General features: G+C 37.6%; 1 protein-coding gene and 1 pseudogene across 1 annotated transcript; both read right to left on the reverse strand.

Moving 5' to 3' along the window:
• Positions 1-9,591: 9,591 nt before the first annotated feature.
• LOC137391538 (uncharacterized) lies at positions 9,592-105,558 on the reverse strand. Its single transcript, XM_068078047.1, has 8 exons — positions 105,400-105,558; positions 104,486-104,605; positions 101,737-101,908; positions 29,734-29,912; positions 17,637-17,832; positions 16,374-16,489; positions 10,784-10,955; positions 9,592-10,202 (listed from the first exon to the last, which is right to left on the reverse strand). The coding sequence occupies exons 1-8, from the start codon at positions 105,556-105,558 to the stop codon at positions 9,592-9,594; spliced, it is 1,725 nt and encodes a 574-aa protein (XP_067934148.1).
• Positions 56,476-57,409, reverse strand: LOC137385465 (DDB1- and CUL4-associated factor 11-like; annotated as a pseudogene).
• Positions 105,559-123,569: the final 18,011 nt, after the last annotated feature.

Consider the following 123,569-nt stretch of genomic DNA (forward strand, 5'->3'; position numbering starts at 1 on the left):
GATAGCATAATTCTGAATATACACAATTGTGTTTGGTTTGTATGTTCTTTAGTTTTACCAAAAATGAACATATTTTTTCTACCTGTAACTGCTACTCACTATATTTTGTTCTTTGAGGAACTCGGACAAGTTTTTGGCAACTTTTGGAACCGTTTTTTTTATGAATAGTCATTGTGTTCATCAATAGTCACTCACTTGAGCAGGTACACTGGCTTCCATAAAACATTCTCTGTTTTAAATAGTCACTCACCTGAGCAGATACGCTGGCTTCCATAAGGCATCCTCTATTTTAAATATTTTAAATAGTCACTCACCTGAGCTGGTTGAACTATTCCAGTAGTGCCAACTATCCAATTGATCTTTTCATAGTTGAATATGGTAATTACCAACTTTCCATCTGACACAATCACAGCCTGGAATGTGTTGGGCTGAAAGTAAAAAACTTGGTCTTACCACACAATATTTTATCTGACAGAACCTCATCTGAAAATGGCTGTTGATACAGACAATAGAAGAGTTCAAAGATACATAAAACCTAACATCATCATGTGCTAGATACGTCGGAATCATGAAGATGCCGATGTCATATTCGACAAACCCTTTTCACAATGACTGACAGAGATACGGTGTTTGCTCTTTCTCTCAGTTCAGCATTGTTTGTGTTTTGTAAATGCTTTATAATGCGTGTGAACTGAAAATTATAGTAACTAAGTTGTGTATTTTATCTCGGTAATAGAAATAAAATATAGTGTATTTTTTGCGCTTAATATAATACGACAGTGTGTTTGCATTAAATAATTGCTATGGGTTTCTATACCCCTCCATACAACATTCATGTTGTATGGCAGGAGTCAACTGTATATGTGAACACATTCAGCTGGTTTTTGATTGGATAATAAGTTAATCTAGTAATAAACCAGTTAAGACTGGGTGATATGTTCACCCATGCCGAAGGTCATGTATTCAGGCACGAATACATGACTTTCAGTAGTGCTCCTGTCATACTGGCTTCTTGTACCAGACAATAGTGGGTGTTAGTCATTACTTAACAGTCAGCAGGGTGGCAGCAGAATAAATAAATACAATGCGCTCCCGAGTTACGATGGTTATGTTATATGATTTTTTCGCCTTCAGATGTCACGCACGATGTTTTTTTGTCCACACCAAATGACATTTTTTTGCCAAACAATGTCAAAAAAATTTTCTACTCTGAAGGTAAAATTTGGTAGTCGGTATGCTGAATACGTCGAAATAACGAAGATGCCAATAAGCTAGGAGGCAAAATCTTTCTCACGTTATACTTCTGTCTCGAAAGTAAGAACTCCCCGTGGTACGTATTGCTGCTACTGTACGTAATACATAGTAATATTGCAAGTTATAGCAGCTGCTATAGTTTATTTAGTGTATTTAGCTGCTTAGTGTATTTAGCATATTTAGCGGTTATGATCTACAATAGATCATAGCCGCTAAATATACTAAATACACTAAAGTTTGTTGTGATGCACTGAATCAAGGTTGATGATCATATGACTATTATCATTTTCGGAAGTATGCTCTTCTTATTATTTCCCTTTCAAAGTGAAAGTACATGTAGTTTTTTCGACACAACGCCATCTGGTATTACTTCTCATTCTTTTGTTTGCAAAATATGTCTATAAAAAAATTCATTGAAGCAAATACAGCTAACTAAAGTCTGAAATTAAACTGGTGAGATCCTTCTTATTCTTTATTAAAACACTATGAGTAATCGTGTGGCTCTTCCACTAAACTCTGCAAAAGGTTATTGGCCCAGGGACAGGCAGTCCCACTACAATAGATTATGTTTCTTTGGTTATTCAGACGTATATAAGATCTGGGAAACTAGATTCATACGCAACAAACACAAAATACCCTAAAGTTACTGTAGGTTTACTAATTACTATCGTTAATATACTATTTTGTTATTAATTTTTAATATGCGCAATACGTATATAAACTTTTGATGATTTTACCAGGTGGTGTTGGCATTAGATAATTACTATGAGTTTCTATACCCTTCTATACGACACTTTCGCTATACGATGCCAACACTAGAACAAATTAAAACCGTATGACGAGGGTTCACTCTACCAGCTTTTTATCAGGTCAGTGACATCTTTCATTCATTCCATATCTAATATGCTTTTGCGTGTGTGCTTGTGCACAAGTGCATGTGTGTTATTGGGGTGGGAGAATCGTGGGGTTGCAAATAATATAAAATAATATTGTTCAAACTGCATCTTTCGTGTTAAAATGTGACGTAAACATTGAATCAATCATCGATATTACTTTATTTACAAAATGAGTACTTGTAAACAATGAAAATATGACTCAATACGGATTTCAATGTTTAGTTAGCAATGGCAAGAGAACCCACAATGTGTGTTACGCATGAAAGTATTGAACAATGACTCATTAGGACTTAACGAATTGAAGCAGCATCTCTCACCGTACATTCTCGACATTCAGAAAAGGATCAGAATTTCTTTGAGCAACATGGAAAATAGTTCAAGCAGATGAGGCTAGACAAAATGGTAACTTTTCACGAATAAAACTTTAACATAATGCAGGCCTCGTACAAGATAGCACGTGAAATTGCTATTCAGAGCAAACCACATACTTTATAGACTGACATAATTTTATAAAGCCATGTACACTTATGATGGCAGAGCTGATATTGGCAAAGGAGGCTGAAAAATGCTGGCTGCCGTTGTCCAATAAAACAGTGCAGAGAAGAATTAGCACTATGACCAGTGACATTCAAGACCAGGTTATCCAGTTAATAAAGACATCCGCACTTCGGGTCTTTGCTATTCAACAGGATGAGTCTACTGATGCGGCTACTTGCGCACTGCTAATAGAGTATGCACGCTGAACTGATGAACTGGTATTGTTTACTGAGCTGCAAGGAATGGAGAATTTCCATAGTAAACTCAGAAACAACACCTGGATTATCAGGTCGCATATCTAGCATATATTTTTGAGCAATTTGATCAGCTATATCTGAAGGTGCAGGAATTTAATACTGACATGGTACAGTTTCTCAACTAGCTATACGCTTTTCAAGCAAAGCTGATAAACTGGAAGAAGAAAGCCAGCAGCAAAAACTGCAATGTATGAAAGCTTAGACAACTTGCTGGACAGTGACAATCTGGCTCTTTCTGCTGAAATGCAGAACGAGATTACAGAACACTTGGAACACCTTCACACAGAGTATGAAACATGTATCTGTGAAATATTCAGTGAAGATTTACATCTGCTCATCAATCTATTTCAATGTGAAGTCAACATGGTACCAGATGACTTCCACAATGAATTTCTGAATTTAAATTTGATTCAGCTGCCAAACTTTATTTGGAACAAGTTCTGTGATCGAGTTTTGGCCAACAATGACAAAATGTTATCCTACACTAGCTAGGATTGCTCTCCATAAACTGCTGCCTTTTGTGACGACATATCTGTGTAAGTCAGAGTTCTCGGCGTTGTTTGCTATTAAATCTGAAGCTCACAATAGACTAATTGTACAAAATGATCTGTGCTGCTCTCTATCCAAAACAGAGCCAGAAATTGAATTGTAAAGTTACATCTAATATTAATAATAATAATAAAGGTTGTATCTCTGTATCAATGTAATGAGGTTGTATCTCTATATCTGTTGGAGGTTGTATGATCTTAGAAAATAGAGTCAACAACTCCCCCATCACAAAGCTCAATGATGTGGTATTCTCAACTGTACACATCCAGTTGGCTGATATACATTTAGTTGCAGACTTGTACTTAAATTAATGAATATCCAAGCATTTACGTCGATGTACAAAATATCATTTATAATATTTTAAGTTTTTTCATCCTTCCATTACATTCTTAGAGGAACTATACATAAAATAAATACACCTAAGGTTACTATTCAAACACTCACATTTGGATTATAATGGCTGCTTGGATGAATAAATGGTAAGACATTCTCCCAGGTGGCCACCAGCATCCATGTTGCACTGTATGCAATATCATCAGCAGACTTGTATGCATCTCTCACTGTATAAGTTGTTTATAATATTATCATATATTCTGTCACATCGACAGAAAATGTAAGATAGCCTTTTTACAATATTGTATAGAGTATAATATGAGGGACGAGTTTATAGGACCCTCAGCTTTGAACATTCTACTTTCTGATAATCTAATGAGTTTTAATAGAGGCACTTTAGCCCATCAACAAGTATAAATCTAAGGCTATGAATGTACCACTGAAATGGTTAGCATCGGCTGCTAATAACAGATCTTTACTTCTGAATTTGATTGTGATTGGATGAAGTGTTTAGGATCTCAGTCTAGAACTTTGTAAACAATAATGAACGATTCCTTTTATAAGCCATCAACTGACTGGTCAAGACTAGTTATCGTTATTCAAGCAAGTATGTACAAAGTATGTATGTACATTTAGTCAGTTACAAGATAACTGATGCTTCATATGACATGATATTTGGTGATTTTACATAAAATATTGTACGTAATGCCGTAGTGTTAATATATTGTTATACATGAACACTGTATAACAATACCTTGAACACATAGGTTCAACAAGAAAGAAAAATGTAAGACCACAACTACAGTACAACTACAATTTACATGTATCATCTCCTTGTAGTAGTATTGTAACATTCTTATACTCCTCAAACCATACAGTCAGAATCTAGAGCTTCACAAACATTTTAATAGCAGAACCGTGCATTACTAGTTTAGAGCTCATTGCAAACCTTCTCGTGATGCTCTCTGCAGCAGACCAGGATCTGTAGTCTCTCTGATCCATAATGCACCTGTGTGTGTAAGGTCAACATCAGTCCAGAATGGACAGATTAGTGGAGCAGATCTTCTTGACTTGGGTAATGGGAATGGTTTAGTTGAATAACTTATGTATTTTTTATCTAATGAGATGAGCCCATTACTGCAGACCTGAAAATAGAGTTCATTGTTACAGTTTGCAAATAGTCCTCATTGTTAGTAGCTGTTTGTAAATTGATGTTTGTACATAGAATTTAAAAATGCAAGTTTCTCAATAATGTCATCGCTGCAAATGTGTAAACATATTTATAAATAATGGTCATAGCCGCAAACCTGTAAGCAAAGACTATTGATGCAGAACAGAGCTTATTGTTGTATGTAAACCTTTAAATACAGATCATTGTTATAAACCTAAAATAGAGCTCAATGCTGTAGATCTGTAAGTAGAGCTCAGCGTTGTGGACGTTTTAGTGGAGGTTATTACTGGAAAACAGTAACTAGTATACCATAGTATTTATAACTGCGTAATATTATAAACGAAACTCAAAGACTGTTGACAGCGTTGCTAGCATTTGATATACAATGTTGAGGATCACATGATGGTACATTGCAATATCTCTAATACAATCTTTGTCTTATGTTTGTACATTATATAACACTTCCTTCCCTTACTGCAACCAGAAGTTACCATCACCATTCATTGACAAAGTATACTCTGGCAAATGTAAGGACATAGTATTAACATTGTGGTTAATTTCAAGTGGTCACCATCTACCACAGCAGTGTTTGTTGTTAACTCTCTCTTGTGAATATACTGCTTGTATCTTAGTTAGATTAAAAAACTTGATCTGTAGGTTAGGTATAGTATTTCATAACCTGTACACTTACATAAATATTTGTGAATAGCATCCCAAACATAGTAATATCGTGATTGTATGGACCATAGCACATATCGTCATCTGGTGGAGACGCCTTGGAATTGCCTGCTCCTACCTTATATGGGTAGAGAACTCCTGTATAGAAAAAGTGCAACACAGTCCTAAAGACACAGAGAGTTGTATTAATATTTAATGCATTTCTCGTCATTGGTGTATTGAGCTGTTACTTGATTCCTGAGTCTCAGCTACAGTATAATTGCAGTAGTTTGTCAAAAAGGAGAAGTTTAGGTTATATGCTAGTTTAGCTCTTGTCACTCCAACTAAAAAAAATATACTGAGAAGTTACATCAATAAGCTAAATCTCCACTTGCATCACTTCCTTTTCAGCATTACGGTAGATGAGCTCTGATCATTTTGCTTTGGATTGGAACCGACCAATCGAATTACAAGTACTGACAGTGTAACTGTGGGTACATTATTTCTAACATAGATTTTCAAGTATTTAATTTCAAATCACAATTACTGGTCCCTTTAAGTATTTTACTTATTGATCTGGAAACATTTACAATTCATTTTTATGACAGACAGTTTTTCTAGCTGATAAGAGAATGCTAGTCTGATAACTGATAACTTGTGTCATCCAGAGAGACATACAACTTGCTATAAATAAATAACGAATGATAATATAGTAAACAGGGAACACAGTGAAAATAGAAACATGTCTGTAGTCAGCAAAAACAGCAAAATTAATCTTAGATTAAAAAAAGAGCAAAACCTGTACTCACCTGCATCCATATATAACTAGGTAGATGTATTGATATATCCTCATATCTACATAAATACCTGTAAATCAATATATTTAAACTCATATAATCTAATGCCAATATCTGGTAAATTTATTTACAAGTGTTTACTTATACACCTGTATACTGAGACACATGTATATTTGTACACCTGAATACTTGTATATCTGTACACCTAAACACCTATATATCTGTACACCTAGATAATTGTACAACTTTACACCAGTACAATACTGAACTGTATATTATATATATATATATATATATCAGTGGTTACTGTAGTTTTGCTAAGAAGTTCAGTGTTGCTTATATAATTATAATTATAATTGCTATAAATAACTAACGAATGATAATATAGTAAACAGGGAACACAGTGAAAGTAGAAACATGTCTGTAGTCAGCAAAAACAGCAAAATGAATCTTAGATTAAAAAAGAGCAAAACCTGTACCGGTAAATGCCCAGATACGGTAAATATATTCACAAGTGTTTACTTATACACCTGTATACCAAAAAACTTTTGTACCTGTACACTTAAATACCTCTATATCTGTACACCTAAATACCTGTATAGCTGTACACCTAAACACTTATATATCTGTACACCTAGATATTTGTACAACTCTACACCAGTGCAATAGTATACTATATATATCAGTACTTTTGCTAAGAAGCCAAGAGTTGCTTATATAAAAACAAGATGAATAATATTGTTGAAATATAAACAATAATAATAATGATAACTAGAAATTCCACTGTCATACAGCCTACGACCAAAGTGATATTGGAAAAAAGAAAGGGTACTGATGGTTGCGAAATGCAATATTAGCAGTCAAATGGCACTGCAGGGCAATAGGATAACTGCAATGGTAGCTGCTATGTACTGGGTGTTATTATGTACAACAAACAGCAATAATGAAAGGAAAAGATTATATGTTTATATCTCTCCCCCCGCAATAGGAGAAATGCAATATTAGAAGTAAAATACACTGTCATTATTAGAATAACCAATATTATTGATATATTAATACAGCAATAATAGAAAACCAATGCACAATTTTGTTTACATTTCAAAACGTCATAGCTAATAATATCAAGAAGCTGTGATATTTATATAAGTTTTTAGAAAATATATTTAACAAAGCTATTTAGAAAAATAATAACAGTAACATATTGCCCATCATCAATGTTGTTAGTGTGACTATAACACTTCAATAGTCATCTAAACCTTTAATTAAATATTGTAATAATCTCATAAGAGTCGTTAGAAAAAAACATCATCGTCATTTCCTTTACTTTCACTGCTTCGGACATCAGTTAGAATACCAAAGTACTCAACAGTGTCCAAAATGTCAGTTACTTTGAAATCGGGGAAAAAAGAGATTATATTTCAGTACTTCTACGTTAATTACAAAAACCTGCGGCAATTCGACAATGCTATAGACTGGTAAAATGTGCATGTTATTTTTTCGTAAAATGCGCACGACTCAATGGTTCTATTCTCTGTCGCTCGGCGTTTCGTTTGCCGGTCTTAATTTTGATAAAAGTAAGGCTTGGCAAGTTTTAATAACGAGTTTCGGCCAAATTAATCTGTCTATTTGTGTACAATCCGATCAGATGGGTAAGTTTTAAGATATTTTTGACAATTCAAAAAAACTTGGTAATATATTGAAATAGGTTTTTATGTGTTTTGTATCGTTAGTATACTTAAACGACCCCATTGCAAAATGGTTAAATTTGTTGATGAGATTTCGGTACAAGGGTTTGCGACGTTGTTGATGAATAATTTTCGTGAGTTGTATGCACATGCATTTATCATAAAACTCTCAACATAATATAAACTAAAATAGACAGATACTAGGTACTCACCAGCTTCTACATGAGTTATGTAGAGTTGGAGTAACAGTATCAACACGATGCCAAGGACAGCCATACTAGTCCTATAGACACACAAAGTCTGTCGGCAGCATAATAAACTCTCTTTTGCAGCTCCTAAGGGTTTATTTTATAGGTTTATTTTATATATTTATTCCTAAGGGGTTATGTTTACTCTAGCGAGGCTGGGATAGCAACTAGAACTTATCAGAATAGAGTTGATTAGTGCAAGTGAGTCACACGCAGGTATTAATATTATTATTAACTGATATGCTGGGTAATACTTGCTGTATTAGTTACTAGCTGATTGATATTCTGTAATGTGGTCAGCAGCTGCTGCTTCTGCTGCCTGACAGGCAAGAACTCTCAGCTTGAGGCCTTGTAAATCAAAACTTCTATCTATAGAGCATGGAACAATTATGGTCATGCGATCATCCTAACAAACTTTGAAGGATGCTTTGACTGCTGCTCTGAGGCTGCATTCGGACTGCTTTAGGGTTTCATAGACTTTAGCTACCGATATATTAGCAATAAATCGTGTATCCTGTTTCCATGGCAACCCGTAACCCATACAGGGCTAATTTAATAAAATCAATACCTCAAAATTGCACGATTTTGATATGACCTTCTCATAAACAGCAGACTAATTTAGTACATAAATGCTGACCATAAGAAACTCTCTTTAGTTCCATATTATAGTTGATAGTCAGCACCTCTGTTTGTGTTTTATATTCAGAAAGTTGTGAATATACTGTTTGGTTACTATTATATTATTAAGTATGTCTTAAATCGCTCTCAGCTATAGAAATAACTACGTACATTGATATAGTAATAGATGCATCAAATTTATTGCTGAAAGTAAATCCTCAACTAATTGTGTTTGTGTTGGTAAATGAATACATAATAAGTATCACTTGGCTTCACTCACCTACTATAGAGCTCATATCTAGCTAAAATTAATGCCAAAACTGAGTGAATTTTTGCAGATTTCATCAAACATTTGTTCAAAGTGCTTAATCCTCAGCAAACAGTGTGTGTGTATCCTAGAAAAGTGTAGAGTATCAACTCATGAAATTATAATTTATTAACCAATCAGAAGAAAGATAGCATTAGTAACAATCTAAGCGAGTAAAATGTGAGCTAGCGTTTAATATGTTAATAACACACAAAGAAAAAGTTCAAACAAGGAGTAATGTTTGTGTCAAGAAGTCCTCAGTAAGTGAATGGTGAAGGGCATTTATTTATGAGAGAAGTTTCTAGAACTTGAAGCTTTCTGTAAGATAACAAGTAGACTAAGTGCGCCTGATGACTCCTCATCAGAAAGAGATCCGTAGATGATGAGAGCTGCATTGCTTTTATCAAGATGCTTTTCGACTGACATTCCTGATGGACTCGGAGAAGTTTCTGTTGGTTGTTTAGGTTTTACTGTTGTCATTGGAGCGATGCCCTGAGTGAATACAGTGTTGTCTTGTGTAGTAGCGGCTGCAGTATTCAGATGGGATCTAGAGAAAGTGTGCTCTGCTCTCAGGAACTTGGATGGCGTGAACCTTGAAGATACGTTGAGACTACTCTGCGAGGTCCCAGCTTTGGATTCATCAGCATGATTCATGGTTTCGCTTGTTGTTTTTCTAGTAATTGATGATTGCTCGTTTGTGGAAGACAGTGCTTGCGAGACTACTTTTGAGGTCACAGGCGTCCCAGGAGTTGTCATTCTGCTCGGAAGGTCAGACCTCATTGCAGCTTCACCTCTGAAATTTATTTTTTTGTCGTTTATTGGTTTTACTGTTGTACTTTTTCTCAGGAGCAACGGAGATGGTAACTTCACTTGACCAGTTGTAGTGACCTCATCTGTTCAGGAAATAAAGAAACTTTCTGAACATATTTTTTTACACACAGTCAGTCATTATGAAAACAATCCATAGAAAGTGAGGCTAATATTTTAAACAGACACTTTAAATTTATTGACTAACTATTCCTGGTAATCTCTTATTTATTTCAGAGTTGTCTTCCTTCACTAGGTTAGCCAACATTTGAGCTCATGCAATAGCCAGTTCTTTGATAATCTTCACTTACAAAACCCTCACTATCTTGCCAACTTTACATGGGTGTTACATACCTACCAATCAGGCAGACACACCTACCTGTTACTACACACAATACATACATCACAAATAAACCCATCCTTAAGGTAGACAAACACCTAAGTATAATTGCTTCAGTCTCAATAGCTCAGAAACACTCGCTATCACCTTAATAACAACATGGTTTTACTGTGCCACATTGTCTGTTAAAAAGGACTACAAACAGTGGAGGTTAGGCTAATAATATTACTTTCGCTAAAGGTCATAGAGATCACAGAAGTATCAATAGAGTGAGTCTTAGTCAGACATGACTGTAAAGTTTCTCTCGATTGTCTTGAAGCTACTCACCAGGAAGGACAATTCCCTGATTGTTGTCTGATGCATTTCCTGCAGTTCCAAGATAAAATATCATCCTACCAGGAATGCCGACATTACTATTAGAAGTGAGGTTTTTAACTCTTGAGGTCTGGGAACTTGGAGTAGCATAAAAATTCCTACCATCTCCTGCGTCGAACCCAACCTGCAAAATAATTAAAATTGTTTCTCCAAGTCAGTTACGACCCGTGGAATCAATTTCTTGACTCACTGAATAATTAGCTTTCAGCAATTGAATATAAAGTATGTCTTATGAGTAGACATCACACCCTTCCCTATTAGCATGGTATAAACAGTTTCTTGAGGAGTAATTAGTTAATACAATTGTTCGTTATTTGTGACCATTTGTACTAGCGATCTGTTTCTGATTATTTGTTTGTAGGCAGCCTCCCTGGGATGTTACTTCTGTGGTTGCTGTCCCATGGGTGCATGTTTGCATGGGACTGGCTTGAGCTGAAGGAACCCATTTTGTTGACCAATGGGGCATGGCATTCTGGTGTGCTCACACATTTCAAGTTCTTGCTGCCTTGAGCCATCCGCTTAGCTTGCTCAGTCAGTTGTTGCTGCTCAGTTCAATTAGACAACAAGCAATCAGTTGTTTATTGACATGTATTTAATTCATAAAATTTCAGTTTTAAAGTTTACTAGAAAAATAATCGGCTGCGCTGTGTAATACAAAACATTTTTGCACAAAATTTAATTTTTATTTAACTTTTACAAAATTTACCATTCTAACTTTTAAACTTCTTACTATGAGAAAAGTGTTTTGCGCAGTTCAAATAAATTAAGAGAAGAAATAAAACAACAGAAATAATTGGCAAGCTATAGCTAGATAAAATCTGTTACAACGAAATTATTATGAAAACTGATTTGTCAAAGATACAATTAATACTAACTGATAAAACAAATTAAAAATCATGACTACGTTAAATGATTAATAACAATGAGTACATAGAAGTGTGTATCTAAAAAGGCTACAGTTGCGGTAGAAGTTATTCATCAGAACTTGGAATATGATGATGCCGCTACCTTTCGATACTGATACAAATGTATAGCAGTGAAGCGCATGAGACTGTTCTGCCTGATCAAATGTGACAAGCTTTCAGCATTTACTGTTTTAGCGAATGCCTTAGGAATACCTAGAAATTGGTGGTGTCGTGAAATTTGAACTTGAAACTGCACATTGGAAAATTCCAAATAAAAAAATAGGTAACAGATAATGGTAACAAAAAGTTTTAAAAATTTTATAAAAATAATAAACTCAAAAGGTAATATTAATTAACAATAAAAAGTGCATACTTAATGTATGCAATCGCGATAAGGATAGATAGGGTATGGTAAGAGCTTTGGCAATGACAAGCTTTGTGGTGGGGCTCTTGTTTGTAGTCTTACGATTTTAGTGTCGTGAGTTCTTTGGAAAAGCGATTTTTTTATTGGTAAATGTTAATCACTTAACTGGATGCATGGACGTCAGAAAGCACAAGACAAACTTTGAGATTTATATATAAATCACAGATTATTATTATTATTGTTATTATTATTATAGTTCATGTCAGTAGTCATAAAAATTTAATAGCAAAGGAGGCAGAAAGCCAGTTGTTAAAAATGTCTCTTAACATTTCATTATAATTATAAATACATACTCTTTTACATTTTTTTAACATTAAATGCCGATTGTACAATTATGTCATTGAATGTTGTGGAGTTCTACATGCATAGTTAGAGTTCCTTTATAATAAAGTAATATGGAATGTTATACTTCCCGGCATCGGTGGTATTGTGTGAGTGTCACGGCAGTGAAATAGAGTACAATCACAGACATTAATAAAGTTGTGATTTGTGATTTATTTTCATCAACAAAATTAGTTGAGCAAAAAAAAAAAAGCTGGAGGAGTGATGAAGCCCATAATACGCAATAGCATAGCTATCGGGGAGTTGGGCTTGTCGTCATCGGTTTTATTCACATGTCAAAAAGATACAACCTGAGTTCTCTCTTGAAACTGGCCACCTTCTTTATGCCTTTAATAGACTTAGGGAGTTGATTTCAAAAAATGGCCTATTGGAAATTCACCTTGCAATGGCCTGCACGGGAAGAAGATTGTGGGAGATTTAGACAGAAATTTGAGAATCGAGCTTGATGTATTGTGCGAGGGATGTAATTACAATGAAATTCATGATGGGCTAAAAGTATAATGCGATATGAATATAGAAAACTGATAGGTAGTATGGATGACTTGAAAAGAGGTTTGGTGTGGGTGAGGCGAGGGTTTTGTGTGAGTGGTCCTCATGCGTTTTTGAAGTGATATTAAATTTTTAAGATGGGTAGGAGGTGCATTGCTCCATGCCTCAATGCAATATGAAAGTTTAGAATTAACCATGGAATTGTATAATAAAAGCAGAGATTTACGAGGTAAATATTCAGTTGTGCGCTAGAGTGAGCCTGATAAGGGTCTCAGTATTTTTAGTGATTATTCGATGTGTTTTTTTCTAAGTGAGATTAGAATTAATGAAAATACCTAAGAATTTAGTGTGATCTGTCTGATTAAATGGTTTGTTGAAAATGAAAAAGGGATGAGTGTTATCTAGACGAAATTTTTTTTCTTCAGTATTATGAAATTGGTCTTATCAACATTTAAGGTGAGTTTGTTAGAAGTGCACCAGTTTTGAATAGTAAGAAGTTCATTATTTAAACAATCTATGTGCTCGTTGATGTTAGAGGATTCGAAAAAGTGATTAGTGTCATCTGCATAAAGCAAAGGTGTGAAAAAGTATTAAATTTGTTTAATATTAGTATTAAAGTTACGAGACTAGCAGTTACCAAATTGCTGTATTTCAGTTAACACCAGAGTATTTCATAGAGTAGTAAGGAGCATGACAACAGAGTAAGTACAAAGTGCCTGTAACTACATAGGTTTTTGGAGTAAAAATGACTCTAATGATAAGATGATACAGTGGGTGGAGTGCTTGGCTCTCAATTAGAAAGTCTCCCAGCTGTGGCAGATCTAGTTGATAAGTCTATCATATGCTCACCTTTGATTTTATTAGAGGAGTTCATCTCATACCAAAAATACTTTTAAAAATATGGTGAGTAAAAGAACTGACCAGAAACATATACTTTGTAAAGTAAATGATAAACTGTATGCTACAAGATGGCAGTGATAAGTTTCTGTTTTGATGTGTCTCTGTATCACATCATAAATACTCTGAATGCATGCTATTATGATATTTTTATTATATTTAGTTTATCATTAATATTTCATATATTAATAATATCCAACTTTAGTGTTGGTATTCATACAATTTATCCCAAATCCAATTAGCTGCCTGCTAGCTATATGTATAATAAGGTTGTATCTCTATATCTATATAATAAGGTTGTATCACTATATCTATATAATAAGGTTGTATCTCTATATATATATCTATATAATGAGATTGTATCTCTATATCTATATAATAAGATTGTATCTCTATATCTATATAATAAGGTTGTATCTCTATATATATCTATATAATGAGATTGTATCTCTATATCTATATAATAAGGTTGTATCTCTATATCTATGTAATAGGCTTGTATCTCTATATCTATGTAATAAGGTTGTATCTCTATAATATCTATATAATAAGGTTGTATCTCTATATCTATATAATAAGATTGTATCTCTATATCTATATAATAAGGTTGTATCTCTATATTTATGTAATAGGCTTGTATCTCTATATCTATGTAATAAGGTTGTATCTCTATAATATCTATATAATAAGGTTGTATTTCTATATCTATATAATAAGGTTGTATCACTATATCTATATAATAAGGTTGTATCTCTATATATATATCTATATAATGAGATTGTATCTCTATATCTATATAATAAGATTATATCTCTATATCTATGTAATAAGGTTGTATCTCTATATCTATATAATAAGGTTGTATCTCTATATCTATATAATAAGGTTGTATCACTATATCTATATAATAAGGTTGTATCTCTATATATATATATCTATATAATGAGATTGTATCTCTATATCTATATAATAAGATTGTATCTCTATATCTATATAATAAGGTTGTATCTCTATAATATCTATATAATAAGGTTGTATCTCTATATCTATATAATAAGATTGTATCTCTATATCTATATAATAAGGTTGTATCTCTATATTTATGTAATAGGCTTGTATCTCTATATCTATGTAATAAGGTTGTATCTCTATAATATCTATATAATAAGGTTGTATCTCTATATCTATATAATAAGGTTGTATCACTATATCTATATAATAAGGTTGTATCTCTATATATATATCTATATAATGAGATTGTATCTCTATATCTATATAATAAGATTGTATCTCTATATCTATGTAATAAGGTTGTATCTCTATAATATCTATATAATAAGGTTGTATCTCTATATCTATATAATAAGGTTGTATCACTATATCTATATAATAAGGTTGTATCTCTATATATATATATCTATATAATGAGATTGTATCTCTATATCTATATAATAAGATTATATCTCTATATCTATGTAATAAGGTTGTATCTCTATATCTATATAATAAGGTTGTATCTCTATATCTATATAATAAGGTTGTATCACTATATCTATATAATAAGGTTGTATCTCTATATATATATCTATATAATGAGATTGTATCTCTATATCTATATAATAAGATTGTATCTCTATATCTATATAATAAGGTTGTATCTCTATAATATCTATATAATAAGGTTGTATCTCTATATCTATATAATAAGATTGTATCTCTATATCTATATAATAAGGTGGTATCTCTATATTTATGTAATAGGCTTGTATCTCTATATCTATGTAATAAGGTTGTATCTCTATAGTATCTATATAATAAGGTTGTATCTCTATATCTATATAATAAGGTTGTATCACTATATCTATATAATAAGGTTGTATCTCTATATATATATCTATATAATGAGATTGTATCTCTATATCTATATAATAAGATTGTATCTCTATATCTATATAATAAGGTTGTATCTCTATATATAATCTATATAATGAGATTGTATCTCTATATCTATATAATAAGGTTGTATCTCTATATCTATGTAATAGGCTTGTATCTCTATATCTATATAATAAGGTTGTATCTCTATATCTATATAATAAGGTTGTATCACTATATCTATATAATAAGGTTGTATCTCTATATATATCTATATAATAAGATTATATCTCTATATCTATGTAATAATGTTGTATCTCTATATCTATATAATAAGGTTGTATCTCTATATCTATGTAATAAAGTTATACGGTCTTAAAAAAAGAGACATCCAATTCCCACACTGTAAAACGCAATGATGCTGTCTTATAAACTGTACACAATCATTCTGCTGACTTACATTTAGTTGTAAACATGTACTTAAATTATTAAATAACAGAGAATCACACCTATAAACAAAATTATAATTTATGATATTTTGAATGTTCTCATTTCCTTATTAAAGAGGCTCCACATATAATACACCTAAGGTTACTATTCAGCCACTCACTATTTGTTTATAATTGCTGACTGGATGAATAAATGGTAAGACATTTTCCCAGGTAGCCACCAGCATCCATGTTGCATTGTATGCAGTATCATCAGCTGACTTGTATGCATCTCTCACTGTATAAATTGCTTATAATATTATCATATATTCTATCATATTGACATAAAAATCTAAGATAGCCTTTTAACAATATTGTTTAGAATATAATATGAGGGACGAGTTTATAGGGCCCTCAGCTCATCATTTAACTGTGTCTATATATATAATTTCAACTTTTACATTCTATTTTCAATTGTAACCACTTAACCTCTGTTAATCTAATGAGTCAGAGGCACAGAGGCCCATCAACAAGTAGAAATCTAAGGCTATGAATGTACCAATGAAATGGTTAGCATCGGCTGCTAATAAGAGATCTTCACTCCTGAATCAGATTTTGATTGGTTGAAGAGCTTAGGAACTCAGTCTAGTATTTTGTAACCAATAATGAACAATTCCTTTTATAAGCCATCAGTTGACTGGTTAAGACTAGTTGTTACTCAAGCAAGTATGGACTAAGTAGGCCTATGTATGTACATTTAGTCAGTTACAAGATAACTGATGCTTCACATGACATGGTATTTGGTTGTTCTACATACAAGACTTTACATAACGCCTTAGTGTTAACAGATTGTTATACATAAACAAGGTTTAACAAGACCTTGAACAAAGGCACCTGGGTTTAAATGGAAAGGAAAATGTTAGATCATCATTCAAATGTAAGACCACAACTACAGCAGACACCTGAATACTCAATTAACACATGACATAATGAATGGTGAATTTACAAAGCAGGAAGAGTATGAGGTCTTTTACTTTAACCTCATATAGACAGTTCATTTGTTAGTACAGTTAGATGTGATGAGATAAGCAAGAGGTAATAATAGAAAATAAAAGACAACCAGCATATATTAATGAAATTATGGAGCCTGAGTTTCGTTGCTACTCCAATTATATTTTTACAAAAGAAACTTCAATATGTAGAAAATGAATGTACAAACAGCAAGAGTTGAACCATTATATATAATCAGAGAGCACAACTATCACAGACACTGAATATAGTTGAGGTCTTAGTGTAACTTAGTGTAACATATGGAGCATGTATCATCACCTTGTCCTAATACACTAGCATTATTATACTCCTCAAACCATACAGGCTGAATCTAGTGCTTAACAAACATTATAATAGCAAAACCATTTATTACCAGTTTAGAGCTCATTGCAAACCTTCTCGTGATGCTCTCTGCAGCAGACCAGGATCTGTAGTCTCTCTGATCCATAAGTCACCTGTATATGTAAGGTCAACATCAGTCCAGAATGGACAGATTAGAGGAGCAGATCTTCTTGACTTGCGTAATGGGAATGGTTTAGTTGTGAAACTTTTGTATGCCTCATCTAATGAGATGAGCCCGTTACTGCAGACCTGTAAATACAGCTCATTGTTACAGTTGGTATATAGAGGCCATTGCTGTAGAACTGTAAATGGCGCTCGCTGCACTCAATCTGTAATTAGATACTTTGTGGTTTGCATTTCAAATGAAATCTTAAACTGGATGGATGGTTTAGTATTTTCATAAATACTTGTATGTATTAGTACAATGAAATAGTAACAAATGTTTACCTAGATACATTCAGAGTTTTGTAGCCTTTTTTAAAAGCAGAGGCTACATAAAAGTATATTAAAAGCTCAGATGAAACAAAAATTACCTATTCCTGACCAAACACGAGCAAAGCGATTGTTTGGGAGATTTATGATAACTGCATATGTGCACACAGCTCACAAAAATTATTCATCAACGGCCATCGTAAACCATTGAACCGAAATCTCATTAACAAATTTAACCATTTTTCAATGGAGTCGTTTAAGTATAATAACGATACAAAGCACATATAAACCTATTTAAATATGTTACCAAGTCTTTATTGTTTGTAGAAAATTTCCTAAACCTTACCCATCTGATTGGATTATGCATAAATAGACAGATTAATTCGGCCTAAAATCGTTGTTAAAACTTGTCAAGCCTTATTTTTATCAAAACTAAGACGGCAAACGACACGCCGAGCGACAGAGGATAGAACCATTAGGTCGTGCACATTTTACGAAAAAAACGTGCACATTTCACCAGTCTATAGCATTGTCCAATTGCTGAAGGTTTCTGTGATTAACGTAGAAGTACTGAAAATTAATCGTTTCTTTTTTGCCGATTTCAAAGTAACTGAAATTTTGGACACTTATGAGTACTTTGGTATTCCAACTGATGTCCAAAGCAGTGAAAGCAAAGGAAATGACGATGATATTTTTTCGAACGATTCTTTTGAGATTATTACAATATTTAATTATAAGAATAATTATTCGATTTTATAAGATTTAATTATAAGAATAAGCATTCGAATTTGCAAGGTCGAAGTATATAGTGACTGATGTTGGGCAATATGTTACTGTTAGTATTTTTTCTAAATAGTTTTGTCAAATAGATTTTCTAAAAATCAATATAAATATTACAATTTCTTGATATTGTTAGCTATGACGTTTTGAAATGTGAACAAAATTGTGCATTGGTTTCCTATTATTACTGTATTACTATATTAATAATATTGGTTATTCTAATAATATCAGTGCATTTTACTTCTAATATTGCATTTCTTCGATTGCCGGGGTAGAGATATAAATGTATAATCTTTTCCTTTCATTATTGCTGTTTGTTGTACATAATAACACCCAGTACCTTAACCGCTACCATTGCAGTTATCCTATTGCACTGCAGTGCCATTTGACTGCCAATATTGCGTTTCTCAACCATCAGTACCCTGTCTTTTTTCCAATATCACTTTGGTCGTGGGCTGTATGACAGGGGAATTTTAAGTATTAAATTAATTAAAAATTACTTAATTTAAAAAAAATGTATATATATTTATATATAGAATGTATATATATATATATGTGTATATAATATATAAATATATTCCACAATATTGCACTCCCCAGACGGGATTTTAGTCAAACCGCACCTGAGGAGTGCATCGTACAAAACAGCGCTTTTACCAAAAATTAACTTTAATCTTGATATTTCTTCTATTTTATACATATATATACATATATATATATATATATATATATATATATATATATATATATGGGATGGGATTTGTGTCCCTTGCCTAAGCTCTGAGCTGCACTGATGAGGCTTCAATAGCCGAAACAGTACTGTCTGTAGCATGAGTATATATATATATATATATCTGTAGCATGAGTATATATATATATATATATGTATATATATATATATATATACATATATATATATGTATATATACATGTATTGATATATACATATATATACATGTGTATATATGTATATTCATGAGCTGTACTTCTGATAAAAGATCCAAAGCAAGGGCCGATTCCCAAAAACTATCGACCAATAACGTTGGAACTTGTTGATGAGATTTCGGTACAAGGGTTTGCGACGGCCGTTGATGAATAATTTTTGTGAGTTGAGTGCACATATGCAGTTATCATAAATCTCCCAAACAATCACTTCACTCGTGTTTGGTTGTGGGATTAAATGCAGGAAATAATTAAAGGATGAGTGGTTACTTACGTAGAGTCTGCTGAATGCCGACCCAAACATTGCAATGCTATGATTATATGGACCATAGCAATAATCATCTCTCGGTGGAAATGCTTTGGAATCCCCACTCAGTGAACCACATGGATAAAGAATTCCTGCACCACCTGTTATGGATCCGCAGTGGTGAGAGTATGTAACCATTAGCTTGAAATGTACTTACGATAGAGATGCTATTAAAAAATAACACCTGTTTAAATAATTGTTGAATAAGAGCCATTGATAGAGTAACTATTGAATGATGACACTTGCTTGGATAACTGTTGAATAACATGTATTGATAGAGTAACTAATGAATGATGACACCTGTTTGAATAACTGTTGAATAACATATATTGATAGATTAATGACTGAATGTTGACACCTGCTTGGATAACTGTTGAATAACATGTATTGATAGATTAACGACTGAATGTTGACACCTGTTTGAATAACTGTTGAATAACATATATTGATAGATTAACGACTGAATGATGACACCTGCTTGGATAACTGTTGAACTACACAAGTTGATAGAGTAGTTGTTGAATAGTGACACGTGAAGACACAGTTCTTACCATATTGACTGCCAACTATTATATTTACTAGTAGCTGATGAAATACTACATTAAACATGATGTATTACTATATTTATCTTCACCTGTCTATTGGTTCATAGCATATATATGTTAACATACACGTATGTATTCCAGTAACAGTATTTAGTAGTTATGACTGTTGCCACACACCAAGGTCCAATATTTATCACTGTAAACGTATATTACTTACCAGCAGTGGTTGAAGCCACCCCAAAGCATAGAAAGAAAGTGAGACAAGGAGATGTGAACATAGAGCTTGTCATCATGCATAAGCTAAAGGTCTTCTCCACAACACACACTCACTCCAACATTTCTATATTATAGTTCTACTATGAAAATTATTATATAGATAAGACTAGGTGACTCCTAGGAGATGATTACATGCTGTGATGACAAGATAATTTGTCTAAATATGTTCTGCTGATCATATCTTCAAGTCAAATATTTAATTTAATGTATTATTAACTATTATGTATTGTCATATCAGCAAATTACTTCTTCTGGTAAATTAATTTAGTAAGTCACTGTTTGAACTGCTATTTACCTGGAATGCACATGCATATTTATCTAAACATGTACTATATATATTATGTATGCATATTATTTGATGTTTTTTCTACAGTATTATTTTTATACAAAAGAAATTATTTATGTGTATATAGAGTACACATTGATAATAACAAAATGCAAAAATGTTTCGCTCTTGAAACTTCTCACATACGAATATACATATAAGAACACATAAGAAATGCATATGAAAGATAAACTGAAATTTCCTCTTGGGTCAGCACATTTTACTCATTCAGTATTTTACTCAGCGTGTTATTGTAAATGTAACGTGAGCAGCTTCAATTGATGCAGCTGATGATCTATAGCCATTCTGGTGTTAATCACTTTTTGTTCTCTTTAAAACACTATTTCGTTAATTACCAATTAACGAAGTAGCGATTGTAAAATTCATAATTCGTAAACTTATGAATGTTTACATTCACATTGCCAAATTCGATTAAAGGATTTCCCAAAATAATGTAGTCGTTATGTACAATCTTTTTCTCTCTTTCCTTAAAACTTGTTAAGCCGTAATAACTCACAACGGTAGGTAGATAAATTTTAAAATCATTTCCTGTGGCGGGATGTCTGCGCTAACAAATCCTGCGCCAAAAACCGTCATGCCAAAAAGTCCCACTCCACTCCCATTACATCTCTTCTGATAACTCTTAGTTTTCTAATAACCCAGAGATGTGTAGCAGAATCAACTGGTAAACTAGTCTCTTTATCTTACTAGTGAGAGTTTGTAGATGAACATGTCTGACATCGCCACCAGTGCTGGCGCCTGCAACTAATACCTTGTCAAGTTGATGCAGACGGTGAAGTTCTGTCTTACAAACTTGTATGACAGCATCTCTAGGTTTGGACTTACTCTGCTATTCCTTCATTTCTGCATCTTCTGTAGATTGTACAGATATTCCAACTTCTCTCTAGATCAGAAATGTATGGTAAAGTATTGCAGGTGCCTCCAGAATTTGCAGCTGTGTAGGTCTCCAGAACTGATGGTGTTAAAAGCCCCTTGTCTTTCATAGTCATTAGATTGTTTGCAGTTGTTAGAGTCGGTTTGACTCTGGAGTATGCGCCTGACTGTGTGAGAGTCTGACTTTCAAACAGCTGTGCAGTATTATTTAGAAATTCTGTGATTAATTATCTCACTGAATAAAGTTCTTCATAGAAATCGTTTCGCTCTATTGTTAGAAGGTTGACTACTTGAGATGAGTTGAGAAGACTCTTAGTTGGATATATTGATATTAGTTACTATGACTACAGTTGTCAGCACAATAAAAAATAGTACAACTGCACGAGCAGTGCAGGCTGTGACAATGATACAGGTGTTAACCTCTGAGACAGCACTTATGATGTTCATTCAGAGCAAGTAGCTAGTTGGGTCAATTCTATATTGGCTTGGTCTGTTGACTGCTTTAAACAAATCTGTCAACTCTGAATGCTAAATAATTTTATGTATATATGCCAAACAAACTCCCAAACCTTTTTCAGCTTTGTTCAAATCAAATTAAATAAGTAGAAATTAACCTGACATACAGCCCACGACCAGAGATATTGGAAAAAAGAAAGGGTACTGATGGTTGAGAAATGCAATATTAGCAGTCAAATGGCACTGCAGTGCAATAGGATAACTGCAATCGTAGCTGCAATGGTCGTTGTAATGTGCTGGGTGTTATTATGTACAGCAAACAGCAATAATGAAAGGAAATTATTATATGTTTATATCTCTCCCATGCAGTAGGAGAAATGCAATATTACTAGTAAAATGGCAAGCTGCTGTGTAACATGCACAGTTTGAAAGTTGGTTGTGTTGAATGTAGAATGGTTTTGATAGCAATCTGTAACAGAAAGCGAGCATCAGCATTCACGCATCTGGAAGTTTTCTGCTAACTGGAGCAAAATAAAAAAATGTTCTCGTCATGAAGGGGCATTGTAGTTTAGCCCTAGCTTGTACATAAGATGTAAAGAATTTTGGCTAACGTTCTAAATAACTTAATGAAACCTTCGATAATTGGACAAAAAAAACAAAGGCTGATAAACTGTGTACCACAATTTCGTACCTGTAAACCAGTCTACGCCTCAAACGGTGTACGCTTATTACAGAAACCTTCGGAAAAATAAATTCGAATGATTATTCTCATAATTAAATATTACATGTATAATAATCTTATAAAATCCAATAATTATTCTTATAATTAAATATTTTTGCAAGATATTTAAAACGGAAAGGTATTAAAAACTTTCAGCAATTGGACAATGCCATAGACTAGTGAAATGTGCATGTTTTTCTCATGAAATGCGCACGACTTAATGGTTCTACTCTCGGTCGCACGACTTTATCGGCGTTTCGTTGGCGGGTCTTAATTTTGATTAAAAAAAGCTTATCAGGCTTTAATAGCGGTTTCAGGCCAAACTAATCTGTCTAGTTATGCATTATCTGATCTGATGGGTAAGGTTTGGTATATAGTCTACAAATTTCAAAGACTTCGTAACATATTTAAATAGGTTTATATGTGTTTCGTATTGTTATTATACTTAAACGATTCCATTGAAAAATGGTTCAATTTGTTGATGAGATTTTGGTACAAGGGTTTGCGACGGTGTTGATGAATAATTTTCGTGATTTGTGTGCACATATGCATTTCTCATAAAGCTTCCAAACAATCGCTTTGCTCGTGTTTGTTCGTGGAAATTCAACTCAGATCACTGCAAAGAGAACTTGAATACTCAAATAGTTGAGCAACCACTGATTTGAGTGTAGGGCAGTTGAATGTACCTGCTTGGCATAATATAGCACCACTAGCTCCCCACTGTCTTTAAAGATGTAGTTGCGTCAAAAATGAAATTAGGACCCATAAAAGGCTAAAACATCAGCTACAATTTGATGCCATTTTTGTCTTTTTAGACCAACCCTGTCCAGAGATATATGCGTTTGAATGAGGCCCTCTTTTAAAAAGCTCACGTTCCAGCGGGTGGCTATTTCGTGACGTCACAAGCTTGTTATCTGAAACGAAACCACAAGCGATAAATATGAGGTCGCTTCGTTAGCCAATCACGAGCGTGAAATTTTTATATAGGCCGTAATAAATGTTATCACTCGTAAAACGCGTTGTCTGTGATCTCGAAGATTCTCATCGTTACTGATTCAACGCGTTTCAACAATTACTAAGTTATACATAGTTTTAAAATGGCTTCAAGTTCGAGCGACTGCTACTCAGAGTTATCTGAGCAACTTTTAGTAAAAGATTAGAGTAGACAGCCTATGGCCAAAGCTGACAGGCGTCAGCAGCGTTTTGCTGCAGAAGAAGACAGAATGGAGGTAAATTAACTTAGAGTCTTCTATACTTTAGTAAATGTAATATTTTTTATAGTCATAAATACATATACTAATTAATAAAATGATAATTCTTTGCTATCTCCAATCATCGTTTCATAGCTTATCTGCCGTTTTACCTAGCTATAATATTTTTTTCGAATTTTCTTTGGTAAATTAGAGTCATGATTACAAATTATTTTCACTCGTAGGAAGTGGGTAAAATCGATTGATCATTGCAAATCTTTAATTTCTAGAACCAAAGCTTCGAATCGTTGGCTTGGCGTACTTGTGCTTTTATTAAATGTTTATTCGTTTTTAAAATTACACTCGCAATCTATTTAACTCCCAATTTGGAAGCTGTCAATAGATACGCTTTAGAATGACATATCTATGAATGACATATATAATGCATCTACTTTGTTTACATTTACTTGTTTTACTGATTACAGAATGTTTATGTCGTCCCACCAGCCGAAGAAGCTTTGTCATTGTGTGGAAACTGCCATAAAGGAGAAAGCGAGACTTGAATGCGTGCTGGATGATGTTTTGTTTGAGTTTGTTGCAGTAGATGAATTTGTCTTATTGTATCAGCTAATACTATGTGAGTGGCCACGACTTGATGAATATTTTTAATAAAAGCTTTATGCCGAGATGAAAATATTTTTGCTTGTAAAAATTATATAATAAAATAATATTGTTGAAGATAATGCAAAACATGATTTGCAGAATATTGTAGTGAATCGGATATGGTATATGGGTGTCCGCAGAACTGGAGAATGTGAGTTCAAATCCAGTTTGCAGCAGACTTCTCATCCTTAAAACTCTATCCCTGTCTATATTCTTTTCAAAGAGGTGGCTTGCTTATTTCAATTATTTAGCATTCGGTAAGAATACTAGTAAGAAACTAGTACGTAGGCAATAGGTAATAGGCGACATAATGTGGGCGGGGCTTATGGGAGACTGTATATCGTTTATATGGGTAGCTGCAGAACTGTGCTGATACAAAGACCGCGTTCTACATAAAGTGACTAGACAGAATTACCGTAGACCGGTAGAATTGGTAGTCGGTACCCAAATGTTTACACAACATTTGGAGAAAGTGAGTAGAACAAATTTTCAATTTTAGTTATTTGAGGCCTTTTAAACATTCATAATAATGCATCTGTAGCAGGATTTAAAATTTTATTCTAGCCAACACGAGCAAATACAAAATAAGATATATGCCAATAGAGCCGCGTAAGACTAGACTTTTATCGCAAATAGCCGATGTGAATACGAGAGATAGAGAGAGGTTGCCAAACGCGTGACATCATTTTTGGCGAGGCTGGGCACGTTTTTGTGGCCTGAGCGTTTTTACGGTGATCAGATTTTTTCGGTTTTAATCTTCAAATATCTTGGCAATGCGATCGCGTAACACAACAAACAACATATCAACTGATAGAGAAAAAAAAATGCTTAGAATTAATGATTAGAAGGTGCTGTCAGTAAAGTTGCTGGCACACAAAGATAAAAGTAAACAAATATTGTCTGAATGCTCGCAAAAAACAATTATATTATTGTGGAAGAAGAGTAAAGAGTATTGAATTGATAGTCTCATAAAATATTGTAGACAGACAGAAAAGTATGCAAGCTCAAGTTCTCCCCTATCCCATCTTTGATTTATTTCTTCCAATTTAAACCCTGTTCCCCACCTTTCCCTTGCTCTCTCCAACTTAGATTCTGTCCTCCACTTTTCCTTCGCTCTCTCCAACTTAGACTCTGTCCCCCACCTTTCCTTCGCTCCCTCCAACTTAGACTCTGTCCCCCACCTTTCCTTCGCTCCCTCCAACTTAGACTCTGTTCCCTACCTTTCTTTTGCTCCCTCCAACTCAGAATACATTACCCCAGCCATTAAGAAATTAAAACAAGGTTATTAACTTATGCTGAACCCACTAACTAAGCAACCTTTTTACAAACTTCAGGAGGAAATTTCTTACGGAGGTTTTTACAAAACACGATGAAAAAGTCAACAGTTTTTTATTTGTGTTGCATACATAAGTGTAACAAACAGACAGTTGAAAAACAGTCACATTTTAGATATATACATATACTAGATGCCCGGGTAATAAAAGGCTTTGCACAGGAAATTTATTTTTATTCAACATATAACAACAATTACCATTTTAACTTTCCATGTCCATATCATGAAAAAAAGAGTTTTGTGCAGTTTAAATAAATTGGGAGAAAAAAAGAAAACTGCTGTAAAGGTTTTTAAACATTGTCAAACAGTTGTAACTTTAAAACTTCATATTAAGGAGGAAATGTTTTGTGCAGGTCAAATAAATTAAGAAACAAAATAAAGCAGTGTAAGAAACAGACAATTAAAAAACAGGCACATTATAGATATACACGTATATATCTATGTATACATATAGACGCATTACGCAGATAATCACTCTCTTTCTATTCTTAGAAAGAAGGATAATGTCTAGTAATACACAAACAATAACTATATACCTCAGGGTTGTGGCTTATTTATTTATGTATAGTACTGTAGTAAAAGTATTTTAATATCCCAGTATCATAGTATCTCAGTACCGTGGTACGTATTATCACTGTACTCAACACCGAGTGACATATTACCAAACCATCCATTATACCAATACCTCTGCACCCAATACAACTGTACCCAATACCACTGTAACCAATACAACTGCACCCAATACCACTGCACCCAATACAACTGTACCCGATACAACTGTAACCAATACAACTGCACCAATACAGCTGCACCAATACTACAGTATCCAAAGCATAAAACTTGGTAGATGTATAATTTACCAACACAAGTGATGTGCTGAAGGCTAGTAGCCATCAATAACAACCTAGTAGCCTATCATAGTCTATCAACAATTGACTATAATGATTCTACACTTTACTGACAATGAGGAAGTAACTCCAACCCCTCAGACATATTCGAGCAATCGAGGTAAAAATTTTGCCATAAGTTTAGGACAACCATGATTTGAACGCAAATAATATTAGTTGGTGTACACATCACAGGATGCTCTCTAGTTTGCTCTGATTAAATGGACAAGCAAAAAGGAATTGCTCTAATATTTGCACAATCATTTTTGGCAGGTTCTATTTAGCAAGGTCATAGGTAATATAAATATATTATTAAAATATTCATTAAGATAAAAGATAAGATTGTTTCATTACTATGATAGTAAATTTTCTTGTTTATATTGAGCATAGACTGTATAACTAGGCTAATCTGCAAGTTTATAATGTATATTATGGTACTCATTTGTTCATTATCTAGAATATACCGTAAGTCCTCATGCTCAAGCCGCGCGGCTTGTGCTCGCACACAGATGACTCACGAAGGAAAAAATAATCTTCCAACAAGCCGTCTGTGGTATCTAGCCACCCTTACCAACAAGCCGTATATGCCCACAGACCGCGGCTAACGACTGAGGTTTTGTCATCATTGACCCCTTTGGGAGCAAGAGTGTCAAGACGAGTTTTGCTATATCCCGTCCTCTTGAATAAGAAAACAGGCTACATAAGTGCACGTGAAAAGAATTTTCTTTTACTTCCAAGTTCGAATTAAAATTCCTGAACATTTGCATCAAGAACTTACTTGCCATGTCTCAGCTAAATTTTTATTGCGCTGTTAAAGGGCTTATAGGCTACACAAGGGTTTTCGAGAAAGTTTAGCACTAGTGGACATGGTTGTATCAAGTTAATGAGTTCAGCCTAGCTGCTGCTAACGATGTGAAATAACTGAACACCTGTGGCTTGCTGCAATTTGTTTGATGTGGTGAGTTTTGCACTCAGTTTGGTCCATAGTTTCTGCTTCGATGTCAGCAGGTATTAACACGCTCCCAACCAGTTGTCTCTCACTCGTCTGTCACGAATTCATCTCGACTAAAAGTGATAAATTCTTCTTTAGTCTAAAGTATTCCATAAACATGACCTTGAAAATAAACGAGTAGATCGCCAATACCATGTACATAAAAGTGTATCATGAATGCGATTCTATGGTTATAGCAGAGACTGCATTTATCGAGAAGCCACCGTGAGCCTCACGTAAGTTTTAAAAGTTTGGCCTTTAGCCACGGTCTATGACCTTGAACCAGAAGCTGCGCCCAATGACAAGCCGCCCGGCTTGAGCATGAGAACTTACGGTATGTTTCTGTATATTTACTTAGGAGTTTAATATATATATGCAGATGTTAAGTTGACAATGTCAAAGTCTAACCTGCTATTAAATACATATAGCTATCATTTGATAAGCCTTAGGAACTACAATAGTGTCATGATATTTCAGTAGTCCAGTTGCTGTGGTCTACACCAAATATTACTTCCTATTGGTATACTTGTGAAGCTTTGATCAAAATCCTATATACAAGTTGTATCAATGATGGCTAGGTCCTCGTACATTTACATTGGTTATTCTAAGGCACTGGGGCTACCAACAAAACTGAGCCTTTTGAACCTTATTGATGTTAACCAACCACTTGCCAATATTATCAAAAATATAATCAATGTGACAAGAATAAATTAAAGAATCATTTATGTATTGTAACTTACAAAGAAACCTACTTCTTGAACATATACATATATATATTGCTGGAGTATTTTAAAATGTGCAGCCTGGTGAGAGATCAGCCCTTATCCATGAAACTGACAGCGACTGAAAGCCAAGTACACACTAATCTTTGAATTATATGTAGATTTACTATCATAGTTTGTGTTGAGCACTATTTATTAGCTTTACTTGAGTAGTCATCAGTTAGATAATTATTTACTTCAGCAGTGTGTGAATATTTAAGGAAACTATTTCAGGACAAACACACATAATGGCTGTTTATTGAAAATAAAACAGTGAGGTACAGTCACATCTTTAAGAATAGCCATGGACTGTGCATGTACAACTAACCAGAAAAGTAAAACAGTCACGAATAAGGTAATTTGAACAGTTTAAATAAGGTAGCTTAAACAGCTATGGTATGAGATAAAATTGAAGATGTAGTAGAAATCACAACAAACCATGAACAACATAAACATATGAAAGGAATATTCAAAAGCATTTATTACAGAGTTTGAGCTGACTCTCGACTAGACATTTGCTGCCTCTTCTTTTTCCGTCTCACAATGAGTGCGATAATCAGAAGAGCGAGAAGCAGTACAACTACAGGTACAATACAAGATACAACAATGGTAGTTGTTTGATTCTCCAGGATTGCACTTTCTGTTACCCGTGATGTTGACTCAGTGACAGACGTTAGTGGAAGAGAAGCAGTGATGATAGAAGTGGATTGTTCAGAGCTGCCTGTTGACTCAATAACAGATGTTAGCGGAAGAGAAGCAGTGATGATAGAAGTGGATTGTTCCGAGCTGCTTGTTACGGAGCTAACAGATGTTGCTGCTCTGATATCTGCAAAAAGAAGTTTTATGTAAGTAGCTGTTATTGCCAGGTGGAACAATACAAACACCAAATTCAAACCAAAATAAAGATTACTAAAAATTCCCCTGTCATACAGCCCACGACCAAAGTGATAATGGAAAAAAGAAAGGGTACTGCTGGTTGTTGAAAAAGTAGTTACAAAGGTCAGAATTGTACAAAAGTAAAATTCTTTAGTTAGATGTTGTAGGCTTCGCCTACAACATCTACTAAAGAATTCTCTGAATTAGATGAGTTGTTGTTATTATTTTGAGTAGCGTGTTGTTGAACATTAGCATTTGATGTTGATGGTCGCTGTGAGGACTTTCTATTTCTCCTCCTCCGTAATAATTGGGAGACACGTGGACGGCTACTGTGACGACGCGGTGTTCTGGGAGGTTGTATGTCCATGGTAGTTGTCAAGTTGTTTTGAAATGAAATTCACAAGGACAATTATGCAAAACAAAAGGTTGTATAAAAATCAGACCTAATCTACTACTATTTCAAACCTATGTTTTACAACAATAAAATAAAGATTATTTCAAGCTGTAGACCTAAACTACTGTACGTAATTTAACTAACAACAGCAATAATGAAATATGTTTATTATATCTCTGAAATGCAATATTAAAAGTAAAATGGCAAGCTGCCGTGTAATATACACAGTTTGAAAGTTGTGCTGAAAAGTGGAAAGTTGGTTGTGTTGAATGTAGAATGGTTTTGACAGCAATATGTAACAGATAGCAAGCATTAGCATTAACGTGTTTGGAGGTTTTCGGCAAACTGGAGTAAAATAAAGAAATATTTTTGCCACAAAGGGGCATTGTAGTTCGGCCCTAGCTTGTAGATAAGATGTAAAGTAATCTAGCTAATGTTCTAGATAGTTTAATAAAACCTTCGGTGATTGGACAAAAAACATAGGCTGATAAACTGTGTACCTCATTTTCGTACCTGTAAATTGGTCTACGCCTCAAACGGTCTACGTTAATTAAAGAAACCTTCAGCGATTAGACAATGCAATCATTATATACTTCGATGTTGTAAATTCTAATGATTATTCTTATCATTAAATATTATAATAACTTTTTTATAAAATGAAATTATTAATTCAAATAATAAAATCGGCAAAAAGAAACGATCACTTTTCAATACTTCCAAGTTAACAACAGAAACCTTCGGCAATTAAACAATTCCATAGACTGGTAAAATGTGAACGTTTTTCTCATGAAATTTAGACGATTTAATCGTTATACTACCTATCTGTAGCACGGCCTTATTAGCGTTTCGTTGGCTGGTCTTAATTTTGAGTATGAAAAGCTTCTCAAGTTTCTATTTCGATTTTAGGCTGAATTATCTGTCTATTCATGTATCATCCGATCAGATGGAGTTAGTTTTAGGATATTGCAGTAACCTGTCATAGACTTGGTAACATATTTAAATAGGTTTATATGTGTTTTGTATCATTATTATACCTGAAAGACTCTACACAAAAATGGTTAAATTTGTTGAAGAGATTTCGGTAAAAGGGTTTGGTCACGGCCGCTAACGGCTAATTTTTTGGGAGTTGTGTGCACATGTGCATTTATCATAAATCTCCCAAACAATCACTTTGCTCGTGCTTGGTCGTGGGACAATGTTTTTCTAAAAATTATTAATTATACATTAGCTCTAATCTGTCTGCAAGTTTTACAGTGTTTTGCTGATGCACTGTTAACATAGCTATTCTACTAAAATAAAAACAAATACTTCTTATGTAAAAGTTAGTTACTGCTCGTTCTATTAACTCACATTTATAGGTATTACCAAAAGGAGAGAATTTACAAGCTTTGTGCAGTAATACGATTTGATACAATTTTATCATACACTGATTTGTCTTTCTTGTTTTGCCCTTTGGGCGATCTTGCATTCAAATGTTGCTAATTTCAGACCTTGGCACTTTTTTGAAAATATTTTAACAAGTTTGAAAAGTAAGGAAGCAAAAATTTAGTTATGAAAACTTGCAATTTTCAAACTTTTAAACCTTACACAAAATTATATTATGGATTCTAATGATATACACTGGCACCTAATAAACTTGCACTGCTCAGCAATGCACATCTGACTAAGCTAGGCATAATGATAAAATCTCTCCGCCCGTGATTATTTCACGTTATTTTATTCGAGCTTCTACGATAGCCTCAGATTTTACAAATATGCAGTATTGATGCAATGCCCACAGCATAAACTTTCAGGAAGCCACATAGATAATTGAATACACTAATATGACGCTATATCATGTTTGTCATTGGCCTGTGAAGTGCAAGTCTGTCAGTATGTCAAATAATTACAATGTTTCAACCAGAATATTTATCTATATTAATAAATCCTACTACCATTGTGTCTGTCTGTTAGTCCGTACCAATACCAGGCATTTCAACATTTTCTAACAACTTCATACACATACGTATGTAAAGCATGGTGACTTTTTGTCAGGTCGATACTAGATACCTAAAAATACTAGATTTTTAGGAGTTTGGAATTTTTTTGCAAGTTTCTCAAAACTTTATTACAGAAGCGACCCTCTCAAAGAAACAACACCGCTGAAGCCCACCATCTGGTGGACATGCGACAGAAAGGGGCAATTTTGTGGGAATCGCCAAAACCAGAGGTAGCCAGTCCAAAATATGGCGAAATGCCACAATGGTAGTGGCAGCTGTTAGTTACACGAGGCTGCGCGCTAAAAAGCTGGCATTGTGACCCAGTGCCAATGGAGAACTGACAAATGAATCTACCCTGCAAGGGTGTGACAAAGAGAGGCCCAGTTGGAAAACATCTCTATGACCACGTGGAACTATTATCAGTCCTTGAATAGATTCAGTCTCAGCCTGATTCTGAAGCAGTACCCAATGAGCATCTCCACACCTTATGAATGACTAAGTCACAGTCCAAGGCACAAAATAGAGACAGGAGGAATCCCACTGGTCTTACTACTATGGCACATGACTAAAAGACCAAGCCAGCTGTCTGCCTTAAAATTGGTAAAACTGCTCCAAACCCAGCCAGAAGCCCCTAGCTGACAAACAAACTGGGCACCGTCTAAGAATGGTTAAGCACGGATTAGCCCAAAAACTGTCTGAAGAATTACGTACTGGCTCCATCTGGACACACCAGTTGAAAGTCTGCCTTAAAAGCGATAGAGCCAACCTTCACACAGTCTATGTGACCTAAAAAGCAGGAACTGCAAGCGCTCATATGGCCTGGAGTCCACCAGCTGGATGACGCGACTCCACTACGATATGAGGATAACTTTACCCGATTTTCTTGGATGCTCTGAGTAAGACACAGCAATGGCCCAGGCCTCACTCAAAGAGCTGATATCTTTTTTAAAAGCTAGAGGTTTGGCTTGTTCATTTTCTGCTCAATACCAGCTGTATAACGAACTTGCTGAGTAAACAAGTGTTGAACTGGTTACAAATTGCTGTGTGAGACCGGCTGGAAGAAATGACAGCCATGGGCTTTGGCAGATAGAATATGGCAACCTTTCTGTTAGGTGATTTGGCTTACTTCCCATTTGGCTACACGACACAAAAACTGAAGAAGTTTTGTGCCAAGCTAGATTAGCAAGAACACCATCTTAGGGATGCCACTTTTAGTTGCTTACCACCATTGCTCTTTGGAGTTTGAGCAGCCCAAGGTCTGATTGGGTGAAAAGCCACTGACCTGTACAAACAGACCTAGGCACCTGTTGCAAATCAAACTTCAAATGGTCTGGGAAATTGTGACTTTAGTTCAAACAAAGATAGCCATCTGCTGCTGAGTCATCATCCACGATTACTGCCCTCTCAAGCTGACAGAGGGCTGCCCCAACAGTCCACCACAGCCCACCAAGGAAAGAATGCCCGCACACGTACAAGCCCTGTTCCAAACTGCTCCATCCACTTTCCAGAAGCCAGCTCAAACAAAAAGACTGGTTAACCTAATGACTTGTTATGAAACTGTCTTTAGCACGAGTGACAGAGGGCCTCCGAAGTTGAACATTCCTGCCCGCTAAATGAAAGCACTTGGCTAATTTGCCAGCCTTCCTACCAACTCGAACTGTCCAAAAGGAATGGTAGGCAGAAAAACAGTTGCAAGGTTTTATGCAAAAAGGCTTCGTAGAGCCCAGTGAAAGAATCTAAAGCTTGCCAATCATGCTAGTTTAAAAAAAAGATGAAAAGTGGTGATGTGGAATCAACTACTAACGTATAAACGCTGTTACCAAGCAAGATGTGATGCTATTACGATGTTCTTGTAAGTCCCCAAGTCAACCTATTCACGTCCTATTCATCCTGAAGTCTGATACCTTAGCCATATTGTCAGCAAGGGCAGCGTATCCACTCACCTGGCCAAAGTGGAAGTGGTAAGGGAGTGAACTGCACCTCGAGGGAATCAAAGAGCTACAAGGGTTTTTGAGTACTGTTGGGTACTACCAGCTGTGCATTCTCAAATTTCATAGCTTGACTGCTGCGTAAGCTGACAGCCAAAAAAAGCCCTAAAATAGTCTAAAGAAAAAACAAGCACCTGGTGCTGCTAAGACAGTATCAGACCTCACCATAACTCACCTGTCCTGAAATACTGGATTTCCAGGGTCAGTGTATCCTAAATACTGATGCCAGCAAACATGACACAGGGGCGGTGCTGTTCCATATGCCGGAAGGCAAGAAGAAAGTGATCGCTTCCTACTACAAGACTGACACTGTTAGAGCCGAATTATTGTGTACCGCTAAAAGCAAGTGCTGTCAGTAAAAAGCTGTAAGCCATTTCAGAATAAACTTGTATGGTCAGAAATTTTTTCCCTGTATGGTAGATTCAGGTCTGGGCTAACCTTGGAGTTGGTAGTATGATGATCCGCCTTTAGCTGACTTAGTACTGACCTGGTGGCAACCACCAAGAAACTGTCAAAGAGCAGTGAGGTGCTCCAGGCCGCTAAGCATAGTGCAACTAAGACAGATTTTGGAAAGCAAAGGTTATGCACTAGCCAGGTATGGAAAAAACTAGTCTCTGACCTAGTTAGTTCTCTTGACACCATTCCGAGAAATAATCAGACCGGGCTGGTACTCACTGACCTTTTCACACTGGATGAGAGGCTGCAAACAAAGGCTATATGCAAGATGCCCTTAGCAGAAAGTAGTCATGGACTTGGTGAGACTGAGGCCGATGACCCCAATAAAGAACAAGTAAACTATGGTATTGAGTAGTGGCTCCAGTAGTGGCTAGAGCACTGGATGAGTGGGTATTCTGCTATATAGGCCTGCTAGAACATATCCACATCAACTAAGGGGCACAGTTCAAGACTCAGTTAATGACTCAGTTGTGCTAGCTCTGGCGTGTAGATAGGACTAACACCAGCCTATACCACCCTCAAGCCAATGGAATTGTAGAGCAGAATAATTGACCGTTGGGCATTTTCTTTCAAGCTCTGCTGCTGACGCCAGGCCAAAAAAGCAGGATACGTTCCTCCCACAATTGATGAGAGCGTCCCGAGACGCACTTCACTCGGCAACAGTATAAATGGCCAACTTGTATATGCTCAGCCAAGAATTACGGTTGTCGGATTAGCTAGACTTTCATTCACTACCCACCGAGGCTCAGCCAACACATGAGTATGTGGCAGAAACACTCAAGTGGCTGGAGAAGGTGCATGCAACTCTCAGAGAGGAGAAATTGGTCATCTGGCAAAAAGACAAGGAGGAGCCTTCACTCTGCACCCCAGAAATCCGGGTTTGGCTAATAAACAAAAAAAGAAGAGACAATCCTAAGCTACAGGGCAAGCTCGTGGAACATAAAAGCCTGGCTCAATCACACTCACCCGAAAGAGCGCTAATGACAATCCTCTGTTTAGAATGAGAGTCGGCTTAAACCCTTCCATGCTAGCCCAGAAAAGCTAGGATAAGCACCAGCCACCATCAAATATAGGCCCTAGCATGTAAGGTACCAGGGCTAACAGGAAAGAAACTAAAGCTGAGCTGAAAGACGAGCTGGAAATGGCGAAACCACAAGATGAGGTTACGAGCAACTCAGAGTTCAGAAAGAACTCTAAGCTTGGCTGAAAGAACTCCAAAAGAGGGTGGACGAGCAACAGGCCAATATTTCGAAACAACCAGTTTGACCCCGATGCCCAGAGCCAATGACATCAGGTGCCATTTGTCATGCCAATGGCCAGCTAAGATCACTTAGCAGCCGGACCAGTATGAAGAGTGGGCGCAGCTATTTGCTGTGACAACCAATTTTAAGCGACTCTCGCGTAAGGATACAGAGCCTGAGAAAAGGCGACAATCCAAAGAGCTAAGTAGACCAGGGCCATTTGCAATTGCACACCACGAAGGGCCAGTACTTTCCTGGACACGTACCAATACTTACCTACCTAGCACTATTCAACATCTTTACTAACCTGTCAACATGGCTCAACCAGGTAAGACTGGATTCTCTTGCAGTTATGTTGAACTTGTTGAAGCTATTAGAGGCAGGAAAATAAGAATGTTTGGCGGACCTCCTAAACTTAGACAAGGACTCTGTGTCTCTGTGTAAAAGCACGGCATGCCAGATTTGGACGGCATAGTGGGCCTTTCAGCAGTGAGAAAGGAAAGCGTATTCACCAGGCTGCAGCCATGAGCAGCTCTGTTTCAAACAGAAGAGCGACTCATGTTGACTCACACCTGGTTGGCACTCTGCCTTCCAGCACTTAGCCGATGCCAGCTCAAATCGTGCCATTCAAGGAGATGACAAGCAGCCAGCTGAACAAAGATAAACTTATCAAGATTCATGAGAGAGCTGACAAGGTACAGAAGGTAAAACAAGTTGGCCTGTCAAGCTCCGGCTTGGTGAACTCCGGTTTGATGAACTCAACCTTGGTCAGGCAAGAGATTCCAGGTTTGCCAAGGTGGCTTGGATTTCTTGCCTGACCAATATTAAGCTGACTAAAGGGCTGACCAGGATTCGAACCCAGACTAAGCTCTGGAAGCCACATGTAGGATTGGAAAAGCTGCATGCCGAGCTGACCAAGAAAGACATTATTCGGACAGAGTGCTTAGTTAGTGACGTCACTTGAACAAGGGTTTACTGAGGCCAAGTAAGGCAAGCACAGCACCTGCGGACTGTGTGGTGTCAGTACCAGCATCCGGAGGAGCAATCAACATGTACTACAGCACTTTGCCATTTTTGTGTTTTCCTACTGATGGCAACACGTTGAACGTGACCAGATGATGTCACACCAAGGAACACATAGAGATGGCAAATGCGGGAGTGTTGTATAACGCATCGATGAAGACAAGTGGAGCATTTTTTGCAGAAGAGAGAATGGCCTGCCGACCTTTTGATGAAGCCGTATAACTCCACGCTGACCGCAGCACGTCGGTCCCTTAAAGAGCTTGAAGTTTAGACAGAGACGTGATTAAGGGAGTGAGCTGACTCACAAGGCAGATTGAGTCACCAGAACTGAAGCTGACTTGGCAATCCAGGTTCATTTCTCTGCAGCTGAGCCACTCTAAATTGACTAAACACCCAACCGACAGCCTGCCTGTCAAGCTTAAGAGACATGCTGAAAAACTCACAGCCCGAACCAAGTCACATTCGGAATGACTAGCTTATGTGTTGGGCTGTCCAACAGCTGATGAACCCATCACTCACTGTCAGAAAGAGAGAGCTCACTAGCTGTTGGAAAACAGCCACTGCTGGTAGGAACCAGTCCTGATGACAGCCAGATTAATACGGACCAGAAAACTAACAGAAAAACATTTTACCTTTGCAAAGTCCGAGGTTTGCCATCAGGAGTATGGTGCCTGACAGCAAAAGCTCTAGTCGCAGCTGATCTTGCCTTGCTACACTGAGTGGGTGGTCCTCGAGGCCTTCACTGGGAGGAGAGTGTGGTGAGCGATCACCGAGACCAGAGCCAGATATGAGAGAAAAGCCAACCGCGAGGGAACCGATGCTACTACCAAGCTGAGCCCCAAGTCAGCAGACGACATGACCCCTGATGATACTTCCGATTGGCTGGAGGTTGGCTGCTGATTCGACCATAGTACTAATGGGTAGTGCCAAACCAAGGCAAAGAGCTATAAAAGGCGTCACAGAAGAGACTAAAATCAGAGCAACTAGAAGTCTTATTCTATGCAGTTAATTGTATGTACACTCTTGACTGTATTATTATACATTTGAAAAATATATACATTGTCTTACACTTGAGTGGTTTGTTTCCTGGTGGAGCAAATAGAGGAACTCAATAGATTCCGTTACATCATGACTAATTATTATTGCAAGCACTCTTAAGTTTGGTGTCAATAAGAAAAATTCCACAATTCTAACCGGGCTCGGTCGCAGACTGACCAGAATACAGGTTCTTTTACAATATATATGTCAAATGTATATAGAATTTGCATCAGCAGTGAGTTTTAATTTAGTGGTAGCAAACTCTGCTGATAACTGATACATGAAAATGTACTGTAATTGTGTGCAACTTATTAAATGTATGAATTTGTATATTTGGAGCAAAATACCCAGATGAAGTATAAATATCTACATATATGAATTTTAGTGTTTGCCATTTGTGTATCCAATTACAGCGACAAAGTTTTAGGTACACAAATCTGCTTCGCACTGCTTTTGAAGTCAGAACCTCCAGGTATGTAGGCAAGCATTCTATCCATGAAGCCACACAGCCTACTTGCGATACATTGGAATAATTGTGCACATAATTATTCTATCTATTAATTTTTATTGGGGATTAAAACACCTACACTTCACACTTGAGCCAATTTACTAGAAAAAAACTTTACTAGAAGAAAAATACCTGCCTAGACTTTCCTAAAAGACTATAAATACATTTATATAAAGCATAAACTTAGCTAACCATATAGCATACACAGAAATAAACAAACACCATCATTTAAATGTTAGATGGTAACTAAATGTTGAATATTTGTGCAAAATCATTTTTATTATTTGTTTAAAGTCAGGCATTCACCTAGTCATTTTATATTAACAAGTATTTGTGAAAACATTAATTTGTAGGTCTGCTACACATTAGTAGCAATTTTTCATTGATATAATAGTCAGAAATAGAATCCAAATAAATATAAAAACAAATAAATATTTAATAAGTCATACTTTATGTCACATGGGTAACCAAGACCAACGATTATATCATGTAGTTTTGTGTCTGTCTGTGACTTGTTTTGATACTAGTTTGTCACCTGTTCATCACTTTTTGTCACTTGTTTGTCACCGTTTTGTCACCTGCTTGTCACCTGTTTGTCAGCTGTTAGCAACCTGTTTGTCACCTGTTTGTCACCTGTATGTCACCTGTTTGTCACCAGTCTTTCACCAATCTGCACCCATTTGACGAGCACTTATCTGTCTTTTCACCCCAGTTTTAATCATAAACACATGAATTAATTGCTTATTTTTGCGAGCTTAAAAACACAAGCTACATCCTTACTAAAAATATGAAACTAGAGTGCTAGATTACTTTTGATAAAAGGCAAAGGCGGTAAAAGTTAGCCTAAGAACTAAGTCAAAGAGGTTTCAATTGTCTGAGTTTGAGTCATACATGACTGTAAATTTTCCCTATACTGTCTTCAAGATACTCACCAGGAAGGACAATTCCCTGATTGCCTTGCGATGCGTTTCCTGCAGTTCCAAGATAAAATACCATCCTTCCAGGAATACCAACATTACTATAAGAAGTGATGTTCTTAACTCTTGATGATCGGGAATTTGGAGTAGCGTAAAAATGTCTACCATCTCCTGCATCGAACCCAACCTATAAATAGTTAAATAGTTGTCTCAAATTAAATAAGAACTGATCAGGTCAATTTTTCGAGTTATTGAATAGCCTTAGCTTTCAACAATTGAATGTAAAGTTTATCTTATGAGTGAGCATTATCTTTTCTTGAGGAGTTTCTTGAAGAGTAATTAGTTCAGTTAATTACAGAGTATTTCATAGAGTAGTAAGGAGCATGATTACAGAGTAAAACTGCCTGTAACTTTTTAGGTGTGGAGAAACGTGACTTTAATGATAGGATGTTGCAGTGAGTGGAGCACTTGGCTTTCAAATAGAAAAACGCCCAGCCGTGGTTGATCTAATTAATAGTCCTCTAAAGGTTTGTCTTTGATTTTGTTAGAGGAGTTCATCCTGTACCCAAGATTACTTTTCAAAAACGTGGCCGTAAAAGAACTGACCCGAAACATACACTTTACATAATTATAAGTTGTATGTTACAGGATAGTATTGATAAGTTTCTGTTTTGATGTGTCTCTGTATTCCATTATACCAAATCTGAGTGCTTTCAATTATGACATTTTAGTTATATTTATTTCATCATTATCATTTTGTAAAAGAACCAACCGAGTTTCTCTACTGGCTCCACAAGAAAACAAACCACTCGAGTGCAAAGCAATGAATGTATATATTTTCTAGCAAATATAATATAGCACAGTTAAATATGCAATGGACATATAAGTAACTGCATACAGTGAGAATTCCAGGTGCTCTGCTTTTGGTCACTTCTGTGGCTTTATATCTTTTGCCTTTGCTTGACTCTGCCCCTTGGAAGTGTGGTCGACTCGGTAACCAGATGCCGTGTTGTCAGCCTGGTTGTGGCGTCAGTCACTTTGGGCCAGTTTCATTCTGGCATCTGGCTCTGGCCTAAGTGATTATTTGCCATACTCTCCCTCATTAGTGGTTGCCCTGGAGCTGTTCAGTCAGCATTGGTAGAAAAGATCAGATGTGACCAGAGCTGGTGCTGTTGGGCACTGTACTGCAGGTGCAAGACCTCGGTCTCTAAAAATGTGTGATCCTTCCCAGTCAGTTTTCTGGCCTGTATCAAACTGGCTGTCTTAAGAGCTAGGTTTTGCCAGCAACGACTATCTTCCAACAACTGTCGCCCTCTATCTTCCTGATGGTGATGAAGGGATGCGTCAGATGTGGGACATCGTAACGCATGAGCTAGTCACTTCAAGCGGGACTCAGTTTGGGCTGAAGGTCATTTGGTGTGTTTTTTGGGCTGAGCAAGCAGGCTGTTGGCTGACTCATCTTCTCATCTTGGCAAGTGGGTTGGCGGGATGCCGCTCGGTCAATCCAGGCTGGTTCAGCTGTTAAAAAACAGCTTTAGATTGTCGAGTCTGTTTCAGCCTTGGCGACTCGGCCTGTCTCCTGGGTCTTCTCGCTTACACATGCCTGTCTACCCTGACTGACCTGGCTTTCGGCACCGTGGGGCCGGCATTCCGCCATCAGTGTAGGGTTACATTACTTCATGGACAGTTCAACAGGCCATTCTTTCTTCTGCAGAAAAGTAGTCTATTTGGCTTCAACAACAAGGTGGACAGCACTTCCGCACTCACCATCCCTGTGTGCTCCTCGGTGTGACATCACCTGGTCATGGGAAATGTGTTGTTTTTGGCAGGGATGCACGTAGATGGCAAAGTGTTAGCAGACACTGTGTGTAGCACTGACGTAACAAGTGTATTGTACAGTATACACCGTGTATAGCACTGATGTAACAAGTGTATTGTACAGTAAACACTGTACATGCCACATCTGTTGAGCACTGGTACTTCCTTCAGGACGAGCAGCCAAAGTCATCATGCGCATAACTTACCTTTTAATAAATATGTAAATTATCAGAGCGTGTAAAACATTAGGAGTTCACGTGAAGCTCAAAGTTGTTTTTAGGTTTTCTTTTAAAAAGTAGCCAAGATTTATTTTGATATCTAGGAAATATATTGAAACATATTTGAATCTTTACATTCGTCCCTGGCTAAAAGTCAATGAATTGGTATATTCTCACTTGCTTGTTCTCCATATATGAGAGCATTTGTGCTCAGGAGTAAAGCTATATATATATATATATATATGATTATATATATATAATTATATATATATATATATGTATATATATATATTCGAAATTCTCCTGTCATACAGCCCACGACCAAAGTAATAATAGAAAAAAGAAAGGGTACTGCTGCTTGTTGAAAAAGTAGTTACAAAAGGTCAGAGTTCTACAAAAGTAGAATTCTTTAGTTAAATGTTGTAGGCTTCGCCTACAACATTGTAGGCTTCGCCTACAACATCTACTAAAGAATTCTCTGAATCAGGTGAGTTGTTGTTATTATTTTGAGTAGCGTGTTGTTGAACATTAGCGTTTGATGTTGATGGTTGCTGTGAAGACCTTCTATTTCTCCTCCTGCATAATAATTGGGAGACACATGGACGGCCAATGCGACGACGGGGTGTTCTGGGAGGTTGTATGTTCATGGTAGTTGTCAAGTTGTTTTGAAATGAAATTCAAAAGGTCAATTATGCAAAACAAAAGGTTGTAAAAAAATCAGACCTAATCTACTACTATCTCAAACCTATGTTTTACAACAATAAAATAAATATTAATTCAAGCTGCAGACATAACCTACTGTACATAATTTAACTAACAACAGTAATACAGAAATATGTTTATTATATCTCTGAAATGCAATATTAAAAGTAAAACGGCAAGCTGCCGCGTAATATACAGTTTGAAAGTTGGTTGTGTTGTGAATGTAGAATGGTTTTGACAGCGATATGTAACAGAAAGCAAGCATTAGCATTCACGCGTCTGGAAGTTTTCTGCAAACTAGAGTGAACTAAAGAAATATTCTTGTCATAAAGGGGCATTGTAGTTTTGCCCTAGCTTGTAGATAAGATGTAAAGAAATCTGGTTAATGCTCTAGATAATTTAAAAAACCTTCGGTAACCGAACAAAAAACGTAGGCTGATAAACTGTTCGAACATACAGCGATATGTAACAAAAAGCAATCATTAGCATTCACACGTCTGGAAGTTTTCTGCAAACTGGAGTGAAATAAAAAAATATTGTTACAATAGGCTTGCAAGTTTTTTATTTCGATTTAAGGCCAAATTAATCTGTCTATTTATGTACATATAATCCAATCAGATGGGTTAGTTTTAGGGTCTTGCGGTATCCTTTTAAAGACTTGGTAACATATTTAAAAAGGTTTATATGTGTTTTGTATTGTTATTATATTTAAACGACTCTACACAAAATTGGTAAAACTTGTTGATGAAATTTCACTACATGGGTTTGGTTACGGCCACTAATGAATAGTTTTCGGGAGTTGTGTGCACATGTGCATTTATCATAAATCTCCCAACCAATCGCTTCGCTCGTGCTTGGTTGTGGGATAAATCTCAAAGTTTGTGTGTGTGTGTGGTTTGTCCAGATATCACTATTGAAATCTTGGAATGAAGAATTCATATCACCGAAGATTTGATCTCAGAACCTCCTGTTCCCAATGCAAAATGCTATACCATTGAGCTACGCGAGATTGTTGGATTCAATGAGCCATATTTGTCACTATTTGAGTGATAATACGCATACCGCTCTGAGTTACACAACGTCATGTTATGTTTGCTCTCACGGCTCTCAGTAATAAGTTTAGCAATACTAGCTTACTCAAATTAGCCATTGGCAGCATGCCACGCTAATAGCAAGTGGCAGGCAACTACATTACTTGTCACTGTTTGTAAGCTGATTTTTAACACCGATGCAAAGCCGGATATTCCGCTAGTCTTGATATAGGTTAAACACTGCAATATTTCAAAAATGTGCTGCCAAATAATTACCCGACATTTGTTACAACTATGTTATGTATGTTGTAGTACCTGAGCTGGACAAGCATTGACTGCAGCTCCTTGCATCCATTGAATCTTTTTATAGTTGAAGATAGCGACAGCAGTTACGCCATCAGATGCAATCACAGCTTGAAATGTATTACCACCCTACAAACAGTATTAAATGCTGAACCTACTGAGTAGAATAAGAGTATTTCATATCATCTGGAAAATACAACTATTGTCCTTAGCTTATTCTATATTGATGAATCTAAATATATAAATGTGAGTGTTTGTCATCCGTATGTCCAGTTATAGCAATAAAGCAATATAGGAACAAAAGTTCGCACTGCAGTGGATTTGAACTCAGAACCTCCAATTCTGCAGACAAGCAAATTAACCACTGCATTAAGCTGCCTTGCCATGATAAGGATAATTGTGTACATATTTATGCAGCACATACAAAAAATCAATTGGTTAGTATTTTTGTACTAGCAGGCCTACTGTTAATGCATCATAACGACTATAAGCATAATTATAAGCACAAGCAGGTTTCAGACGGCTTCAAACATGTCTCTTATTATAGTAAAGATTCAGACTAGTTCGAGTAACTCAAACTCAATGGGTTAAGGAACTTAGCCAATTGCAACTACATTACCTGTCACTGTTTATAAGATGTATTAAAATTTGAAGGAATGTGTAGCATTCAGCTGGTGTAAATATAAAGGTTGATATAAAATGACTTGAACAATGGAATATCAGTCAGAGCTACTATGTTTCTTTTTCATCAATCAAAAGTTCATTGACAGCTTGACCCGCAGTACCCAGACTGAAAATTAAAAAGGATATTCAAAGTTTCACCTCATAGTTTATTATAATTTAAAAACAAAAGTGCCATTTTATATTATTGCACTAGTTTTCTATGTGACATATTCTGCTTCCCGCTTGATAATTTTGATGTGATTATCAAGTTATTTCAATTTTGGAAAGAACTAAATAAAATTGACGCCAAGTTGACATGCCTTGTTGTGAAACAATTGAATTTGCTATCATTGAGTAGTTAAAAATTACTCTTTGCCACCTGAGTTGAAGTTGTCCACTTTCATGCATATTTATGGTAGAGCAACTCTACAAAACTGTTTTTACATAAATGTTGCACAGTTACTGGAAGGTCGAGCCTCATCCTTTTACTGCAAGCAGAAGCTGTGCATGAGTAGGCTTCTATTCTATCATGGAATTAAAAGTTGATTTGCAACAAAATTCACATTGTAGTTATTTGGTATCAAAAGATTTACCATGTCTTACTCTGCTGTGTTGTAGATGCAAAATATGTGGAAACGTGATTAAAAGCTTTTAAAAGCTCAAAAACGAACAGTTAATTGCAGCTATCATGAAAATGCCATAGATTGGAATCCCTTTCCAAAACAACTCAAATGGGACATAGTTGAACACGATGGCGTTTGTTCACACTTTCATGCAACCTCATTCGTCGGAATATTTTTACAAATATACTTCACGCATTCAATAAAATCATGTCTATTGTCTTTATGCGTCAGATTCATCATTATTGTAATGTTGTCACTTTGAGCACTGATATCTCAGAACCTACCGTAAAAATTTGTTTAATTTTTTAATTTTGGTTCGAAGGAGTGCATAGCATCCTCTGATGAACATGATGAGCCTGTTGGTCACCTCTGATAGTCGAAAAATGCTGCAGAAATTGTTTGCACCATTTGGCAGGAAGTATGGGTCACATGATCAGACTAAGACTAGACAATTAGACCAGACTGAAATGAAACATTGAAGTAGCGAGCATCTATATTTGATATGAGCTTTCCGATAGAACCAAAAGTGTTTGTCATCAACTAGTGTTACGAGACATTTTATATTGAGCCTTTTATTGGCCTTTAATTTCACGTGATAACATCATGTGTCAAAACAATAACCAGGCGGAGTTGAGTACGTCGTCAAAATAAAGGGATTGCAAACTACGGCGTTTTTGTGATAGCTGCGATTAACTGTTCGTTTTTGAGCTTTTAAGAGCTTGTAATCACATTCCCACATATTTGGCACCTACGAAACAACAGAGTTAGACATGGTGAATGTTTTGATACCAAATAACTGTAATGTGAATTTTGTTGCAAGTAAACCTTTAAGTGTGATCCATTGACGAAAGAGGCTTCAAGAAGAGGATACATGTGCATAAGCTCTGTTGAAGGCCAAGAATATACCGACTTTCTTTCACTTGGGTAATCTGGTTTAGAATTCCTGGTTGTGCTGGAATTCCTGGTTGTGCTGGATTTCCTGGTTGTGCTGGACCTGATGGTTTTTTTACATTTTTCACCAGCTCCTTTTGTGAGTGTTTAAATTGTATGAGAGGGAAAGCTTCTGTTAAGAATCTCAATCCCGTGAGATACTATATACATGTAGGTGTATAATGAGTGTAGATTATCTATCAGCCACAGGTACATAACTAGACATGTTAACTAACAAAAGCATGTACTCACCCTTTTGGTCATCTTCAGTGATAAACAACATAAAAGCTAGTTTAAAAAGTTTTCAATTTTTTACACTTTTGATTATCAGAGTGAAATCCAGTAATTCAAAATAAAGTTATGGTAGCAACAAAAGCTCAAACGAGACCATTTATTTTGTGGAGCCTGTGGAGAATGGATGGATTAACAATTCTATAGATGCTGTGTACTCACTGAGTTAGGAAGGTCAAAAGCATAGACTTCATCCCATGTTGCAATCAGCAGTTTCTTTGCTGTGTATCCTGATTGTGAGGTGAATGCGCTTGTCACTTACAAAAAATAAAAAAAACTAATTCATTTATGTTTTTGCTTTGCTAATAATCACAGCAGATGACAAAAACTTTGCACAGAACTTTTGATTCCTCCAAGCTAAATTTTATCTAGCCCTGCAGCAACACAACCTATGCACTTCCTAGGTTACATCCAGAAACCTAATTTTTTTAGGTCAAGCGCAAGGTTGAGCAGGAAAAAAATCCTAACAGCTTCTTTTGAGCTATTTGTTTTATTAGTCAAAGAGGCCATCATAAGGTCATTATGAGGTCATCCTCTAAAGCTTAGCATGCGACTTAAAAAGTCTGATATCTCTCTATAGGATAACAGCATACCCTCGGTTGACGCCCTTTTCAGCAGGTCTGGATCTGTACTTTCCCTACTCCACACTGTTCCCCCGACTGTAAGATCAGCATCAGCCCAGTAAGGGCAAATAAGGGTGGCTTTTTCACTGGCTTTCATGGGAAAGGCTTTGGTTGTCCATGCTATATACTCTCCATCCAGAGAGATAAGACCATTGATGCACACCTGTCAGCAACATCTGCATACAGTTCTGACTCGGAGCGAAGGTGCAAGAGCTCAATAAATATACAAACAGCCTCATTTTGGTGAAGTTGAGTCAGCCGGTTGTGCTAACTATACCGGGATCGCGCAATACCAGGGTTTATAACTTGATGATCTATTTATTCTAAGTCATGCCCATCATGCGAACACCAAATATTTATAAATGTGTATAGGCGTTGTTCGTGACAAATGAAGACCAGAGGCTGTGTTGACTTACATAGAGCTTTGAGAAATGTCTTCCGAACATGGACATAGGAAACTGGTACTCATCCTTGCAACCATCGTCTTCCTTCTGAGCTGCTACATCTCCTGCTGATTGGCCATATGGGTAGAGACCTGTCATGCACAACTACATAGCTAAGCTCTTGAGGGTATAGTCGGAACTGTTAATTTTGAGTCAATCACTTCAGTTGCTGCATTTGTTTTAGATTACAACGTCTGGTCATTTTACTTTTTATTAGAAAATTGTACTTTTCCCTGCTGGATATTATCTTGGACTAAATAAATGTATGCAATAGAACAGTTTACTTTAATTGTTACTATCAACTTTGAAATTCAATATTTCTGGTTGAGTAATATATACATGTACGTACATGTACACTATATATTACAGTTTCACTGAATACATACACTTGGCTAAATCAATATTTTAGAACATCAACTCACCTACCAGTTTATAATGAATATAATAAAATATGTAGGTATGTAACAATGTAACATGATCGCCAAGTTTAGTAGGGCCTATCTAACAAAGTAAGGTTTTAACTTGTGATGCAATAATCTGATAGATTAATTTACAGATTCTAAAAGAACAATATAATGTCTTTTACATATCACATTAGAAACAATTAAAAAATTTTAGCATTACATTATGTGTTGAACAATTTGAGATTTCGGTACAAAGCTTTGGGTACGGCGTTGATGAATAATTTTCGGAAGTTGTGTGCGCATATGCATTTATCATAAAGCTCCCAAACACTCGCTTTGCTGTGTTTGGTCATGGGATAAGATAAAAAAGCTTATGAGTGTTCTAAACTTCAAACATACAACTTGTAAATGACATACAGCAAACAAAAGTGAATTGTCCACTTAAAGATAATCATAAAACAATGATATCTCAAGGTATATAATATAAAACTGACCTGTGCTCTCTCTTATATATATTTTCCAATTACTTCATGAATACTGTTGCTAACTGTTTTTTTATATTGTTGGCAATAGTGTCCTGTTGCTTATTGCTGACGAATATAGTTGAAATTTGTTAATGTCACTACATCTTAGCGGTATTCTGTCTGTCAGTTGCTGACCTAAAATTGGTTGATTCTTCTCCTTTTCTTGTCAGTAAATACTAAAGCACAGGTAAAAAAATACCACCCAGAATTAGTCTTCCAGTATTACGATTAGATAACCTCATGGCACCTACCCAAACCCAGCCAATCAGACAGACTAGGGGTCAGCAGCAGCTAGATAGGCAAAATCATGCGGAGCAAACGGTCAAGGCACACCTAAGTAAATGTGAAATAGATTGCGTAGCGAAGCCAGTTGATGAGTCAAACATTTTTGTGTTCTACAATTTGTTAGCTCTGGTAGCTCTAGTTGTTGCTACTAAATTCATCTAAATTTATGACAAGCAACTAGATTTGCTCCAAAAGGAGAAATTACGTTCACAGATATCTTGGTATACATGTGTATAATCTATATAACTGTACCCTACAGGATGAAAATATTCGTTGGTTATAAAAATTCGCAATTTCGGGAACAGTCAATTCCGTGAATTATTAAATTCCGTGAATAATTAGTTTTATTTTTAATCACAAGGGAGAATAACTAGTGCATCAAATTAAAAACTAGCTGCTAGGCTAGTTTTTTATTATAAATACTAAACGTAGTTGAGTTCCAAAACAACTGGGCTTTGAGCTAACACCATTGTCAATTCATCACATTTCTTTACAAAATTATTCAAGGTTGTCACAAGATATGCAGAATGGTGTCATTGCAGAAATAGCCGCTAGGCAGAAGTACTAAACGTAGCCGAGTTCCAAAACTTCTTTAAAATCATCGCCGGGCTTCGAGTTTTATTGCCATTGCATCAAACTTTACAAAATTATTCAAGGTTTTTACAAGTTATTCGGCATGGCTTCGTCATCGCAAAAAAATCTCTCCTAGTCTTTTTACATTGAAATCAACTTCATCAATCTCTAATACCAAAGTTGAGGACGATCGTGATTCTGATCTGGACATTATAGTATGTATTTGATTTGCAGTGCAGATACGTTTTTCCATAATTAACTGCATCAGGTAATTCTTTTGTTTAAAAACTGATCACTTTTATTAAATACTTCAGCTATTGTTTTTGTACTTCCTTAACACTTATTAATATTTTTTTCTTTTTTGTGTTTACTGCAGATTGAGGATGAATCAACCTATTCCGATTACGAAAACTAGAGACAAGTAGTAATATTCATCAAGGCAAGAATATTGGCAGAGAAGCAACCAGTCAACTTAGACCCCTTCATCAACAACAACTCCTTGATATCGCTGCAGCAAACATGATTAAATTATATATTTTATTTCATATATAGATATATTATAATTTATTACAAACTTGAGTGTACAAATAAAATTTTACAAACGGTGAATCAAGTAAATATAAACGGTTTAGTCTATATGGCGGTTGTCTAGAGCAATAAAATTAAACTGATACTCTTGATAAGTGAATACTAGCGTGTAATGGTGCTCTCTAACTAGTTATTTTGGTAATAGCAGCTCTATATCGCTGTCACTGTCTTGGGTAGATGTTAAAGATGATTCTCTCGCTACTACATGGCTGGTAAGGAAATTATCATCAGAACTCTCCTCGCGTTTGGATGCAGCTAAATTGCAAGTTTATTGTAAGTATATTGTAAGTATATTGTATCAGCCCGACCATGCCGTGCACAACAGGAAGTGCCCTGTGTCCTTGACCTGACTGTCTACTAACAAGTGGTTTTGTAACATCCCCCTCGAACCCCCCACAGGTATATGAAGCTTAGTCAAACTATTATGCTATGCGTACTACCAAATAAGCAATGACAAGCAAAATAAAACAAATGAGCGGTAACTACTAATATATATATATATATATATATATATATATATATATATACCGAGTATTGTTATGTAAGTAGAGTATGTGTAATCCACTGTTCAAGTGTCCAACTTATGATTGTCCGTGTATTGATATCCTGGCCGTCTACTCATAATTGCTTAAGTGTCATGGCATTCTGCTAACTCTTCCACTCCGAGTCTTAGTTGGTACGTTGTTTGTTGAAGTTGACTGAGAAGGGTCCAGAAGCTCAGCAAGTGATATCCCCACATCTGCTCTCTCGCTTCTCTCACAAACCCTTGTCTGAGTTGGGAGTTCAGCAACAGATATCCCCTCATCTGCTCTCTCACTCCTCACACAATTCTGACGATTAACAGGTATTTGAACTTGAGTCAGAGATTCTGCAGCAGATAACTGATCATCTCTTTCACCCCTCACACAACTAGTGCCCTCTTTGGTGGCTGCAGGCCTCAAATAATGTCGATTTCGTCTTAGCATTTTGCCTCCAGTTTCGACTAAGTATGAACGGTCAGAGCATATGCCTATCACTTTATCACCATTCCAGTTTCCCTTGGTATACCTTCTCAAATCTTGAACATATACTGGTTGTCCTACATGAAGGACAGGTAAGTCTTTGGCTCCCACATTATAGTTCTGCTGTGCTTTGAAATTACCCCACTTCTTTCTATCATGTCCTACTTAGGATCTGGGGTATTAGAGACTGTATTGGTTGTGGAACCATGGCCCTAGTGCGCCTGCTGAACAATTTCTGTACTGGACTGCTTTCTGTAATGTACGAAGGAGTATTCCGCCACTCCAATAGTGCTGCATATATGTTGTCAGCTTTGTCTAGCATGTTTTTCGCTATTTTAACAGCCTACTCTGCCTTCCCATTAGACTGTGCATGATACGGTAAAGATATGGTGTGCTGAAACCCCAAGTCACGTGCAAATCTGGCAAACATATCTGACGTAAACTGTGGCCCACCATCAGTGAGTACTACCTCCGGTATACCATGTCTCGCGAATTGCTCTTTCATAACTGTTATTACAGATCCTGCCTCAAGATTAGGTAAGTTGTTTATTTCGAAATAGTCTGAATAATAGTCCACCATAATCACATAATTTTCCTGTTTTAATGTTTGAAACAAATCCATACCCAGCTTAACCCAGGACCTGTTGGGTATCGAGTGAGATCTCAATGATTCTTTTGTCTGACTCCCTCTGTTGTCCTGACAGCCCTGGCACTCTCCAATTGTCTGTTTTATATCTGCTGTGATGCCGGGTCAATAAACACTATCTCTCGCTTGTCTAAGAGTTGCCTCAATACCCTGATGGCTGCTGTGAAAACAATTCAGCACCTCCTTTCTCATGCTTTTTGGCAAAATTATTCGCTCTGCCTTATACAAAATGTCATTAAAGCTAGCAATCTCATCTCTAAAATTCCAATAGCTTCTCACTTTCGCATCCATTTCATCCTTGTTGTCTGGCCATCCCTGCTTCACCACCTGACCCAATATCACCAGCTCTGCATCTTCACTGGTTGCTTCTCTCACCCTCTCCAATTTCTTATCACCTACTTGTGAACACTGTTCTGGATTAACAGTTTCAATCTCTAATGCTCGAACTTCTCATTTTTTTAGCTGAAACACCTCTACTTGTCCCATATCTACTAAACTGTCACCCTTCAAAGGTGCTCTGGAAAGCATATCTGCTATCACCTGCTTGGCCCCTAGGCAATAGGTCACTTGGACATCATATCGCTGCAACATCAATCTCATCCTCTGTAGTTTCTTAAGTGTCTGTAGCAATGACTTTCGCATTATTGACTCTAAAGGTTGGTGATCTGAGTTAACTGTCACATCTGGGCAGCCGTAAATGCATTGGTCAAACCGATGGCAACCATAGACTATGGCTAAGCACTCTAATTCAAGGGTGCGTAGTTCTTTTCACATTTGGTCAATGAGCGAGAAGCATAAGCAATGGTTTTTTTGTCTTGTAATAGTACTGCCCCAAGCCCAACAGTGCTGGCATCACACTGCAAAACAGTAGGTTTGGTATGATCAAAATAACCAAGGGTTTCACCACTCAGTGCCAACTGTTTCACTTCTCGGAATGCTTTCTCCTGTCTTTGTTCCCACTTGAAGTCAGCCCCTTTGTCTAATAGTGCTCTCAGCGGCTTTGTAACCATGGCTAGATTAGACATAAACCTGCTAAGATAATTTGCAAAGCCTAAAAACCTCCAAAGCTCCTCTACTGTTTTTGGAGTTTGCATATCAACTATATCCCTTTGTTTGTTGAGATATGCTTTCACTCCGCTTTCACATAAGATATGTCCTATGTATGGTATTTCTCTCAATCTTAATCTCAGTTTCTCTTTATTCAGCTTCAGCCCCGTCTCACGAGCCCTCTGAAGTAAAGTTACAAAGGTTTTATTGTGATCTCTCATTGCCTCATCTATATTCTGTCCTCGGCCCACTATCAACACATCATCTGCCACAACTGCTAATCTCTCAATGCCTTCTAGTGCTACATTTAAACGTCTCTGAAACTCTTCTGGACTGCTATTCAAACCAAAGGGCATTTTTTCCATCGATATCTGCCTTTAGGTGTCCAAAACGTAGTAAGGAAACTATTCCTTTCATTCAGCTCAATCTGCAAGAAACCATCCTTAGCGTCCACCAACAAAAACACCTTGGCATTCTTCAATGTTGGTAACACATCTTCCAAAGTTGGTAATGGGTAATGATTTCTTTGTATTGCCTTGCTGAGATCAGTTGGATATAAACAAACTTGAATAGACCCTGACGGTTTCCTCATGGCCCGAAGGTTTGAAATCCACGGAGTGGGTTTGTCCACTTTAGCTATAATCTCCTGTTTTTCTAAAGCAACCAACTTTTTGGCTAGATCTGCCCTAAGCGCACAAGGTATCCTTCTTGACCTATTTTGAACAGGTCTGACAGATTCATCAGCTTCAATATCGTACTCCCCTGCTAATTTACCCAGGCCGGTGAAAACATCGTTGTATTGTTCTAAAGCCCATGCTATAGTGTCCGATTCCTTTCCTTCTACCAAGTCAACACATTCATTCACTGTTAGCAACTGCAACAATAGGCATGAGTCTGAGGATAACAATGTAAGATTGTTGCAATCTATCACCTCAAACCTCAAAATCACTGGCTTTTCACTGTTCATGACAGTTAAAGCACATCTACCCAATGATAGTTCCACTGTGCCATATTACATGTTAAGTTTCGTAGAACTCTTTTGCAATGGCGGTTTGCCTAACTGCTCATAGGCTTGAAAGCTCAAAATATTACATGTAGCTGCTGTGTCCAGCTGAGTCTTTAGCCGTTTTGGAGCCCTAGTTCCCTCAGCTTTGACTTGCAGGTTAGTTACCAGTTTACGACCTTCACGCTGAACTGAACCCTGATTAGCCATGCATCTTTTTACCCCAAAGACATGTCTCCTTCCTTCATCACCATGTTCACCTGATCTTCTTTTAGTTCATCGACTATTTTCATGCTTGCTTCATTTTTCTTCCGACAGACTCTTGAAAAATGACTCATTGTGCCACAAACATTGCATGCTTTTCCAAATGCTGGACATTGCCAAAGAAGGTGTGATGTGCCACAGTACTTGCGATTACCGTTCACTTTTGGTTCCTTCTTTGGGACTACTGTGCTATCAACCGGTCGCGATAGACGCTTATACACCACATGTGCTTCCTCATTCAGCTTAAGCCCTACCATTCCTTTGTGTGTATCCTCTACTGTTCTGCAGATCTTTGTAGCCTTTTCCAGATCAAGGTCTTTTTTTCAAAGAGCCTCTTTCTCGTCCCCTCATCCGATAAACCCAAAGTGAGCGCATGCAAGATCCAATCCTCGGCTGCTTCTTTAAAGTCACAATACTCTCTTGCTTCTTACAAAATGCTGTCAAGAATTGATCAACAGTCTGCTCACCTTGCTTCATTGTCAGAAATTTGTGTCTCGATGCAAACAAATTCACTCTAGGCTTGCAGTAATCATCAAATGCCTTAACAACTGTTACATAATTTTTGCGCTTTTCATCTGTCAGACTGAAATCGTCATATATTTCAATACCTCTTGGCCCCACTGTGCGCAAGAGTATAGCCAGCCTCATTTCATCTTTAGTTTTTGCCTTATCGTTAGCTGCTATAAACCAATCAAACTGTCTGTTGAATCTGGTTCACTGTGTCGCTAAAGTAGACACATCGGTTGTTTCTGACAACGGTTCAGGAAGCAATGTTTCCATAATAATGAATACTATGAATCACTGTAGATGAGAGCAAACAACCACTATACTAAATAACTTACACAAAAACAAATTCAGGTCAAGGACAAAAAAAACTATATATATATATATATATATATATAATCTTCTTAATTATAAGAATGATACATGCAGTAGATGCTGTTGCTTATAAGAACAACACAGTCTATTATTTTTGCCTCTAGTAATACTGCGAGCGTCTGCATGGGTATATCCGATAAGCTAGTGATGATGTAGTCAATCAATAGCAACAATAATGAGTGCACGAGCGAATGCTATGGGATGTATGTCTTTATGTATATATCTCACCATAATCACACTTCTACCCCTAATAGCGCTACTGTAATTGTATGTTGTTATAGTTCGTTGACTTCGTTATGTTCATACGTAGGTTTGTTGACGAGATGATGAGTCGTGGTTGTCGCAGTAGCAGTAGATTAGTAGTCTATTCATTAGTTCCTTCAGCTCGTTGTACCCATACTATTATTTATAGTTATGTACTGTCTATTGGTTGTGAGTGTTAGTGAGACTGGTAATTATTGTTGCAATTTCTTTCCTGACACCATGTTTGGATGCGGCTAAATTGCAAGTGTATTGTAAGTATATTGTTAGTATATTGTGTCAGCCTGACCATGCCGCGCACAACAGAAAGTGCCCTGTGTCCTTGACCCGACTGCCTTCTAACCAGTGGTATTGTAACACCTCATGGCTCAGTATTGCAAAGTTTTGCCGGTTGGCCAAAGATTTGTGCTCGTAAAGGCGTTTTTGTTCCTTTTCTTTAAAACAGATATATTCTCTTCGTAAGTAGCTGCGGTCACTTCTACCTCAATTTCCAGACCTTCCAGAATGATTGGTGATCTTCTAAGAATGGCATATACCACCCTTGCAGCCATTGTGCTTGCGTGTATGATAAAAAATCTCTCACACTAAAACAAATGATAAAGCGGTAGGGATGGAAAAAATAAATATTGCGTTTTACCGAAGAACCAAAGTAAAATTCAACCAATTTAGTAAATCGTTTTGAAAAACTTATTACTTACCACAAATTGTTGGTTCATCAAAGGCCTCCAAATCTATGAATATTCGTAATAAGCTCTGAACACAGCAAAAATTTCCTAATATCCCAAATATCTACCCGTAGTTGAAAGCTAAATAGGAAACGAAACGCGCAATGGGCGCATGCATAGGGTTAACGGTATAGGTACACGTAATATGGTTAACTCTTCATAGAGAGTGACAGTTTTCAGCCGCGAATAAACTAATCCGCGAATATGCATGAAATAGCAGTTTTCGCGAAATATAACTCCTCAAATAAATTCATCCTGTAGGGTAATCTATATAGCAGTGGGAGTTGTGAGATAATAAAATAGAGAATAGATATTGCTGCTCAATGTTAATAGAAACACATTTGCAAAATGCTATAACAGCTGAAACATGCTAGCTAAAAGTAATTTAGGCGCAATAACATGTATCAAATAATCAGTGTGTAATGGTTTGATTTGTTACCTATAACTATGGTAACTTTACCTGTCATTGACAGTGACCATGGTCAATACTTACACCTAGCTGGTGTTGGCACAAATCATGACAACTCACCTGTAGCTAATTGCCACCAACTAGCTGGTATAATTAATGACCAAGATAACTCACCTTCATAACGTTGTTACCAACTGCTATGAGCTCACCTGCATCTCCCTAACATAGTACTACGCATGATGACATCCATAAACCAAGCTGAATATGTCACTAATAGCTATTCACCTACAGCTAGCTATTATTACACCCACCTGCTCCTGCTGAAGCCCTGAACAGCAAAATCAAGCATATAATAGCACTAGTTTTCATCTTACGTCATATATTGTAACAAGTGTCGACACAAATGCCACCCAGAATTTTTAATCACAGTGGAGTAGAGGCTCTACATTAAAATATTTGCTAACAGAAGTTTGAGCACAGGATTAGTGTAGGCCAATAAAAATAATCTGATAAGAAATATACTGCACAAATTTTGAGAACTGCAAACAAGCAAACACTCAGCCGTAAAAATGTAACAAGTTATAAGAGAGTTAAATAGAACATGTGACAGCTGCGAGATTACACTAGCCTGTAGACATACAGTAGCAACATAAGAGATGGTTATCAACATGCTCAAATGCAAAGATTTTTAAAGGTCTTCGGTAATATGACGCTCTCATTTGTAGACTGAGCAATCCCAGCCTGAACTGATGATGGTGTTATCATACGGGTGCCAGAACACGTCTCGCATCACATCTGGTTCTTGCCCTATCCTAAGACCATCATCCATATAACCCTTGAGAGTTCGAATGATTTTCCCAAATAGGTCATCATATAGGATGACTCGACCCATGCTGTCACCACTATGTATGTAACGCTGACCAGTCGAAAATAACGGAGAGAAACGGCAGCGTACCAATGCCCTCTTTACGCTGAGACCATAGTTAGTCATTGGGGAGCAGTCACTCACTAGCTTCTCCTTTATCACTTTTCCAACATACGGCTGCCACCTGTAATCCCAGTCTTGCTTAGACACTACGTGTTTCGTAGCTTCGATACCTTCCCTAGTTGCAAATTTTCTGATATCCCACAGCTTGATCGATTGATCTTTTGAATTGGTAATCAAGTAACGGCCATCGCCTCTGCTGTCTATGTGTGTGATGGAATCATGGTGACCAGACAGCTGACCGACTGGCACCGGTGCTACCTCGCGGAGACATCGACTTTCCCAAACTTTAATGACTGCATCCTCACCTCCGCTACAAAGTATATTGCCACTATCGTCGGTGAAACATACGGAACTAAGGTCATCGTCATGGGCATCAATTTGCATTGTTCTCTTATGCAGTTCTCTGCTGAATATATAAATATAACCTTCATTTGTGCCAGCGACCAGTTCCGAATTATCGGCATTAAAGCGGACGAAGAAAACACCAGTCATCTGGCGCGTCTCAACGTCAAGATACAATGCATTATGGGTTTCTTGTTCACCTCAAATATTGCAGATGTGAAGACTATTCAGACCAGCTTGCATAGATCAAATGATTACCACTTGCAGATAAAACTTTCACATGTAGATGATTTGTGGACTGTTTACAGACAACCAACATGTTCAGTTTATAGTGAACTAGCTGCATTACCCGCCTACAGAAACAGATTCACGTGCAGCGTAAAGTTTAGTGAGAGTTGTCTTTCATACTGTAAAACAACTCCAAATATGCAGTCTACTAAAATTGTTGCCCTGATCAGAGTTTGCATACACATATACATGTAAATAATGTTGGGGAGAACAATGGAAACCTGCAATGTGTTTTACAGCTTGATGCATGTAAAATCAAGTAAATATTCTAAATTCATTTGTCTAGATTCATGCATCTGCTCACACCCGTCTATATTTGCAGTTGACGATTGCGCACTTTTTCCGCCAAGCCCCCGCCTTGGCTGACCAGTCTTTACTTGCCTCGCAGTTGACAATAGCGCTCTTGCACTCGCCTTGCAATCAACCGCCTTGCAAGCAACCGGCCTGCACCTGCCTCGCAATCAATTGCCTGGCAATCAATCGCCTAACACTCAATCGCTTTGCAATCAATCGCTTCGCAATCGCCAACTCATTCATCCAAAAAGCCGCGCCTAGAGACTCTCGCTGCACTCGGTGCAAAAAAGGTCTCCCGCGCATCCCCGAGTGACGCCACGGCCCCAAACCGCTAGCTGCATTACCCATCCCCGAGGACAGATTCATGTACAGCAATAATGTTATTGAGAGTTGTTTTTCATACTGTAAAACAACTCCAAATATGCAGTCTACTGAAATTTTCTGCCCTGATCACATTATGCATACGCATATGCAGTCATATATGTCCATAATGTTGGAGAGAACAATGGAAATCTGCAATACGTTTATAGCTAGTCTACAATGCATCAGCCTCAAACCACTCAAATCGGAGTTGCCTTATTTGTGTACAGAGAACTGATAATGAAATTTACATTGCTAGGCAAACTGAAGTTCTTCAAACTGGCAGTATTGAAAAATTTGCACCTTTTAAAAAGTTATACAAAATATTTTGCTATTGCCAGCATTTATTGAATGGAGACATCTACATGCTTAAAACACTAATCATGGCTCACCAGTTCTTTGTACATAACCTGTGTTTTGACATGGTATATACAAACAGTAATGACGTTGTGTTGATAAAATTTATATGTATAACAAAACAGACGGTATGCACAGCACTTTACAATAATGAAACACAATGCCAACATGATAGCCTTTTTATGAGATACAATAAGGAAAACAAATGCATGAAAAAATATATATATACTGAAAAATATGTTAGAAAATGCTGCATGTGGTATAGCAGAACTTGAAGAACATAGCATGGCATAACAATAACAAAATGTTAGCTCAACGAAACACTTGCGGATAGACAACATTTTTTGTTTTTCTATCGGGTGTTTGAAGAAACAGTTTTTGGCTGGTGCCTACTTTTGAGCAGGCGACGTACAGCTGGTCATGGCTAGAACAGGATAACAGTAAGTCGATCCCAGCTGATCTCTTTCTTTTCACCATCGCCTATTGCAACCCTTGGAATACTCGTGCAAGTTCTGTAGTAGTAAGTTACAGTAGACCTACTCGTAGCTAGAAAAAAAATTAGTAACTTACCTGCTGAAGGAAATGAACATGTCCCACTATCATGAACAGTAGCAAATCCAACATTATTACGTAGTTGAGATAGGGCAATTCATAGACAATACACTACAGCATTGAATAAAAAGTACTTATCTTTTTGTAGTTGAGGTGGGGCAATTCATAGACAATACACTACAACATTGAATAAGAAGTACACACCTTTTTGAAGTAGAACTTTAGTAGGGAAAATGCAGTAGCAGTAGTCGTGCAAGTTCTGTAGTAGCTGTAGTTCTGTAGCACTCACAGCTGAAAAAAAAGTAAAAGTAACTCAGCTGCAGAAGGAAATGAACATGTTTACTATCACAAAAAGTGGCAAGTCCAACGTTTTAAACCCTTTCTCTGAAGTAGACTCATTTGTGCGTTTTCTACGGTAGACCGCGTAGACACATTTTTGCGACTTTACCAGCAATTGCTAGTAACTGAATTTTATTATTCGTTGATAACATAACCAATGGTCTTCAGGACTTTTATGGTACTGACAGTGCTGTCCTAAGATTTCTCTATAAAATTAGCCTAAAGTTTAATATTTTAATCATTATTTTGGGAAATTCAAACTTAAAAACGAAGACTTTTTGCGTAAGTTCACTAAATGCGTCCGAGTTAGAAAACAAATAACTACTTATGTTGATGACATTATAGCCGATTCAGATTTTTGTGATTGCACAGATAATTAAAATAGTGTAAAGGTTTTGTGTGACCTTCACTTTTCTCCACTAGTACAAGACTCGGTGTATGAGTTTATACATATATTTTCTGCTTAGTTCAAAAGTTGTACAAAAATGCTCAAGTAACAGGCAATGAACAGGCCCAGAACAGCTCTGTTCTTGTACACAAATGTTCGAGGTTATATAGCTAGTAAGTTCCGCCTCCATTCTACTTGGCTGGACTCGGCACGGCTCAGCCAGGTTCAGCTTGGCTCGGCCCGGCTCGGTCTTGACTCCGCACGGCAATGGCTTGGCTGTGGGCTTGGCTTGGCTAAATGTAAAGGGATGCCATCTACAACACACTCCCCTTCATTGGTGACTAAGGTCTCCAATTTATGTCCTGAGAGAGCACTAGTTAAGCCAGAGTCTCATGTTGACAAGCTCCATAGCGGAGGCGCTCCACCTCCTCCAGCAGTTGCTGGTGATCCCGGCCCTCCAAGTGTCCTTGCCGTAAGACCGTCTGCATTGTCTCGGCAGCCTTCATCCACTCCTGGGTGTCTTAAGCCAATAACCGAACTCGGCTGCGCTGTGTCTGCAGGAGGGTCTGGCTAGCTGGAGTCCGTCCTACTATCTCGGCCAGCGTGCGTGACCTGGCGGGATTCAAGGCCGTCTGGTTTCTCCTGGTCGAGGCCGAGCAGACCCGGGCTGGGGGCACAGCTGAGTCCTAGGCTGCTCAGCTCCTCTTTGCAGGCTACGGCACCTCCTTCCTTTAGTAGTGGGAGTGCAGGCAGCCATCGTCAGAGATCTCGACATGTTCTCCTAACAGAACTGCTCCCAGGAGTCCTGGTCGACCAGATACACCACCGGCTCCACTTCTCCCTGTTGGTGAATAGCGTGGTGTAATAGCATGTGGTCTCTCGACACGTGCTGCCAGTCACAGGGGCATAGAAACACAGTGTAGTGTTGTAGGACATGAAAGTGGATATGCCGGGTTCTGGTTGTAAACTGACAAATTCGGCAACTCCCGTTTTTCACCTGTTCCTCTGCTGGTGAGACAGTCCGGAAAGACAGATATTTGATAGTCCTTTCTATCGTCTTCTTCCGTGGCTCCGGCTCTCTTACGAGCGTGCTTTCTTTAACGGTAACAGCCGGTGGAAAAGAAGACAACTCCGGTGAGGGGAGGCTGACTTGTCTCTTCTTAGTGCGCATAGCAGCCACCCAGCACTCCTCTTCCACATCTTCTGGCATCGCCTCGTTGAGCAGATCTTCCACCCTCTCCTCGGTTAAAGTTGCATCTAACAACGCCTCTGATCCTTCTTTGATAATTTCTAATATGACAGAGTCCGGTTGTTGTGTCATATCCAACTCCGTGTCATCTCCCTTGTAGGCCACCACGTTTGCCGGTGTTGGCCTCATCATGTCTTCTCCAGCTTCTTTCAAGCAAATTGTGACTGAAGTCAGTAAGTCCTGTAGTGTTGTGTTGCCTTCGCTATCCATTTTTTCCAGCGCTCTGATGTTGCCCAGAGAAAATGACTGCTTTAAAAGGAAAGCCTTGGTTGCATTCGTGAGAACCGTTTTACAACTTTTCCCGCACGACCTCTGGACTGTTTTCCGGCAATTCCATCGAATAACATACAACATCTCCGTACCGTTCTGGCTTCCTAGTTGTCTAGGCTGGCCTCGGATTGTGCCGGACCAGAGTTGATTAGATTGCGGGGTTAATGGGATCTAGCGTTGTGGTCTTTTCTGGTTTGCTTCAGGCTCTCCCAAAACTTTTTTCCGTGTGGCTGGATTGATTTCCTCGGAACTCGGAGGGCGTCTTTGGCTTTCTCCTTCCTCTGGTCCAGCCGAATTTTCTCCCGAAATTATCTCTTGCCGTCATTTTTCTGCAGCCTCTAGTAGCAACTTTTCCTAACTGGTGGTGGCATTATGGGTACAGGGTCAATTCTGACTCTTTCTGACTTTCATGTTAGGACCCCTCTTTGGCTCCAGGGTGGCTGGGGCTTGCCACAACCTTTCTGGGCAAGCGTGATAAGGTTTCAGCCTTTTTTCGCTCTAAATAGAAGACTAGCCCTGTTGTTCCACCAGATATGTGTGGTTCCCCCAAGCCTTTAGGACCTGGTATAGTCTCACGAACTTGGCCTGCAGCTTAGGAGGTTTTCCCCGTCTCCAGCGTTATTTCGTGAGCCAAACCTAATCGCCTTTGGCGTACAGCAGTGGCTCCTACCGGTCCTACTGTCTCACCTCCATCTGACTTTGTTGTAGCACCCCGTGCCCGTCTGCAGCCTACGCTGCACCTTAAAGGCATGCTCGTGGCCAGGAAAAAACTCGGTCGGTGGTGGGTGGCTTTCCAGCTGATCCGGCAACCTCAGCTCCCATCCCAACATCAACATGTTGGCTGTCTCTCTGGTTGCAGAGTGGGAGTGCCTTGGCATGCCTTTATCATCTGGAGAAGCAGCAGGTCTCACTCATCTTGTTCCTGAGCCAAAAGTAGTGCCCTCAAGGAGTCTCCAAGTCCCCGATTATTCCGTTCAATGATTCCATTGGGCTGTGGGTGATAATGAGTCGTAAGGGTTTTCGCCACATTCCAGATTTGGCACAGTTCGGCTATCAGTTGGCTCTCAAACTGCGCCCCCTGGTCCATGTGAATTCGCTCGGGTAACCCTAGGTAACAAAAGACCCGCTCATCTAGTGCATTTGCGACCACCGGGGCCATGGCATCAGGTAGTGCCAGTGCAACCTGACATTGGGTGGAGTGGTCGGTGAAAACCAGCACCGACTTGCTCCCCCTAGGTGTGACTGGAAATGGACCCACCAGGTCCAAGTCCACTTTTTGCTAGGGTTGTGCAGTGTAGAGCTTTCTTTTCCCTCCTGCCGCCTTTGTCCCTTCATGCTTTGCAGCCTGGCACACCTCACAACTCTTGATGAGCCGTCTAACTGTGGCCATCAGTCCAGGCCAGTACCAAGTCAGCTAAAAGCAGCTTGTCATTTTTCCCACCACAGAGTGAGCCAGGGCGTGCGTTTGCCACATCGTAGGCTCTCACATGGCCAGGGGCAAATGGCGCCCCATCTGGCGTGGCCTTGTTAGGCCACTCGTGCTTCCAGCACACTGTCCTGTCGTTTGAACAGAGAGCCTCACGTGTGATGCAAGATATTCCGCTCTCTGTTTCTGACTTCCAGGTGTTCCGCTGGCCCCTTTTCTTCTGTGGCGATGATGCGATACATGATAGCCACTGGTCCTTGTGCGATGGCCTATGTCTTTGCCAGCTCGCCCTTTGGTTCCGTTATCTCTGGTGTAGCCGGTAGCCCCTTGGAGGAACCTCCGGCACCCAGGTTCAATCCCGCCACTGTTGGAGCGGGAGTCCCGTGCGAGTTGCCAGCCGGCCCTCCAGAATATGCGACGTTGCCTAGGGTCGATCTTGCCCTGTTGGGAGCGGGATACTCATCCAAGCAACTAGTCGGCACCCACACGGCTAATGGCCCTTGTTCCCTTGCCAACTCCTTTCATGAGGGGCCCTCGTCCCTCTGCTCAATGCTCGCGCATTGCCGGCAGTCCTCGCAGGTTTGTCTGCTCAACCCATCTGCGTTCCCAGGGCGAGACCTTGACCAATGCTCCAAGACGTAGCGGAACTCAGCCAGGATCTCTAGCCACTGGGCTTCCTGGTTCGAGGGTTCCCTCTTCCTGAAGCCACCAAAGTGACATGTGGTCAGTCCGTTAATGGAACTCCTGGCCATGCAAATGCGGCTGAAAGTGCTTCACTGCCTTTACCACCGTAAGCAGCTCCCGTCGAGTGATGCAGTAATTGCGTTCCAAGGGAGGTGAGAATCTTGCTGTAGTAGGTAATGACCCTCTTGCAGCCCTCCTGTACTTGAGACAGTATGGCCCCACTCCACATCCACTGACGTATGTCTCCAGAATGTACTGCCGCTGGGGATCTGGGTAGCCCAAAATTGGGGCTGTACTGATACTATCCTTCAGTGCATTGAAGGCACTCTGTTCCCCTTCCGTCCACTTTCAGAGCTCTCCTTTCACAGTCATTCAGTGCAAGGGATGTGCTACAGTGGCGAATTGGGGTTGGAAACCAGTGGGAACCTCGGGATTGCAATAGTTTGCACTTAGAAGGCTTTAACTTCAGTCCGGCCTTGTGGAGTCTCTGGAAGACCTCCTCCAGCTGAGGCAGATGCGTATCGAAGTCTGGGGCGATGACTATAATACCATCCAAATAGAGTAGCAGCGTTCTCCAGTGGAGATCGTGTAGAACGCGCTCCATGAGTCTCTGGAAAGTGGCGGGAGCGGACGCCAGTCCGAAAAGCAACACCTTCCTTTTCCATAATCTGGACCATGTTGAAAAGGTCGACTTCTCCTGCGCCTCTAGATCCAGGGGTACCTGCCAGTACCCGCTCACCAGGTCGAGCGTGCTGAAATAGCGGCTGCCGGACAGGACATCCAGGCTGTCGTCGATTCTCGGTAGAGGGTAGGCGTCTTGCTCGGTGACGGCGTATAGACGCCGGTAGTCGATGCAGAAGCGCCACTTCTCGTCTTTCTTCTGGACCAACACCACGGGGGAGCTCCAAGCTCTTCCGGCTTGCTTGATAAGCCCCCGCTTGAGCAGATCCTAGATCTGCCTTTTGGCCTCGGCCTCGTTCTTTAGTCCGAGTCTGTGGGAGAATCGCCGGATTGGCTGGGTGCCTTCCTTAAGTGGAACAGAATGTTCTACCTCAGTGGTCCTTCCTACGTCGTCGGCACCCGTACTGAACACGGTGGCATATCAACTCAGCAAGGAAGCCAACCTCGCCGTTTGACTCGTCTCCTCACAGTTTGGCTGAACTGCTAGAAACAATTCTTCAAGGTGAGCCAGCACTCCATTGATTGAAGTCGGACCGGTGTCACACAGTAAGGGATCGTCCTCTTCGATCTGTACAGTCTCCACTCCCGTGTAAGTGTCGATAGTGGGCTCCGAACTGGAAAGTCAATGGTCGCTCCGTAGCATTCATGCAGCAGGTGACGACCTGCCCATTGGGTTCCCGGCTGATTCAAGCTACTTGCTATCGGAGGTCCATCGCGAAATCCTTCGATCAGTCTCATGAGACAGTAATTTCACGTGGTGATGTGACAGTGTATTGCCATATCTCTCCGGGCGGGAACCACTACCCTCCTTATCACCTGTACCTTGCTCTGTAGCTGTCGCCCATGTTGATCCATGCAGACTAGCTGTCTGCCATCCACTCAGACCACCGGTTGCTCAACTTTGAGAGAGCACTGATGGGCAATAAAGAATGGCATTACGAGTATGGCATCCTCGCTCAGACACCTAACTACAAACACTTCCTCTGTCTTTACATCTTTTAGGCGGATGGCCAGATAGATTATCCTGTAGAAGGAGAGCCGTGTTCCATCAGCAACTAGTCCATGGCTGTCACTCTCCTCGAGTTGGTCCCGTATGGCTCCTGGCAATCAGTCAAACTCCGGGTTATTGATCAGGTTTGCGTTGCATCTTGTGTCTAAAAGAAACTGGATGGGCCGCCCCTCTATTCTTCCAGAGAGGAAATAGCTGGTAGAGTGAGGTCGGCTGAGGGCTTGCCCCCTAGGGGTGTCTTCCAAAACATCTTCCGAGAGGCCTAGGAACCTTCCTTCCTGCGGTGGTGCAGGGTCGGTCCTTCGGGCCGTCCTACCTCTGGAGTAGACCCGCGGCTCTTGTGATTGCCATCCCCAAAGCAGAGAAGGTGTCGGCCTTGCCACCTTTAAAACAGGCTTCCGACCATCTAGTCCAGTAAGGGTGGTTCTCGCTGTTTGGGGTGGGAGATTTGGGGGTCACGCTCCTTCGTTTTGAGCTACATCCCTGCCGTTTGCACGGAGGGGTGTAGGCAGCATCCGGGACAGTGGAAATCCCTTTTGAGTTCGTACAAAAGATCTAGTGGATTTACGCTCGCCTCCTTGGATGTGGAGGTAGTTTTTCCCAGCCGGTACAGCGTCAGCCAGCATGGGCATATGTACGGCCAGCAGATGTCGCTGCTAGGCAGGGTCCTTAAGTGAGCTGCAGAAGGTCTCCATAGCCATACTATTTTGGTATCGATTTGGCAGGTGTCCTTACGCAATGCGTACCAACCTCTCGACCTCCATAGCGTGCTCTTGATGGGTCATCCTTTCCTCTCGCCTAAGGGCGTTGAGCTGGCTTAGCGCCTGCCTGGCGGATAGACTAAATCTTGCCTGGAGGGCATTGAAAATGGCCTTCTGGTCTTCGGCCTGTCCGCAGTCTTCAGCCTGTTCGTCCAGTGTTTCCTGGAGGTGCAATAGGGTTGCTCCTTTCGGCCACTGGTTGGCGTCGGCTACCTTCGTGAAGCGAGCAATGAAGTTTTCCACATCTCCCTTTCCAGTGTACTGGGGAGTCCTAAAATGTTGTGCCGGTTCCTGTGCCCTTAGCATCAGTAGTACCCGTTCTAGTGCCTCGACTAGTCGGTCGGTTCCCGAATCAGCACTTCTTGCTCTCCTATTGGCCATGTCTGGCTTTCAGTAAGTTTCTGCTTTTTTCCCAGAGTAGTGCTTTTACTGTGTCCGTGGCTGTCGGCTCCTTTCCGGGTTTCTTGTTGTAGGAAGTTTTTCCGGTAGGAGCTCGTTGCCTCCTCAGGCAAGTCTTGTTGGAGCCTTCAATAGGTTTCTGCCCCCGGAGCAGTACATCCACTGGGTCCGATACTGCAGGGCTTTCCGCAGCTCTCTCTGGGTTTTTCCTGTTGAAAGTTCTTTCAGTAAGAGCACGCTGCGTTTTCGGATTAGTGATTCTGTTTATTACTAATTTTATACGGCTTTTACTCGGTTCCATTAGCCGGAACGAGTTAGTTTATTGTTTATAAAGGAGCATGCTCACTCGGTTGAGCAGACCAGATAGCTGTACGCTCCCAATAAAATTGAAAGAAACTACACGCATTCTTTTCTCTATGTAATAATCTAGATTGTACCAAGTAAAGGCCGGCGAATTCTTTTACACTGGTGGCAACAGTAGAATTTCACTGAACCCGACAGGCACCATCTAAAATTTTAGAAATCAAACTGCGGCAGATCTTAGTAGAGGGAAACTGGAGTAGTACGGCAAACACCGGAAGTTCTGAATCTGGCCAAGATAGCTGTACGGCTATTCCCCACATTTGTAGAAAAACCTGGTGTTTTAAAATAAGCAAGTTATCCAAAACTCCAGAGAAGGGTTGATGACTGGCACTACGCCAACTACCCCCCACTCTGTAAGGAGCTTGATACTGCCAAAAAAGGCTTAAGCACTCCAAGTCAGGTCATGATCGTCTATAACGGTCCTTCTCACTTAGAGAGAAGCTCCTTCTCAAAGGAAGACAAATGTCTCAAAGGAAGACAAGTAGTGTAGACAGGGAAACAGACCGACTAGCTGACACCATTAGGCAACTTGTCAGATGAAGTCGGAACTCGGAACCCGTCTCTCAGTTCAAAACGCCTGCGTATAATGATGTCGGAGACCCGGCACGCTTCATTACCAGATTTAGTGAAATCGCAGCTGCAAATAGGAGGGCAACGGGGGATAGCACCCTGCACCTCAAAGAGGCTTTGAAAGAGAAGCAGAGTTTTGCGGAAGGGCAGTCGAGGTGGTGGCAATCTTTGAAGCCATCCGGTCCCATATTTTGAGAACAGAAAAAATAGAAGACCCAGAGGCCAATACAGGACATGTTGCAGTATGCAGTGCCAAACAGGACACCTTGAATGTACTGCTATCCACACTAAAGCAGCTAGCGGAACAGGTCAAGAAGCTGCAAAAAAGTTAACAGAGCCTTCAGAAACGAAGCCTGCCATTTGTTGGATATGTTGAGGCACGGGACATCTCCGAAAGGAGTGCTACAGTCAAAAGATAAAAGGAGTTGGGAAAGGGAAGAAGGCCGCAGCAGTAGCACCCACTACTAGCTGCAATAAGGCCTCTGCGGCAATCAGGAAAAAACGAAGTACTGATAAAGCCAAGGCCTCACCAGGATTGACATATCCAAGAAAGTTAGGCCGACCCAGAACTCCACCTCAATCAACCCCCACAGCTACCCAGACCACATTCAAACCACTACACCTAAAAGAGTCAGGCATGAGTCCTCTCGAAGTAAGCACTATGCCTTCCTCTCAGGTGTCTTGGCTCCCTGTCTTGTAGAGGACAGCTCTCTGCCATCCAAAGAGACTCAGCCAGGCACGTTTTCTACCTGCACAAGCGGAGCAGCTTCAGGCAGCACTTTCGAGCACAAGAGAACTTGTGCAAGCACACCTGCTAGGGTGCACACACTTTACCAGTTACTTCTTACCAGATAAAATCAAAGGTCGAGCCGTGCACTTCCTGTTGGATACTGGATGCACCACTGACCTGCTGGGAAAACAGGTGTTCGACTGACTTCCTTGTGGTGTAAGAGAGCAATTAGAGGAGAGTGACACCCATGGCCTGCTTGCTAATGGGACTAGATTACCCTTTTACGGTGCAATTCGGCTCCCAGTAAGGCTCTGAAAAGTGAAGACAAAAGAAGTCTTCATAGTCAGTCAGATTATTGAAGACCCAATTCTTGGCATGCCCTTCTTTACAGCACACCAATGCCTGACGGATTTGCACGACCTGTGGTGAAGGTGGATGGGAAGCCACTTGCTTGTACCGACTGAATGGGAAAGCTCCTCCACAACAAAGTTCAGGTAATTAGGGACTTGGTTGTGCCAGCTAGGACAGAAGCTGCAGTCATGTGTACATGTAGGTTGACCGCACGAAATGTCTGTCTGTTCGGGATAATAAAAGGATACCCTGAAAACCCGCCTCTAGCTACAAACCTGAATGAGCCTGAAGCAGATGAAAAGGTGTTGGTTACATGTCTCAACTCACACACCCAACTCCTGATCATCCTTTCGAGAACTACCGTAGGCCCTTACACTAGTGTAGAAGCGCCTCCTCTCATCACCAGCGTCCCTTCCTTTAAGGGAGGCCCTGCTGTGCCAATCATCTATGTCAAGACCAAGCCATGGATCTCCCAGCATCTTAAGGAACTGTATCAGGCTACCAAACTCTCGTGCCAAAACGTAGAGCAGGCTAGAAAACTGGCTACACTATTGACCGAGTATGGGTAAGAGTTTAGCACTGGAGATGATGATATGCGTAAAACGTTGCTCGTGGAGCACTCCATACCCGTGAATGACGGGACCCGACCTATTCGTCAACCCCTCACCGCTTAGGGCCTGAAAGAAAGCAGCGGCTGAGAGACAAGTACATGACCTGTTGGCCAGAAGGTTGGTTGAGCCGGCTGGAGGAGCGTGGAGCTCACCTATTGTATTAGTGAAGAAGAAAGATAGATACATGGATGTGTGGGTTACCGAAGGCTCAACGCAGTGACAGAACAAGACGCCTATCCCCTTCCTCAGATAGACAAAAGTCTGGATGCTTTGGCTGGAAGCCGATATTTTAGTACCCTTGTTCTCGTCAGCGGCTACTGACAGGTTTCGCTGGACAAAAGATGCTAGGGAAAAATCAGCCTTCGTCGCTCGCTCGGGATTGTGGAAACAGAGAGTCTTTCCTGTCGGACTGACTTCCGCCCCAGCCACTTTTCAGCCATTGATGAAAAGAGTGTTACATGAGCTTTACTGGCAGACGTTACTATTGTACCTGGATGATGTGATTGTTATTGCACCTGATTTTGAAACCAGCCTCTAGTGGGTGGAGGATGTGTTCCAGCAACTAAGGCAAGTCAAACTCAAGCTCAAACCGACAAAGTGCGAGCTGCTACAGTCCCAAATGCGGTACCTAGGCCACATAGTAAGTAGCGAAGGGGTTGCCACGTTAGCTTGGGTGCTGTCGGGTACTACTGGCAGTACATCCCAAGGTTTGCTATCATTGTGAAACTCCTTCACCGGCTGGTGGAAGGGAAAGAGCTTTGGCGATAGACAGGCAAATAGCAGGCAGCGTTTGACACCCTGCGCCACAGCCTCACCACAGCGCCTGTGCTGGGATATCTAGATCTGAGGAATACCTATATCCTGGACACAAATGCCAGCGAGTGCGGCATAGGAGCTGTGCTGTCACAGCAGCTTTACGACCAGGAACGAGTGACTGCTTACTATAGCAAAACACTCACTTCCTCACTGCGAAATTACTGCGTGACATGTAGAGAGCTGTTAGCAGTGGTCAAAGCGGTAAAACACTTCCGCCTGTACTGATATGGACAGGGGTTTTGGCTGCGCATGAACCGTGCCTTCCTGCAATGGCTCTGCTGCAGGAAAGAGCTCTCCCACCAGGTGGCGCGTTGGCTAGAGGTACTATCCGAGTTCAAATACAAACTGGAACACCGCGCAGGATTAAAGCACGACAACGCCAATGGCTTGAGCAGACAGACATGCAAAAAATGTTGACAGTGTGTCCAAATAGAATATCATGATCATGAGTATCATGAGTATCTGGTATTTCCACTGAAACAGCCAAGGTCAACCCAGAACCGGTCGAGGCCATTCTGGGATTCCCTGAAATTGAGCGGGTGATGACCCGAGGCACTACTAGTCGCCACCAGGAACCACCTAAGAGATGGGCAGAGGTCGCCAGGACTGCGCGCGAGACGACCGACCATATGGGCCGGCACCCTGCTCCCATGGAAGCAGAGGCCGACTTGAAGTTGGTCGAGGCCACCCTGAAACCTGAGGCATTGGCTCAGCTAACTAACCAGTTGGCTCGGCTGCAGAGTGAGGGCAAGAGTCAAGAGTCATAATGTACTGAGCATTTCAGAGCCACACCGAAGTGCCTTCGGAACTGTTAGAGTTTGGGAGCCAGAAGCTCAGGGTTCTGCATAGCAGGAGGGAATCCCTTAGAATCAGACAGGATGGCGTGCTAGAAGCCAGAGTGGTCTCTCATGGTCAAACCCGGTGGTGTGCAGTGTGCCCCTCGGCTATGAGGGAGCCAGTTATCTGGCAGACACATACCATGGCCCACTTCGGAGTGGGGAAGACAGTAAGCTGCCTCCAGCTTACCTGGTACTGGCCTGAACTGACAGCCACTGTCTGCAGGTTAGTACGAAGCTGTGAGGTGTGCCAGGCCGCCAATCATGTAGGGACTAAGCCCGCACAGAGCCGGCAGAGGTTATACGCTGGCCAAACCGGGCAGAAGGTCGCCGTCGACCTGGTAGGCCCCCTTCCCACCACCCAGAGAGGCAGTAAGTGGATCTTAGTGCTATCGGACCATTTTACCCAGTGGCAGGATGCCATTGCCATTCTAGAAGCAATGGCTTCAATAGTGGCCAGTGCCCTCGATGAAAAAGTGTTCTTCTACCTGGGGCTTCCAGAGCAAATTCATACAGACAAGGTGCTTAATTTGAGAGCCAACTGATGGAGGAGCTCTGCAAAGTGAGCAAGATGCTAACTTCTCTCTACCATCCCCAGGCAAATGGGATTGTGGAGAGGAACAATTGAGGCCTAGTCAACTCTCTGAGAGCCATGTTGTTAGAACGAAGCCAGGACGACAGGGACGAACTCCTGTCCCAGTTCATGCGAGCGTACCGAGGCACCTTCCACACAGTGACAGGCGAGGTAGCCAACTTCATGATGTTCGGCAAGGAGTTGCGTCTGCCTGACCAGTTAGAGTGTCACCCCCTCTCACGGAGATGCAATCTGCCAGCGACTATGTGCTGACGAATAGGGTTGCATGAAAGTGTAAACAGAAACCATCCTGTAACAACTACGTCCCATTTGAGCCGTTTTGGAAAGCGAATCCAAACTACGACGGTCTCATTTGGCTGCGATTAACTGTTTGTTTTTGACCTTTTAAAAGCTTGTGATCACATTCCCATATATTTTGCGTCTACAACACAACAGAGTAAGGCATGGTGAATCTTATAATACCAAATAGCTGTAATGTGAATTTTGTTGCAAGTCAACCTTTAATGCATTTCTCGTCATCAGTGTATTGAGCTGTTACTTGATCCCTGAGTCTCAGCTACAGTATAATTGCTGTAGTTTGTCAAAAAGGAGAAGTTTAGGTTATATCTAGTTTAGCTCTTGTCACTCCAACTAAAAAACATATACTGAGAAATTACATCAATAAGCTAAATCTCCACTTGCATCACTTCCTTTTCAGCATTACGGTAGATGAGCTCTGATCATTTTGCTTTGGATTGGAACCGACCAATCGAATTACAAGTACTGACAGTGTAACTGTGGGTACATTATTTCTACCATAGATTTTCAAGTATTTAATTTTAAATCACAAATACTGGTCTCTTTAAATATTTTATTTATTGATCTGAAACTGTTTGCGATTATTTTTTATGGCAAACAGTCTTTTTAACTAATAAAATAATGCTATTCTGATAACTGATAACTTGTGTCATCCAGAGAGACATACAACTTGCTATGAATAACAAATTATAATATAGCAAAAAGGGAACACAATGAAAGTAGAAACATGTCTGTAGTCAGCAAAGACAGCGAAATTAATCTTAGATTAAGAAAAGAGCAAAACCTGTACCGGTAAATGCCCAGATACGGTAAACATATTCACAAGTGTTTACTTATACACCTGTATACCAAAAAACTGGTGTACCTGTACACTTAAATACCTGAATATCTGTACACCTAAATACCTGTATAGCTGTACACCTAAACATTTATATATCTGTACACCTAAATATTTGTACAACTCTACACCAGTGCAATAGTATACTATATATATATATATCAGTACTTTTGCTAAGAAGCCAAGAGTTGCTTATATAAATACAAGATGAATAATATTGTTGAAATATAAACAATAATTATAATAACTAGAAATTCCACTGTCATACACCCTACGACCAATGTGATATTGGAAAAAAGAAAGGGTACTGATGGTTGCGAAATGCAATATTAGCAGTCAAATGGCACTGCAGTGCAATAGGACAACTGCGATGGTAGCTGCAATGTACTGGGTGTGGGTGTTATTATATACAACAAACAGCAATAATGAAAGGAAAAAATTATATGTTTGTATCTCTCTCCCCGCATTCGGAGAAATGCAATATTAGAAGTAAAATACACTGATATCATTAGAATAACCAATATTATTGATATATTAATACAGCAATAATAGAAAATCAATGCACAATTTTGTTTACACTTCAAAACGTCATAGCTAATAATATCAAGAAGCTGTGATATTTATATAGGTTTTTAGAAAATATATTTAACAAAACTATTTAGAAAAATAATAACAGTAACATATTGCCATACATCGATGTTGTTAGTGTAACTATACCACTTCAATAGTCATCCAAACCTATAATTAAATATTATAATAATCTCATAAGAATCGTTAAAAAAACATCATCATCATTTCCTTTACTTTCTCTGCTTCGGACATCAGTTAGAATACCAAAGTACTCAAAAGTGTCCAAAATGTCAGTTACTTTGAAATCGGCAAAAAAAAAAGAAACGATTATATTTCAGTACTTCTATGTTAATTACAGAAACCTTCGGCAATTCGACAATGCTATAGACTGGTAAAATGTGCATGTTATTTTTTCGTAAAATGCGCACGACTCAATGGTTCTATTCTCTGTCGCTCGGCGTTTCGTTTGCCGGTCTTAATTTTGATAAAAGTAAGGCTTGGCAAGTTTTAATAACGATTTTCGGCCAAATTAATCTGTCTATTTGTGTATAATCCAATCAGATGGGTAAGTTTTAAGATATTTTTGAAAATTCAAAAAAACTTGGTAATATACTGAAATAGGTTTTTATGTGTTTTGTATCGTTAGTATACTTAAACGACTCCTTTGAAAAATGGTTAAATTTGTTGATGAGATTTCGGTACAAGGGTTTGCGATGTTGTTGATGAATCATTTCGGGAGTTGTGTGCACATGTATTTATCATAAAACTCTCAGCATAATATAAACTAAAATAGACAGATAATAGGTACTCACCAGCTTCTACATGAGTTATGTAGAGTTGGAGTAACAGTATCAACACGATGCCAAAGACAGCCATACTAGTCCTATAGACACACAAAGGCTGTCGGCAGCATAATAAACTCTCTCTTGCAGCTCCTAAGTGTTTATGAACAGTAAAAGTATTTTTTTTATTAAAAATTTGATAACAACCAAATTAGAAAAAATCATGAGGTAATTTCATACACATTATAATTCTCAACTCTAATCAATCACATATCTGTTATATAAAAGTAAATATACTAATAAAATAATATACTAATGTGGGTTCCAATTATAAAGTAAAAATGCTAATCAGAGTTCCAATTAATTAACAGCTGAGTGGTTATGTTTACTCTAGGAGGCTGGGATAGCAACTAGAACTTATCAGAATAGAGTTGATTAGTGCAAGTGAGTCACGCGCAGCTATTAATATTATTATTTACTGATATGCTGGGTAATACTTGCTGTATTAGTTACTAGCTGATTGATATTCTGTAATGCGGTAAGCGTTTGCTGCTTTTGCAGCAAGAACTCTCAGCTGGAGGCCTTGTAAATCAAAACTTCTATCTATAGAGCATGGAACAATTATGGTCATGCGATCATCCTAACAAACTTTGAAGGATGCTTTGACTGCTGCTCTGAGGCTGCATTCAGACTGCTTTAGGGTTTCATAGACTTTAGCTACCGATACATTAGCAATAAATCGTGTATCATGTTTTCATGGCAACCCGTAACCCATACAGGGCTAATTTAATAAAATCAATACCTCGAAACTGCATGATTTTGATATGACCTTCTCAGAAACACCAGACTAGTTTAGTACATAAATGCTGACCATAAAAAACTCTCTATAGTTCCATATTATAGTTGATAGTCAGCACCTCTGTTTGTGTTTTATACTCAGGATGTTGTGAATATACTGTTTTGTTACTATTATATAATAAAGTATGTCTTAAATCGCTCTCAGCTATAGAAATAACTATGTACATTGATATAGTAATAGATGCATCAAATTCATTGCTGAAAGGAAATCCTCAGCTAATCGTGTTTGTGTTGGTAAATGAATACATAATAAGTATCATTTGGATTCACTCATCAACTATAGAGCTCATATCTAGCTAAAATTAATGCCAAAACTGAGTTAAGTTTTGCAGATTTCATCAAACATTTGTTCAATGTGCTTAATCATCAGCAAACAGTGTGTGTGTATCCTAGAAAAGAGTAGAGTATCACCTCATGAAATTATAATTTGTTAACCAATCAGAAGAAAGATAGCATTAGTAACAATCTAAGCGAGCAAAACGTGAGCTAGCGTCTAATATGTTAATAACACACAAAGAAAAAGTTCAAACAAGGAGTAATGTTTGTGTCAAGAAGTTCTCAATAAGTGAATGGTGAAGGGCATCTATTTATGAGAGAAATTTTTAGAACTTGAAGCTTTCTGTAAGATAACAAGTAGACTAAGTGCGCCTGATGACTCCTCATCAAAAAGAGATCCGTAGATGATGAGAGCTGCATTGCTTTTATCAAGATGCTTTTCGACTGACATTCCTGATGGATTCGGAGAAGTTTCTGTTGGTTGTTTAGGTTTTACTGTTGTCACTGGAGTGATGCCCTGAGTGAATAGAGTGTTATCTTGTGTAGTAGCTGCAGTATTCAGATGAGATCTAGAAAAAGTGTGCTCTGCTCTCAGGAACTTGGATGGCGTGAACCTTGAAGATACGTTGAGACTACTCTGTGAGGTCCCAGCTTTGGATTCATCAGCATAATTCTTTGTTTCGCTTGTTGTTTTCCTAGTCATTGATGATTGCTCGTTTGTTGAAGACAGTGCTTGCGAGACTACTTTTGAGGTAACAGGCGTCCCAGGAGTTGTCATTCTGCTCGGAAGGTCAGACGTCATTGCAGCTTCACCTCTGAAACTTATTTTTTTGTCGTTTATTGGTTTTACTGTTGTACTTTTTCTCGGGAGCAACGGAGATGGTAACTTCACTTGACCAGTTGCAGTGACCTCATCTGTTCAGGAAATAAAGAAACTTTCTGAACATATTTTTTACACACAGTCAGCCATTATGAGAACAATCCATAGAAAGTGAGGCTAATATTTTAAACAAACACTTTAAATTTATTGACTAACTTATCCTGGAAATCTCTTATTCATTTCAGAGTTGTCTTCCTTCACTAGGTTAGCCAACATTTGAGCTCATGCAATAGCCAGTTCTTTGATAATCTTTACTTACAAAACCCTCACTATCTTGCCAACTTTACATGGGTGTTACATACCTACCAATCAGGCAGACACACCTACCTGTTACTACACACAATACACACATCACAAATAAACCCATCCTTAAGGTAGACAAACACCTAAGTATAATTGCTTCAGTTTCAATAGCTCAGAAACACTCGCTATCACCTTAATAACAACATGGTTTTACTGTGCCACATTGTCTGTTAAAAAGGAGTACAAACAGTGGAGGTTAGGCTAATAATATTACTTTCGCTAAAGGTCATAGAGATCACAGAAGTATCAATAGAGTGAGTCTTAGTCAGACATGACTGGAAAGTTTCTCTCGGTTGTCTTGAAGCTACTCACCAGGAAGGACAATTCTCTGATTGTTGTCTGATGCATTTCCTGCCGTTCCAAGATAAAATATCATCCTACCAGGAATGCCGACATTACTATTAGAAGTGAGGTTTTTAACTCTTGAGGTCTGGGAACTTGGAGTAGCATAAAAATTCCTACCATCTCCTGCGTCGAACCCAACCTGCAAAATAATTAAAATTGTTCCTCCAAGTCAGTTACAACCCGTGGAATCAATTTCTTGACTCACTGAATAATTATCCTTCAGCAATTGAATATAAAGTGTGTCTTATGAGTAGACATCACACCCCTCCCCCACTAGCATGCTATAAACAGTTTCTTGAGGAGTAATTAGTTAATACAAATGTTTGTTAATTGTGACCATTTGTACTAGCGATCTGTTTCTGATTATTTGTTTGTAGGCAGCCTCCCTGGGATGTTAATTCTGTGGTTGCTGTCCCATGGGTGCATGTTTGCATGGGACTGGCTTGAGCTGAAAGAACCCATTTTGTTGACCAATGGGGCATGGTATTCTGGTGTGCTCACACATTTCAAGTTCTTGCTGCCTTGAGCCATCCGCTTAGCTTGCTCAGTCAGTTGTTGCTGCTCAGTTCAATTAGACAACAAGCAATCAGTTGTTTGTTGACATGTATATAATTCATAAAATTTCAGTTTTAAAGTTTACTAGAAAAATAATCGGCTGCGCTGTGTAATACAAAACATTTTTGCACAAAAATTAATTTTTATTTAACTTTTACAAAGTTTACCATTCTAACTTTTAAACTTCCTACTATGAGAAAAGTGTTTTGTGCAGTTCAAATAAATTAAGAGAAGAAATAAAACAACAGAAATAATTGGCAAGCTATAGCTAGATAAAATCTGTTACAATGAAATTATTATGAAAAATGATTTGTCAAAGATACAATTAATACTAACTGATAAAACAAATTAAAAATCATGAATACGTTAAACTATTAATAACAATGAGTACATAGACGTGTGTATATAAAAAAGGTTACAGTTGCGGTAGAAGTTATTCATCAGAACTTGGAATATGATGATGCCGCTACCTCTCGATACTGATACAAATGTATAGCAGTGAAGCGCATGAGACTATTCTGCCTGATCAAATGTGAAAAGTTTTCAGCATTTACTGTTTTAGCGAATGCCTTAGGAATACCTGGAAATCGGTGGTGTCGTGAAATTTAAAATTGAAACTGCACATTGGAAAATTCTAAATAAAAAAATAGGTAACGGGTAATGGTAACAAAAAGTTTTAAAAATTTTATAAAAATAATAAACTCAAAAGGTAATATCAATTGACGATAAAAAGTGCATATTTAATGTGTGCAATCACGACAAGGATAGATAGGGTATGGTAAGAGCTTTGGCAATGAAAAGCTTAGTGGTGGGGCTCTTGTTTGTAGTCTTACGATTTTAGTGTCGTGAGTTCAATTCTTTTGAAAAGCGATTTTTTTAAATCTTTAATATTTTCAATTTTTTTATTGGTAAATTTTAATCACTTAACTGGATGCATGGACGTCAGAAAACCCAAGAGAAACTTTGAGATTTACATGTAAATCACAGATTAGTATTATTATTGTTATTATTATTATAGTTCATGTCAGCAGTCATAAAGATTTAATAGCAAAGGAGGCAGAAAGCCAGTTCTTAAAAATGTCTCTTAACATTTCATAATAATTATAAATACATACTTTTGTACATTTTTCTTGCATTAAATGCTGATTGTACAGTTATGTCATCGAATGTTGCGGAGTTTTACATGCATAATTAGAGTTCCTTTATAATAATGTAATATGGAATGTTATACTTGTTGTATATTGTGTGAGTGTCACGGCAGTGAAATAGAGTACAATCACAGACATTAATAAAGTTGTGATGTGTGATTTATTTTCATCAACAAAATTAGTTGAGCAAAAGAAAAAAAGCTGGAGGAGTGATGAAGCCCATAATACGCAATAGCATAGCTATCCGGGCGTTGGGCTTGTCGTCATCGGTTTTATTCACATGTTAAAAGATACAACCTAAGTTCTCTCTTGAAACTGGCCATCTTTTCTATGCCTTTAATAGACTTAGGGAGTTGGTTCCAAAAAATGGCCTCTTGGAAATTCACCCTGCACTGGCCTGCACGGGAAGAAGATTGTGGGAGATTTAGACAGAAATTTGAGAATCGAGTTTGATGTATTGTGTGAGAGATGTAATTACAATGAAATTCATGATGGGCTAAAAGTATAATGCGATATGAATATAGAGAACTGATAGGTAGTATGGATGATTTGAAAAGAGGTTTGGTGTGGGTGAGGCGAGGTTTTTTGTGAATGGTCCTCATGCGTTTTTGAAGTGATATTAAATTTTTAGGATGGGTAGGAGGTGCATTGCTCCATGCCTCAATGCAATATGAAAGTTTAGAATTAACCATGGAATTGTATAATAAAAGCAGAGATTTACGAGGTAAATATTCAGTTGTGCGCTAGAGTGAGCCTGATAAGGGTCTCAGTATTTTTAGTGATTATTCGATGTGTTTTTTCTAAGTGAGATTAGAATCAATGAAAATACCTAAGAATTTAGTGTGATCTGTCTGACAAAATGGTTTGTTGAAAATGAAAAAGGGATGAGTGTTATCTAGATGAAATTTTTTTTTTCAGTATTATGAAATTAGTCTTATCAAAATTTAAGGTGAGTTTGTTAGAAGTGCACAAGTTTTGAATAGTAAGAAGTTCATTATTTAAACAATCTATGCGCTCGTTGATGTTAGAGGATTCGAAAAAGTGATTAGTGTCATCTGCATAAAGCAAAGATGTGAAAAAGTATTAAATTTGTTTAATATTAGTATTAAAGTTACGAGAATAGCAGTTACCAAATTGCTGTATTTCAGTTAACACCAGAGTATTTCATAGAGTGGTAAGGAGCATGACAACCATAGGTATAGTAAACCCTAGATTGGCGAATAGCTATCATTACAATGGAGTAAAAGTGAGGCCTATAATTGGCTGTTGTTCTCACGACGTTACGTAGCGATGTGCATCACGGCAACAGAGCCTTCATTTGAGCAATAAGTTTAGTAGTGGAAGCACGCTTGGCATGCTAGTTTTCAAGTCATAAACATAACAATAAGACCAAATTCTTAGTGAAATGTCATCAGAAGAGACCACAACACCCCAGGTATTTCCTCAATTGCCCATAACAAGACAGCACTTCAACTCAAAACAAGAAGTTCTCAACAATATCATAAGCTATCTATGCCGATTACAGACACCAAGCTGAAAGATGCTAGTGGAAGATAATAGGAAAATCATCATCATTTCGTCATTGGTTTTGAGTCAGCAGCCAAATCTGTATATGGCATTGCTCAATATCTTTTCAGCAACTACCCTTACATCAACTACTTCCTAACCTTTAAGATCAACCAGGATCACATTGAGATTCTGTTTTCCACAATACGATCTAAGGGTGGCTATAACAATAACCCGGATGTGCAGTGCTTTAGATCTGCACTTCGAGCACTGCTCATAAAAGCAGATATCACACCGTCCCAATGCTAACTGTACTGATCTTGATGTGAGCAGGGCTGAAAAAACTGGCCAACTCCTGCTACATTCTCTGGCTAGAAAGAAAAAGAAAGAAGAGACAAAAGCTGAGGAAGGTGAAGATGAGGAGTTCAGTGATGAGGATTTTTTTCTAACTCAAATGGAATGAGTGTATCAAGTTCTTGACCGATGTAAAAGTAGTGGGAAGTAGAAATAGTGATGACATAACCCTAATCTCAGTTAAAAACAGAGGAGGATTGGTGACCAGATTGATAGGCCTAATATGTATTGCTGCAGAAAAGTGCCGACGTTCACACATGGAGAGCTATGGTATCACACAGAGAGCTTTTAAACAAGTAACATCACAGACAATAACATATATGTCTTATTACACAACCTCGATCAAGGTTTTACATGTACAGTGCATGCCAACAGTCTACTCAAAACTATAGTAAATCGCTATACTAAAATCAGAATACACTATGCCGCCTCAAAGCAGGAATCTAGTTCAACCAACCTTAGACAAAAACTATCTCGTCTAGTTATTTTCAGTCATGTCTAATGGGTGTTTAATACAGTGGTCCAGCGTAACGGCTTCTAAATCTCGTTTGATTCATCAGTTTGTTATTAGTTTAATTTCTATTTGGTCACTCTTTGTATTATCAATGATATAGAAGCTTCTAAATCATTGGTGTTATTCATTACCATGTGTGTAAAATTCTTGCCTTTCTCATCCAAAGTCATTACAGTCATACTTCGACTTACGAGCTTAATGCATTCAGAGACTGAGCTCGTATGTCAATTTACTCGCATGTTGGTGCAATTTATTTATATATAGAACAATTAAATATATATTGATTGGTTTCCATACTCTAAAAATGCAAATAAAACACTCAAAACAATATATTGTAACAGAAAGAACATGTTGGTTATTGTCCTAACTTACCACATGCTTTCAAAGAGCAACAAATAAAAAATAATGCAAGGAAATGTGATTAATTAAAATGTAAAATTAAATACATACAATAGCAGCTAACGCTAGCATTTGCTAGAGAGGGAGAGATAAGTTATCCTTCATTACAACAGTTGACTTTGATAAATTTGGATTTTATGCAAGTCTTAAAAGACAAACTTAAAAGCAAACATAAAAGCAAACTTTAATCTTTAACTTAACGTAATTAAAATTTCTTCAGCGTTCATAGTTTTAAGTTTCTCGCTGGTTAGCTAATTTTTCTTTTGTTTCGCTTGCACGACCAGCCGGCCGTTTTAAGACAAACCTATCTAAGGACGTTTGCCTTTGTCGCCCTTTCAACATGTTGCGATCAGGACGAACACAGGTGTCATCACCAAGAGTTAATGCACGACCACTAGCCAACTTGTCCGAATGTCTATTTTTAGTCTTGATAGATAGCACCAGCCTTTTTACATAGCATCGTTTCAGTTACGCAATCACCGGCCAATTGTTTGTCTTTTATCCAAAGCCTGAGCAGTCTCTCTATCAGTGGTAGTGAAGATCGCTGCGTCGTTTAGAAACTATGGTTAGTCCTTTTGCAAACTAAATGCCTTGAATACAATCCTTGTGTTTGATAATTGTGGATGTATTTCTGTCATATTGCTGAGCTAGCTCATTCACGCATACATATTTTGCATATTTTTCAATAATTTTCCATTTAATATCAATTGTTATCATTCGCTTTTTCTTTGCATTATCTATCCTTTTACTGGCAAACTTTCGGTCTACGCACGGTACTTTTAATTCACATTATTCTGCACTGAAAATCGCGCACAAAAAACATGGTACAAAAGTATAATCTGAGCAGTTGAAAAATGCAGAGTGATGCTGTTCTCGTAAAACACCTCCGACATACTTGGCAACTGACTCATGTGCTCGTATCTCAAACATGGCTCGTATGTTAGTGCTAAAACTTGCCTAAAAGCTGGCTTATACCTCATGTTTCTCGTACGTTAGGGCACTCGTAAGTTGAAGTATTACTGTATATAAGTTTTACATATTTTCAATAAAATATGCAGTCTCAGATGCACAAACTATGGAAAAATTGAGCAGTTTTTAGTGCTAAGTCAATAGGAGTTAATAGATCAGCTGATTCGCCTTGCACATCACCATGACGTTGCTTCATGCTAATTATATGCCTCACTTGTTTTGATTATTCGCATATCTAGGGTTTACTATATCTATGATGACAACAGAGTAAAACTGCCTGTAACTACATAGGTGTTCGAGTAAAAATGACTCTAATGACAGGATGATGCAGTGGGTGGAGGTCTTGGCTCTCAATTAGAAAGTCTCCCAGATGTGGCAGATCTAGTTGATAAGCCTATCATATGCTCACCTTTGATTTTATTAGAGGAGTTCATCTCATACCAAAAATACTTTTAAAGATATGGTGAGTAAAATAACTGACCAGAAACATATACTTTGTAAAGTAAATGATTAATTGTATGCTACAAGATGGCAGTGATAAGTTTCTGTTTTGATGTGTCTCTGTATCACATCATATATACTCTGAATGCATGCTATTATGATAATTGTGTTTTATTTAGTTTATCATTAACATTTCATATATTAATAATATCCAACTTTAGTGTTAGTATTCATACAGTTTATCCCAAATCCAATTAGCTGCCTGCTAGCTTGTCATTTATTTTTTGAGACAACTTTCAAATTAAGTAGCCAACTGTGAATAAAGAAATTATGTTTAAAACATTGTACGTCAAACAGTATTTATATTATTATTATATATTGTACATGAGAAAACTCTATTTTTTATCTTTACTTACTGTTTTCCGCACAAAGTAGCTAATGTTTTAACTTTGTTCACCTTATCACAAGCACATTCTCTGTTTTAAATAGTCAAAATAGTCACTCACCTGAGCGGGTCCGGCGTCTCTAGTAGTTCCAACTATCCAATTGATCTTGTCATAGTTGAATATGGATATTACCAAATTTCCATCTGACACTATCACAGCCTGGAATGTATTGGGCTGAAAATGGAAAAACTTGGTTTTATCAAACTATATTCCATTCTTACGGTTTGTAAGAATGCAAGGTTGTATCTCTAAATCTATGTAACGAGGGTGGATGTCTATATCTATATAATAAGGTTGTATCTCTATATCTATATAATAAGGTTGTATCTCTATATCTATATAATAAGATTGTATCACCTATATCTATATAACTAGAAATTCCACTGTCATACAGCCCACGACCAAAGAGATGGCCAGAGATATTGGCAAAAAATAAAGGGTACTAATGGTTGAGAAATGCAATATTAGCAATCAAATGGCTCTGCAGTGCAATAAGATAACTGCAATGGTAGCTGTAATGTACTGGGTGTGGGTGTTATTATATACAACAATAAGCAATAATGAATGGAAAATATGTTTATATTTTCCCCCTGCAACAGGAGAAATGCAATATTGGCCAATATTAGAAGTAAAATGCACTGATATTCTTAGAATAATCAATTTTATTAATATAGTAATAATAGAAAACCAATACACAATTTTGTTTACATTTCAAAACGTCATAGGTAGCAATATCGAGAAGTTGTGGTATTTATATAGGTTTTTAGAAAATTTATTTAAAAAGTGTTTGGTCATGACAAACAACAACAATGAAAGGAAAATATTACACGTTTATATCTCTCCCTTGCAATAGGAGAAATGCAATGTTGGCCAATATTATAAGTAAAATGCACTGACATTATTAAAATAACCAATATTGTTAATATAGTAATACAGCAATAATAGAAAACCTATGAGCGTTATTGCGTCTCGAAGATTTCTGCAAACTGCAGCAAAATAAAAGCTGTTATAAAAGTGTTATAAAGCTGTAGGCCCAATTTACTGTAATGTATGTAATTCAACAACAATAAAGAAATATGTTTATTATAACTCTGAAATGCAAAATTTCAGGAGGAGCATTCAATCGCATAAAAATGTAGCAAAATAAAAATTGTTCTCGTCATGAAGGGGCGTTGTAGTTTGGCCTTAGCTTGTACGTAAGTTGTAAAGAATTTCGGCTAACGTTTTAAATAATGAAACCTTCGGTGATTGGACAAAAAACATAGGCTGATAAACAGTGTACCACAATTTCGTACCTGTAAATCGGTCTACGCCTCCAACGGTTTACGTTTATTACAGAAAACCTTCGAATAAATTCGGTTACAAGTAAACAGAACCATAGACTGGTAAAATAAACACGGTTTTCTCGTGAAATACGCACTACTAAATAGTTCTGCAATCGGTCGCACGGCTTTATTGGCGTTTCAATTTTCGGTCTTAACTTTTATTAAACCGAGCTTTTCAAGCTTTTTGTGGCAATTTTCGTTCAAATAAATTTGTCTATTTGTGTATAATCCGATCAGATGAGTAAGTTTAAAGATAATACCGATAATTTACAAAGACTTGGTAACATATTTAAATAGGTTTAAATGTGTTCTGTATCGTTATGATACTTTAACGGCTTTACATTCCGATGCTTAAATTTCTTGATGAAATTTCTAGCCAAGGGTTCGTCTCATTGTTGATGAATAATTTTCGTAAGTTGTGTGCACATGCATTTGTCATAAAAACTCCCACACATCGCTCCGCTCGTTTGCTCGTGGGATAAGGTTGTATCTCTATATCTATATAATAAGGTTGTATCACTATATCTATATAATAAGGTCGTATCACTAAATCTATATAATAAGGTTGTATCTCTATATCTATATAGTAAGGTTGTATCACTATATCTATATAATAAGGCTGTATCTCTACATCTATATAAGAAGGTTGTATCTCTATATCTATATAATAAGGTTGTATCACTATATCTATATAATAAGGTTGCATCACTATATCTATGTAATAAGGTTGTATCTCTATATCTCTGTAATAGGGTTGTATCTTTATATCTATATAATGAGGCTGTATCTCTATATCTATGTAATAAGGTTGTATCTCTTTATCTATATAATAAGGTTGTATCACTATATCTATATAATAAGGTTGTATCTCTATATCTATAAAATAAGGTTGTATCTCTATATCTCTGTAATAGGGTTGTATCTTTATATCTATATAATGAGGCTGTATCTCTATATCTATGTAATAAGGTTGTATCTCTATATCTATATAATAATATTTTATTTCTATATCTGTATAATAAGGTTGTATCACTTTATATCTATATAACAAGGTTGTATCTTTATATTTGTGTAATAAGGTTCTATCTTTATATCTATATAATAAGATTGTATCTCTATATCTTTATAATAAAGTTGTATCTCTATATCTATAAAATGAGGTTGTATCACTATATATTTGTATAATGAGATTGTATCTCTATATCTATGTAATGAAGTTGTAGGGTCTTAAAAAAAGAGACATAAAACTCCCACACTGTAAAACGCAATGATGCTGTCTTATAAACTGTACACAATCATTCTGCTGACTTACATTTAGTTGCAAACTTGTACTTAAATTATTAAATAACAGAGAATTCACACCAACATGTATATACAAAATTATAATTTATGATATTTCAAGTGTTCTCATTTCCTTATTAAAGAGGCTCCACATATAACACACCTAAGGTTACTATTCAACCACTCACATTTGGTTTGTAATTGATGTATGGATCAATAAATGGTAAGACATTCTCCCAGGTGGCCACCAGCATCCATGTCGCATTGTATGCAGTATCATCAGCTGACTTGTATGCATCTCTCACTGTATAAATTGTTTATAATACTATAATATATCCTGTCATATTGACATAAAAATCTAAGATAGCCTTTTAACAATATTGTTTAGAGTATAATATGAGGGACGAGTTTATAGGGCCCTCAGCTCATCATTTAACTGTGTCTACATGTATATATATAAATTCAACTTTTACATTCTATTTTCAATTGTAACCACTTAACCTCTGTTAATCTAATGAGTCTTAACAGAGGCACGGAGGCCCATCAACAAGTAGAAATCTAAGGCTATGAATGTACCAATGAAATGGTTCGCATCGGCTGATAATAAGAGATATTCACTCCTGAATCAGATTTTGATTGGTTGAAGTGCTTAGGAACTCAGGCTAGTATTTCGTAACCAATAATGAACAATTAATTTTATAAGCCATCAGTTGACTGGTTAAGACTAGTTTTTACTCAAGCAAGCATGGACTAAGTATGTATGTACATTTAGTCAGTTACAAGATAACTGATGCTTCACATGACATGATATTTGGTTGTTCTACATACCAGACTTTACATAACGCCTTAGTGTTAACAGATTGTTATACATAAACAAGGTTTAACAAGACCTTGAACAAAGGCACCTGGGTTTAAATGGAAAGAAAAATGTTAGATCATCATTCAAATGTAAGACCACAACTACAGCAGATACCTGAATACTCAATTAACACATGACATAATGAATGGTGAATTTACAAAGCAGGAAGAGTATGAGGTCTTTTACTTTAACCTCATATACACAGTTCATTTGTTAGTACAGTTAGATGTGATGAGATAAGCAAGAGGTAATAAAAGAAAATAAAAGACAACCAGCATATATTAATGAAATTATGGAGCCTGAGTTTCGTTGCTACTCCAATTATATTTTTACAAAAGAAACTTCAATATGTAGAAAATGAATGTACAAACAGCAAGAGTTGAACCATTCTATATAATCAGAGAGCACAACTATCACAGACACTGAATATAGCTGAGGTCTTAGTGTAACTCAGTGTAACATATTTGCATGTATCATCATCTTGTCCTAGTACACTAGCATTCTTATACTCCTCAAACCATACAGGCTGAATCTAGTGCTTAACAAACATTATAACAGCAGAACCATGTATTACTAGTTTAGAGCTCATTGCAAACCTTCTTGTGATGCTCTCTGCAGCAGTCCAGGATCTGTAGTCTCTCTGATCCATAAGTCACCTGTATGTGTAAGGTCAACATCAGACCAGAATGGACAGATTAGAGGAGCAGATCTTCTTGACTTGGGTAATGGGAATGGTTTAGTTGTGAAACTTTTGTATGCCTCATCTAATGAGATGAGCCCGTTACTGCAGACCTGTAAATACAGATCATTGTTACAGTTGGTATATAGAGGCCATTGCTGTAGAACTGTAAATGGCGCTCGCTGCACTCAATCTGTAATTAGATACTTTGTGGTTTGCATTTCAAATGAAATCTTAAACTGGATGGGCGGTTTAGTATTTTCATAAATACTTGTATGTATTAGTACAATGAAATACTAACAAATGTTTACCTAGAAACATTCAGAGTTTTGTAGCCTTTTTTAAAAGCAGAGGCTACATAAAAGTATATTAAAAGCTCAGATGAAACAAAAATTACCTATCCCTGACCAAACACGAGCAAAGCGATTGTTTGGGAGATTTATGATAACTGCATATGTGCACACAGCTCACAAAAATTATTCATCAACGACCATCGTAAACCATTGAACCGAAATCTCATTAACAAATTTAACCATATTTCAATGGAGTCGTTTAAGTATAATAACGATACAAAGCACATATAAACCTATTTAAATATGTTACCAAGTCTTTATTGTTTGTAGAAAATTTCCTAAACCTTACCCATCTGATTGGATTATGCATAAATAGGCAGATTAATTTGGCTTAAAATCGTTGTTAAAACTTGTCAAGCCTTATTTTTATCAAAACTAAGACGGCAAACGACACGCCGAGCGACAGAGGATAGAACCATTAGGTCGTGCACATTTTACGAAAGAAACGTGCACATTTAACCAGTCTATAGCATTGTCCAATTGCTGAAGGTTTCTGTGATTAACGTAGAAGTACTGAAAATTAATCGTTTCTTTTTTGCCGATTTCAAAGTAACAGAAATTTTGGACACTTATGAGTACTTTGGTATTCCAACTGATGTCCAAAGCAGTGAAAGCAAAGGAAATGACGATGATATTTTTTCGAACGATTCTTTTGAGATTATTACAATATTTAATTATAAGAATAATTATTCGATTTTATAAGATTTAATTATAAGAATAAGCATTCGAATTTGCAAGATCGAAGTATATAGTGACCGATGTTGGGCAATATGTTACTGTTAGTATTTTTTCTAAATAGTTTTGTCAAATAGATTTTCTAAAAATCAATATAAATATTACAATTTCTTGATATTGTTAGCTATGACGTTTTGAAATGTGAACAAAATTGTGCATTGGTTTCCTATTATTACTGTATTACTATATTAATAATATTGGTTTTTCTAATAATATCAGTGCATTTTACTTCTAATATTGCATTTTTTCTATTGCGGGGGTAGAAATATAAATGTATAAACTTTTCCTTTCATTATTGCTGTTTGTTGTACATAATAACACCCAGTACCTTAACCGCTACCATTGCAGTTATCCTATTGCACTGCAGTGCCATTTGACTGCCAATATTGCGTTTCTCAACCATCAGTACCCTGTCTTTTTCCAATATCACTTTGGTCGTGGGCTGTATGACAGGGGAATTTTAAGTATTAAATTAATTAAAGATTACTTAATTTAAAAAAAATGTATATATATTTATATATAGAATGTATATATATATATGTGTATATAATATATAAATATATTCCACAATATTGCACTCCCCAGACGGGATTTTAGTCAAACCGCACCTGAGGAGTGCATCGTACAAAACAGCGCTTTTACCAAAAATTAACTTTAATCCTGATATTTCTTCTATTTTATACATATATATATACATGTATATATATATATATACATATATATGTATATATACATGTATTGATATATAGATGTATTGATATATACATATATATATACATGTATATATATGTATATTCATGAACTGTACTTTTGATAAAAGATCCAAAGCAAGGGCCGATTCCCAAAAACTATCGACCAATAACGTGCTTGCCCACCACTTGGAAACTGCTCTCAGGAATAGTTGCAGACAAACTGGAAGAGCACATGGGTCACTATATGACCAGTGCTCAGAAAGGAATTGGGCGCAACACCCGAGGAGCTAAACATCAGTTACTGGTGGATCGAACGGTCTGTCAAGACAGCAGGAGAAGGCAAACCAATCTTGCCATGACTTGGATTGACTACAAAAAGGCCTATGACTCAATTCCCCATAGTTGGATACTTGAGTGCCTCAGTATGTAAAATGTTCACCCTGCTCTTGTGGCATTCATCAAGATGTCAATGACCAAATGGAAGACGGAACTGGAGGCTAATGGCAAAAAGCTGGCGAGTGTAAAAATTAAGCGAGGCATCTATCAAGGCAACTCATTATCACTGCTGCTCTTCTGCATATGCCTAAACCCTCTAAGCAATATGCTGGAGGAGACTCAATATGGGTACCAGTGCAAGAGTGGCACCAAAATTAACCACCTCTTTACATGGATGACATCAAGCTATACGCTAACAAAAAAAGGGACATTGATTCGCTAATACACCTCACTCAGGTATACAGCAAGGACATCGGAATGACCTTCGGTATTGAGAAATGTGGAAGGCTAATTCTTAAGAACGGCCATTCTATCCTCACAGATGGCCTAAGAATGCCAAATGGTACCATCAAAGATATAGAAGAAGGGTACAAGTACTTGGGGATTATGCAAAGCAACATCAACCACGAAGCTGAGGTACGTCACAAAGCCATTACCGAATACAAGAAACGCCTTCGGCAGGTCTTACGGAGCCAGCTCAATGCCAAGAACCAAATCATGGCAATAAATACCTACGCACTGCCAGTAATAAGATATCCAGCAGGCATAATAAAGTGGACTGAGGAAGCCATCAAAGAAACAGATATAGCAACTCGTAAACTGCTGACCATGCATGGAGCACTCCACCCAAAATCTGATACTACTAGATTGTATCTTGATAGGAAAGATGGCGGTAGGGGACTCAAAAGTGTACAGCAGACAGTGAAAGAGGAGGAACAAAGCATCAAAGCATATGCAGCCTCCATGGCCACTTCAGATAAGTTGCTAGCGGAATTTCAATCGGCTGCTCTTACAACGGACCTACGCCCTGATGATGAGGAAATTGACTGGCACACGAAACCTCTTCATGGTGCTTACCACCAACAAATATCTAAGGTTGGCGATCTTCACCAGACATATATGTGGCTGAACAAAGGAAACCTAACGGCTAATACAGAGTCGCTAAGCATGGCAGCCCAGGAGCAAGTGTTCCCAACAAGGCAACTCCAAACGAAAATCTATCACACTAGAGACGATCCTAGATGCAGACTGTGCAAAGATGCACCTGAGACCATCCAACACATCATCAGTGGATGCAGGCAGCTAGCAGGGAACGCATACACTGAGCGGCATAATCATGTCACAGGTATTGTGTATAGAAGTCTATGTGATGAGTATGGCCTTAATAAACCACAACACTGGTGGGAAGCTCCTGGTAAGGTGAATGAAAATGACCGCGCTAAGATCCTCTGGGACTTCTACATCCAAACTGACAAGCATGTCCTAGCAAACCAACCAAATATAGTGGTGGTAGACAAGGAGAACAAGAGGGCTACTATAATAGATATAGCAGTACCCAATGACTACAATATAGCCAGCAAAGAAAACGAAAAGGTAGAGAAATATCTCCCTCTTGGAGAAGAAATTGCAAAATGCTGGAATGTAAGAACAACTGTAATCCCAGTAGTCATTGGGGCACTGGGCGCAATAACACCGGCGCATAAAATGTGGCTTGACCAAATACCAACAACAATCAACTCAGGTGAGTTGCAGAAAAGTGCGCTACTGGGAACAGCTAAGATCTTGAGGCGAGTGCTCAAACTCCCAGGTCTCTGGTAGGAGACCCGAGTTAGAGCAGAATTTACCACCCATACGGGGTATCCGGGGTGAGGAAACAATTTTTTTTTATATATATGTATGTATATATACATATATATATCTAGAAATATATATATATCTAGATATATACTAATATATCAGATAAGATAAGATAACAGTCCCCAGACATTAGAAAGGCCATAGCAGCTGCTGGCTACCTGTCTCAGAGGTTCATTGCTAAATCAACAATAAACAGGAGTCACAAAGTCTGCTTTTGGGAATGGTAAATATCTAGAGGCGAGGGCTAAAACTCTCAGGCCTTTAGTTAGAGACCTGAACTCGAGTAAACAGTACAACCACTTGAGCTAATAGGGCAGAGGAAGTCAATTTTTCTCTTGTATGTATATATGTTTCAACGACAATTGCGCATGAGTTTAAATGATAACATGACTGTATGTATGTAGTTGCTTGAGAGTTGCTTGAGATGTATTCATATTATCAGTTTTAACTCCAAGGATAACTCGTAAGGAAGCGCTGTAAACAAGCGAGTTTGAAATGTGTTGCATTCTTAAATTGCATTTTGGAATAAGTTTTAGAAACACAAATACATTTTATAAAACTAGGAATTCCCCTGTCATACAGCCCACGACCAACGTGATATTGGAAAAACGAAAGGGTACTGATGGTTGAGAAATGCAATATTAGCAGTCAAATGGCACTGCAGTGCAATAGGATAACTGCAATGGTAGCTGTAATGTACTGGGTGTTATTATGTACAACAAACAGCAATAATGCAAGGAAAAGATTATATGTTTATATCTCTCCCCTGCAATAGGAGAAATGCAATATTGGCCAATATTAGAAGTAAAATGCACTGATATTATTAAAATAACCAATAATATTAATATAGTAATACAGTAATAATAGAAAACCAATGCACAATTTTCTTTACGTTTCAAAACGTCATAGCTAACAATATCAAAAATTTGTGATATTTATATAGATTTTTAGAAAATCTATTTAACAAAACTATTTAGAAAAAATAATAACAGTAAACATATTGCCCAACATCGGTCACTATATACTTCGGTCTTGTAAATTCTAATGCTTATTTTTATAACTAAATCTTATAAAATCAAATAGGTATTCTTATAATTAAATATTGTAGTAATCTCATAAGAATCGTTAGAAAAATATCATTGTCATTTCCTTTACTTTCACTGCTTTGGACATCAGTTGGAATACCAAAGTACTCATAAGTGACCAAAATGTCAGTTACTTTGAAATCGGCAAAAAAGAAGCAATTACTTTTTAGTACTTTTACGTTAATTACAGAAACCTTCGGCAATTGGACAGTGCTATAGACTGGTGAATTGTGCACATTTTTTTTGTGTGAAATGCGCACGACTTAATGGTTCTATTCTCTGTCGCTCAGCGTTTCATTTGCCGGTCTTAATTTTGATAAAAATAAGGCTTGACGAGTTTTAACAACGATTTTAGGCCGAATTAATCTGTCTATTTATGCATAATCTGATCAGATGGGTAATGTTTAGGAAATTTTATACAAATAATAAAGACTTGGTAACATATTTAAATAGATTTATATGTGCTTTGTATCGTTATTATAGTTAAACGACTCCATTGAAAAATGGTTAAACTTGTTGATGGGATTTCGGTACAAGGGTTTGCGATGGCCGTTGATGAAGAATTTTTGTGAGTTGAGTGCACATATGCAGTTATCATAAATCTCCCAAACAATCTCTTCACTCGTGTTTGGTCGTGGGATTAAATGCAGGAAATAATTAAAGGATGAGTGGTTACTTACGTAGAGTCTGCTGAATGCCGACCCAAACATTGCAATGCTATGATTATATGGACCATAGCAATAATCATCTCTCGGTGGAAATGCTTTGGAATCCCCACTCAGTGAACCATATGGATAAAGAACTCCTGAACCACCTGTTATGGATCAGCAGTGGTCAGAGTATGTAACCATTAGCTTGAAATGTACTTACGATAGAGATGCTATTAAAAAATAACACCTGTTTAAATTATTGTTGAATAAAAGCCATTGATAGAGTAACTATTGAATGATGACACTTGCTTGGATAACTGTTGAATAACATGTATTGATAGAGTAACTACTGAATGATCACACATGTTTGAATAACTGTTGAATAACATATATTGATAGATTAATGACTGAATGATGACACCTTCTTGGATAACTGATGAATAACATGTATTGATAGATTAACTATTGAATGATGACACATGTTTGAATAACTGTTGAATAACATGTTTTGATAGATTAATGACTGAATGATGACACCTGCTTGGATAACTGTTGAACTACACAAGTTGATAGAGTAGTTGTTGAATAGTGACACGTGAAGACACAGTTCTTACCATATTGACTGCCAACTATTATATTTACTAGTAGCTGATGAAATACTACATTAAACATGATGTATTACTATATTTATCTTCACCTGTCTATTGGTTCATAGCATATATATGTTAACATACACGTACGTATTCCAGTAACAGTATTTAGTAGTTATGACTGTTGCCACACACCAAGGTCCAATATTTATCACTGTAAACATATATTACTTACCAGCAGTGGTTGAAGCCACCCCAAAGCATAGAAAGAAAGTGAGACAAGGAGATGTGAACATAGAGCTTGTCATCATGCATAAGCTAAAGGTCTTCTCCACAACACACACTGACTCCAACATTTCTATATTATAGTTCTATTATGAAAATTATTATATAGATAAGACTAGGTGACTCCTAGGAGATGATTACATGTTGTGATGACAAGATAATTTGTCTAAATATGTTCTGCTGATCATATCTTCAAGTTAAATATTTAATTTAATGTATTATTAACAATTATGTATTGTCATATCAGCAAATTACTTCTTCTGGTAAATTAATTTAGTAAGTCAGTGTTTGAACTGCTATTTACCTGGAATGCACATGCATATTTATCTAAACATGTACTAAATATATTGTGTATGTATATTATTTGATATGTTTTTTTACAGTATTATTTTTATACCAAAGAAATTATTTATGTGTATATAGAGTACACATTGATAATAACAAAATGCAAAAATGTTTCGCTCTTGAAACTTCCCACATATGAATGTCCATATAAGAGTACATAAGAAATGCATATGAAAGATAAACTGAAATTTCCTCTTGGGTCAGCACATTTTACTAATTCAGTATTTTACTCAGCGTGTTATTGTAAATGTAACGTGAGCAGCTTCAATTGATGCAGCTGATGATCTATAGCCATTCTGGTGTTAATCACTTTTTGTTCTCTTTAGATCACTATTTCGTTAATTACCAATTAACGAAGTAGCGATTGTAAAATTCATAATTCGTAAACTTATGAATGTTTACATTCACATCGCCAAATTCGATTAAAGGATTTCACAAAATAACATAGTCGTTATGTAGGCTACAATCTTTTTTCTCTCTTTCCTTAAAACTTGTTAAGCCGTAATAACTCACAACGGTAGGCAGATAAATTTTAAAATCATTTCCTGTGGCGGGATGTCTGCGCTAACAAATCCTGCACCAGAAATCGTTCCGCCAAAAAGTCTCACTCTGCTCCCATTACATCTCTTCTGATAACTCTTAGTTTTCTAATAATCCGTAGTTGTGTAGCAGAATCAACTAGTAAACTGGTCTCCTTAGCTTACTGGTGAGAGTTTGTTAAAATGCCTGACATCGCCACCAGTGCTGGCGCCTGCAACTAATTCCTTGCCAACTTGATATAGACGGTGAAGTTCTGTCTTACAAACTTGTATGACAGCATCTCTAGGTTTGAACTTATAACTCTGATGTTCTTTCATTTCTGCATCTTCCCTAGATTGTAGAGATATTCCAACTTCCATCCAGATCAGAAATGTATGGTCAACTATTGCAGGTGCCTCCAGAATTTGCAGCTGTGTAGGTCTCTAGAACTGATGGTGTTAAAAGCCCCTTGTCTTTTGTAGTCAATAGATTGTTTGCAGTTTGTAGAGTCGGTTTGACTCTGGGGTATGCGCCTGAATGTGTGAGAGTCTGACTTTCAAACAGCCGAGCAGTATTACTTATAAATTCTGTGATTAATTATCACACTGAATAAAATTCTCCATAGAAACTGTTTTGCTTTATTTTTGAAAGGTTGACTACTTGAGATGAGTTGAGAAGACTCTTAGTTGGATATATTGATATTAGTTACTATGACTGCAGTTGTCAGCGCAATAAGAAGTAGTACAACTGCATGAACAGTGCAGGCTGTGACAATGATACAGATGTTAACCGCTGAGACAGCACTTATGATGTTCATTCAGGGCAAGTAGATAGTTGGGTTCGTTCTACTTTGCTTAGTCTGTTGACTGCTTTAAACAAATCTGTCAACTCTGAATGTTAAATAATTTTATGTATATATGCCAAACAAACTCCCAAACCTTTTTCAGCTTTGTTCAAATCAAATTAAATAAGTAGAAATTAACCTGTCATACAGCCCACGACCAAAGTGATATTGGAAAAAAGAAAGGGTACTGATGGTTGAGAAATGCAATATTAGCAATCAAATGGCACTGCAGTGCAATAAGATAACTGCAATCGTAGCTGCAATGGTCGTTGTAATGTGCTAGGTGTTATTATGTACAACAAACAGCAATAATGAAAGGAAATTATTATATGTTTATATCTCTCCCATGCAATAGGAGAAATGCAATATTACTAGTAAAATGGCAAGCTGCTGTGTAACATACACAGTTTGAAAGTTGGTTGTGTTGAATGTAGAATGGTTTTGATAGCGATCTGTAACAGAAAGCGAGCATCAGCATTCACGCATCTGATGCGTGAATGCTGATGATATTTTATTTTGCTCAAGTTTTCTGCAAACTGGAGCAAAATAAAAAAATTTTTTCGTCATAATGGAGCATTTTAGTTTGGCCCTAGCTTGTACATGAGATGTAAAGAATTTTGGCTAACGTTCTAAATAATTTCATGAAACCTTCGCTAACTGGACAAAAAAAATTTCTCATAAATAAATCTTATAATAACTTTATAAAATTGAATAATTATTCTTATAATTAAATATTTTGCAAGATATTTAAAACGGAGAGGTATTAGAAACCTTCAGCAATTGGACAATGCCATAGACTGGTGAAATGTGCATGTTTTCCTCGTGAAATGCGCACGACTTAATGGTTCTACTCTCGGTCGCACGGCTTTATCGGTGTTTCGTTGGCAATTTCAAGACAAATTAATCTGTCTAGTTATGTATTATCCAATCAGATGGGTAAGGTTTGGAATATTGTTTACAAATTTCAAAGACTTTGTAATATAATTAAATAGGTTTATATGTATTTTGTATCATTATTATACTTAAACGACTCCATTGAAAAGGGTTAAATTTGTTGATGAGATTTTGGTACAAGGGTTTGCGGCGGTGTTGATGAATAATTTTCGTGAGTTGTGTGTTCATATGCATTTATCATAAAGCTCCCAAACAATCGCTTTGCTCGTGTTTGGTTGTGGAAAAATCAACTTAGATCACTGCAAAGAGAGCTTGAATACTCAAATATTTGAGCAACTACTGATTTGGGTGTAGGGCAGTTGAAGGTACCTGCTTGGCATCATATAGCCCCACCAGCTCTTCGTCTCTAATGATTAGAAGGTGCTATCAGATAAGTTTCTGACACACAAAGATAAAAGTAAGTAAATATTGTCTGAATGCTCACAAAAACAATTATATTATTGTAGAGGAGGTTGAGAGTTAAGAGTATTGAAGTGATTGTATCATAAGATATTGTAGACAGATCCTAGATCCAGACCTATCCCATCTTTGATTTATTTCTTCCAATTTAGACCCTGTCCCCCACCTTTCTTTCGCTCCCCCAATTTAGACTCTGCCCCCCACCTTTCTTTCGCTCCCCCAACTTAGACTCTGCCCCCCACCTTTCTTTCGCTCCCCCAACTTAGACTCTGCCCCCCACCTTTCTTTCGCTCCCCCAACTTAGACTCTGCCCCCCACCTTTCTTTCGCTCCCCCAACTTAGACTCTGCCCCCCACCTTTCTTTCGCTCCCCCAACTTAGACTCTGCCCCCCACCTTTCTTTCGCTCCCCCAACTTAGACTCTGCCCCCCACCTTTCTTTCGCTCCCCCAACTTAGACTCTGCCCCCCACCTTTCTTTCGCTCCCCCAACTTAGACTCTGCCCCCCACCTTTCTTTCGCTCCCCCAACTTAGACTCTGCCCCCCACCTTTCTTTCGCTCCCCCAACTTAGACTCTGCCCCCCACCTTTCTTTCGCTCTCTCCAACTTAGACTCTGCCCCCCACCTTTCTTTCGCTCCCCCAACTTAGACTCTGCCCCCCACCTTTCTTTCGCTCCCCCAACTTAGACTCTGCCCCCCACCTTTCTTTCGCTCTCTCCAACTTAGACTCTGCCCCCCACCTTTCTTTTGCTCCCTCCAACTTAGACTCTGTTCCCTACCTTTCTTTTGCTCTCTCAAACTTAGAATACATTACCCCAGCCATTAAGAGTTTAAAACAAGGTTATCAACTTACGCCGAATCCACTAACTAAGCAACTTCTTTACAAACTTCAGGAGGAAATATCTTACAGAGGTTCTTACAAAACACGATGAAAAAGTCAACAGTTTTTTATTCGTGCTGCATGCATAAGTGTAAGAAACAGACAGTTGAAAAACAGGCACATTTTAGATATGTACATATACTAGATGCCCGGTGTTGCCCGGGTAATAAAAGGCTTTGCACAAAAAATTTATTTTTATTCAGCATTTAACAACAGTTACCATTTTAACTTTACAAGTTCAAATCATGAGACAAGAGTTTTGTGCAGTTACATGTAACAACTGTATAGTTTTTAAACATTGTCAAACAGTCCTAACTTTCAAACTTCATATTAAGGAGGAAATGTTTTGTGCAGGTCAAATAAATAAGGAAACAAAATAAAGCAGTGTAAGAAACAGACAGTTAAAAAACAGGCACAATATAGGTATATATGTGTATACATATAAATACATATAGACAAATTACGCAAATAGTCACTCTTTTTCTATTCTTAGAAAGAAGGATAATTTCTAGTAATACACAAACAATAACTATATACCTCAGGTTTGTGGTTTATTTATTCATGTATATTATTGTAGTAAAAGTATTTTAATATCCCAGTATCATAGTACCATAGTATCTCAGTACCATGATATGTATTATCACTGTACTCAACACTGAGTGACATGTTACCAAACCATCCATTATACCAATACCTCTGCACCCAGTAAAACTATACCCAATATCACTGCACCCAATACAACTGCACCCAATGCAACTGTACCCAATACCACTGTACCCAATGCAACTGTACCCAATATCACTGTACCCAATACAACTGCACCAAATACAACTGCACCCAATACCACTACACCCAATGCAACTGTGCCCAATATCACGGCACCCAATATCACTACACCAAATACAACTGCACCCAATACCACTGCACCCAATACAACTGCAGCCAATACAACTGCACCCAATACCACTGCACCCAATACCACTGCACCCAATACCACTGCACCCAATACCACTGCACCCAATACAACTGCACCCAATACAACTGCACCCAATACCACTGCACCCAATACAACTGCACCCAATGCAACTGCACCCAATACAACTGCACCAATACTACAGTATCCAAAGCATAAAACTTGGTAGATGTATAATTTGCCAACACAAATGATGTGCTGAAGGCTAGCAGCCATCAATAACAACCTACTAGCCTATCATAGTCTATTAACAATTGACTATAATAATTCCACACTTTACTAACAATGAGTAAGTAACTCCAGCCTCACAGACATATTTGAGCAATTGAGGTTAAACTTTTGCCATAAGTTTTAGATAACCATGGTTTGAACTCAATTAATACTAGTGAGTCTGCACATCACAGGATGCTCTCTAGTTTGCTCTGATAAAATAGACAAACGAAAAGGAATTGTTCTAATACTTGCACTATCATTTTGGCAGGTTCTATTTAGCAAGGTCACAGGCAATATAAATATATTATTAAAATATTCATTAAGATAAAAGATAAGATTGTGTCAATACTATGTTAATAAATTTCCTTGTTTATATTGAGCATAAGACTGTATAACAAGGCTTATCTACAAGTTCATAAGGTATATTCTGGTACTCATTTGTTCATTATCTAGGATATATGTTTCTGTATATTTAGTTTACAGTTTAATTTATGCAGATGCTAAGTTGACAATGTCAAAGTCTAATCGGCTATTAAATACATATAGCTATCATTTGATAAGCCTTAGGAACTACAATAGTGTCATGATATTTCAGTAGTCCAGTTGCTGTGGTCTACACCAAATATTACTTCCTATGGGTATACTTGTGAAGCTTTGCTCAAAATCCTGTATATAAGTTGTATATCAATGATGGCTAGGTCCTCTACATTTACATTGGTTATTTTAAGGAACTGGGGCTATCAACAACGCTGAGCATTTTGAACCTTTTGGATGTTAGCCAACCACTTGCCATTATTACAAAAAACTTAATCAATGCGATTAGAATAAATTAAATAATCATTTATGTATTGTAACTTACAATGAAACCTACTTCTTGAATATATACATGTATATATATATAAATATATATAAATTTATATATATATATATATATATATATATATATATATATATATATATATATATATATATATATATATATATATATATAAATTTATATATATTTATATATATATACATGTATATATTCAAGAAGTAGGTTTGTAGTATATATATATATATATATATATATATATATATATATATATATATATATATGTATATCAGAAGTATTGCAAAAGGTACAGCCTGGTGAGAGAAAAGCCCTTATCCTTGAAACTGACAGCAGCTGAAAGCCAAGTACAGACTATTCTTTAAACTATATATAGATTTACTGTCATACTTTATGTTGAATATTCTTTATTAGCATTATTTGAGTAAATCTCAGTTACATAATTGTTTGCTTCAACAGTGTGGGAATATTTAAGGAGAAAATTTCAGGACAAACACATATAATGGCTGTCTATGGAAAATGAATCACTGATGTCTAGTCAGACCTCTGGCAGTAGCCATGGACTGTACATGTAAAACTAACCAGAAAAGTAAAACAGTCACGAATAAGGCAATTTGAACAGCTTGAATAAGGTAACTTTAACACCTATGGTATGAGATACAATTGAAGATGTAGGTAGAAATCACAACAAACCATGAACAACATAAAGATTTGAAAGGAATATTTAGAAGTGTTTATTACAGAGTTTGAGCTGACTCTTGGCTAGATAATTGCTGCCTCTTCTTTTTCTGTCTCACTATGAGTGTGATGATCAGAAGAGCGAGAAGCAGTACAACTACAGGTACAATACAAGATACAACAATGGTAGTTGTTTTATTCTCCAGGATTGCACTTTTTGTTCCTCGCGATGTTGACTCAGTGACAGATGTTAGTGGAAGAGAAGCAGTGATGATAGAAGTGGATTGTTCAGAGCTGCCTGTTGACTCAGTGACTGATGTTAGCGGAGGAGAATCAGTGATGATAGGAGTGGATTTTTCCGAGCTGCCTGTTGACTCAGTGACAGATGTTAGTGGAAGAGAAACAGTGATGATAGAAGTGGATTGCTCAAAGCTGCCTGTTGACTCAGTGACAGATGTAAGCGGAGGAGAATCAGTGATGATAGAAGTGGATTGTTCAGAGCTGCTTGTTGACTCAGTGACTGATGTTAGTGGAAGAGAAGCAGTGATGATAGAAGTGGATTGTTCAGAGCTGCCTGTTGACTCAGTGACAGATGTTAGCGGAAGAGAAGCAGTGATGATAGAAGTGGATTGTTCAGAGCTGCTTGTTGACTCAGTGACAGACATTGGTGCTCTGGTATCTGTAAAAAGAAGTTTTGTGTAGGTAGCTTTTATTGCCAGGTTAAACAATACAAACACCAAATTCAAACCAAAATAAAGATTACAACGTTTTTCTAAAAATTATTAATTATACATTAACTTTAATCCATCTGCAAGTTTGACAGTGTTTTGCTGATGCACCGTTAACATAATTATTCTATTAAAATAACTAAAATACTTCTTTTATTGAAGTTAGTTACTGTTCATTTTATTGACTTACATTTATAGGTGTTAGTTACCAGAAGCAGGGAACTTACAAACTTTGTGCAACTTTATCATGTACTGATTTGTTTTTCTTGTTCTGCTTTTTGAGTGATCATGCATTCAAAATGCTGCTAATTTTAGACCTTTGCATTTTTCAGAAACAGTTTTTAGAATATTTTAACAAATTTGAGAAACACGAAAGCAAAAATTTAGTAATGAAAATTTCTAATTTTCTAGCTCTTGAATCTCACTAAAAATTTATGTTATAGATTCTAATGTATACACTGTCACATAATAAACTTGCATTGCCCAGCAATACATATCTAACTAAATTAGGCTTAATGATAAAATCTCCTCTCCCGTGATTATTTCACATTTTATGTGAGATTTTACGATAGACTCAGATTTAAAAAATGATGCAGTAATGATGAATTGCCCGCAGCATAAACTTTTAGCTAGCCACATAGATAATTGACTAGACTAATATGACACTAATTTATGTTTGTCATTGACCTGTGAAGTGCAGGTCTGTAAGTATGCCAAATAATTAAAATTTTCCAATAAGAGGATTTAGTATTTTATTTATATTATATACATAAATACATTATATATTTGTATTATTTTATTATTTATTTATATGATAAATTCCACTATCAGTGTGTCTGTCTGTTAGTCTGCATCAATGTCAGACGTTTCAACATTTTCTGACCAATTTTGTCTGAACTTCACACGCATATGTATGCAAAGTATGATGACTTGTTGTAAGGTCGCCAAAAATATTAGATTTTTAGCAGTTTGGAATATTTTGAAAGTCTGTCAAATCTGGTTTCTGAAAACCAGTTTCTTAAACATCCACCTGTTGGCTGTTTGAATAAAAAAGAAAAGATTCCCTGTGCAATACGAGGCTCACTGATAGTGTTAATTATAACTTTTTTTTAACTGTAACCACTTTAGTTACACAGGAATACCTTGTGAAGAAGACTACACAATCATTAGTATCATATCTATTAAATAACTCTATTATAACATTACCTGGTAGCACAATGCTATTGTTTGCGTTTGTATTATTTGCAGAAGAGCTAAGCAGAAACATCATCTTGCCAGAAATTCCCACATTACTCACCAGAGTGACATTTATAACAGCAGCTGTACGAGAACTCGGAGTTGAATAGTAATTCCTCCCATCACCAGCGTCAAACCCAACCTGGTTTGCGGAGCACAAAAGCAGATGAAGTGAATTATTGAATGCTAATACAGGCCTGTTAAACAGAGAGCTACTGTATATCAAATGAAACCGTGAGATGCATAAAAAAGAAGGATCATTCAATAAATGGTAGAGTTGTGTTAGAGGGAACATTGGAAACAAAAGCTACGTGTGCCTCAAAATGTTGCTTAACAGTCAATCAGAAGCTACAGTCTACTGGAAGACATCTTATCCAAGAATGGAATTACTAAATAAATAGATTTTACAACATGAAGAAGTCTGCCTCATGGTTGGCAAACTTTATTGCATTTTGTTCATCGGCGCGTCCTAGAAAGAAGCGACCAAGGTATGACAAATTGCTCATGACGTTCTCATGTCATGACAAGACAAACTTGCATGTTATTCATAATATTGTGTTAGCATACGTGTAAGTGTGCAGACAGCCTCGTATCTGGATATGTTAAAAGTGAGAATGTGAATACTTCCTGTAGCTCACTTGGCACATGATTTTGTGCTATTTAATGAACCAACTAATTTTTATATATAGAGGAGTTTTTCGTTCTATACTAGTCACAACTTAGCCACTTTGAATTAAACTTGTCAGCTTTGTCTACGGCACCTTGGCTGCTCTGGTAATATACCAGATGTGATTTAAACCAGTTCATTAGCACAGAGCAATAAATGAGCTGAGCGATAGAATCAACTCTGCTGGCAGAGCAAGATGCAGAAAAGAGATACAACTTCCAAAAAAGTTAGTCTAAAGGAAATTTGCTGCTGGTCTGCAAGATATCTCGCCATTAGAAAGGTTTTCACAATGTGCATAAAAGTAAGAGTTCAGCATCTAAAAATCAAACATTTTATAACATAAAACTAAGCACAAAAACTATTGTGCAGTTAAGTGCGACACTTTGTATATGCTTGTGCCAATCAAATGTGATAGAAGGTACTTTGGGATCTGTGCAGCTGCCTCAATCACACGCATAGTCTCACTACCTAACAGACTTGTAGTCTCAGATCTAGTAATTGGTTGTGCTCTGACTCAGATCTAGTAATTGGTTGGGCTCTGACTCAGATCTAGTAATTGGTTGGGCTCTGACTCAGATCTAGTAATTGGTTGTGCTCTGACTCAGATCTGGTAATTGTTTGTACTCTGACTCAGATCTAGTAATTGGTTGTGCTCTGACTCAGATCTAGTAATTGGTTGTACTCTGACTCAGATCTAGTAATTGATTGTGCTCTGACTCAGATCTAGTAATTGGTTGTACTCTGACTCAGATCTAGTAATTGATCATGCTCTGACTCAGATCTAGTAATTGGTTGTGCTCTGACTCAGATCTGGTAATTGTTTGTACTCTGACTCAGATCTAGTAATTGGTTGTGCTCTGACTCAGATCTAGTAATTGGTTGTACTCTGACTCAGATCTAGTAATTGATTGTGCTCTGACTCAGATCTAGTAATTGGTTGTGCTCTGACTCAGATCTAGTAATTGGTTGTGCTCTGACTCAGATCTAGTAATTGGTTGTACTCTGACTCAGATCTAGTAATTGGTTGTACTCTGACTCAGATCTAGTAATTGATCATGCTCTGACTCAGATCTAGTAATTGGTTGTGCTCTGACTCAGATCTAGTAATTGATCGTGCTCTGACTCAGATCTAGTAATTGGTTGGGCTCTGACTCAGATCTAGTAATTGGTTGTGCTTTGACTCAGATCTAGTAATTGGTTGGGCTGTGACTCGGATCTAGTGATTGGCTGTGCTCTGACTCAGATCTAGTAATTGGTTGTACTTTGACTCGGATGTTGTTTTGTGCCCTGAAGCAATAAATAATCATAGTAGTAGTAGTAGTAGATAAGTAGTTGTTACCATAGTTACTACATAGTTTGTTGGATGACTAACTAAGTTGCCTTCAAGTCTAGGTAAGTACTATTTTTATTACATGTAGCTGTCGAATTATATACAGTTTGCAATAAAGCAAGTCAACAAAGTTTCTGCATTTACAGGTGCTGAATAAATTTGAAGCAAGGAGTGTCCTAACAGGAGTACAGTCAAATCCCTAAAGCCATGGAAGTATTTAAGGCTCCTAAAATGATTAACAATAGCGACTTTTCCAAGATGATTTAATGGCTTTAAATGGAAAACTCATTTACTTTGCAACTTAATGATGTTATAATAACTGTTTCTGTCACCTATAACTTGGCTAGAGCCTGCCCAACTAATATTTAACATTGGAAATTGAACAACTTTTGTGCAAGTTGATGTTTTATAAAGAAACACCACTAAGAACAGCTAATGTGACATGATGATATAGCTACAGAGATTTTGTCAAGAACTGGTTTTGCTGTATAAAAGAAACATTTTCAGCTGCTTAAAGACAGCTGTTTGCTTGTTTAGAAGTTTTATTCTTAGGCTAGCAACAGACTAGGCTGTAGTTCTTTTAACTTCTGTTCAAACTTGCAGTTTTAAATTAACAAATGTTGAGATGAGGTATATTTTATGGTTGCAGTTTATAATGTACACAAGAGAAAATGACAACTCCAGTGAATGTCAAGTCTGAACAAAGAAGTTTAGTATATTACCTGTGCAGGAGGAATAACGCTTCTGATTGACTCGGGAGTGATCCAATTGATAGTTTCATAGTTGAACATGATTACAACAGACACTCCATTTGTTATTACCACTGCTTGGAATGTGTTCGGCTAAAACAATGATTTTGCCTTTTGTATAGTTACCCGAATTACCAAAAAGCTTCATCTATGAAATTGACAATCTTTATTATATAATCTTTACCATAATATAAGTTCATCTGTCTTCCTGAAGTGAAACCTAAAGATTAGGAAAAAATAATGACTTGCAAGGGAATCCAACCAGATATTTGGATCAACATGCAAACACACTACTATTAGTGTCACTCCATCACGTTGCCTTATTGTGGCATAGTTGTGCACATGGTTATTACACATGATGGTCTCTCACGGCACACAGAACTGTCAGCGTACTAGTTACAAACTGGTTCACATTGTATCACCATATCTCAGTGTTGATGCCACAATACTTCGGTGATCGTCGATAACAACAATGTTCACACTAGCACAAACATTTCCGTGTTTACATCAGCGAATACTCTGTGACATAGTGTTCTCATTTTTATTTTTAATTTTTTCAAAGAAGCCTTCTTCAAAGATGGAATCAAATACTAGTCTCACAGCAACTATCATCAATGGAAATAGATAAATCATGCTATCCACAACCGCGAAGTACAATTGCCGAAATGATTCACATTGTACAGGTTGTCGTCATTGCTCGGCAAAATATCGGAAAGGTTTGAAATTTGCAAACTTTCTTGATGTATCCGAGTTGCTTCGTCGATGCTATCGGTTCTGTGCACATACTAATTGATGATGAACACCGAAAGAAAGCACAACGCCGACACACAGCAATACAGTGTGAAGCAGCCTTAACAATAATTAACAGTAGATGAGGGTTCACAAACCTTAGGTGTTGGCATATTAGATTGAGAAGTATCTGGTACTACATCTTTCCAAGTGGCGACCAGCATCCAAGTTGCATTGTAGGAACTGTCAGCAGCAAACTGATATGCATCTCTTACTAGAGCAAACAGAGCTGCTAGTATTAAAATCACAGAAATCATCTTTGACGTCATGATAATGTACTTTGATTAAAGACACCGAGCATGAACCACTAGCCTCAGGCACTACCTACATGTATTTTGTAATAGACAAGTAACATAATCTGTACAAACTCATTCAATGTTCATACACTCAGTCTAGGCTCTATGTTAATACTGAAGTAAACTACATATATTTTACCTACATTACTCTAAGTTCACGTCTTTCCTAAATGTACAATCTCGTATGACAGTATTAGGGTTTAACTTGTAGGTTGCAGGTAACACAAACCCATATAATAGCATAAGGGTTAAAGTAGTAGACTGTAGGTAAACGTGGTGATCAGACTAACCAGTTACTAATGATACTACGACCAATGCAAACTTACAGGTAAAATGTGAAATCCTTTGCACCTTGGACTAAGTATTCATTTTCACGCTAGCAGTCTAAAACCATACGTGCCTCTGCATTGAAAGAAAAATATGTTCTTATCTTGGAATTGTTTTACCTCGTTTGGAATACTATATTAAACATAATTTATCAAGGTATATCTATGAGTCAATACCAACCAGATACTGTTATACTCATAGAGAGTGATTAGTAAGTCGTGCTTACTAGTGTTTGTATGACAATTTTAGAGTTCTGCTAATCCCACGATTAAACACGAGCGAAGCGATTGTTTAGAGGCTTAATGATAAATGAATATGTGCACAAAATCACAAAAATTATTCATCAACAAAGTCGCAAACCCTTGTACCAAAATCTCATCAACAAATTGAACCATTTTTCAATGGAGTCGTTTAAGTATAATAACGATACAAAACACATATAAACTTATTTAAATATGTTACAAAGTCTTTGAAAGCTGTAGAAAATAGACAATATCTTAAACCTTACCCATCTGATCAGATAATACATAAATAGACAGATTAATTTGGCCTAAAATCAACATTAAAACCTGATAAGCCTCTTTTATTCAAAATTTAGACCGGCCAACGAAACGCCGATAAAGCCGTGCGACCGAAAGTAAAACCATTAAGTCATGCGCACTTCACGAGAAAAACATGCACATTTCACCAGTCTATGGCATTGTCCAATTGCCAAAGGTTTCTGATATTTTTACGTTTTAATATCTTGCAAATGTACTAATTATAAGAATAATTATTCGATTTTATAAAATTATTATATGATTTGATTATAAAAATAATAATTCGAATTTATTTATCCGAAGGTTTCTTTAATAAACGTAGACCGTTTGAGGCGTAGACCAATTTACAGGTACAAAATTGTGGTACACAGTTTATCAGCCTATGTTTTTTTTGTCCAACTACCAAAGGTTTCATTAAATTATTTAGAACGTTAGCCAAAATTCTTTACAAGCTAGGACCAAACTACAATGCCCCTTTATGACGAAAACATTTTCTTATTTTGCTCCAGTTTGCAGAAAACTTCCAGACTGTTGATGCTCGCTTTCTGTTACAGATCGCTATCAAAACCATTCTACATTCAACACAACCAACTTTCAAACTGTGTATATTACCCAGCAACTTGCCATTTTACTTTTAATATTGCATTTCTCTCATTGCAGGGGAGAGATATAAACATGTAATCTTTTCCTTTCATCATTGCTGTTTGTTGTACATAATAACACCCAGTACATTACAGCTATCATTGCAGCTACCATTGCAGTTATCCTATTGCGCTGCAGTGCCATTTGACTGCTAATATTGCATTTCTCAACCAGCAGTACCCTTTCTTTTTTTTAATATCACTTTGGTCGTGGGCTGTATGACAGGGTAATTTTTAGTTTTTAATAAATATATTGCCTATACTACTTCAGAATGTATCTGTGTTACGCTGTATGTGGCTGGTTTTACGAAGGCACTTGAGTGTTTCCCTCTAACTCAAAAAAGCAATGCATCAAAACATAACTATGGCCTATGTTGTAAAAATATATGCTTAGTGACATACAATTGACTTGTACCAGGTTGTCAGAACAACATAAGCACTGAGATACACCCCAAACCTTTCAGTGAAGCTCTTTCCAGTGTCGTAGCGTTTGTTGTCTCTCTGATCCATAAGCTTCCTGTGTTGTGCAAATCAACGTCACAGAAAAATGGTGCAATCAAAGTTGTCTTGCTTATCGGAAAAGTTAACGGTGTGTACCCAATATATTTCTTGCCCAATGAAATTACGCCATTTGTGCAGACCTACAGCAGAATTTGATGAAGCTTTTTATAACTATTACAAAACCAAGTTTTTATGCATTGCTTTTTTTACACTATTTTATGACACAATATATAAGCATTCTCTTTTGTTCTGTGAAAACCAACTTGAATTGAACTTCTTTTAGAAATTTCTGCACACTACCGATGTGCAAATCTTCCAAATCACTTGCACTTTGTTATTTTATCCAAGAAGAAAACTATTAACAGTTTGTTCACTTAACTTTTGATAATGATGAAGTTATACTGCAACTATTAAAAGTTACTCTAGTCACAGGTGTTTAAACCAAAACACATTGTTAGTAGCTTTACTCTAAAACATGTCTGACCATGAAACTATCATAAAGTCTGCTGCGTTAGAATACTGTGATATGAAGGATGTATCCACTCACATATATCTTATTGAATGTCTTCCCAAACATGGCTACAGAATGATTATATGGACCATAAAATTGGTCATCTTTTGGTGGTCACACCTTGGAATCTCCTGCTCCAAGGTCATAAGGGAAGAGAACACCTGTAAGAACAACAAGCACACTCTGGAATTGCGCTCATCTTGTTGAGGTATTTTGCGATGTGTAATATTAAAGTATGTCTGCAACCAAAGTAAGAACAAGCTCCATTAAACGCTGCTTGCTTGCCTGCTAATGTAAGATTGTTATTTCATGGTCACAAGGCTAATGAAAGAAATACTTATAGCTAATGTCACTACTGATTAGTAAACAAGAGAAATGCAACAAGTAAAATCTGAATTAAACCTGAGAAATATGAGCTTATTTTTATACTAAATGTTCTCAGCATATTCGATTTTACCTCAATTTATGGTGAAGATAAATATATTATTGTGGCAGAAGAGTGTTGAGATAAAGGCAGCTGAATAGCCGGCTTTAAGGCCAGCAACACAACCAAGTCATGCTTCGGCTCAGCTCTAGGCACAGTCGCCGATGAGGACCCGGTTGTCCAAGTGATAGTAACTGAGACCATTCAGAAAACCAAGGGAAGACTGAGATACCGATGGGGCAGAGCCCGCAAAAGACACAATAATATATAAAGAGGCCAGAAGAGACGAGAGAGCACAGATAGCTGGCAGTTTCCTGCATGTTGTTCTGTTGTATGCGCACACACTGAATTGCGTGTATTCATATACATTGTTGAAATATATATCTGTCTGATTCCCTTGCACTTGGTGGTTTTGATTCTTGTGGAGTTGCGAAGGGGGCTGGTAGTTTCCTTTACACTATTACAGTAATTACAAAAAGTGGTAGATAAGGGCTGTATTTTCTTTAACCTTGACATTCGGCCACAGAACAGATAGAACAAAGAAAATATTGAGGTGGAAGGTTGCATTTGGAGTTATGAGCACAACAAAAACTAAAAAGGATGTTATTGGCTGAATCAGCTAAAGAGAAATTCTATTGGCTAAATCACCGAACAAAACATTCTATTGCATGAACCAACTGTAGAGGTGTGTTGTCGGATGAATCAATATAAGAGGTGATTTATTCGTTGAATGAAGTAACAAGGAATGTTATCAGTTGAACCAACTTGAGAGAAATGTTTTTGACTGAACTAACTTCAGAGGAGAGTTATAGTTAAACTAGCGAAAAGTTACTCACCACTATTTTAGCCTTGGCTGGAAAATAGGAAAACGTTTAAAGGTGAACTACTTTGAGCTAAATTTTACCAGCTTACACAATCCTACGCTGTACTAAACTTAAAAGTAATTTTCAAATGTTGTTATGATCAAAGCTTATTACTGCTGTGCAAAACACAGTCAGCTAGAGAACCTGCTGCCAAGCACTTGCTACCAGAGTGCCAGCGGTAAGAGTACAAATACAAACTAAACTCCATGAAAAAACACGCTGATTATCCGGTACTCTCTGACTGGAGTTTTCGTAAGACTGACAAGTGATCAAGGAGTGAATGAACCCTGATTGATGAGTTTTCTAGTTTTCATATTTTAATGTAATGGTGATTGCACAAGTGTCTAGTTTACTTACTGCAATTATTTACCTATGTAACTTTGTTACTAGTTCTTGCTTGCATTGTACATGTATATACATGTATTTACACAAGAAATCACTTAAATATTTAGATACCGCCTCTGTTCTGTAGTTTAATTTCACCTTTCTGCAAAGGCATGTATACAACACTGATTAACATTTGTGACCGACGGGTTTTGGGAAATCCGATGATGCTCTAAAAAACAATAGTTTGTATTAGGGATAGGAGCTGCTATCAAACAATTATAAAATATAACTCGGTATTAAGCTATGCAACAACTATTTGTACTGTCGATTTCGTCACATGCTAAATATTCTAGTTTATAGTTTTTAGGGGTGCAGACGCCACAAATTCGTTTACACCAGAATGCATACGCAGGCATTCATGCTACCCTCGGTGAAGGAGACAATGCGCAAACTCAGCATAATGGCAGCACAAACATTCAGGAAGAGATGGCATGTCTTGACAACGCTCGCAGGCACACCACTCTGTAGCCGGTGGTATTAGCTCCTAAAGAAATGAACAGATATATCTATGCAACCATAGCTAATACATCAGGTCGATGTTATCCAACAGTATATCAGTGCAGCACTAGATTTAAATATTAAAATTGTTAATGTTGTCATTCGAGAAAAATCTGTAATTATTTTTTCGCAATATTGAAGCGATAATTATCATCATTAAAATCATATATAATAATATTCGTTCTATCACTCTCAAGCTAAAACTATTACTACTAGCTAGCTTGGCACATAAGAGCTGGCTAGTGGCGGTGCTTACTTGCTGGGAGGTTTTATTCTGTTGAGGATTTTCTTCAGATAGAGCGTCAGGCTCGAAACGCCAGGGTCTTAACTCTTCAGAATTTGACATTTTTTATGATCGCAACTCAGACATGAATAGTCGAACGGAATGGCCAAGCCGAAACTGTAAAGTAGCGAGCATCTATATTTGATACGGGGTCTTAGGTAAAACCCGAAGTGATTATCATAAACTATTGCTACGATAAGTTTGATATTGAGCTTTTTATTGGCCTTTCAATTCACGCGAGAACATCACGTGACAAGACAATAACCATACAGCGCGGATACGTCATCGAAATCAAGAGATTCCAATCTACGGCGGCTTTTTGTTTTTGAGCTTTTAAGAGCTTTTAATCACATTTCCACATATTTGGCACCTACCACACAACAGAGTAAAACATGGCGAATCTTTTGATACCAAATAACTGTAATGTGAATTTTGTTGCAAGTCAACCTTTAACATACACTGCATTTATATTTGTACACACCTCTGCTCTTAAAAAGACTTTAAAACAGAAATGCAGGCTACTTTTAGAATGTTTTGTTAAATAGCCGAACGTGTTTTCTTTTGGAAGCAGCAGTCTTTAGGGGCTAAATATATGACTTAAGGTCTAATTTTAATTGCTTTTAGATCTGGTCAGTGCTAATATGGTGAATCTGAACTCAACTACCAAATTTATAAGGAAACCCAATTTTGGTTAGTGAGCTTGATAGTAAAATTAATATAAAAAAATAAACTGAGTAAGTGTTCAATGAGTTTTTATTTTTATTTTGAACGCCTGATATCAGCAAAATTATTGCTATATCAATAGTTATTTAAAGTGAGTTATTGGATGTGTCAGGTGTATGATAATGTGGATAGCTGAGTCAGGTGTATGATAATGTGGATAGCTGAGTCAGGTGTATGATATTGTGGATAGCTGAGTTAGGTGTATGATATTGTGGATAGCTGAGTCATGTGTATAATATTGTGGTTAGCTGAATCAGATGAGTGATATTGTGGATAGCTGAGTCAGGTGGGTGATATTGTGGATAGCTGAGTCAAGTATATGATATTGTGGATAGCTGAGTCAGGTGTATAATATTGTGGATAGCTGAGTCAGGTGAGTGATATTGTGGATAGCTGAGTCAGGTGTATGATATTGTGAATAGCTGAGTCAGGTGTATGATATTGTGGATAGCTGAGTCAGGTGTATAATGTTGTGAATAGCTGAGTCAGGTGTGTGATATTGTGGATAGTTGAGTCAGATGTATGATATTGTGGATAGATGAGTCAGGTGTGCGATATTGTGGATAGTTGAGTCAGGTGTAGGATATTGTGGATAGCTGAGTCAGGTGATTAATATTGTGGATAGTTGAGTCAGGTGTATGATATTGAGGATAGCTGAGTCAGGTGTATGATATTGTGGATAGCTGAGTCAGGTGTATGATATTGTGAATAGCTTGAAACGTACATTATGAGCTTATGACTGAATAGCGTGGCTAAATAAAAAGTGTCAAGTTCCAACTGTACATTGAAAACGTATAACAGATATTTAACCTGTTTTATTGTTAGGAACTTTACAATGACTTTTTTGGCTAACCATAAAATTACAGTTAATAGATTTTGACCTTTGTCATAGCTGGACTAACATTCTTAACAAGAGTTTGTCAGACGATAAGAAAACCAGTCATGGTTATGCTACAAATTTTGATATCTTGGCCGACGTCTAAACAGATGAGAGGGTGTGTTAATGAGTTTGTTGTATTTTCATATATTATATTTACCACTGAGAGAAAAAAGCAACTGTTAAACATATTTAATCCATTTCTTTCAGCATAATACGGTGAACACAATAAAAGTTGTGAGTAAATTGATAGGTTGATAATAGTCAACATTGTTTGCAAGTTTAGTATTATATTCAGCTATACAATACATTTCGGAGTGACAATTGATGTCAAAATGAATAATAACTGAGTTGTTTTCACAACCACTTTTGATGCTAACTCTGTCTTTCATAGTCTCTGTTCACATTGGTAGTATATTTTCCAAACAATAAGGAACACCTAAGCCAACTTTGCATTTACCATTTTATATAACAAGTTGGTAAATTCAACTCAGTTTCCTGCACACAATTACTTTGCAGACATGAGCATTCAGAAAAATGTATCTTTTTATTAACTGAAAATCAATGAAGCTGACAAAACATGTATGTTTAACAAATTGTTCTTTACTTTCTATAAGTGTCTGTTTTTTTACAAAAAAAATCATTGACAACTGATTTTTTGGCTTAAAAAATCAAAACAAAGTAACCCCAATATAGTTATCTATCAAAACTAAGCAGCTCTAACGTAATTCAAGCACTCAGTAAATCTCTCGTTTACTTTGTCTTTTGCGAAAGACTGTTTTAGCACAATAGGTTGTTAAAATCATTCAGGGATATTATTAACAAAAATTTTTAATTGTTTAATATCAGGTATACTATAAAATAAATAAAATATTAGATTGATTTATAACAGAAGTTGACCTATTCAGTCATAATAATAATAATTGCAGAAGGAAATTTTATTAACAAAATGTTTTTGTAAAGAATTGTTACTGTTGACTTGTTTTGGAATAAAATTTTTAACATAACTGAAGAGGTATAATAGAGTATATAAAGTAAAAGGGAATTTTTCTGAGTTATGATACCGAGCCAAACAGTCTCGCTAGTTTATGAACATCTACTGATGGTAGGACTCAGATTGCATAACTGATACCAGAAGTTAAGAACATCTAACATTTGACAGTTTTTATGACCTCATAGTTTAGGCAAATAATAGAAATGTGTTCAGAAGTGCACAGCTACTAACAAGAACAGGGAGTAAAGGGTGTACATAAATGCAACGTTATCATGCTAATTAAAATTGCTTGAAATGACATTGAAGCGTGACATTGAAATTACTCCCTGAATTTTTCTGAACACTTCTTCAGAATGAAAACACGCCGAAGCACTGTCAATTAAAAATTAAAAGAGAGTAAAAAGCCATGCTGATAACAGCAGACAGAAACAACTGCAGGCACATTTAAAATTTGATGAGTCACACACAGTGAACTATATCCAGATAAAACTAGTTTATCAAAGCAAACCATTTGCTGTAAAGACTGTTTAGTTTACTCACCGCCTTGGCAAACCATCAGAAGATGAAAGAAACTAACTACTACACGAAAAGTAATATATGCCATGCTGGCGAGGTTAACTGACAAATGATGAGACTTGACACCAGTAACTCACTTTGTAGCACCGTATCAAAAAGGTTTATTTAATACAAATGTAAAGGCAAACAATCTATACTTAGAACTGGCAGCGATAATTGGATGAGAGGGATAGGAGTGGCAAACGATGTTTTTTAATGAGTTTTAAGTGTTTGCTTAGTTTAACTCTTCAATAAAAATTTGTTGGTGGATCAAACAAAACTGGTTATAACTGTGTGATAGTGAAGCTTGGAAACCAAATATCACAAAGATAATTATCTGATTATACAAAAGCTAAAAGTATAATTACTGCTTTTTCCAGCAAAGAACTAACTAGTTAGAACCTTTTAAATGTCACAACTCATTGACTACCTGGTAACTCTTATGGGCCCAACAACGCAATTGCTGTAGTTTATACAGGTGTGTAATTAAAATATCTGTTATGTACAAGGAGTGGTAAGAGTTTATCATGTAGCTATTATGTACAAGGAGTGATGAGAGTTCAACATGTAGCTCTTATGTACAAGGAGTGATGAGAGTTCCACATGTAGCTGTTATGTACAAGGAGTGATGAGAGTTCATCATGTAGCTGGTATGTACAAGGAGTGGTGAGAGTTCAACATGTAGCTGTTATGTACAAGGAGTGATGAGAGTTTATCATGTAGCTGTTATGTACAAGGTGTGGTGAGAGTTCATCATGTAGCTGTTATGTACAAAGAGTGGTGAGAGTTCAACATGTAGCTGTTATGTACAAGGAGTGATGAGAGTTCATCATATAGCTGTTATGTACAAGGAGTGGTGAGAGTTCAACATGTAGCTGTTATGTTCAAGGAGTGATGAGAGTTCAACATGTAGCTGTTATGTACAAGGAGTGGTGAGAGTTCATCATGTAGCTGGTATGTACAACGAGTGATGAGAGTTCAACATGTAGCTGTTATGTACAAGGAGTGATGGGAGTTCAACATGTAGCTGTTATGTACAAGGAGTGATGAGAGTCCAACATGTAGCCGTTATGTACACAGAGTGATGAGAGTTCAACATGTAGCTGGTATGTACAAGGACTGATGAGAGTTCATCATGTAGCTGTTATGTACAAGGAGTGATGAGAGTTCATCATGTAGCTGGTATGTACAAGGAGTGATGAGAGTTCATCATGTAGCCAGTATATACAAGGAGTGGTGAGAGTTCATCATATAGCTGTTATGTACAAGGAGTGATGAGAGTTCATCATGTAGCTGGTATGTACAACGAGTGATGAGAGTTCAACATGTAGCTGTTATGTACAAGGAGTGATGAGAGTTCATCATGTAGCTGTTATGTACAAGGAGTGATGAGAGTCCAACATGTAGCCGTTATGTACACAGAGTGGTGAGAGTTCATCATGTAGCTGTTACGTACAAGGAGCGATGAGAGTTCATCATGTAACTCTTATGTACAAGGAGTGGTGAGAGTTCATCATGTAGCTGTTATGTACAAGGAATGATGAGAGTTCATCATGTAGCTGTTATGTACAAGGAGTGATGAGAGTTCAACATGTAGCTGTTATGTACAAGGAGTGATGAGAGTCTATCATGTAGCTGTTATGTACACAGAGTGATGAGAGTTCAACATGTAGCTGGTATGTACAAGGAGTGGTGAGAGTCTATCATGCAGCTGTTATGTACATGGAGTGATGAGAGTTCAACATGTAGCTGTTATGTACAAGGAGTGGTGAGAGTTCATCATGTAGCTGTTATGTACAAGGAGTGATGAGAGTTCATCATGTAGCTGTTATGTACAAGGAGTGATGAGAGTTCATCATGTAGCTGTTATGTACAAGGAGTGGTGAGAGTTCATCATATAGCCGTTATGTACAAGGAGTGATGAGAGTTCATCATGTAGCTGGTATGTACAAGGAGTGATGAGAGTTCAACATGTAGCTGTTATGTACAAGGAGTGATGAGAGTTCATCATGTAGCTGTTATGTACAAGGAGTGATGAGAGTTCAACATGTAGCTGTTATGTACAATGAGTGATGAGAGTCTATCATGTAGCTGTTATGTACACAGAATGATGAGAGTTCAACATGTAGCTGGTATGTACAAGGAGTGGTGAGAGTTCATCATGCAGCTGTTATGTACAAGGAGTGATGAGAGTTCAACATGTAGCTGTTATGTACAAGGAGTGGTGAGAGTTCATCATGTAGCTGTTATGTACAAGGAGTGATGAGAGTTCATCATGTAGTTGTTATGTACAAGGAGTGGTGAGAGTTCATCATGTAGCTGGTATGTACAAGGAGTGGTGAGAGTTCATCATGTAGCTGTTATGTTCAAGGAGTGATGAGAGTTCAACATGTAGCTATTATGTACAAGGAGTGATGAGAGTTCATCATGTAGCTGATATGTACAAGGAGTGATGAGAGTTCATCATGTAGCTGTTATGTACAACGAGTGATGAGAGTTCATCATGTAGCTGTTATGTACAACGAGTGATGAGAGTTCATCATGTAACTGTTATGTACAAGGAGTGGTGAGAGTTCAACATGTAGCTGATATGTACAAGGAGTGGTGAGAGTCCAACATGTAGCCGTTATGTACACAGAGTGGTGAGAGTTCATCATGTAGCTGTTATGTACAAGGAGTGATGAGAGTTCATCATGTAACTCTTATGTACAAGGAGTGGTGAGAGTTCATCATGTAGCTGTTATGTACAAGGAGTGATGAGAGTTCATCATGTAGCTGTTATGTACAAGGAGTGATGAGAGTCTATCATGTAGCTGTTATGTACACAGAGTGATGAGAGTTCAACATGTAGCTGGTATGTACAAGGAGTGGTGAGAGTCTATCATGCAGCTGTTATGTACAAGGAGTGATGAGAGTTCAACATGTAGCTGTTATGTACAAGGAGTGGTGAGAGTTCATCATGTAGCTGTTATGTACAAGAAGTGATGAGAGTTCATCATGTAGCTGTTATGTACAAGGAATGATGAGAGTTCATCATGTAGCTGTTATGTACAAGGAGTGGTGAGAGTTCATCATGTAGCTGGTATGTACAAGGAGTGGTGAGAGTTCAACATGTAGCTGTTATGTACAAGGAGTGATGAGAGTTTATCATGTAGCTGTTATGTACAAGGTGTGGTGAGAGTTCATCATGTAGCTGTTATGTACAAAGAGTGGTGAGAGTTCAACATGTAGCTGTTATGTACAAGGAGTGATGAGAGTTCATCATATAGCTGTTATGTACAAGGAGTGGTGAGAGTTCAACATGTAGCTGTTATGTTCAAGGAGTGATGAGAGTTCAACATGTAGCTGTTATGTACAAGGAGTGGTGAGAGTTCATCATGTAGCTGGTATGTACAACGAGTGATGAGAGTTCAACATGTAGCTGTTATGTACAAGGAGTGATGAGAGTTCAACATGTAGCTGTTATGTACAAGGAGTGATGAGAGTCCAACATGTAGCCGTTATGTACACAGAGTGATGAGAGTTCATCATGTAGCTGGTATGTACAAGGACTGATGAGAGTTCATCATGTAGCTGTTATGTACAAGGAGTGATGAGAGTTCATCATGTAGCTGGTATGTACAAGGAGTGATGAGAGTTCATCATGTAGCCAGTATATACAAGGAGTGGTGAGAGTTCATCATATAGCTGTTATGTACAAGGAGTGATGAGAGTTCATCATGTAGCTGGTATGTACAACGAGTGATGAGAGTTCAACATGTAGCTGTTATGTACAAGGAGTGATGAGAGTTCATCATGTAGCTGTTATGTACAAGGAGTGATGAGAGTCCAACATGTAGCCGTTATGTACACAGAGTGGTGAGAGTTCATCATGTAGCTGTTACGTACAAGGAGCGATGAGAGTTCATCATGTAACTCTTATGTACAAGGAGTGGTGAGAGTTCATCATGTAGCTGTTATGTACAAGGAATGATGAGAGTTCATCATGTAGCTGTTATGTACAAGGAGTGATGAGAGTTCAACATGTAGCTGTTATGTACAAGGAGTGATGAGAGTCTATCATGTAGCTGTTATGTACACAGAGTGATGAGAGTTCAACATGTAGCTGGTATGTACAAGGAGTGGTGAGAGTCTATCATGCAGCTGTTATGTACAAGGAGTGATGAGAGTTCAACATGTAGCTGTTATGTACAAGGAGTGGTGAGAGTTCATCATGTAGCTGTTATGTACAAGGAGTGATGAGAGTTCATCATGTAGCTGTTATGTACAAGGAGTGATGAGAGTTCATCATGTAGCTGTTATGTACAAGGAGTGGTGAGAGTTCATCATGTAGCTGTTATGTACAAGGAGTGATGAGAGTTCATCATGTAGCTGTTATGTACAAGGAATGATGAGAGTTCATCATGTAGCTGTTATGTACAAGGAGTGGTGAGAGTTCATCATATAGCTGTTATGTACAACGAATGATGAGAGTTCATCATGTAGCTGGTATGTACAACGAGTGATGAGAGTTCAACATGTAGCTGTTATGTACAAGGAGTGATGAGAGTTCATCATGTAGCTGTTATGTACAAGGAGTGATGAGAGTTCAACATGTAGCTGTTATGTACAATGAGTGATGAGAGTCTATCATGTAGCTGTTATGTACACAGAATGATGAGAGGTCAACATGTAGCTGGTATGTACAAGGAGTGGTGAGAGTTCATCATGCAGCTGTTATGTACAAGGAGTGATGAGAGTTCAACATGTAGCTGTTATGTACAAAGAGTGGTGAGAGTTCATCATGTAGCTGTTATGTACAAGGAGTGATGAGAGTTCATCATGTAGTTGTTATGTACAAGGAATGATGAGAGTTCATCATGTAGCTGGTATGTACAAGGAGTGATGAGAGTTCAACATGTAGCTGTTATGTACAAGGAGTGATGAGAGTCTATCATGTAGCTGTTATGTACAAGGAGTGGTGAGAGTTCATCATGTAGCTGTTATGTACAAGGAGTGATGAGAGTTCATCATGTAGCTGTTATGTACAAGGAATGATGAGAGTTCATCATGTAGCTGTTATGTACAAGGAGTGGTGAGAGTTCATCATATAGCTGTTATGTACAACGAATGATGAGAGTTCATCATGTAGCTGGTATGTACAACGAGTGATGAGAGTTCAACATGTAGCTGTTATGTACAAGGAGTGATGAGAGTTCATCATGTAGCTGTTATGTACAAGGAGTGATGAGAGTTCAACATGTAGCTGTTATGTACAATGAGTGATGAGAGTCTATCATGTAGCTGTTATGTACACAGAATGATGAGAGGTCAACATGTAGCTGGTATGTACAAGGAGTGGTGAGAGTTCATCATGCAGCTGTTATGTACAAGGAGTGATGAGAGTTCAACATGTAGCTGTTATGTACAAAGAGTGGTGAGAGTTCATCATGTAGCTGTTATGTACAAGGAGTGATGAGAGTTCATCATGTAGTTGTTATGTACAAGGAGTGGTGAGAGTTCATCATGTAGCTGGTATGTACAAGGAGTGGTGAGAGTTCATCATGTAGCTGTTATGTTCAAGGAGTGATGAGAGTTCAACATGTAGCTATTATGTACAAGGAGTGATGAGAGTTCATCATGTAGCTGATATGTACAAGGACTGATGAGAGTTCAACATGTAGCTGTTATGTACAAGGAGTGATGAGAGTTCATCATGTAGATGGTATGTACAACGAGTGATGAGAGTTCATCATGTAGCTGTTATGTACAACGAGTGATGAGAGTTCATCATGTAACTGTTATGTACAAGGAGTGGTGAGAGTTCAACATGTAGCTGATATGTACAAGGAGTGGTGAGAGTTCAACATGTAGCTGTTATGTACAAGGAGTGATGAGAGTTCAACATGTAGCCGTTATGTACAAGGAGTGGTGAGAGTTCATCATGTAGCTGATATGTACAAGGAGTGATGAGAGTTAAACATGTAGCTATTATGTACAAGGAGTGATGAGACTTCATCATGTAGCTGATATGTACAAGGAGTGATGAGAGTTCAACATGTAGCTGTTATGTACAAGGAGTGGTGAGAGTTTATCATGTAGCTGTTATGTACAAGGAGTGGTGAGAGTTCATCATGTAGCTATTATGTACAAGGAGTGATGAGAGTTCAACATGTAGCTGATATGTACAAGGAGTGGTGAGAGTTCAACATGTAGCCATTATGTACAAGGAGTGGTGAGAGTTTATCATGTAGCTGTTATGTACAAGGAGTGGTGAGAGTTCATCATGTAGCTGTTATGTACAAGGAGTGGTGAGAGTCTATCATGTAGCTGTTATGTACAAGGAGTGATGAGAGTTCAACATGTAGCTGATATGTACAAGGAGTGATGAGAGTTCATCATGTAACTATCATGTACAGGGAGTGATGAGAGTTCATCATGTAGCTGTTATGTACAAGGAGTGGTGAGAGTTCATCATATAGCTGTTATGTACAAGGAGTGATGAGAGTTCATCATGTAGCTGGCATGTACAACGAGTGATGAGAGTTCAACATGTAGCTGTTATGTACAAGGAGTGATGAGAGTTCATCATGTAGCTGTTATGTACAAGGAGTGATGAGAGTTCAACATGTAGCTGATATGTACAAGGAGTGGTGAGAGTTCAACATGTAGCCGTTATGTACAAGGAGTGGTGAGAGTTTATCATGTAGCTGTTATGTACAAGGAGTGGTGAGAGTTCATCATGTAGCTGTTATGTACAAGGAGTGGTGAGAGTCTATCATGTAGCTGTTATGTACAAGGAGTGATGAGAGTTCAACATGTAGCTGATATGTACAACGAGTGATGAGAGTTCATCATGTAGCTATCATGTACAGGGAGTGATGAGAGTTCATCATGTAGCTGGTATGTACAAGGAGAGATGAGAGTTCATCATGTAGCTGTTATGTACAAGGAGTGATGAGAGTTCATCATGTAGCTGTTATGTACAAGGAGTGGTGAGAGTTCAACATGTAGCTGATATGTACAAGGAGTGGTGAGAGTTCAACGTGTAGCCGTTATGTACAAGGAGTGGTGAGAGTTTATCATGTAGCTGTTATGTACAAGGAGTGATGAGAGTTCATCATGTAGCTGTTATGTACAAAGAGTGGTGAGAGTTCAACATGTAGCTGATATGTACAAGGAGTGGTGAGAGTTCAACATGTAGCTGTTATGTACAAGGAGTGGTGAGAGTTCATCATGTAGCTGTTATGTACAAGGAGTGATGAGAGTTCAACATGTAGCTGTTATGTACAAGGAGTGATGAGAGTTCATCATATAGCTGTTATGTACAAGGAGTGATGGGAGTTCATTATGTAGTTGTTATGTACAAGGAGTGGTGAGAGTTCATCATGTAGCTGTTATGTACAAGGAGTGATGAGAGTTTATCATGTAGCTGTTATGTACAAGGAGTGATGAGAGTTCATCATGTAGCTGTTTTGTACAAGGAGTGGTGAGAGTTCATCATGTAGCTGTTATGTACAAGGAGTGGTGAGAGTTCATCATATAGCTGTTATGTACAAGGAGTGATGAGAGTTCATCATATCGCTGTTATGTACAAGGAGTGATGAGAGTTTATCATGTAGCGGTTATGTACAAGGAGTGATGAGAGTTTATCATGTAGCTGGTATGTACAAGGAGTCATGATGTAAATATAAGCATAAACTGAACTTTTTATCTTGCATTTAATACAATGCAACAGTTAATATCATATACTGTAATTTGAAGCCTTTCAGATCTGCCCTGTTCACCTTGATGCTAGTTTGAGAAGCTTTCCCTTGAGATGTATGCACATTCTCTAACTTTTGCGCGAAACTATTTCATGGAAACACAACCCTTCTTAACACTTTTCAATTATTGCACCTTTCTTTTGCAAGCCTTGTTGTATATTTTTTCTACTCATTGTACAGCCGGCTGAACAATTTTCGTTTTATTATTCAGATTCTATGAGCGTTCACTCCTGCTTTGTGTTGCACCAGCAGAGTTTATGTTGTTCTTTACCCATCAGTCTGATGGGTTCATTTATTTTGGTATTGATTGGCGTGATTTTCATCGAGTTTATAGCCCCAAGGTCTCAGAGCGCATGCGACCAAGCTGTTTTTTGCAGTACTGCTTGTCAGCCCCAGTTAGTAACCAGTCGCAGGAGCTGGAAATTCCATCATTTGACTTAAGCCTTTAACAAAAAATACCACTCTCATCAAAAGAGTAAGCTTCTTTTAATTTCATAGCTATCTAGCCGCATCCTCTATGGTTGCTGGTCAATTATTTTTAAGCAAGAGGCGGCAGCATATGACAGCATATAACGTTCAGAATTGTGCCGTTTCTAAAAGTATATTGAGTGCCAAGACTTTCACAGAAGCCTCGCTAACTGCCTCAGGGTCTGCTTATTCTTTGGGAGCTGGTAATCTAGTTAGACTTCTACATACAAAGCAGGAGATTCAAATAGTTTCTTCAAGTTCACATTGCTTATTTGAAAATCTGTCAGTTCAACAGTTTGAAAGCTTGACTCTAACCCTGTAACACTCTATCTCCATCTACTGTGCAAGTAGTAGTTATTTAAATTTGTATTCGAATCACTCGGAAGTTACATAAGTTCAGGCCTGAACTAAAAGTTTAGAGACAAGACAGCATGAACTATGTTTATCGATCAGTCAAAATAAAAAATTTACAATATGGCTGTTGACTTTGAATCCGAAACTAATACTTGAACTTCGCCAGAAAAGGCCAAATTCTTAATGGATGCTCATGAACTCTCTGCTGTTTCTTTTTCTGCCGTCTTATCAACACGATACAAATTACAAAAGCGGAACTGAACACCAGCAGGCTAAAAGCACAAGTAATAGCAGCAAGGTTAACTTTAGCATCTGCAGCAGGTGCTACTGAAACAACCATGTTGTCTAGTTTGGTCGGTGTGACAAGTGATAGGGTTCGCAAATTAGTTATTGGCGCTCTACTCTGTTTATATGTCACTTTGTTGACATTTGTTGCGTTTGACAGATGTGGCAGGTCAGCGGGCGATGTTCCATTTGACAGATCTGACACTTCAGTAACTTTTGTTCTAGTTAATAGGCTTGACACTTTAGTGACAGACATCTGGCTTGACATGTTTGACGTTTCAGAGATCCAGGTACTACTTGGTTTCTTGATAGTAGTTGAATAGCTCCTGCCTATAACAAATTAGCAATTTCCAGCATAAACTCTAACATTACAAAAACATAGGTATTAAAATTAGTCAACGTGTCTTAGGCTGGTTGTATTACTAGTTGTATTACTATGTTGTCTATTACTACTAGTTGTATTACTGTGTTATCCATTACTACTAGTTGTATTAATGTGTTGTTTATTACTACTGGTTGTATTACTGTGTTGTCTATTACTACTAGTTGTATTACTATGTTGTCTATTACTACTGGTTGTATTACTGTGTTATCCATTACTACTATTGTATTACTGTGCTGTCTATTACTACTAGTTGTATAACTATGTTGTCTATTACTACTAATTGTATTACTGTGTTATCCATTACTACTATTGTATTACTGTGTTGTCTATTACTACTAGTTGTATTACTGTGTTGTCTATTACTGCTAGTTGTATAACTATGTTGTCTATTACTAATAATTGTATTACTGTGTTATCCATTACTACTATTGTATTACTGTGTTGCCTATTACTACTAGTTGTATTACTGTGTTGTTTATTACTACTAGTTGTATAACTATGTTGTCTATTACTACTAGTTGTATTACTGTGTTATCCATTACTACTATTGTATTACTGTGTTGTCTATTACTACTAGTTGTATTACTGTGTTGTCTATTACTACTAGTTGTA

This window comes from Watersipora subatra, chromosome 1, assembly GCF_963576615.1.
Source record: "Watersipora subatra chromosome 1, tzWatSuba1.1, whole genome shotgun sequence".
Taxonomy (NCBI): Eukaryota; Metazoa; Bryozoa; class Gymnolaemata; order Cheilostomatida; family Watersiporidae; genus Watersipora; species Watersipora subatra.

Coding starts and splice junctions, on each gene's coding strand:
- LOC137391538 (XM_068078047.1), bottom strand. CDS start 105,558: ATGATTTCTGTGATTTTAATACTAGCAGCTCTGTTTGCTCTAGTAAGA. Junction 10,956..16,373: donor TCAGCAATTATAAACAAATA/GTGAGTGGCTGA, acceptor ATTATTTTGCAG/GTTGGGTTCGACGCAGGAGA. Junction 10,203..10,783: donor TCAGGGAATTGTCCTTCCTG/GTGAGTAGCTTC, acceptor TTTCCTGAACAG/ATGAGGTCACTACAACTGGT.